Genomic DNA, 144,179 nt, shown 5'->3' on the forward strand with positions numbered 1-144,179 from the left:
ATATGTGCAAAACACCAGCTCCTTCGAGTGAGTAATTTCCTTACAGTAACGGGTCTACTGTAGCAATAAATCTGCAGCCACAGACGGAGCCCATGTACACCGTGCTCGACATTCTGTTTTACATCAGTTATCTCTAATTATCACTATATTTTATCCTGACTTTTATGAAAGGAAAAAGTATCAACCTAAACTTTACAGAAATAAATTAAATTGGTGGAACTCAAGCCAAGTAATGTATTTAATCATGCATTTCAATATTTGGATACAGATCTAGCACACGGGATGGATAAAAGCTATTTATTAATGAAGAAGATCAATTGATCATTCAGGAACATAGACACACACATACACATACCAACAAAGGTCAGATATCACTAAGATCCAGATTGTCCTTACCTGCTTTAACACGCATGAAAATGTCCTCAAAAGTAGGAAAATAACTACTTTGTTTGGTTTTCAGGATCTGGACCATTTTCTGGACAACTGGAGCCTGAAGCTAGAATTAGGTTTAAAGGGAGTAAAAAGAGAAAGGGGGGGAGGGAGGGAGGGGAAGGGAGAGAGAGAGAGAGAGAGAGAGAGAGAGAGAGAGAGAGAGAGAGAGAGAGAGAGAGAGAGAGAGAGAGAGAGAGAGAGAGAGAGAGAGAGAGGAAAAAAGAAAGAGAAAACATTTTATAACTAAAACTGGACAAGTGGAAGTTGAAAATGATTCCTGCGAGGAAAGAATTCATTTAGTTGACTTTTCTTTCATACAATATACACCATGTTTACTATCCAAAGCTTTTGATCCAATGTCCAACAGACAGCAGGATGGAAAAGCAAAGTAGACCTATGTAACCATGTTTTCTATGTTTGCGTATTTCTATATTTGTGTACTACTCGCTTCTTCCATTTCCCCAGAGGAAAAGTTAAATAACACCACCACAATACTAGGATGGTTCGCTGTATCTGTGATCTTAGTCTGGGAGTGCTCTCTCCCTCCTCCAGGGTAGGTTTAGGCTGCATCTTTGCCTTTACAGCCTATTGGATTCTTGGCCACAAATTCTCTAAAATGGATCTTGTACCAGTTCCCATAAGCCAGAGGATATTTATACAACTTTCTGATATTTAATGGAGAGAAAGCTCCCCAGCCCTCGACAGAGTGGAGATGGGCTCAAGATGCAGTGGAAGACACACTCCTGAATGTGGTCAATGTGGAAACTGGTTTTACTTGACGAGGAATATTTGTTAACAAGGGTTTTCTTCTTCCAAGGTGGGGTGTGTGTGTAGGAGGGAAAGAGAACAAATGGATAAAAATACTAATTTTGTTGATAAAATGTAATTAAAATATTAAATGGTTACTAGCATAACATGCAGGCTGTTTGTTATTCTTAACTGTCATTATTGCACCCGACTGGTTTACCCAGGCTTTCTAGGCATATATGTTCTTAATAGTATCTTCTATACATCGTTCATGCCAAGTCCATCACTGATAAAACATTTTTAATCAGCAGTTTCCCTTCAAAGGGACTATGATTTTGATTTTTCTAATACTGTAATGCTTTATGAAACCAAACAAAATCACCAGAAGAATACTGATGTCAAAAAGGGGGTCATTGAAACAGAGTATCATGGAGATGATTGGAAGCACCGTATAAGTTCCTAAACACAATCTAAACCAATAGAGGGAGATACACAGAGATACAGTGAGAGCTGCCCACACAGAGACAGAAGGAGATGTAGAATGACAGGGAAACATCTTTATATGAATTCCTATGCTTGTTCCATAATTGGAAAAATTCTTTTCATCTTAAATTTTCTTTTTCATCTGCTGGCCTTTACTGAGACCTGGCTTCCTCTTGTTGATGACCCTGTATCCCTGGCTACTCTTCAGCTCTGTCCCCTCCAAATCCCACATTATGGTAGGGAGTCAGCTTTGCTTTCTGTGGACACTTCCCAAGTCTTCCCCTATCATTCCTTCTACCACCATCAATTCTTTAAGTCACCACCTCTGCACTTGATACATTTTGCTCTCTTCCCTACCTTCATGCCCTGGTAAACCAGTTCAACGCTTTACTCTCCTCCATACTCAAATTCCTTGCTCTATTACTGATCACACTTTCATGCCATTCACATGCTGATGAAGGAAGCTAAAGAAATCATGAAACCATGCTCACTCAGATTGATTTTATTTCATCTCAACTGGATCCTCTCTCTTTTCCTATTGACTCAAATATCTTACGCCACAATCTCTTCATTCGCCTGTCTCACATGAAGAAATACTTCTTTCTCTTCTTAAGATGAACTCCTTTACATGTACACTTCATCCCACCATTCCCCCTCCTCCAGAAGGTTTATACTGCCTGCCTCCCCCATTTCCAGCTTCACTTTCACTAATTTTCAATCTCTCCTTTTATCCTTGCTGCCTACAAACATGCCCATTTCCCCTCCATTCTTTAAAATCACTTGATCTAGCCTTTTGCTAGCTTTCCTCCTTTATCTCTCCTTCCCTTTTTGGCTAAATTCCCTGAGAAAGTAGCCTAGATTTAGTCTTTATGTCCTCTCCTCTAACTCAGGTCTCATCTCTCTGCAATCTGGCTTCTGCCCTCATTATTTAACTGAAACTACTGATGCTAAAAGTTGCCAATGATCTCTTCATTAGCCTTTTCTCAGAACTCATCTTTATTGACTTCTCCCCTTTTCTCTTCTGCTGGATACTTGATTCAGCACTTCCACATTTGAACTCTCCTTCTCAGTCAGCTTTTCTGGACCTTCATTCAGTTTGGATTTACTTCACCATAGGTGATTCTCAAAGTTCTCTCCAGTTGTGTTCTTGCCTTCCTCTATGCAACTCTCTCAGCTCTATAGGTTTCAACTCTATGAGGACAGCTCAAAAATGTACTTTTCCTGCCTTAACCTCCAATTTTGCATCTTTAACTGTCTTTTGGTCATCCTGAATTAGATATTCCATAAACATCTCAAACTAACCATGTCCAAAACTAAAGTCATCCTCTTTTCCCCAGAACCCTCTTCTCTAACAAACTTTCCTATTACTATTGAGGACACCAATCTACCATTCTCCAACTAAGTAGACTCTCAACCCTGGGGTCATCCTCAACACCACAAATCCAATTTGTTGTCAAATTTTGTCATATCTGCCTTTATAATTTCTCTACACTTACCCAACCTTCACCCTGCTGTAGCCTCTCACCTTGTTATTAAATTGGCTTTCTTTCCCTGCCTCATCTTTCCCCATTCCAGTGTACCCTCCACTGAGTAAACATGATCATATATATGTACAACCAGGAGGGAAATCAAATATAAACTTCTGTTTGGTAACTAAAACCCTTTACAATCCAACTCCATTCTATTTTCCCAACTTTCTTATTCTTTATTCCCTTCTACACACTTTCCAAACTTCCTACAATGGCCCTCTTGCAACTCCTAGAGCCTGCAACTTCCCAACTCTATGCCATTTGACTGGCTATCTCACATGCATGGAATACTCTCCCTCATAATCTTTCTTTTGGTTTTCTTTAATCTTTGGCCTCAAATTCTGTCTTCCCAAGAAGTCTTTTCCATTTTTTCACTGGTAGCATCTTCTTTCTGAGATTACCTTCCTTTTAGGGTGAATATACCTTCACCAGGTATTAAGAAGTGAGTTAATTGTATGTGTCTCCCCTACTTTCCTATAAGCTCCTTGAGGATCAAGTACCATGTTTTTGCCTTTCTCTGTACCCTCAGAACTTAGTAAAGTGCTTGACACTGTAAGTTCTTAATCAATGCTTCGAGATTTAATTGACTGATCCTTAATTCCTATTCACATTTCTTCATATCAAGGACTTGGGCAGTGGACTACAAATGTACTGGTTCCATGATCATTGCTCTAAAAAAGAGATGACTTCTAGAAACCCCTCTAATTTGGTTTCATTTCATACATTTTCATTTCTCTTCCATTTTCATCAAATGTTCAGAGGATGATGTGGCTTGTCTACAACCCAGGTGAATCTAAAGATTTATTTCCCCCACAACTGCTTTTTGTTGTTTAGTGACATAGAAACTTAAATCTCGAGCTAGAAGGGCCCTAAGAAACCAACTATTCCAATCCTCTCATTTCACAGATGAGGAAAACAACATTAATTTTCCACTTTCCTCTTCCATTACATTTTGAAATACAATGGTTTTTATTCTCTGCCTGTGCTGCCCTTGGGTCTCCCATCATTCTTAAGAGCAAATGGATTAAGTGAAAGTTGGCCAAGGTAGCTACTGAGCTATGTGAACCAATCCAAAGTGGGACTGGACTTTGTATCAATTAAACTTCTCTAAAAAGAACCCCTGTACTGGCCTTGAATGTTTTCTGGCTGTGTGACCCTGAGTGAGTCACTTGAGCCCAATTGCCTACCCCTTGCCACTCTTCTGTCTTAGAACTAATAAAAAAACAGAAAGTAATGATATTTTTTTAATTTAAAAAAGATCTCCTGTGTTTAGTACTGTTCATTTCCTATTTTTCAGAGTTGACAACCAGCTACAACCAACCAGGGCTGACACGCTGTGATTATTGTCTGTGTCTTCTAATTGGTATTCTTGATTCTACCTTAAAATTGATTTTCCCTCCTTTCCTTTGGCCTGTCAACAATCTGACTGCGTGGAATCAGCTGGTTCTGAAATGACGACTATAACTGATGAACAGTTATTTGCCTACCTATTATGAGTCAGCCTGATGGGCTGTCCTGCATTTGATATGTCAGAGGCCTTCTGCATCTCTTCCTGAAGTAAAATGTCATGATACACCCACATGGAAGTTCCAAGCAATCTACATACACATTGTTGGCTCATCATTTGATTTTAGCCATTTCTTGATTCCAAGCTTTAATTCCCAACATAGTTTTCATTAGTCTTCCCAGGGCCAATCTCCTTACTGCAGTCACCAAGGATCAAGATGCACATTGACTTAGTTTGGGGATCTTGTCTACTTCATAGAATATTTCCTTCTCATCTTCTGCAATCAATGCTGGGGCTTGGGCTTCATTTATTATTTCCATGGTGGCATTGTGACATGTTGCCATTTTTTAAACCATTACCTTCTGTCTTAGAATCATCATAAGTATTAGTTCCAAGGCATAAAGGCAATGGGGGTTAAGTGACTTGCCCAGGGTCACATAGCTAGGAAATATCCGAGGCTAGATTTGAACCCAGGTCCTCCCAACTCCTGGTGCTCTATCCACTGAGCCACCTAGCTGCCCCTGGCTTATACTCATCTTAAGCCCTGCAAGGTAAAGTTTAGACCAAATTTCCCATGAAACTATGCTCTTTGTTGCCTCTGGGCATATGGTGAAACCAAGATCATTCACTGCATTTTTGTGCCTTTATATTAAACTTGAGAGCTTTCCTTTCAAGCTAGCTGCTATTTGTCTGTGGTTTCCTTTTCAGAGAAAATATCCATGTGGCTATGGCTTAGTTCCTCCAGTAGTATGGCTTACTGGCCATTGGACAAACATCTCACATTAAAAGTACCAACTGTTAGGTTAATATTTATAGACTAACAACTGTGGGATCTTAACACCATCTGTCTCTTCTTCTGCCACTCAGCCATTATCACTCCAGAAGCAGAAAGAGGTCACACAGTTCTGTGAAACAGTTTGGAATTTTTATTTGTTTTATGGGGTTTAGAGTCACTGGAATGGGATTGGTATGATGGGGTGGAAGTATGTTAATCATACTTTGGCAGAGTTGTCCCAAAACAATCAGGCAGCTGTTTATGGCAGGAAAGAAGTGTATATGGAATAGCAGGAAAAGGGCCCAAATAGGAAGCGCTGAGGAGCTATAAGTGGCTGGAGAAGATGCCTAGGCACACAAGATAACCACAAGGTCATTTGGAGGGTAGATTGAAGGGGGGCAGGGCAGTTCCGTGTGGAAAATGGCACTTAAGCCAAGGATCATAGCAACTCACCAGAGTTGATGTTTCACTGGCTGAGTTTTTAAGAATCCAGAGGCACCTCTAGGTCACAAAAGAGATTGAAAGTGGGACTTGTATGGGCAGGAAGAAAGTTTTTAAAGCTCATTATGTCAATAGGCAAGATTTTCATTAAAGGAAATGTACATATTAGCACCCAATGAGAGAAGAGGGATTTTTTACATTTAAAACTCTTGCCTCATTCATTTTCAATAATTCAACAAACACTTAAGTACCTACCATATGTAAAGCACTATAGAGGCACTGTAGTAGGTGCTTAGAACACAAAGAAAAAATAAAATAGCCTCTGCCTTCCAGGAGCTGACCTTCTGCTAAGAGGAAGTCTCTGACTATCTCTGCGAGACAAGAATTGAAGTTTCTACTTAAAGACGAGCAGTGCTCAGTGATTTGATCCAGGTAGAAATACCAAAGCCCAATCTCCTGACAAAACTCTCCCCACCAAACTAGGCCATATTGATAAAGGAAACATTAAAGTGTTACATAAATATAAGCTATGATTATTGCTTCTCAAAGTCATTGAGCTGATCACATTTACTTGCTTTTCATCTTTTTAAGCTTCTTTGGGGAGTTACCTGGAGTAGAACCCCCCACCCCCACCCCAGACCCTGATCTTGTGACTTTCCTAGAGAGGCTAAAACTCTTTTAAGGAAAACCAGATCTCTGTCAACAAAAGTTAATAAGACAAAGTTTCTGTTAATCCACATTTTTAAAGTCCATATTACATTTAATAATCAGGATAAGTAAGATCTTTCAGGAGGAGATATCATCAGAAAAGGGGGTGAGTTGATCATATAGAGAATGAGGGATTAAAAAACAAACATTAAATATCTACTATGTTCCTGACACTGTGCTAGGTATTGACTATTGTCAGTGAGATGTTAAAGGAGGTAGGAAGAAGGTTTCCAGAACCTTGGACAGCTCTTTCTATGGTGGCCATAGATACTGAACCCTGATCCATGGAATGTTAAAAGAACTGGAAAGAAGTAATCCAGAAGCCCAGGCAATTCTTCTATGGAGACTAAAGGGTAGACCCAGAGAGCCAGGATAACCAAGGACAACATAGGGGTTCTTTGGGTGTGTTTGTAATGTCAAGAGAAAGCAAAGCAAAGCCCTGTATGAACTTGTGAAAGGAAGAGGCCAAGAGACATCCAGAATTTTCCTGTATAGATGGAGTTGTAGTCTGTACTTCTACAGGGAAGAGCCACATTGATGAGATCATTGACCCACTTGAAGAGTATAGATAAGAATGACAAGAGTGAGAAATTCAGAACTTTACTGTGGTAGAGAGAGAGAGCAACCATCCAGGAGATGCTTTGCCATGAGAAGACCAAAGTAAGCACCCCAGATAGAGCTCAGAAAGGGGCAATGGAACCAGGAGCACAAAAACCAAATAAGATTCCCAAACACCCACTACCCCTCCAGTGGAAATCACTGGTCTGGGGAGGAGGATTCATGTCATGTTTACCTAGCAGCTTGACAGACATGGGAGAAAAGTTCACTGGACTTTTGCTTACTTGATCATAGATGCACAGAAGGTTATCACGTCTTGTCTTCCAGAAGTCCAGTTCAGTTTCAGGGTCCGGGTGAATGCCCTTCAACAGAAGCTGCCCTGAGTCCTTTTGGAGGACTTTTTGGATTTGATGTGACCAGTTTATAACCACAGATTCAATGGTGTGAAGGACAACCCTTTCGTGAGAGTCTTGTCTAGAAACAGCAACAGAGATACCAAAGATTATACGGAATAGTCTGCTCCAAACAGGAGAGAAGCAGAAATCCACTATCTACATTCTCCTCCCTTTTGCATGACATTCCTGAAATAGGAAAGATCTTTATATAGGCCCTTAGATGCTTTGTACCTGAGGGTGATCCTTTATGAAGTTTGGCTCATGCTACTTCCTTTATTGTAAAAAAAAACCATCTCCACAAACCTGATGCAATGTTTTAGCTAGAAGAAGGCATTGTTCTCCCGAGAGCTGAACTCCTCTTCAGCCCTTGTAGGGAAAATGGAAGCAAAACAATGTGGGGAGTGCTCCACCAATGGAAATTGGCAAAGTGTCTATTGGGAATGTTGGAAGTAGGTGCTTTGCCCAGAGGCTTACAGAGGCAAGATGTGAACCCTGGTCTTTCTACCTCCAAGCCCAATATAGGCTCCACCATACAACTTTGCTCATAGATGCATTATGCTGTATCTATCTATCATGCAGCCTCTAAATAGCCCATATGTGCTATGGAAATATACATCTGTACCACACACCATACTCATCAGCAAGGTTAAAGAATATGCCCAAAGTCACACAGCTAGGAAGTGCCAGAGGCAGGATTAGAGCCCAGGTCTTCCTGGCCTCGAGTCCAGCGCTCCATCCACTCCAGGGCTGGCTTTGAGAACTGTTTCAACAAACACTGTCCCCATTTGAAAGTCTGCTCTGGAAAAAAAAGTCACCTGTGCTATTCTTGCACCCAGGATCTACCAAACACTTTAATTCATGCATGTTTTGAGTTCTTTGACTTGGATCCAGCTTCTCTGGATACCCTGAGGCCACAATCCCAGAGTGGCAGCAGACACATACTTGACCTCTGAGCAGTTTGACTCCACTTGGATGTTCCCTGCCACAGTAGGAATTGGAAGCAGGGTTCTTCCTGACATCACACCACTCAGAATGTGCATTTTGCTTTTCATGCCTTCCACATGGCTTCCCAGGTCTTGGGATACAAAATAGGGCCAAACTGTATGGTTCTTCTTGTTAGAGAGAATGGGAACAGCAACCTAAGGGAAACATGGTTAGAAATGTCATGGAGGTCAATCTAGCGGGTGCTGATAAACACCACCTATATGGCTGCCACTGGGGGTAAAACAACCACAGAATAAGCACTTATTAAAACCTCTCTTAAAGGGGGATCCCCAGACAAGGCAACCATCTCTTCATTTTCCACCTAGCTGGACTCCATCACGGCCCAAGGAATCTCATTATCCTGCCATCCCATCAGTCTTGGTATTCATGTATCTTCCACTCCTGGAAGCCCTTTAAATGACTCCTGGGGCAGAGTATGACCCCCAAACATCTCCTTAAAGACCCAGGCCAGCCACCCAGCAACACTGGCTTGGGTTTTTTCCATCCTTTCTCCATCCCACTCTTCAGCTACTATTTTATGTTGTCTTCCCCCATTAGATTAAAAGCTTCTTGAGGCCAAGGACTGTTTCTTTTTTGTGTCAGTGTTTAGCCTAATTCCAAGCACATAGTAAGTGCTTAATAAATGCTTATTTACTGACTAGCAAGTGTTAGGAGGTAAAAGAACAACAAAATAAGTATCTACTAAGCACCTACTATATACAAGGTATTGTTAGGCACTGAGGGAGAGCACAAAGACAGAATGAGCACATATTAAACATCTCCTTTATACAAAGCACTGTGCTAGGGGCTGTAGTACAAAGATGGCAAACTAGCCCCTACCCTCAAGGAGCTTATGTTCTACTCAGGAAACACTTGATACTTCAAGGAAAGGCTTGAGGTAGCTGCAATAATCTAGGAGAGAAGTGAGAGAGAACAGAGCTAAGGTGGAAACTGTGGGAAGGGAGAGTCAGATGCAAGAGATGCTGGGAAGATAAAAATGGCCAGATTGGCCAATGGACCAGGTGTGTAGAGGGAGGGAGGCTAAGAATAATGCCATTATCACAGACTGATGAAGGGGTCCATAACATTAGGAAGGAGCAGAACTTCTGTTCTATTGGAAAGGATCAAATATATCTATGTAAGGTAACAGAAGACAGAGAAGTCATTGCTAGCATTTCCTGAATTCAAATCAAAAAAGGTCATGGACAAGTGAACTAATTTTAGAGCAGGAATAGACTTTAAAAATCATACAGCCCAATCCTTTAATTTTTCTATATGAGGAAACTGAGGTCCAGAGAGATACAGTGATGTGCTCAACATTGCTAGGATTTGAATCTAGATCTCCCAACTCCTAGATCAACACTTTTCCTGCTATGCAACTATGACTTCTGATCTGAACTTCCTCCAGAAGCTATTGAAAGTCCCTAGGTAATGTAGGGGAGAGGAGAGGGAGCTCAACTCAGGAGTCAGAAAGATCTGAATTGAAATCCTGCCTCAGAAACTCATCAACTAGGCAACCCTGGACAAGCCACTTAACCTCTGTCTGCCACAGTTTCCTTATCTGTAAAATGGGGATAATAAAAGCCTCCCAGGGTGGTTGTGAGGTCTGAATGCGTTTGTACTTATAAATCTTAAAGAGATACATAAATGCTAGCTGTGATAGTAGTAGTAAGTTTTGTTTACTCTGTTCAGAATGTCAACAACAAGCAATCTTTGGGGTGTTCTAGCTGTGAGGGGGGTCACAGGTGAGGAAATGGCAAGAAAGAATTCAAGCACTTGTTAGTTCCCAAGGCAGATAATTTTTCACCCACAGACATGTGAGCTTGTGATGTCCCTCCTCACCCTACAGTCCTGGGGGCAGACACGGACGCCTGAGGTATACAAGCAGGGCATTGGCCCTGACTGAGAGCCCTGAGCTGCTGGCCTCTGCGCTAATGGGGGAGTTTTGTGGTAAATGTCTTTTTCCTAGGCTTAATTATCTGTGCACCCATCACACGTGTTTGAGGCAGTGAGATGGGGCTGAGTCCCAAGAATAGGATAGCAGTGGGAATCCCCACTTCCAGCCATTCCATCCATCATGGGAGAATTTCTGAACCACTTTGAGCCTCAGTTTCCTCATATGGAATACAGGAATGTTAATACAACATGACCTTCTGAAGAATTGTTTATTGTTCTTATTCTATGAATTGTCTATTGTTTCTCCCTATGGTGCCTCAGAGGGTCATCAAAGTGACCCTGCATGCTCCAAGGCTGCGCCAACAAAGAATAACCCCTGGCAGGTCAGGCCAAGCCTCAGGAAGGAAAGGTTTAGTGTGGAGTCAGGAAGGACCTCTAGTTATGCCATCTAAAAACCAGACTACTGACAGACTGGCCTCCTGATCATGAATCCATTCCATTCCATGATTCCAAACTCTGGGAGATTGGTGATTCAGTCCCAGAGGGGCTGTTATCTGCATCAATGGAAAGAGTGTGTCTCTGTGAAATCCTAGATGCTTGGAGGATCAGTCTGTTATCCAGCAATATTCATCTGATAAACATTGCCTGAAAGCCAATTATGTTCAGAGTGTTGGGGATAAGAGGATGCAACACGTGACTGAGCTTACAGTCTACTGGGATGGCCAAGGGGTGATTTGTGTGCACAAATCAACATAATATGAGGTAAAATGTGACAAAAAACCTACACAAAGGCCATAAGTAATCGCTGTAGTGGCAAAATTTGAAGAGGATATCAGCAAAAAATAAATCAGAAAGGAGACCAAGAACCAAAGGGAATCAATCACATTGGTTTTTGTCAAAAATACACGACAGGAATGGGGTTATAGAAAGCTAAATTTTGGTAGGGTTAAGTTTAAGAATATTGGATGCTGTCTCCAGAGTAACTAGCATGAGCTCATTCCAAGGATCCTGGAAGGGATCTTGGAATGTACAGGGAGCTGGAGGAAGCTGATTGAATGAGCAACTGTCACTTCCTGTCCAGAGCTGGGAAAGGAAGGCTGTTGCTCTCTTCTGAGTGTTTCCTACCTCAGCCTTTTATGGGAGAAGGGAAACCTTTAAACTGCATTTGGAGGTTCCTTTTTCACTGGAGGGAACATCTGACTGAAGATCTATCTATACCTCCTCAGAGCCAGACTTTGCTCTGAGTGAACTCATCCATTTTGTGTTCATTCTTAGTAAATTTGGCAACAACTTATGAGACAAATAACTAAGCCAACAACTGAGGCTGTAGTCAGGTGGATTAAAAAAAGGGTTTGTGGGAAACTAGCTAGAGCCAGGGAGAAATAGAGAAGCTGGAAGACCTGAAGACTCCATCATGAGATGGCTGAATATTGTGGGGCTGGAGAATTAGGACTTAGAACTAGGGCATCCTTGGGTTTCAATCCTCATATTCTACCCTTGATTTCTCAATTAACACAGACACTTTTTATACAAATTCGTCTCCAAGGCTTGTGTGCGCTGGTCCAGTGAAGAAGGTTCACTTTGCCTTCCCATCACAATAGGGAACTGAGATACTGACAGACAGCCACTTAAGTATCTAACCCAGTTTTCTATTGTGGATATCATCTACCCACATTATTTCTTCAACATGCATACACACACACATGCATGCACACATACACACACATCTGTAGTCAGGGCATTATTTCATTATTATAAAATATAAGCATTTGATGCATTTTGGAGAAAGTGCTGGCAGGTGCCTCAGGACAAAGCTGGACATGGAGTAACAGGATCTGGATCTCCACCTTGGCTCTGCCACTTCCCCCATTTTCTTGTACAAACCACTTAAGCTCTCTAGATCTCTGTTTCTTCATCTGAAAAATTAAGGGTCCTTCTGCTTCTTCCTTCCTGTGAGATGTTGGCTGATTACTCTCCTTCTCGACTTCAGAGGGCCGTCTGGTCTGAAATCCCTTCTAGTCCTAAACCTCTGTCCCTGCTTTCCTGGCTAATTCAAGCTCTATCAATCTCTTCTTCTGATCATGGACAGGCAAAGTTTCCTTTGCTCCAGTAGTTCAAGACTAAACTCTGTCTTCTTCAGGACCAAAGGGATAACTTGTGGTCCTACTGGATGCCATCTTCTTTTAATATAGGGATTAGAAGATGGGATAAAGATAATGGAAGAAAAGAGGAAATATGGTTGTGAGAGTGAAGGGATTCTTCTCCTCCCTTCCCTTCTCAGGGGAGATAGCCAAATCCTGTCTCCTTGAAAGAGAAGTATGTCTCCCCAGAGAATGGTTTCTGGGATATGGATGACAGAAGACTAGAGATAGAAGCCTTAGTGAGTTGACAAGATGCACCCTCTCTGAGGAGCTTTGAAAGGCAAGGTGATTTTCTTATGCCTCTGCTTCCCCCAGGGACATCAACTGTCAGTCCCTTTCAGGATCTTAGGGTTACCCAACTGTCAAGGAGAGATGTCAATTCCTTGGGTCAGGCAATCTTGAAATCCCTAAGATCTAGAAGTCAATCCCCTTTTGGGTAGAGGTGTGACCCTTCCCAAATCCTCAGTACCCTAAACAATGTTGACTAATGATTGGCCTAGACCTAAATCTTGAACAACAGGTGATTTATTGGGGTTCAAGTAGGGGAAGAAGTGTCATGGGTTTCAAATAGGAAAGTGGGTAAATAGGGAAGCCCTACAGTTACCCCATCTGGCAAATTGGCTCTCCAAAGTCTAGGGATTCAAGGCTTCTCTTAATCCCTCTTCTTGCCAAGTGCTTTCAGTTCCTACTCTTAAACTGACTAATCTTGAATATAGGAGTCCAGGGACAAGTAAGGGAGAGAAAGACAGAGAGAGAAAGGATCTCTGGATGGCTCTCTTCAAAAAGTCCCAATCCACAGCCCCACGGAGGACTTTAAACTGTTGTCATGAAGGGCTTGGTTGGAGGTATTCAGGGGTTCAGGAAGGACAATTAATCTCCAAAGGAATGAGTTTCTCCTGAGCTTCTGGGAATCCACCTCCCTTCTCTCCTTCCCCATGCCTGAAGAAGTGAATGGTCAGTTGGTTCTCCAAGCCTCTGTTCCTTCCTTAGAACTCTCAGTTCTTTCTTTCCCTTCCCCTACTCTTCCTTCAGCAGCAATTCAAGAAATGGTTGTTAGTACAAGTGAAAATCTCTCTTCTCTTATCTTATATTCTGAAATGTCTGAGGAGAAAGGAAGGGCTTGGAGCTCAGAGCCAGGCAGTGAGTAAAACACCAATGCTCTCTCTCATGGAAGTCTACACAATTAAAAACTTCCTAATCAAGCCCTTATTGGTAGTACTTGTCCATTTCCAAGGTGTAAATGCTCAGAGTGAAAAATTTAACAAGCTGGCTCTAACACACTGTATGCCATGCTGGCAAAGTAGCTAGGACTTTGCTCCAGGACATCAAAGTTTCACAGGCTCTGGCAATATGTGCCCTCCATAGCTGAGTTGAGCACTTGGGTTATGTTGGGTTGTGTTTTATTTTGACCAGGTTTGTGATCTCATCTGTATAGGAAGCTCTCTTTATCAATGCAGGACTAGCCAAAGAGTTGCATGGGGGCACAGAGGTAAAATGAACTAGCTAGGGTCACACAATCAGGATGGGTCAGAGGGCAGGACTGGAGTCTCCTTGACTCTAATATTAGCTCTAATACCTAGATAACTTGAATAAATAGTTAATAATAGGAGCTAACAAGAAGTATGCTTCCTTCCCTGGTGTCCATGGCCCTGGTGAACTTTACTACAACCCATCCTACCCTACTATATTCACCAAAACATGTCAATCAGCAAACCTTTATTAAAGGCTTTCCATGTGCCAAGCACTGTGCTAGATTTTTTGGGATACAAAGATAGAAATTGTAATCTCTTCATCCCATAATCTTTTTCCACTGGGGCCAGGTTCCAGGGATCTCTCCTCCCACAGGCAAACCCTTCTGCCCCAGGTATCCTCCACCCCAGCTCATCTTTAAGTCAGATGTCCTGGGTTCAAATATGACCTCAGTTACTTCCTAGTTGTGTGACCCTGGGCAAATCATTTAACCCCATTGCCTAGTCCTTATCACTCTTCTGCCTTGGAATACATTAGGTTTTTTAAAAAACGGTCAGAAGGGCCATTTTTCATGCCCTAGGGCAAGTTCTCTCACTAGTTATAGTTCAGCATCTACTAGGTCTGCTGCTCTCATCAGTCATGATCACTGAATTACAGCCCAGTGAGTGGCCCCCAACCTGCACTCAGGATGGCAGCAGGAGAATCATCAAGTTGGCCGAGGTTCTGATCTTGAGACACTCAAAGCCCCTTCTCCTTGGCACCAGACAAGGCTTAGACAAAGCTGCCCAAAGCACCATTTGAAAACAAAGACAATGCTCAAAGGGTCACCTCTGAGGTAGTGTCTTTCAAAGACACTTTCCCCCACAACCTCAGGATCTCAGAGCAAGGAAGGAACACAGGAGGCACCTTATTAGAACTCTCTGTACTTGGGCAGGAATTCTCCCTGCATCATTGGCTTCATCTGCCCTTTGCTTGAATACAGCCACAGGGTTCTGCAGGGGGCCCCCCAAAGTCTCCCCAGGCAGGTCATACCACATGAAGCCAGCTCTTTAACTGGCCCCTGATACTCCAAGCTCCACTCTGAAGCCAAGCAGAACAAATATAAGCCTTCTCCTACATGTCAACCTTTCCAAATAGTGTAATTCTTGTTTGTATTCACTTGAATCTACCAGACTGATCTAACTAATAGGCTGGGGTGGGGGGAGCTTTTCTGGAGTCTCCACATTTCAGGGATGCCAAGGTAGCTCCAGCTAGAGCAGTTCATGTGTCATCCTGTCCTCTTGTCATATGACTAGCAGGATACAGCTACCTAAATGCCATCTCATCCTCTAGTTCTGAAATGCAGCTAGGGTTATATAGTCCGTGTCAAAGAAAGGGAAACCCTTAAGAGCTTGGAGGGAGTCAGTTCTAAGATATTTAAGGAATAGATTCAAAGTTAGAAGAGTGAGTGCCATGAAGACCCAGAAGGCCAAAGGCTACAAATATACAGTTTTCAAAGGAAAAAATGCCACCTACTAATAAACAGCCAAAAAATGTGCCAAATCACTACTACTTAGAAAGATGCAAATTATAACCTAGAACAGCAAAATTGACAAAAACAGGGGCAACTATGGGAAAAAAAATATATTGATTGTACATATACACTGTTGGTGAAGTTGCAAATTGGTCCAACCATTTTGAAAAGCAATTTGGAGCTATGTCCCCCTCCCAAGTCATTGAATTCTGTATAACCTTTGACTTTATAGAAAGAGGTCAAAGAAAGAGAAAAAATTCATAGACACAAAAATATTTATAGCAGCTCTTTTCACAGTAGCAAAGAACTGCAAACTAATGGAAAGCCCATTCTTTGGAGAATGACTCAATAAATTATGGCACATGAATGCAATGGAATATTATTGAACCAAATGAAAAAATGAAATGGATAATTTCAGAGAATCCTGAAAATCTTAACGAACAGATTCAGAGTGGAGTAAGTAGAACCAGGACAATTTATATATTAGCTAGATTCTAAAGAAACAACTTTTAATGACTTGGGAATACTGATCAATGCAGGGATCAACCCTATTTCCAGAGGACTGATGGTAAAGAATATTATCCAACTCCTGAGAGAGAAATGAGGATCTCAGGGTGCAGGAGACAGACATTTTTGGATACAGTGTGAGAATTAGTCTTACTTGACTATGCTTAATTATCTCTTGTTTTTCCCCCTCAGTGGGTTTGGAAATGGGAAAGAAAGAGAGAGCAGAATGATATATTTTTAAAGAGGACCACTGAGGCATCTTTTTTTAAAAATGCCCAGAAGAAAGGAGTTACCCAGGATCATTGACAAGCAGTAAACCTAAAAAGTTACAGTGCGAACTTATGAAATACTACAAAAAAGCTAGCTTCACATAAGAAGAGACCTGCAGCTTCCTCTACAAGAAATATTCTTTTTTCTCTTCTCTGATTGCATATGGAACTGCTCATTTTAGCTGGTATTTGTTAAGTTCAAAATATAAAGAAAGAAACTAAGGTGACATAAAACCAAAAAAATTTATTTTTCAACCCTTTCCTTCTGTCTTAGAATTAATATTAAGTATCGGTCCCAAGGCAGAAGGATGGTGATTAGGGTTAAGTGACTTGCCCAAGTCATAGCTAGGAAGTGTCTAAGGCTAGATTTGAACCCACAATGTCTTATTTCTTGGCCTGGCTCTCTATTTACTGAGTCACCTAGCTGCCCCCTTTTCTTTTTTAATGAAGTAATTCCTATTCAGGGCCTAAAAGGAGGAAACTCATATTTCTGAGTTTTGACGCTTCTAAGACTCTACCTGGAAGGGTGTCAAAGAGACACTTCCAAAGACCAGCCTTGATCTTTGGTAATTTTGACTATTTTGAATTGTGCTCTTGGGATGTTGGTTCTAAGTAATTCCTGTCCTAGAGGAAGATAAGGAGGGAAAGGAGAGGGAGAGGAGGAAGAGAAGATGAAAGAGAGAAAAGGGTGAGGGAAGGAGAGAAGCGAGGCTTCCTCCCCTTCCTCCAACCTTCTAATAGTCCATGCAGAGACTTGAAAGCTGGAAGGGCTGTTAAGAGTGGAGTCGGAAGATACGTAAGGATCCGAGCTTTGCAGTGAGATGCCATCCATCTAATCTAACCTCCTCATTTTACAGTTGAGGAAACTGAGATCTGGAGAGATGACGGGACTTGTGTCTGGCCTCTGGGCAGATGGAGGCTCCCTATCAAAGCTCCATTCTCTTTCTCCACCATTATAAGTTTGATCCTAGCCGCTTTCTGGCCGGGTCCCTTCAACAGCATTCCTCGGGGTGAAAAAGGAAGATAATATGGTGGGAGCAGGTGTCGGCTCTCCTGGCACTCAGGCCATTAGCTCCAGCTTTGCTCTAGTTAATGATCACCTTGGCCAGATCATTAAGCTGGCCGGGCCCCATTTTTTCATCTGTAAAATGAAGACTTTGGATGGGAAGCACTCCAAGGCTCTAATGGACATGCTGGAGCACTTCCTCCTCGCCCACCCAGCCTCCCCCAGGAAGGACTGCTTGGGGCAGCCTGAGGCACACAGCCTTGTGCCAGGGGAGCCTCACAGTGATGAGCTACTCCCTCTGCGCCTGCCGTCACAGCCCAGGAGGAGAGGAGCATCTTCTCCCCCTGGACCGAAGGGTCTCCCCTGCCTCCCCACCCCAGCTCTTCCTCAGGCCTCCACTCCCAGGTTGGTCCAATGGGAGCCAGCCCAGGGGGCTGCCATGGCCCTGTCGAGCACTAGTCAGCCTTCTCAAGCTGCATCTACCACGCATTCAGGCAGAAGAGTCATTAGACCAGCATCAGTGCCTTTGCTCACTATGGAAAACAGCCCGGACAGTCTAACTCTTTGCAAGCAAATGCTGACTTCATCCTTGCTCCAGTTTGCTTTCCTCTGAGCCCAGCTTGCGGGCTCCATTTTTGTCTCTAAAAGAATGGCAGGCAGAGAGGCAGCCTGGGAAGAGCAGACGCCTCAGGGGCAGTTACAGGGAGTACCTCATCCATGAAAGCCTTCACCAGAAGCAGGGAGGTGGCTGGGAGCTGTCCAAACATCAAGGCTTCCTGGGAACTGTCCGCTCTGATGCTCGCCTCCATCCTCTTCCCAACATAAAGGAGCTTGTGCTGGGCATCTTCTGGAACCTACAACAGGACAGGCAGTCAGTTCCAAGGGCTGGATCTGACCCAGGGGCTGGGGCAGGACCTGGGATTTCAATGGCACAGGGAACCCCTAAAGGAGGATAACTCCCATCACCTCAGGTCCATTCAGTGGTAAGAGGGGAACACCTCCCGCCAGACAGGTCCTCAAAGTCCCAACTTCCCCAAGAAACAGTCATCTGCAAACCAAAAGGGTTTTTTGTAAGAAGTTGATGGTTGATTTTTGCAAAGATAGACTGACTAAGCATTTCGTTATTGGAATTTGTTGGAGTACAACTTCCTCGAGGGCTGGGTCAGTATTTGTCTCTGGAGAAGTGAATAGTGTTAGCCTGGAGTTGGGAAGACCTGGGTTCAAATCCAACCTCAGATATTTTGTTAGCTTTCAGCAAATCACTTCACTTCTGTCTACCTCAGTTTCCTTGCAATTCTGCCTCACTTAAATCCAACTGAAGCCCAAGTCAAGATGCCACTGTGTGGTGTCATTGGTCCTAGGACAAATAATAGCACTTATGTCCCAAGATTGTTGTGAGCCTCAAATGAAATCACATTTGTGAAACACTGGACAGATGCTAGAGCTATGGCCAACACCCAGCCCCTAGCACGGGGCTTTGCTTGAAAGGAGGACCCAGGATCCTCAATAGGGAGGCACAAAAGTGTGGCTAACCAGAGAGTCACCATTGTCATTTTGCTTTACAAATCAGATGAGATCATCCCATTAACCTGCACTTTCCAAATGTTTATTGATTATTAAATTAAACCCACACTTTTTGGATTTCCCTGTGATTTTACAGATATGGGGAACTCACAGCAAAGAAACTCCTTTCATTAGTACTGGACAGCATCTTCTCTTCTACGTATCATAGGCTTAGAGAGTTGACTAGAGATTTGAAAGGACAAGTGACTTGCTGAAAGGACAAGGGTTGAGATTTGAACCCAAGTCTTCCTGTTCCTAAGGTCAACTCTCCAGGAACACCCTGGAGCACTAGCTCTAATAACTGGGAGGATGAAGAAGGATGTCCTTTAGTATTACAGCTAGGGGGAACCTCAGATCCCTTCTAGCCCAACCCCCTAATTTTACATATAAGGGAAGTGACTTGTTCAGTGTCACAGAGGTAGCAAGTATCCAAAGAGATTTGAATCCGGGTCCTTTGACTTTGATCCATGTCAACTCCCTAAGGAAGTAGAATTTAAACTGCTCCTTCAACAGAGCTAGAGGTTGGAAGAAGATGAGGTAAGAAAGGAAAGCATTCTAGGCCAAGAGCACTTCATGAAAAGGCACTGAGGCAGGAGGGGGAGAAAAGCCACACCAAGAACTCCAGTTTGAGTAAAGATCTAATGCCTAAGGGAAAGAAATGTGAAACCCAGCCAGAGAGACATTTGAACAAGCTTGTGAAGGGTTTTGCATGTCACAGAGAAGTTTACAGTCTATCCTAGAGGTACTAGGAAGTCATTGAAGCTTCATGAGCAGTGGAGTGACACTCACACCTGTGTTTTAGAAATATCAACATGGCAACTACACAGAGGATGAAGAGGGGGAGGCTGAAGGCAGGATCACCAACTGAGAAGTTTTGGCAGTAGTTGGGGTAAGAAGGTGGAAGAGAGAAGAGACAGGGGGAGAGGTATGTGACATGTTACAGAGGTTGGCACCTGAGCAGATCTGAATGGTGAAGAAAAGTAAAGAGTTGAAGATGCCTCTGAGGTTGCCAGCCTGTGTAACCAGAAGGTGCTGGTGCCACCTTTCATAGAAATGATAATAATAGGGAAGACTTTGGGGGCTATTTTAAGGGGGAGACATAACACACTCTTTTAGACATGTGACATTGAGAAGCTCATGAGCTGTCCAACTATATCAGGAGAGAAAAGAACCCTTAGACAAGAGAGAAGAGTGTCACAGTGGCCCAAAGAGGAGAGGGCACCCAGGAGGTGCAGCGCCCAATGCTGGAAAGAAGTCAAGATGGATGAGACCCTTAGAAATGGCCATTCCACTTAGCAGCTGAGAGATCTGGAAGAAGCCTGAAGGGAGAGAGCAGTTTCAGGTGAATGACAAAGACTCCACTTCCAGTGTCCCTTACTTGCCCTGAGATGTCAGGGTGGGGCTCCCAGACAATAAGGGCAAACACCCTCAGCTCTGCAGTCCTACCCACCACTCAGGGACCACATCTAGAGGCAAGGAAACCCCAAGGTCCAGGGGCTCCACCAGAGCAAGGTAGAAGCAAATGAAGGCGAAGAGTGCAGACGACCTGGGCTAGGAGCTGAGTTTCCACTACTAGGAGGAGCAAGAGAAGAAGGATGGAGAAGGGAGTGGGAGAATGGAGTGGGGAGAGGGGGAGGGACTGGGTCCTCACCAAGCGTTCTCCTCCCTCCTCTAAAATTTTAGTAACAAGTTATATTTTGGTGGAAGGGCAAACACGTAGAATTCCAGAAAACCAAAGAATCCCAGCTTGAGTGAGTTCTTGTCTCTTCTTTTTGCCCAACTGCAGAACTGGCCGGAGAGCCCAAGGAGTAGCAGAGACAGGTGATGCCTTGGCTGGCTGGCATCCCATCCCCAAGCCTATTGTAACCCCCAGGGCCAGCGCTGGCCCCCACCGAGGAGTATTGTGATCTGTGCGTGTGAGGGGTGTCATTTAGCAAAGCTGAAACCCTGTCTGCACTGCCTTGGGTTAACCATCCTCAGGGGAATTGGTCTAATTGCAAAAAGCAAACCCAAGCCAGGCTGCTACCAGTCACCAACGGCAGGGGCTCCTTTTCACCAAAGTCTCAGGCTGAGGTTAAATGGTGGGGGCAGGGGATGAGACCCTCCGAAGTAAGGAATGGAGGCACCTAGGGAGGGAGGGAGGGAGGGAGGAAGGGGCTTCTGGGGAGAGTTAACACTAGGTGTAGGGCACAGGGAGGAGGAAAGGGGAACGAGGGCCGGTCTAAGTCAGGAAACTCTAAGTCAGCCCTCTTGCTGCTTTTTGTTTCTCAGACATGTCCAAATATCCTATGAAAACGCGGCTTTAAGAAGGGAACCGAAAATCACATACAGTGGAATGAACACGAGCCCTAACTACAGTCAGGGGACCTGGGTTCAAATCCTTCCTGATGCTTTCTACCTGTGTGACCTGGAGCAAATGCTTTATTTACCATGACCCAGTCACAAGTTTGTTCCTCTTTACAGGGAGGAGAGGTGGAGTGAGACGACCTGTGAGATCGCTTCCAGTGTCCCATTACTTGCCCTGGGACGTCGGGGTGGGGCTCCCAGACAATAATGGCAAACACCCTCAGCTCTGCAGTCCTACCCACCACTCAGGAACCATTCGGAGGCAAGGAAACCTACGGCTCGGGGGGCTCTAGCAGAGCAAGGTAGAACTTATTCTAGAGTTTAAGGGTCACCCCCCCCCACCTTCGCCCCTCCCCCCTCCGAACCCCCACGCCCAGGACGGAGCCCTTGCCCCCCAGGCCCCTCCACCCTTCCTCCCCCTAGGATCCCCACTGGAATCCCACCCTTCTCCCCTCGGACCCAGGCGATTGCTGGCCCCCGCAGGGTAGCACCCCCCCCCCCCTCAACACACACCGAGCTCCTACCTGAGACCAAGCAGACCAAGCAGTGAGGCGTCCCGCAGGAGCGCCGCGGAACAGGAGGAGAGCTGGGCCCGGGCGACCCCAAAACTCCTGCAGCGTTTGCCGGTTCTCCTCGCCCTCGAGGTATCGGCTCCACGTTTCCTCTCGGACCCTGAGCATCTGGCCCAGGCGGCGTCCCAGGAAGCGGGCTCGTGGGTCTCGGGAGAAGAGCAGAAGCCGCTTAGCTGCTGCCTCCTCCTCCTCCTCTTCTTCCTCCTCCTCCTCTACTTCCTCCACCGCCGCCACCGTCTCCACCTTCTTCTCCTGGTGCTCCAGAGCCAGCGCCAGTTCCAGCTCCATCATCTCCAGCCGCAGGGATGTGCCTAGCGCGAGGGCAGCCCCCTGACTCCGCTCTGCTGTGCCCGTGAGCACTGACGCCCGGACTCTCAGCGCTGGCCTGGACTTGGCTGGGCTGGGGCGCTAACCCAGAGGCGGCGGCTGCAGCCGCTGAAGGGGTCCCGGCACCGCCGACCCCTCGCTTACGCCCGAGTGGCTGCCCTGGAGCCCGCAGCCACTAGTGGCCAAGGCGCTGACGCGTGCGGGGCCCCTCCCACGCGGGGAGCTCGAACTGAAGGAGGGGGAGAAACCACAGTGGCTGCAGTGCCCAGAGCTCGGGGCCACAGCCCAGAGGCTGCAGAGAGCGCGTCCCGTTTCCCTGGGGACCAGGCGGAGAGTGGGAGGGGCCGTGCCTGCCGTCCCCGGGGAGGAGGCGCAAACAGGGTCTCCCATTGGCTGCTGCTGTCCCGGGAGCAAGCAGGACCTAAGGGGCAGGAAAAGCGACAGGTAGGAACTCAGGGCTGGGGGGAGGGCGCTTCTCTCTCCTCCTCCTGGCGTGCCCCATCCCCCGCCACGTTGTGGTCAATTGCCTCCCCACCACCCCTGGCTCCCTCGCCTCCAGACGGAGGGGACTGGGAATTCCCGAGAGACTGGAGGATCACGGGAGCAGAGAGAGATCCGAGAACTCAGGGACCAAGAAGTCCAACTGCCTCACTCTACTGGTGAGGAAACTGAGGGTCTTCTGGAGAGGGGAGAAGGCCAAGGAGATCAGAGCCTCGAGGATATATTCATCGAAGCTTTCATTCCCAAGAAGCTGACTGACTGGTCTGCTAACTGCTGCTGTCTGAAAAGTGAGCGGAGTCCTCTGAAGAGAATATTGTACTTTGTGGGCAGGATAGCTAAGTGGTGCAGTGGACAGAGCACTGGGCTAGGAATCAGGAAAACTCATCTTCCCGAGCTCCAGGATGGTCTCAGACATTTATTAGCTGTGTGACCCTGGGAAAGTCACTTAATTCTATTTGCCTCAGTTTCCTCATATGTAAAATGAACTGGGCACCTAGAGATGGGCAGGACTGAAACAATGGAATAAGGACAGGTGGTATAGGCTATGGGTAGAGTCAGAAGACCCCATCTCAAGTCCTTCCTCTGTGTTACCAAGGGATTCATGAAATGACTCACCTCAATCAGCATATGTATTAAATGCCTACCAAGTATCAGGCACTGGGGAGAAAGGCCAAAGGGAAGACAATCCCTGCCCTCACAGAGCTTAAAGTTGAGATGTGTGCATTATGGAAATGTGCAAAATAAATATAAGAGGGTTTGGGAGGTATTTGTGCCCAGCAGAATCAGGAAACCACTTTGTAAGAGAAGGTCATGGGAGCTGAGCCTTCCTAGAAGTTAGGGATGCTGAGTGAGATGAGGAGGAAGAGCATCCTAGACAACAAGAAGGATGGACATGGACCAGTCCTCCAGCTGAAGAAGAGCAAAGAGGCCAGTCTGGATGGACCAAGATGCAGATGGAGGAGAAGATGGCCAATGGAGTCACTGTCCTCTGAAGCTGCTGCCCTTCCTGGTCCTCACTCATCTCTGATCTCATCCCCTCTGACTGGAGGGCACCATAGCACTCCTCCCAATGCCTTCCTTTAGAGAGGGCACAACCTAGACTGTGTATTGGTTCTAAGGCAAAAGAGTAGTAAAGGCTAAACAATGAAGGTTAAGTGACTTGCCCAGGGTCAGCCAAATAGGAAGTAACTGAGGTCAGATTTGAGCCCAGGACCTCCCTTTTCTGGGCCTGGCTCTCCATCCACTGAGCAACCCAGCTGTCCCCATAGTAGGAATTTAATAGATGTTGATTGGACTAAAATTAAGCTACAGAGGGAGCTTGGGGTCAGGTTATGAAGGCTTTAAATACCAGAGGAATGTTTTATCCAATGGGGTCTGCCATAGATTAGAGACCAGCTGCACTCTAATATTGCCATAGGCAGTTTTTACAGGGAACTGAGATAGTCAAAGGGACTGTGGTCTTGCCATTGTAGACACCATCTCCCAGCCCTGAGGGTCTCCTGTCCATGCCCTCCCACAAGATCACTCTAGGGCTCCATCCCACATTCTTCTTCCCTTTGGGGGGCATGACTCAGACACCCCTGGAACAGACAGGTTGGTCCCTGACTCTCCCTCCACGACCAGCCCTTCCCCATCCTAGTTTTCAATCCCAGCTCTGGGCAATGATATCTTTTACCCCCCTCAGACCTTGAGGTTCTTGCAGGAGGGACTGTTTTCACTCTGCCTTGTTTCTTCACTCTTTAGCCCAGTGCTGGGCACAGAGTAGACCCTTAAAAATGCCTCCTGGGTGTAAGAGCCAGCTCACTCCCTACATGTCTCTCCCCTGCCCACAGCCATGCTCGCTCTGACTCTTCAGAGACTCTGGTGTTCTGTGACTAGTTTTGAAAACTTCCAAGTACCCTGGGATTGAACTATGATAATTATTAGTTAATATGATGGGAAAGATAAGTGGTGCAGTAGATGCAGTGCTGGAAGTCCTGAGTTCAAATCCAATCTAAGATACCATGTAGCTGTGTGACCCTGGGCAAGTCAGTTGACCCTATTTACCTCAGTTGCTTCCTTTGTAAAATGAGCTGGAGAAGGAAATGACAAACCACTCTAGTATCTTTGCTAAGAGAATCCCAAATGGGGACATGAAGAGTTGGACATGTTTGAAACAAGTGGACAAAAGAGAAAAGATCTGATTCAGCACCCCCTGAAGCAGAAATGAGTCAGGCTGCACTTTTCCCAATGCCTTCCTCATTCTCTAGACTGAAGAGGTGGCTGCTGCTGGAGGGAGACTTTGACATATGCCAGGTAGGGACTTCATAAAGCCTTTCTAGGAGATGCCTCTTTACAGGCATCGAAGGAGAACAAGAGCCCTCTGCGTTTCCTGGAAACTCTTCGGTTCTCTCCTTAAGAGAAAATGAATCCCTCTTTCTTGAAAGGTCCAAGAAGTAGGCTTCTTGTTTTAGGGAAGGAGAGGCATCCCTGGCTCTGAGAATTTGATGAGAGGCTTGTTCTATTGTTGACCTCCAGGTTATTGTCCCAGTGGTTTCTGATAGACATTAGTGCCCTAGAGAGCCTGGGCAAGTCTCTTATCCCAGCTCAATGACCTCTCCCCTCTCTGCACCCTCAGGATAGAGCTTTGTAAGTCCCTGGAGTTCTTGTCCCATTTTGTTGTGTCCAATGCCTTTGTCTTCTCTAGTAGTCACATTCCTTCAGTGTGCAGGTTCATGACTACATTATACCAGCCATGCCTCTTCCTTTGCTGCCTTTAATGCTATTGCATTCAACTACTTTCCCTCGATTTATTTTTTTAAATGCAATTTAACTAGATTAATTAATGCATCATAAAAGCAGATCACCTCCTCATTTCATAGCTATGGAAATGGCTGGCAAGGGAGATTTGCCCATGCTGATTACCCTAGGGAGTCAATATCTAAGAGCCCAAGTCTATGCTTGTCAAAAGTGCTGCCTACTTAGCCTTAGATACATCCTAGCTGGGTGACCCTGGGCAAGTCACTTCACTCCCACTGCCTAGTCTTTACTGCTCTTCTGCCTTGGACCAATACTCAATACTAATTCTAAGATGGAAGGTAGAGGTTTAAAAAAAAAGTATTGGCTATTGTCATGAAGACTGTCCAATGGAAGGTCCACATGGAAGAGGGATTCTCCAAAGATGGCGCATTCCTGCAGGTGTGTTTTGTACAGGTGATGGTGTGTTGTTTGCGTTAAGCCCTGGGACATGGCAATGCCTCAGGGTGATCACTCCAAGGGGTAGATGGATAGAGAGGTAGCCCCTGAGCCAGGAAGACTGGGCTTCCTGGGTTCAAGACCTGCTTCTGTCATGAATTAGCTGTGTCACCCGGAGCAGGCCATCTAAACCTGTCCGTGCTCCTCGGTCACTCTCATAGAAGAGAAAGTGTTCACCTGAATTAGTGAAAGGAGTTTCCTATGCCAGTGGGATCACAGGTTCCATCTTACTTCTTGCTCCCTGATTCCCCAAAAGAATGCAGCCTAATTATCCACATCGGGAAGACCAAGGCTGAGAAACAGCTGTTCTCCAGGCACTGACATGCAGTTTGATGGCCAACCCATTGCTCTTCTCTTCTTGGATGGACATTGCCAATGGACAATGATTTGGACCCTGGCTGGGTAGCCCCAGGAGAACCAGAAAGAACGCTCCGGAGAAATGTCACAATCCTTTTAACGATCCTGTTCTTGTCCAATGCCGGAATAAAGTGCCCTTTTGGAACGCCTTCTTCTGAGGGGGATGTTTGGCTTGTGGGCTGTCTCAGCTTCTGACAGTCAAAGCACAGGGTGGGCCAGAGCAGGCTGTCATATTTGGAATTAAGAATTAGGCCAGAGAAGTAGCAGAAGAAATGTTACCAGGATCCTATGTGCCGGAGGAAAGCTGGGGTGTGAAATATCAGGAGCGAGGGAACATTCATGAACAATATGGTGCTCCATTGGCATCCATCCAGCATTATGAAAAGAGGGAGGCTTCCAGTACTTTGGGTGGGCTGGTAGAAGTAGACCCATGGGGATGGCAGAGGGGAGACAGGAGGCCTGAGGCCATCAGCCTGGTTGGGAGGTGGGCAGCACCTTCACTGTCCATTCGTGGTTAGTCACTCCAATGATCAGAGTTGGGTTTTTTTTTTTTTGTTGCACCCTCACCTTCTGTCTGAGAATCCATTCTGAGCATTGGTTCCAAGGCAAAAGAGCAATAAGGACTAGGCTATGGGGGTGAAGTGACTTGCCCAGGGTCACGCAGCTAGGAAGTGACTATGGTTCTATTTGAACCCAGGACCTCCCATTGTTAGACTTGGCTCTCCATCCACTGAGTCATCCAGCTGCCCCCAATGATCAGCATTCTTAAATCTCTCAAAGTTGTTTGTCCTTACAATTTAATAATCTGTTATTATATAAATTATTCTACTTAATTCACTTTCAATCAGTTCATCCAGGCCTTTCCAAGCTTCTCTCAAGCCGTCCAATCATCCTTTCTTAGAGTACAAGAGTTTCTATCACATCCGCCCACCATCATTTGTTCAACCATTTCCCAAGGCCTCCCTTACTGCCCAGTTGTTTATCACCACAACAGACATTATAAATACTTTTATACATTTCCTCTTTGTTCAATCTCTCGAGTTCAGTATCTTTGGGGCACTCCCTAGGATGCTCAGGCCGATCAGCACCCGCCGTACCATCCAGGAGCATCCAAGAGCCAAGCCTAACCCAAGCCCAGATGTCCAGCCCAGACATTTAGGCTGATATGAGTAATCCTGAGAAAACAGAATACCTTGTACTGAGAGATACTCTAGAGGTAAAGCTCAATGAGAAGCACCACCCAAGTCCAACGAGAGCCCCAGAGAAAAAATGCCTCAACACAAAGATGACCGAAGCTCCTGCAAGGAACGAAATACAAGCTGTAAAAGGCAAGTGCTAGAGGGGCAGCTATGTGGACTGAAAGTCAAGCCTGGGGTTGGGAATTTCTGAGCTCAAATCTGGCCTCAGACACTTCCTGGTTGTGTGAGCCCATCTCCTAGCCTTTATCACTCTTCTCTCTTGGAACCTAAATTTAGTATGGATTCTAAGATGGAAGGTAAGGGGTTTTTAAAAGATGCACTAGCTAGGGAAGAAAGAATGATAAGGAAAAGAGAACCTAAGAACTGAGGGTCCTGAAAAAATAGGATGAGCCAAATAGAAAATGTTGTTAATGAGACAAAAAAAATACTAAAACAAAATTTAAAACGTTGACAAAAACCACAGAGATAATGTAAGAAATGTATTAAAAATCCATGATGTGAAAAACAGGTCAAGGACAAGCAATCTAATAATTAGTTGAAAATTATCACAAAAACCTTACACATCAGATTTTATTTTCATAAGTGAAAACTGTCCAGATTTCTTAGAACCAAGGGGCAAAGTAAAAATAGAAAGACTCCCCTGGTCATCTCCTAAAATTTATCCCCAAATGAAAACTCCAACAAAGATTGTTGTCAAAATCTGTCACTTTCTGGTCAAAGAAAAAATGCTATGGATCACTAAAAAGAAGAGTTCTTGTCCCAAGAAGCCACAGGAGAGAACATAAGAATTGATCACTGACACTATAGAGAAGAGAGCTTAGAGTACATTTTGTCCAAAAGGAAAAGATGGCTTGCAGCAAAAAGTAATCTCTCCAGAAAAGCTAAGTAGAATCCTTTGGGAGCAAGATGGATTTTTAATAAAAGAATTTCCAAGCATTCCTAGTGAAAAGGCCAGAACCAAATAGACATTCTGAAATGGAAATTCAGGAGTCAAGAGAAATATGCATATTTGTTCAATTGGAAGGGACTAGGTAGGGATGAATTGTTTGTGCTGATAAAGGGACAAGAAACAAATGTCTTGTCATAATGCTAATATCTTCAAGTGCCATAGAAATGGGCAAATAAGACAGAAAGAGGGTCTGGATGTGATTCCACTGTGCTTTGATGGTCTTGGAAGGCAGAAATGGGAGGAAGAGGAGCCTCTCTTGGCAGGGAAAGGAGGAGAAAGGGAAGGAAATCATCTTATCCTGGAATGGAAATGCAGGAGTATCTAAACATGGAGGAGGAAATGGGCATCCCGGGAACTTCACCGTCATATGAGCAGGATAAAAAGATAAAATGAGTAGGAATGATTGATAGAATGGCAACAACACAATAAAGAAAAATAGCTTTGAAAGGTCTCTTGTCAGTGCCTTGACTAGCCACAGCTGTAGAGGACCCTGATTCCCCACAGCTGAGAGGCATAAAATGCCAAATGTGGCACGTGTGCTTGGTTGTGGCCAATTAAGGAATCTGCTTTGCTTGGCTAATCCTAGTTGGTGTGAGGATTGTATTTTTAATTTTTAAAATTGTTTGGTTGGGGAGAAGGAATGGACAGGAAGGAAAATAAGTATTTGTTGGGAGAAAAAAAAGACCAAAAGTTATGGCATCCTGTCTGGGCTGGTCTTGGTGGTCTCCAAAGTCTTTTCCAACATCCTATAATTTTCCATCATCCTATAATTCTAAGTGATGCCATAGTGCACAGAGCACAGGAAGCCCTGAGATCAAATGTGATCTCAGAAACTTACTAGCTGTCTGACCCTGGATGAGTCATTTAACTCTGTTGTCCTCACTGTCACTAATGTGCTTAAAACACCTCCACAATGCCTCAGGGATCCAAAACAAAGTCCTCAGAAAACTTTTAAAGCCTTCTTCAATCCATGTGCCACTTACCCTTTCATCCCTATTCTTTGGTTGCCCCTTTGCTGGTCTCCACCTTCATTCTAAACTGGCCAATTTGCTCTTCACTGCATTCAACATTCAATCTCCTACCTCCACATCCTTGCAGAGGTTGTCTCCCATGTCTTCTGTGCTCTCCCTCTCCACCTCATCTTCTTAGAATCCCTGATTTTTCTTTCAACACCAGCTCAGGTACTGTCTCCAACAATCAGACCTATCCTAGTCCCTCTCTCCCCAGTACTGTGCTCTCTCCCTTTCTCTCCTCTTCCCTCTCCCTCTGTCTCTGTATTTCTGTCAGTCTCTCTTGAAATTGCTTTTTATTTATCTACTTTTGTGTACATAGTTGTATTCATCCTCCACCTTCTGGTAGCCTGCAAAATTTTTAAGGACAGGAACTATTTTGTTTTGTTTTTACACTTACTAAATGGTAAATGACTGAGATGCAAAATGTTTTACAAGATTTTACATCTTTAAAAAACCCTGCAATATATCCTCCTTTTACTTCAGTTACTTGTTTTACCTGACTTGATCTGAATTCGTAAGATTTTGGCCCATTCTTTAATATTCATCACCACACTTTTATCACACTGGATTTTAAGCAAGCCTTAGACAAACACTCCATTTCTCATCTTGATTATAGTCCATAGCTTTTCAATCAGCTAAGTTCCCAGGTCACTCGGGCATGTTGCTCTCCATCTCTTGGAGAATTTTCTCAACTTTTCCTGACGTGTTGCATAGTGCTAAGTGACCTTGGAGTATCTCATTTCAATTTAGGGATTTCTGTAATCTTGAGACAAATCAGCATCTTCCTGTTATCAATATAGTTATCAAGAGTTCACCGTTCACTCATTGGAGATGAGATTTCCAGGTCCACTGGAAATAAAAAGCAAACCAAAACAAGCAAGGGTGTGTGTCGCTATTTTTATAGTCTAATAAAGATGTCTAGATTTAGGGTTCCCTGAAATTCTTCTAAAATGATCTAGTCTTTGTTTCTTTCCCATTACAAATAATTTTCTTTTTTTATAAAAATTTTATATGAATAGAATTCTATTTTCTTACCAACCCATGTCCCTACTCCCTTAAAAAAACCCCAAAAAACAAAAATTCAAAGCCTTTGTAATAAATGAACATAGTTAAGCCAAAAAAAAGAAAAGAAAAATCCTGCACTGGTCATTAAAAAAAAAACAGTCTCCTCTTGTACTCTGAGTCCTTCACATCTTTGTCAGGAGGTGGACGGAATGCTTCATCATTGGTCCTCTGGAATGTGGCGGCTCATTGCATTGATTAGAGTTCTTAAGTTTCTCTAAATTTGTATTTACAATATTGTTGTTACTGTATAAATTGTTCTCCTCATTCTGCTTCCTATATTCTGCATCCGGGAGGCTTCCTAGGTTTCTCTGAAGCTGTCCTGTTTCATTTGTAGAGCGGCTCTGATTTCTTTCAATCCCCAGTTGATGAGCTCCCCTTTAGTTTGCAGGTCGTTACCACCACAAAAGGAGTTGCTACCCACATTTTGGTACGTAGAGGATTTTTTATTCTTTGTCTGATCTCTTTGAGATATAAGCCTACTAGGGAGTGTTGATAGCCAAAAAGTATGCATATCTCTAATAGAGCCTGTGAAACACTTGATATTTTTTTTTTCTGAAATGGCTGGACCACTTCACAGCTCTACCAACAGGGTTGCTTGTTTGCCCAGAGTCCCTCTGACGTTTGTCATTTTCCTTTTTCTCAATCTTGTTAATTTGATGGATGTGAGGTGAAACTTGAGAGTACTGAACTTTATAACAGGAATGGTAGGCAGTTGTTTCTTTTTTACTGGTATTCTCTCTGTTCTTCCAGTTTCAGGAATCCTGTGTCCTGGCAGATAGAAAATGATAGTTCTCCAACTGTTGGACCCCTCAGAAGGTCTTTGTTTATTTTCTGAGAATTTTTTGACTGAATTGTTCCAGTGATCTATCTCTTCTTGAGGGTGGGTTTTTGTTTTTTACTTAAGTGTGATTGAGTTTTCATCCTGGGCTTGAACAATCCCTGAAATGCTGAATTTTCCCATCCCAGCAGCTAATGAAGTGTACTCTTTAAAAAGAGGCAACTTTCGCTTTTTCTTCTGTGAAGTTTTATCCTTATAGACACCACAAAAGAGGCAATGACACATGCAGGTATGGTATGGAATTGAGCATACAATGGAAAGAACTAAATACAAGTGGGAACATTTCATTCCATTCCTCCACAAAGGCTTGAGTCAGCCCAGAGTCAGAACAGAGTACATGTCCATGACCTCCTTCATCACAAAATAAAACCGTATGAAAATGGGTTATCCCAAGAACAATTTACACACCATTGCAGTGATGGATGCATGACGTTAGAACTAGAAGCCATCCTAGTGGTCATTTAGTCTAACCCATTCCAGAAAAATCCCTTTTAAAATAAATATGAAATAATAGGCCATGCAATGGGTGAGACAAAGAGACCCCACTAGTGCCTGGTCCAGGAGAAAGCGTACTGGCTGTAGTGTGTGTGTGTGTGGGGGGGACCTGGGTTCAAACCCAGACTTTCCTTGATGGGTCTCTATCCACTACAGCATGGGGTGTCTCTGAGCTATAACTATTTGTTAAGATAACCAATGTAATTTGATGCTTTTCTGCACACATTCTGCCCAAAGTTCTATGAAAGGTCTCTGATAGTTTATATAGGAAGGGAGATCATTCCAGGGCTTCAAAGTCTTCTCATAGAGCCTACCACTTCTTATCTTGTTTGTACATGGTTTTTAATATCATCTCCCCCAATAGATTAAGAGTTCCTGAAGAGCAAGGATTATCATTTGCCTCTTTTTGTATCTCCATGACTTAGAGCCAGGCTTGGCACATAGTAGGTGTTTAATAAATGCACACTGGCTATTGACTGACTACAAGAGGTTCATTTTGTTTCCTCTTTGCCTATTTAGTCTTTTGATTTATCTTTCATATCTTATTGCCGTCACTAACATTTCTAGCATTGTTAAACAGTAGTAGCTAATGGCTATCCCTGTTGCACCAAAACTTTTAATGGTTCTCCATTGCAGATTATACTTGTCTTTGGATTTACTAGGTAGAACTTAGCACATATAAATGGAAAAGTTCATTTATTCCTATGATTTATGAGTTTTTAAGGGTAGGACAGAGCAAATGCTTAATAAACATTTGTTTCTTTCCTTTGTTGAACATAAATGAGTGTTGGATAGTAGCAAAAGTATTTTCAGCATTTAACAGTATGCATGTGGTTATTATTTGTATTTATCACATTATTAATTATAATAATTAAAATTAAAACTTAGTTATTATGTATAGTATTATTATTTATATGACCTATTGTGTTTCTAGTTTTCTTTCTGTTGTATGAATTTTGAATTCTTGATAGAAACCAAACCATATCATTATGTAATTCTCTAAATAAGTTTTTGTAGTCAATTTTAGTCAGGAAAACAGTTAATAAACACTTATTCAGCACCTACTCTGTGTTTGGCCCCATGCAAGTGCTGGAGATACAGAAAAATGGCAACAGATATTCCCTGCCCTAAATGTCTAATGGAAGAGACGACAAGAAAATAGATATGAACAACTTATATATAGGATAAATGGGAAATAATTAATAGAGGGGAGGCCCTAAAATCAAGAGGGTTTGGAAAAGGCTTCTGGTAGTAAATGGTGTGGAAAGGAAACAAGATTGACAGTTTGTGGGGGAAGGGATCTCCCTCCCCTGCTTCACCAAACAATGTTCCCTCTCTCCCCTTAACTCCTCCATACCCCATAGAAACCTCCCATTTATCCCCCTGTTTTCCAATCTTCCTATTTCCTTTCCCAACAAATATTACAATGGAGATGAGGAGGGAAAGAATGTTCCAAGCATGGGAGTCAGCCAGAGAAAATGTTTGGGCCTGAGAGGTGGAATGTAAATATTTAATACTTTTGTATCCATGCTCATTAAGGATATTGGTCTATAGTTTTCTTTTTCTCCTTTGTCTTTCCCTGGTTTAGAATTTTAGAAGGGTCTTTTCTTTTCCTATTTATAAGTTAATTTTTTAAAAGTTCTTTATTTATACTGTAAAAAAAATCCTTCCCTTTCCTCCTCATATTGCAAAAGGCATCAAACAATATCAAAAAAGTGCATATAAATTTGTGTTTCTATTTATCAGTTCTTTCTCTGGAAGTGGGCATTCACAAATTATTCTTCAAATATTAATTCTGTATCTGTATATAATGTTCATTTGGTTCTAATCATTTCACTATTATTTTACCTAAGTCTTTCCAAGTTAAAAACGAAACAAAACTATCTGCTCATCATTCTTTATGGTGCAGTAGTAATGGGAGGCACACCCAAAAGTGGTATTTCTGGGTTTGAGGGTATTGTTAAATTAATATGGTTGGACAGAATATTTAATTTGGTGGTTGCCAGGGATTTAATTTCTAAATCCCAAAATGAATTACTGAAGTAAAATGTAATTTATGGTAGTTTTATTTACAATAGAGGGGAGATATTAAGGGAGAGAGAAAAAGGGAGAGAGAGAGAGACAGAGACAGAGAGACAGAGACAGAGACAGAGAGACAGAGACAGAGACAGAGACAGAGAGAAAGAGAACTCCAGCTTTCTCTGAATCAGGAAGAAATTCTAAGCCCCAGCCAGGGGAAAGGAGTCTCAAGACAATGGACCTATCTTGGAGGTTCACACCTCCAGAAAGGGCAAGGAAACTAAGTCTGCCTTTCACTCACCATGGTGTCCGTCTAAAAGGAAAGCAGTTCGAGGTCTCCTTCATGAGCTCCTCCAGGGGTCCAGTTCCACAGCCAAGGATCTTCACTCCAAGTCTAAGTGTTTGTCTTCCAGTCTCTCAAGTGTCTCTCTTCACTCCAATTCCAAGTGACTGATTCTTCCTCCAGTCCAAATACAAGTGACTGAATGATCTATCAATCCAACTCGAAGTGACTGGTCTATATCTCCTGTGTGTCTCTGTTTCCTCTACTTAAAGACCTTCTTCTCTTGTGTCACCTCCCCTAAATTTTTATGTCTACCAATCACAGCAGATGCTCCTCTCCAGGACTGCCTACTCAATGTATGAAATGGGTGTTCACACTTTTTTTTAAGTTAGTTAACACCTTTTTGTGGTTAGTTAACACCTTTTTGGTTAGTTAACACCTTTTGTAGTTAGTTAACACTTTTGTGTAGTTAAAAAGGGGAGATCTACTTTAAATACTAAGTTAGCACTTTGGGGATTAAGATCTAAAAATAGACAGGGGATTACAGTTTAATCTTCACAGTAAAGGAAGAACTAAGTACCTTCATTGTTATAATCAGGAGATAGCGAAATCCAATCTTCACAGTATACACCATTTTATAACCCTCTGGGCACGATTCCAAATTACTCCTGAAAATGGTTGAATCAGTTCACTGTTCTACCACAAGTGAATTAGTGTCCCCATTTTCCCACATCCCCCCTAACATTTGTTATTTTGCCCCGTCCTCATTTTAGCCAATCTGATAAGTGTGAGCTGCTATCTCAAAATTGTTTTGATTTGTATTTCTCTAATCAGTAGTGATTTAGACTTTTAATTTGGAAAAACACAGAACTACTAAAGTAGTCAGAAAAATCAAGTCTTTAATCAGGGAAGAGATAGGACCAATATAATCACCCTATATCCCAGAGTCAGGCACCAAAAACTATACAAGTCAAAACCCTGGGGCACTGGGGCTCTGGGGACTGTAACTCTGGGAGAATGTAGCATAGGGATTCTCCAAAGAACAATAGACCCAAAGATCTTTTATACTCTTTGGGGAACTCGGCACATCAACCATACATTGACAGGTTATAGCCCTGTCTGGGAATGAAAGGATTTTTTTTTTATTCCCTTTGAATATTTTGAGTTAATCAATCATCAAATAAAAGTATCCATACTAAACACTTAGTAAGACACTAAATAAGAGAGTTTACAAGTCACTTACTAGGAAAAAAAAGTTCACACCTACAAAGGCCACAAGCACTACTCCCCCTTGGGCAGTGCTAGGCAAATTGGGAGGCTGTGATTGATTCCTGTGAAGTGGGAGAGAGACAGGAAGTAACTGTGGGAAAAGGGCTATAAAAGGCAAGATAGAGGAGAAGAATTCTTTCCTTCCTTGGTTCTTTGGGGAAGTTTCTCTCTCTCTCTCTCTCTCTCTCTCTCTCTCTCTCTCTCTCTCTCTCTCTCTCTCTCTCTCTCTCTCTCTCTCTCTCTCTCTCTCTCTCTCTCTCTCCCCCCTTTGGTGGGACACTCTCTTCAGTGTGAGCTCTGTTGAAGGCTGTAAGGGGGGAAAAGGGTTATTTATTATGTAAAAAAATTGGACTGGATTATATTTAAAATATGGTCACCAGGAATTTAATTTATTCCAAAAAGATTTATTTACAATTTATTTACAAAATATAGAAAGAGTGAAGTAAGAAAATCAGAGAGAGGTTAAGATATCTAGCCTAAACACTAAGTAATTTACTCTGATCCCTGGCTCAACCTTGGCAGGGGAGTTTAGTCCTTAACCAGAGAGGCCTCTGCCCTTGTAGCCAAGGACCTGGGGATACAGGGAGCCTCTCTCAAGAAGATCCATCTCTCCAGAGTCTAGTTTCTTCAGAAAATCCAGAAAAGGGGTCAGCCTTTTCATTCACCACATGTCAGACCAAAGGAAGAGATTTAAGAACAGCTTCAACAGGAACAGGGTCTCAGATCCAGTCAGCAGATTCTTCTTCAGTCTCAACTCCAAAGAATGAAGAACTGAGTCTCATAGGAAGTTGTAATTCCTTTTAAAGACACTTTCTTTTGTGTCACTTCCTGTGCCTTCCTCCATTTTTTACGTGGACAAACCATAGCCTTGCTTAGGACTGCCCAGGAGTCAGTCATTTGATTCTGATTCATCACCCACTATTGCACCCATGGGTCACAGACCTTTCGCACTCAGGTGTGAATGGGATGTTTACACCTTTGGTGATTAAATCTAAAAATGGGCATATCTCCCTACCCAACATTAAGTAGGACATTTATACTTTTGGTGATTAATTCTAAAAAATGGGCAGGGGAGTTAATTTAACTTTCACAAACAGGGGAGAGTAAATTAATTTAATTTTCACAATCAGGGGAGAGTTCAATTTAATCTTCATAAGATTCATGGCAATCTTGGCCTTGTGTGCACTGAAGGTTCTTGGCTGTTTTTCAGCATGTCCTGGCTCTTCAAATTTCCACTTTCTGATTAGGACTTTGCATTCTGGTGAGATTTGCTTTCTGATTCTAATTCATGGTCTGGAGGCACTAGGATTAGGACATAAGAAATAGATAGTATCTGTTAAATTCCTAGTAGAGAATATGGTTGTGTTTAATTTTCATCTATTGTTAAATGTATTTTGCATAAGTAAGTTTGATGGTTTGGTTTAATTTTTTTGTAAAACTTATGCAATGTTGTATTTATTGTATTTTTTAATCATTTTTGTCTAAGTTTGCTGTTTATGCATTGAAATAATCATAGAATATTAGTTCATAAAAGTAGTAGTTTATGATTTTAATGTTTTGGATGAATTTGTGTTTGTATTTTGATTTTGATGTTATTTGCTTGTTTTGCTTTTGTTTATGTTTGATCTGTATTTGGAACTTTGTAATTGTTCATTGTGTACTTCCCCTTTTTCCTTTACTTGATTAAATCCCTAGAATAGAATAGTATTAGATAAGACAATATAGTTGAGTGTAGGTTGTTTATTATTTTGGGTAGAAATTTTAGTTTAAGGAACATATAAGTTTATTAGTGCACAAATGCCAAAATTGCGTTTTCAACACAATTTTGGCTTTGTGCAAAGGGGGGAGCTGTTGTAAGGATTAGCTTTTGCAAAAGCAAGAAGCAAGAGACCCTGCAAACCAACATTCCACACAAAATTCTCAGGAGCTGGGGAACTGAACACATAGGCAGTTACTGAGCAGTTGGTGGACTCCTCTGGAATAGAGAGAGATTGCTGTTTTTTCCCCTAGCAGTCAAGAGAGCCAAGAGGGTTTCTGTTTAGTATTTCTGGGGTGGACCCAGAGAGCCAGTGATTCCCTCTTTGTTGGTTTTCTTGATAGTATGCCTGTTCCTGACTGCTGTTGCTGCTGGTGCTACTTCTGTCAAGTGGATTTCAAAAGAGCTGTTACTTGGGACTGCTGCTTGAATCAAAGAGGACTCCTGTGTTGTGAGATTCTTTAGCCCTGGTCCTTGTTCCTACCAAACCCCCTTAACATTAATTACTAATTTAAGAATTTAATTTAGAATAATTATAGAAGGTATAAGGGTTTTAATCTCTGTTTGAGTTAAGAGTTATGTATTCCCTAATTCCCCTTTTCCTTTAACCCTTTAGGCAAATAAACCTGTTATTTTATATATATATATATATATTTAGTTAGTTAGTTAGTGAGTTAGTTAGTTAATTAGTTACTTAGTTAGTTTTGAACCCTTCTTTTAACCCATCTATTACAGAGTATTTGTTGCTAGGCAATTTTTTCCTACCTCTTTCCTATATTTTCCACTTTAATATCTCTGCCTTGCTGTAAATAAAAGCTGCCAACAGTCATTTTGACTTAAGAAGTTAATTAGTTTTTATAAATGGCAACCACAATAATTTTTTAAAATTCTTATATTTGTAAAACCCATTTTTAATTATTACAGGAAAGAGGCTGCAGCCAGAGGCTAGGCTATCAGGAAGTATTATGAAGATTGGATTTGGCTCTCCCCTGATTATAACAGTGAAGGTACTTAGCTCTTTCTTTATTGTGAAGATTCAATTGTAATCCCCTGTCTATTTTTAGATCTTAATCCCCAAAGTGTAAACCCAGTACTTAAAGTAGATCTACCCATTTTAACCACAAAAGGTATGAACTAACTACAAAAGGTGTGAACTAACCACAAAAAAGGTATGAACACCCATTTCATACATTAAGTGGGTGGTCTGTGACCCACTGGTGAAAGAGTGGGCAGTCCTGGAGAAAATTGTCTGCTGTGATTGGTAGACATAAAATTTAGGGGAGGTGACACAAGAGAAAAAGGTCTTTAAACAGTGGAAACAGACACACAGAAATCATCATTCAGTCACTCAGAGTTGGACTAGAAGAGACTCACTTGGGCTTGGAGTGAAGAGAGTCATTCCCAGCTAGAGAGAAGACAGACACTCAGACTTGGAGTGAAGACACTTGGCTGTGGAACTGGACCCCTGGAGGAGCTCATGCAGGAGACCTCAGACTGCTTTCCTTTTACACGGTCACCATGGTGAGTATAAAGATGGACTTAGTTCCTTGCCCTTTCTGGAGGTGTGAACCTCTAAGAAAGGCCCATCATCTTGAGACTCCTTTCCCCTGGCTGGTGCCTTAGAATTTCTAACTGATTCAGAAAAAGCTTTCTCTCTCTCTCTCTCTCTCTCTCTCTCTCTCTCTCTCTCTCTCTCTCTCTCTCTCTCTGTCTCTGTCTGTCTCTCGGTCTCACTGTCTCTCTCTCTCTCTCTCTCTCCTTTAAATATTCCTCTATTCCTAAATCCTTCCTAAACCTTCCTCTAAAAGTTCCTCTATTATAATTGTAAAATAAACTACCATAAATTACATTTTACTTTAGTAATTCATTTTGGGATTTAGAAATTAAATCCCTGGTGACCACCAATTAAATATTAAAGTCCAACCATAAATTTAACAGTGGTCTACTACAATGGATACTAAAAGGATGGTTCCTGCTTCTTGGGAACAGATCTCTGATACAAGGAGGGAAACTTCTAAGACTAAAAGGGTACTTAACATTTGATTAGATCTAATAGCCCCACCTAAGCTGAGATCATCAAGTACTTTAAGGTCTATTATTCAGTCTGAAATGGGTGACTCTGGGACTTCTCTGGGGTAAGTTTCTAGGGAACAGGGGCAGAATTGGGGTCTTCAGATTTCAAGTTCACAAGACCATTTTTTATATGGCTTTTATTTCTTCATCCCCAAACTGTATGTTCCTATATTCGACCATTTACCATTTGATGGATGGGGCTTATAAATCTGACCAAGTTCTCTATGTATTTTATTTTATTAAAATTTTTAATTTAAAAATATTTTTCCACATTTCCATATTTCATTTTCTTTCTCTCCCCTCCTGGATTCAATAAGCACTTTGACTGGGTTATACAAATATTATCACTTAGACATATTTCCATATTATTCATTTTTTGCAATGAAGCAATCTTTTAAAACCCAAACCCCCAATCATATATCCATATAAACAAATGATGTCATTTGTTTTTCTTCTATGTTTCTACTCCCATAGTACTTTCTCTCAATGTGGATAAGATTCTTTCTCATAAGTCCCTTAGGATTGTCTTATACTAGCAAAGTCCACTACATTGGATTGTTCCACAATGTTTTACTTTCTGTGTATAATATTCTCGGTTCTGCTCATTTCACTCTGCTTCAGTTCATTGAGGTTCTCCCAGTTCATATAGAATTCCTCCAGTTCATCATTCCTTTCAGCACAATAATATTCCATCACCAAAAGATAGCACAATTTGTTCAGCCATTCCCCAATTGAGGGACATCCCCTCATTTTCCAACATTTTGCTACCACAAAGAGCGTAGCTATACATATTTTTGTAAAAACATTTTTCATTATTATTTCCTTAGAGTAGACATCTAATAGTGGTATTGCTGGATCAAAGGGTAGGCATTTTTAAAGCCCTTTGGGCATAGTTCCAAATTTCCCTCCAGAATGGTTGGATCAGTTCACAACTCCACCAGCAGTGTATTAGTGTCCCAAATTTGCCACATTCCCTCCAACATTTATTATTTTCCTTTACTGTCATATTGGCCAACCTGCTATATGTGAGGTGGTACCTCAACATTGTTTTGATTTGTATTCTTCTAATTATAAAAGATCTAGAACACCTCTTCATGTGCTTATTGAGTTTTGATATCTTTATCTGAAAACTGCCTATTCAGATCCTTTGAATTTGTCAATTGGGGAATAGCTTGATTTTTTGTACAATTGACTTATTGCCTTATAAATTTGAGAAATTAGACCTTTGTCAAAGGTTTTTGCTATAAACTTTTTTTCCAATTTGTTGCTTCCCTTCTAATTTTGGTTGCATTGTACAAAACCTTTTAAATTTAAGGTAATCAAAATTATTCATTTTACATTTTGTAATGTTCTCTATCTCTTGCTTGGTCTTAAATACTTTCCTTTCCTATGGATCTGATAGGTAGACTAGTCTATGTTCACCTAACTTATAATTTTCCTCTTTATGTTTAAGTCATTTACCCATTCTGAATTTAATCTTGCTATAGGGTGTGAAATGGTGATCTAAGCCTAATTTATCCCATATTGTTTTCCAATTCTCCAAGCAGTTTTTGTCAGATAATGAGTTCTTGTCCCCAAAGCTGGGCTCTTTAGGTTTGTCTAACACTATCTTGCTGAGGACATTTACCCCAAGTCTATTCCTTTGATCCACCCTTCTGTCTCTTAGCCAGTACCATATTGTTTTGATGATCATTGCTTTCTCTATGTATTTTAGAGATCTCTGAGAAACTTAAATTTAAAATAATGCAAATTTCCATTTTATATCTCACAATGCTGTCTCTTGTTTATTCATAAATTTCTGTCTTGTGTATAAATCTGGGAGGTAAAATGTTCCCTGGTATAATTTCCTTATGATTTCTCCCTTTATGTCTAGCTCATGTATCCATTTTGATCTTAAGTGGATGGTATAAGATATTGGTCCATATCTATAGTTTCTGTCAAACTACTTTTCAGGGTCCCAGCAATTTTTACCAAATAGTGAGTTATCTCCAAAACTTGGATCTACACGTTTTTCCAAATACAAGGTTACTCTAATCTATGGCTGCTGTTTATGGTATATCTGCTCTGTTCCTCTCTACTTCTTTTTGTTTCTTAGCCAGTCCTAGATAGTTTTGATAATTACTGCTTTATGTGAAGTTTAAAATTTGGTACTGCTAGACCTTGCTTTACATCTGTTCATGAATACTGTGATGTTCTTCATTGTTTGTTCTTCCAAATCCATTTTTTTGGAAATTAAATTGGGATGGTATTGAAAAAGTAGATTAGCTCAGGTAGGCAGGGCTGTCATTTTAATGACATTGGCTCTGCCCACTCATGAACAATGACTATTAATAATTTAAATCTGACTTTGTTTATTAAGTTTTTGTAATTTTATAATTATGTTCCTACAGTTCTTGGATTTGTTTTGGTAAGTATTCTCCCAGATGATTATTTTAAATGGAATATTTCTTTCCACCTCTTCTTCCAGGTCTTTGTTAGTGATTCATCAAAATGCTGATGACTCATTTTAAATCCTTCGTGCCTTGGCTAAAAACGTGGATAGTTTCCACTAACCATTTATTTATTTGTTTGTTTATTAAACCCTACCTTGCCTCTTGGAATCAATGCTGTGTATTATTTTCAAGGCATAAGAGTGGTAAGGGGGTGAAGTGACTCACCCAGGGTCACACAGCTAGGAAGTGTCTGTGATCAAATTTGAACCCAGGACCTAGGTCAGTCTCTAGGCCTGGCTCTCAATCCACCTAGCTGCCCCTCCCCACCCCACTAATGTTTTAGCTGAATCTTCAGGAGCATCCTATTGTCTGCAGAAAGGTAGTTTGATTACCTCTTTGCCCAGTCTGAATGCCTCCATTTCTTTTTCTTCTCTGACTGCTAGGGTTGGCATTTCGGAGACAATAAGTCAGTAATGTTGGTGATCCCGGACTCCGGGGTTTCCTTCCGGAGCTTCTTTCCCTGTTTCTGCAATCGGTTTTACAGACCAGTGGGACGAATTGAGCTTTGATCGTTTAGTAGACGTGCCTGGCAGTCGGGCTAGACCTAGAGCTTCCCCCTTGGTGTTCTTCCAAGCCTCGTGCAATGACTCGCCATCCCTGTGGTGTGAGTTTTTTCGCCTCATCTCCGGAGGCTCCCCACATTTCACCTGATAGAGGGTTGTTGGCTTATCGTTGGGCAGATGTTTCTGATCGTTTCCTTTCTTCCTCTTTCTCTTTCAAAACGCCCCCCTCCTCCCCAGCTTTCTGCCCCTGCCGCCTCTCGTCCTCGCCTCTCTGCCCCTTCTGCTCACGGATCCCCATCATCCCCGCTCCGACCCCCCTCCAAGCTCTCCCTCCTTCTAACCTCCAAGGTGGCTCTGGGGGCGCTTCTGTCCTCATCTGGGTCGCCCCCCCCCCAGGGGCAGAGACCCCCAAGGCGCAGGCAGGGCAAGTGAGACCTCCAGAATGGGCTGGGGGAAGGGAAAAGGCTTTTATGTAGCACGGCTCTGGGCCAGGCATGCTTCTAAGTGTTTTCAGTTCTAGCAAATCTCTTGTGGACCTCACGACAACCTTGCAAAGGTAGGTGTTCTTATTCCCATTTCACAGATTAGGAAACTGAGGGTAGCCGGGTAAGCGATTTGCCCAGTCACACAACTAGTCAGTGTTTCAGCCAGGATGTGAACTCACAACTTCCTGATACTCAAACCACTGCACCCGCCATCTTCTCCAAGCCTCTTTTGTCATCTCAGTTTACTTGCTTCTTCCTATTCTCTGTATTCTAGTGGACAAGGACAAGGAGTTCCCTAAAATAATTCCATCTCCCACCTCCGTGCGTTTGTCCGCGCTGTTTCTTGGATTATGCCCCTGTTTCTTGGATTATGCCCCTTCCTCGGGAGCTAGCTCAAGTGCAGCCTCTCATGAAGCCTTCCCCTGCTCCCCAGATTATCCCCTATTCTTCCAGGGTCTAAAACCTGCTGCCACCCACCCATTCCTCCCACCCCAACCTTCAGGAGAATCCATAAATTTGGGTGGGAAAAACGGCCTTTTTCTTTTCACCACCGTCTGAATCGGGCTTCCCAACCTCTTCCGTCCCGGACCCCTGGGACCCTCAGAAGCGTGTTTTGAAATTCATAAAATAAAGCTCACGAAGGAAACCCATCGGAGCCAAGTCATTAGAAAAACTTTCTAAAAGCCACGTTTCTGGCTCCAGCTCAGGAGTCCTCCCCTCCCCGGAATCCAGCCCTTCTTCCAAATCCCTCCCAGGCTGGAGGAGGGCTCTGTGTCCGCCAGCCCCGCCCCCCACGTGACCTGAGAAGCACCCTTTCCCAGGAGTCCCCGGGGCGCCGGCACTGAGGAGCACATTTCAAAGAAGTAGCCGGATGTCCACTTATTGTTCAAGTGCGATCAGTTTATTTTCTTTCATTTGGAACATCTCATCTGCCTCGAGGCGGTTCCTAGGGACACCGATGATTACTCTCCGGCGGGCGGGTACTCGGGGTGTTGGCCAGACTTCCAGTTTATGACAGAAATTAGCCGAGACGACTTCTAGGATATAGAATTGGGGGGCAAAGAGGGAGCCCTCAAACCGGCCCCGCTTTCTGGAAGGTGGAAGGCCGGCTTGAAAGAGGCCCAAGACCTATTTTCGGAGGAACTCGCCATCCCTTTAGGGGCGCGAGGCACGAGCCCCGGGAGCCCGGGAAAGGAGAAACGCTTTTGATGGAATTCTCTAGAAGGAGGAGAAAGCGGGCTGGAAACAGCACGTGGTAAGCCAGGAGGGGCTGTGGGGGAGGCGGCGGCTTTCCTCCCAGCCACCTCAGGGTTTTGAACCAGCTTTGGCCACTTTTAGTAGCAGAGGATGGGGCGTCACCAGCAGAAGAGACGCTGGGCCCCGAACCGGCCCGCCTCCCCCTGGCCCCCACGTGCCAGAAGCACGCTATGGGCCCAGCCCCGAAGTCCAGCGCAATCTTTACACGGACTGAGCCGGTGACTGGCGGTACTCCTGATTCCTCCCTAACTTCTGACCAGTTTGCTTTCGGAAGTCGTTTCCTAAGTTTAAGAAACGCACATTTGTCTCATTCTGACATTGTCTCCAGTGACTCGGGCCTGCGGGGTGAGCTCTATCAGCGGTGAGCGAGGCGGTCACTGGGGGCGCAGAGCGCCGGCCCATCTCTCAAGGAGAAGCACTGGCCATGGGCCTTTGCCAAGAAGGAGGACGGAGATCCTTCCAAAAACAGATGACTGCTTCATGTCACACATAATTAAATGAAGAAACATTGTCAACTCAAGGGATTTTTTAATAGGTCACTTGCAAATTATTTTTGCAAGCAACAACTTGTACATGATTTTATTTCCAAATCCACAAAAACCAAATTTTATACAAATGAGCTCCGTAAAAATGTCAACGAAAGCCCCTGGGTTTAGCTAGCAGATTGTTCTAGATCCTAATCTGGGGGAAACAGTCCTTTTTTTCCTGCTTGGTTTCCTTTTTAAAAAATCTTTTTCTTTTGTTTTTCTAGAAAAAAATTTACGAGTGAAATGTTACTACAAAACTTTTTATAAGGAATTTTTGCAAAACATTTACATTTTACCATCAACTATTTCTGTTTCAAAATCATTATGTAGATTTAATACCCTATGCTGCACATTAATTTCTGTGGGATGACAATTTAGTGACATGCATAAAAAAACCCACAAGGCATTAAAATGAAGACTTAAATACAAATAGTTGCAATAAAACAGTTATAAAATTGAAAAATAGGACCTAAACATCATGCTTACCCTAAGTTTGACAAATTAACTTTTTCTCCTAGATTACACACTTTGATTACTGCTCTCATGAGTGTGATAAATAATGACTTAACATCAAGTTCTAATGTAATCGGCAACACATAGACACAAACCTAAGCAAAGAAACATAGCGTAAGAAAAACTATTCTAACACTGGAGTTCTACCATGATAAATACATAGCTCTGCGCGGATAATTACAATAAAAACAAAGTTTCGTAATGGCGGCAAAGGGAATGAACAGTGAAATGCATTAGCAGGTCCTCCGGCTCCGCTGTGCCCTCGTGCTCTCGTCCTCTCTCACGCTCAGTCAAACGAAGGACAACGACATTTACGATCCTTTCAAGACGGCCAAGTGGACTGGGATGGTCTGCGGACAGAGCGGCCACCACGTTCAGTTCCAGGGGTGAATGTGCACCTGCTCGAAAGCCATCCAGACTCTTGGATAAATTTATAATAGGCTTCATCGCTGATAAAAAAAATAACTTCCATTTCGATCCATACCCACACGTGGCCAGGGCTGAGGGGGCGAGGGAATGCCGCCGCCGCCGCTGACCGCCCAGACTGCCATGAACACAAACATGTTACTTACTCCAAGGAAACATGATTCAAGCATTCAGAAGGTTTCTTTGCATAAAGAAATTGATAGCACTGATTGTGTAGCATCAGACGGATGGACGTGATGTTTGGGTTCCTATATGACAAAATCAACAATGAGCACTAGGCTGAGCGTCCCCCCTCTCCTCGCTCCGGAGGCTCCGCACCCAGATACAGCGATTGGTAAAGAGTACATTAAATAAAATATACAAAACAATGTACAAAAATCCAACGAAAATTTAAAGACTTTGTTCCAAGTCTACAAAAGCTTTAAGAAACTTGAAATTTATAACCACAGTGTAAAATTGTTTTTCCTTTAATCTCAAAGCTTTTTATGCAAACTGAAAGTACAAAAGACCTTCAGCTTTATATAGAACGCTACAAAGGGCTGGCCTAAAGTGGACACAGTGTAAACAATGATCGGGACAGTATTTTTCCTTCTTCAAAAAATACATGAAGTATGACCAAGTTTGGAAGAGAACTCACATGAGAAGTACATTTTTTTTGTTGAAAGAGAAAAATGCACAAGACAACAGTTACCTATATTAAACAATCCCCGAATTTCCAATTTTAAATAAACTATTCAGGGAAAAAAGTTGCCCCTATATAAAATGATCAATTCCAATAATTATTTTCTGTGCAAATCTTAAAAAAAAAAAAGTCCAGAACCAATGGCTAAGCTACTGTTGCTAGAATCTAAAATTCTTCATGTGAAACTTTTTGGCCATCCTTCCTGATTAATAGTAGCAGACTTTCACAAAAGATGTGATGAACTTTTTCATTATAGTTGTAGTTGACTTAAAATAAAAAATTATTTTATCATTTCTCAGGTTGCCTTATGAAGGTTTAGTTATGAACATAATATGAAGTATGAGTATTAAATTCCTCGTGAAATTATAAACCCACTATTTGAAATTAAATCTAGCCGGCCAATTTTCAGAAGAGGTAAAAGAAAGTACAATGTAGCTAATACATTTTCTGCTGGCCTTTAAAAAAAGTGATAATTCATCCTTTTCTTTGGCTACCGAGTAAAAGTATAAAGAATTCTGCACAACATCAACATAACTTATATTTACAGAATATGAAACTACAGAATGAATTACACCACTCAGGTAACAACTGTATCCAAACAACTTTCAGTAGAAACATTAAAATCAATTTTGTGATCAAAATCTGGGTTAAAAACCCATGAATTCTCTCTTCAAACCTTTATGTCTAAATTGCCACATTTTATTTTCTCAAAGGCATTATGAGTTCCGTAAAATCTTTTGAGTATTTTTCTAGTTTCATCTGAGATTCAGTTTTAAATTCCTCTCGTGTCTCCAAATGGAGAAAGTAACTGGAGCTCCCTGATTGTCTGCGTCCACACTACGAGAATGTAGTGGTCATAATTATCTGAGGCATTCCTCAGATTACTTTGACAGCACTCACCTAATTCAGTTTTTGAGGAATCGCTTAGCTGAGAAAATGGCCAAAAAGATTTTCGGTTTGTTTCTAAGGAGTCAAACTAAGGGAACACAGCAATATCCCTATCTTTTCAGTGCCAAAAGGGTTAAGGAAAGTTGTGTGAAACATCACTGATTGAATCAATAACAAGGTATGTCCAAAAAACAAAACAAAAAAGCCCAAGCCCAGTTAAGGTCCTGCCTACAAACTATTGAGGTCTGTCTTTATAAACATACAATGTTAAAAGAGGGGAAATTTCTTTTAAAAAATTTACGTGATAACCGCTCCAAATAACTAAAAAGTACAGGATGGTGGAAATGGTTTTTCCAAGATGTTTCCCAGAATATCAATTTGAATTTTGTATTTTTGAAAATTGTCTCGATGCACCTGCGCACACTTCCCATGTAGACCCTAAAACTTGGGATTTTTTTAAAGAAGTCAAGCATGAAAACATGATTTCCTACTCTGTAATCCACTCTACCGGCCCAATTCCATATCTTGAAAGGTGTGTAAACTGAAGTGCAGCCCCTGACGTCTCTGGGTCAGTCCTCCCTCAGAACTCCTCCATGTTGGTGGAAACGTTAGGAGTGGCCGGGTTGGAATCCTGTGAAATGGACGCCACGGTCACAATCCTCGGGGAGCCGAGCACCTCGGTCACGGAGGCGTCCAGTTCCCCGGAGGTCACAATGGCGAGGGCTGTTCCTCCGCCCTTCTTATTCTGATGAGTTTTGACGTGTTTGGAGAGATGGTCGCTCCGCATAAACCTCTTAGAGCATTCTGGGCACTCGAATCTCTTTTCACCTAAACGAAAGCAGAGACAGAAATGATCGTCACTCCCCTTTTCTTAACCTTCCCACTTGGAGTCTGCTCTTTTCTATGGAACTCTCGGGGCCTCAGAAGGCCGGGGCCAGGGCAGAGGGGGCCAGACGTCTTTGGGGATGGCAAGTGTGGCAGGACAGGGAGCACGGGTCCGAGCCGCCTGCTGCTGGCCTCTGAGTCACCTTCATCTCTTTCCTTCTGAAATGAAGGGGCCTACGGTGCCGGCTGTGCCCTCAGCCCCTCTGCAGTGACCAGAAGAGGTGGCACAGCCCGGTTCTGTGATGAAACCTTTCCTGGGTCTCTCTCCCCCTCTCCCTCTCCTTTGAGGAGGACCCATTCCTTCTACTGGCTCAAAGGAGGCACTTAATCATTTATTCCTAGTTCTTGGGATGGGGAGAGCACACAAAGGTTTACAAAGTATTTTCACACTTAATTTCTTTTCATCCTCCACACAGTCCCATGAGATGAGTAACACAAGCAGAATTAGACTGAGAGCCTCTAAGAGGTGGTCATCAGCTTCTGAGCCCATGCATGGTGAGGGACTCTGCCCGTGTCCAGGCCGGTAGATTGCATTTAGGCAGGAAGGGATACAGGTCTGAACTCAAAGGGCTGATGTTCTCTGGTTCTGGGCATACTCTTAACTCTTAATCAGTTTATAATTGCTTAAGGTTTTCACTTTTATTCCTTCATGCAGAGATCGGCTGACTAGTATTTAAAAGAAAACAGCTGCAATGTTGTGTCTCCACAAGCTCCTCCCAGAGAATTGGTTAGACTGATGACTGACTTCTAAGCTTATTTCCGCTTTTTACAGATTTTTCTTAAAGGTAGATTGTCAGTTCTGGTGTTGTATGAGAGAAACTCTTAGTATTCCAATGGAGCTGGCCAACCCTAGAATGAGTACAGAGTTTAAAGTAAAAATTAACTCCAACATTTTGAAAAAGTATTTGATATTATTGTGTGTTTACCATTCATGGAGGGAGGGAACAAGCACTTTACAGACTTGTGTCTGTGGCCACATTTGGACTCAGGTCTTCCTGACTCCCAGGACTTGTAAATGTATCACTACATCACTCAGATGCATAGAATTACTATAGTTTTCTTAAATTAATTTATTTTAAAATAACTAAGATATTCCAACTGATTTTTTATGCACGTGGTCTATCATATAAAAGCAATGTTGAAAGGCTTTCATATTCGTTATTTCTAAGCCTGTAGAATCATTCCAAGTAAGGCAGGAAGCCCCTCCCCACCCAATCCCCTTCCTTAAGGAATGAAGAATCTGCCTAGGAAGGGGTTGTCCTGGAATCAGGGCAACCAACACCCTGAAAGATAATGTCAGACACCGGGATTTGCTCTCTTTTCTCCCTTTTGCCCCAAATGAAACTTGGTCTGCGTCCCCTCCACTCGTTTCTCAGCAGCCTCCAGGAGACCTGACTGCCCCAGGGAGCAGTTTGGGAAGCTTTGACTCTTTCCAGCTGGGGTCAGTTCACCCCTCCTTGGTGCTGGGGCTGGACTGGCCCAAGTCTTATTGCAGCTCCCAAGCTCAAGGGCCCAGCAGCAGGGAGAGAAGCCTGGACCCCTGCCCCCATCCAGGACAGTCACACTCTAATGTGACTCTCCCCTTAATCTTCTTTTTATCCCCTCATCTCCCATCTCAGATGCAATTCTTGGGACTAGGTCCAAGGCAGAAGAGTGGGAAGGGCTGGGCAATGGGGGTGAGGTGACTTGCCCAGGGTCACCCAGCAGGGAAGTGGCTGAAGACAGATTTGAACCCAGGACCTCCCATCTTTGGACCTGGTGCTGCATGCACTGAGGCACCTCACTGCCCCCTCCCTTTAGCCTCTCTAGGCCTCCTCATCAGAAAGGGGCTCCTCACTAAGCTCAGCGGGCCTAGGGGTGCGGAGAAGGGGCTACAGGAGTGTTCCCCAGCCCAGGGGGCTGACATAGCCTCTTAGGGAACATCCCAGATGAGCTCTTGGGTCACTCCTGGCTCTAGGGCACAGGGACGGATTCAGAAAGAATCCGAGCAGCCTGGAAGAAAATAGGAAGGACCACGTGGCCACAGGATCGAGGTTGGCTGGAAGAACTGTCAGACTCCAGAATGCTGAAGATTCTGTGAAAATCCAGAGCTGTCCCAGACTTGGGATGCCCGCAGAGCTCGGGGTCTCTTTTTTTCTCTGGCCCACTCTGATGCCTCCATGATCATTAAAAGCCCTCCACCAGGTAAGAGGGGCATCCAGAAATGTGGCCGAGGGGCCGACCTGGTTCGTCTGCATGACCAAACCGCATCAAAGGTTCCAGGTGGTTTCTTCTCCCCGTGGCCCAGGCTGGGAGGTGCTGGGTATGGAGTTTGGAAGAGTCAGGCCTAAGTCTGCTTCCACCACCGCCTCTCCGAGGCCCCCCACAGACTCCGGAACCCCTTCATAACCTCGTCTGCAGGAAGGGGGGCTCTGAGAGGGCCTGTGACTCCAGGGTGGTTTTCGCGTCTCTGATTTCTGTCCAACAAGATCAAGGGTCTGCTGTGAACGCTGTCCTCTCCTGACCTCCTGGCTCCTTAAGAATATCATTTGGGCTCTAGCCAAGGGGCCCCGAGATGCACAGCCAGATGGACGTTCCTGGCAACTGACCAACAGGCACAGCGATGGTCCGGAAGGGGGGTTTCCCTTCTGCCTCTTCCGCCCTCCTCCAGAGCTGCTCTGGCTGCCCTTCCCCTCTCCTCCTCTGGACCACTCGCTGCTGAGCATCCCTCAGCCTCGGGGAGCTCTGGGGCCCTTCGGACAGAGGGAGGGGCTGGTTTCTCTCAGTTGTTCCCCCGATAACGCCATCATCTGCCGAAGAGCCCGGGCTCAGCCTCAGGTCGTGTCTCGGCGCCCTCCTTGCAGACGCCGGCGTTCCACGAGAAAAGCGCTGTGTGCAGTGAAAGCTGGTTCTTCGGACAGGCTTTCCCAGATATCTTATTCGTGCTGTCCCAGGGAACCACAAAACCGCATCTACTAACCAGGGACCAGACCAACAAAGGCCCGATGAAGAAGCCACGGGCTGAGGCTGCTCCATACTGGCCGGGAGCGCAGACGGCGCTGTTTCAGCGCCTCCACTGCTTTGTAAATGCTTTCCTCACAGAGGACGAGCGAGCCTCCCAGGAGCAGGACTTCACATAGATTCTCAGACTGCAATGCAATGAGGCCGTCCGAGCAGAGGCTCCCCGGGCGGGCCCTCAGAGACCATCCGACGAGGCTCCCGGCGCCCCGAGGGACGTGCCTGCAGACAGCTCCCAAGCTGGAGATGGGGCTTGGAATCCATTCTTCAGACGGACCCAAGCTGCACGGCTGCACGTTACAGACTATATAAAAACGTCACGCTCGGTGCGAGGTTCACATGTCCAGTCACGCGCCACGTCGCCCTGATTCTCCCTGCACAACACCTCTTACTCCCCCCCAGAACATTCAGGGCTCCTCAGAAAGGACGAGAGCCCCCGATTAGCCTCCTGCCCGAAGTCTCTCCACAATGACAACAAGCAGCACTTCTCGCAGCCACCTCTATCTATGCGAGGTCAAAAGCAGCCCATGCTCTTGAGGGAGGCGCAATGACCAGAGGCCTGGAAAAGGTGGCTGGCACAGGGTGAGGCTTGAGCTGAAAATGAAGAGAAATCGGGGAAGCCAGGAGGTAGAGAGGAGGAGGAGGAGGAGGAGGAGGAGGAGGAGGAGGAGGAGGGAGAACATTCCAGACCTGGGGAACAGAGAAAATGTGCAGAGTCTGGGGGAGGAGGCCAGGGTCAGTGCATCAGAGCATGGGAGGGAGGAGAGAGGGAGAGACAGAGACACACAGACAGATGCCAGAGGTGCTAGGGAGCCACTGACACTGAAGAGGAGAGTGACATGGTCAGATGGGGATCTTTGGGAGCTGAGTGGGGCAGGAAGGTCCAGGAGGCAGGCAGGTCTGTTGGGCAGTGATGAGGGCCTGCAGCAGAGAGGAGCCCCATCAGAGGACCAAGGACAGTGATGCTGTCACTGTAGTAACAAGCTGACTCGACACCTGATTGGCTGTAGAGGATGGGGGAGGGACAAGCCACAGTGAGCTCCTGGGCTGTGAGCCTGAAGGCCTGGCAGGATGCAGCTCTCTTCATAGTCAGGGCTTGGGGCGAAAGACGGTGAGTTCCATTTTGGACTGGCTCAGTTTAAGCTGTCTGCTGGGCCTAGAGTTCCAGATGTCTAAAAGGCAACTGAAGACAAAGATCACAGAGATGATGGAGCTGGGCAAACAGAGGAGAATCATCTCTATAGAGACGATAACTGACTCTATGGGAGGGGAAATAGTAGAAAAGGTAAAAAGCACAAGGCCCTGGCCGGGAGAACCAAGAGAGGAGGGTGACGCTACAACTCGACATACAGCAGAAGGGGGAAGCTCAGGAGGAGGACTGAGAAAAGGCCACTGGATTGGGCTGCTTTGCAGACAGCAGTGCTAGGGGAATGACGAATTCAGAAGCCAGAGAGAGGCTTTCTCAAGGAATTTAGCCACAGAAGGCAAGAGAGATCAGGAGAAAAGGGCAGGTCAAATAAGGGTTTTTGAGGACTGAGGAGACAGTCCCCAAGGAAAGAGAAAGAGGCTCTATTCAATCTCTTGCTTCATGTTCAAAGGCAGCAGGGAAGCAACTTCTCTCCAATCTATGCTCTACACAGCTCTCAGAGGGATACCCTGAAAATGCAGTTCTTACCCATGTCTTACTGGTTCTTACCCCTGTGCAATGAACTATAGTGGCTCTCAATTACTCCATGAATCAAACACAAACTTCCCTTTTTGGCATTTAAAGACTTTCACAATTTAGCTCTGACCTACTTTTCCTACCCTATTACATATTACTACCTTTCTCCATCAGTTTTCTCAACTGTAAAATGGGGACAATAAAGAGCACCTACCTCCTGTGGTTGTTGTAAAGATGAAATGAGATAATACTTGTAAAGCCTTTAGCACAGGGCTTGGCACATAGAAAGCACCCTATAGATCATAGCTATGAGTACTACATCTTCATACACTACATCAACCAGCCAAACAAGGCACCATGTTTCTCATCCAGCATTTGATCTCTCCTTTCCATGCCTTTGGACAGATGTGTTCCAAGACTGGATTCCTTGCTTCCTGACCTTTGCTTTTTAGAGTCTAGAGTTTCCTTCATACTCAGGTCCAGCACAGGCTTGGCTTGAGGTCTTTCCTGAGTTCATCAGATGCTTGTCCTCTCCACGCCCAAATAATCTTGTATTTACTTGGTAGATCATTATATGGGAACATCTTGTTTCTCCCACTAGAACATAAAACTCCTTGAGGATGGGATTTCATTTCCTCTGCTTGTCTTTGTATCTCCAAAACTACCCCACAGAGCTTAATAAGTGTTTGTTGCTTGATAGATAAGAATTGAAGGATGGTGATTTTGTTCTGCTACACATCATCAAAAGATATTATAATAGCGTGTTCACTGCCTATCTTTGGAAGTTTTTATCATCTCAACTCTCTTACCTTTATCCTTTTTGGGGTTCCCAAGGTGCATGGTTCAAGGCTGTGCCTAAGCTTGTACAAGCCCAGTGTGGGAAAGAAGCCATCTACCCTAAGGACCATGTGACAATCATTGAACTACAAAGGCAAGCCTGGCTTCTGAGGCCTGTCTGGTGGGGAGACCAAAAAGGCTGCAGCCAGTATGAGGTAGGAGGCTATCTTAGGAGAGTGAGAGAGGACCTGGGCTTAACATGATGGAAAGGAGGGGAGGCAGATCACATGGTTCAGATTTCTATGAGGCGTGATTTGAATTCAGGTCTTCTGGCTCCAGGTCATACAGTCTATTAACTCTATTATCTATAGGCCTGATGCCAACTCCCCTGTTGTCCTAAGCATTGCCACCTTTGGTCCTGTGGATGTCCACCAGAGAGGTGGAGGAAAGGTAAAGACTCTTCTGAGGTCCCACAAATTATCCTCCAAATGACTTTTTGAAATAATACCTCAAAATGAAATCTGGAGGAACCACTCACAAAGATGGGGTGAAACAGTTTTCCATCCCGTGACAACATAGAAGTTTGGCAGGAAAGGTCTGCTGCACTGCGAATGGAGAGAAGAATGCCCCAGGAAGGCTATGGTAGTCACGTCTAGGCAAGTCTACAGAAAGCCTTGGGGGCAACTGAATTGGCAGTAACAGCTTCTAGAGCACTCAGCCCAGAGATGGCAAGGGGTCAGACAACTGGTCAGAAGGACACTACAGGGATCTTTTCACTAGCACTGGGTACAGGACTCTGTGGCACTGTCCACACTCAGTTGTCACTTCTGGATCCCAGTCCTAGGGCAAGGGGAAGCACTAATACAGTAGAGTTTTTGATACAGAGGACCACAGACTCTGATCACAGATTCAGGGCAGAAAAGAATACACATGGTTACTTGTAGGCCAGAGCACAGACCAGGAGACTAATAAACTCATGTTCCCTCAGATCACACAACTTTGGAAGAACCAAAATCTCCCAGAGCTAGCTCTAAAAACAACTGCACAAAAAAACCTGAAGCTTTGGATGGTGCCTCCTCCACCCCAGGAACATAGCCCTTCTTTAACTAATTAAAAGTTAAGAGAGAGACTAGAAAAATGAGCAAAAAGCAAAAAAGTAAATAAATAAATAAAATAAAAAAGAACCTAACCATAGAAAACTATTAAGGTGACAAGAAAGATCAAAACAAACTCAGAAGAAAATAGTAAAATCAAAATAGCTAAATGTAAAGCCTCAAAGAAAAATGTGAATTGGTCTTGGGCCCAAAAAGAATTCCTGGAAGAGCTCAAAAAGGACTTAAAAAGTCAAATAAGCGAGGTGGAAGAAAACCTGAGAAAAGAAATGTGAATGATATTAAAAAATTAGGAAAAAAGAGTCACTTGGCAAAGGAGATACAAAAAATACTGAAGAAAATAATACCTTGAAAAATAGAATAAGCCAAATGGTAAAAGAAACAACAAAAAAATCCATTGAAGAGAATAACTCCGTAAAAAGCAGAATTGGTATATAGGAAAAACATGTACAAAATTTTACTAAAGAAAAGAACTTCTTAAAAAGTAAATTAGCCAACTGGAAAATGAGGTAAAAAAGCTCATTGAAAGAAATTATTATTTAAACATTAGAATCAGCCAAGTGTAAGCTAATGATTACATGAAACATGAAGAAATAAAAACAAAATCAACATAATAAAAAAAAAGAAGAAAATGACAAATTTCATCAGAAAAACAATTGACCTGGAAAACATATCCAAAAGAGGGAATTTAAGAATTATTGGACTACCTGCAAGGCATGATTAAATAAAGAGCCTAGACATCATCTTTCAAGAAATTATTAAGAAAAACTGCCCTGATATTCTAGAACCAGAGGGCAAAATAGAAACTTAAGGTATCTATCAATCACCTCCTGAAAGAGATCCCCAAGTGAAAACTCACAGGAATATTACAATCAAATTCCAGAAAACCCAGGTCAAGGAGAAAATATTGCAAACAGCTAGAAAGAAAAAATGCAAATATCATGGAGTCACTGTAAGAATAATACAAGGTTTAGCACTTTCAGATCAGAGGGCTTGGAATGCGATGTTCTGGAAGGCACAGGATAGAGGATTACAAACAAGAATTACTTAGGAAAACTAGGTATAATCCTTCAGAGGGAAAATTGGATATTCAATGATATAGAGGGACTTTTAAGCATTCATGATGAAAAGAGCTGAATCTATGAGCCCCATAACTTCCCCCTCAAAATTACTTTAAAGAAGAAAGTTAAAAATTGATTTGACATATGATTGGGGGGAAAATATTCAAAAACAAACAAAAAAAGAAGCAGCATGCCAGAGGCCCAATATCAGGAGGGTGTCCAGAGATGTCACTCTTGGAAAGTTCTGGAAGGAGGACATTGGTAGTTTGGGACAGCTCTTTTTCAGTCAGGGTTAAGATATCCACAGTGCTGTGGCCACCAGTTCACACCAGCAACACCATATACCTTGTTCAACTTTGATCATCATCCTTCTTTGGGATCAGAGCCTCAGGCTATGTTCTAAGAGAGGCTGAGCCTGGGCAGACACACTAACAAGGGAATGACAGGAACCTGTGAAATTCTCAGATTCCATTTTTCTCATGAGCTTCTATTGACCCCTCCTTTCTTCTTGTCACCTTTTATATCCTTGGCTGGGCCAGCAGTTACTCCAACATTGCCCCAAACAATTGCCATCACCCCCAGCCAGCCTGCTGTACTTGAAAAAATAAACTTGCTTCTTTATTTGATGCTTACTGACTCCTGAAGGCCTCATTGTACCCCAACATGGAACCTGAGCTGCCTTTAGAGCCACACTGCTGATCCTTCCTCATCCTCTCCCAAAGCTGACTTAGGCAGCACCCCTTCCAGAAAGCTTTTCTTGATCTCTCTAGTTGGCAGAGTCCCTCCTCCTGCCCCATTCTCTACTCTCCTATCTATTTATACATGTTCTAGCCCACCTGTCCTCACCCCAAGCTTCTGGTGGGAGGGGGCAGAAAAGAAAAGTCTCTCTATCATCTTCCTTCACTCACAGGCCTAACTATATGGGTGTTGCTGAATTTCACCGAACCTAAAACATTTTACACTCTGCGTGAGGTCAACTAAAAGCCCAGAATTCAAGATCTGACCTTCCCCCTTAAAGACTGTCACAGTCACATATGTCAATTCAACAGGGAGAGACACTGAGAAACCAAATCCATGAAAATATTGAGCTTGTGCATAGGTAAAAACGGGATCATAAAAATGGATGGAGAAGATCTGAAGTAAAGCATTTAAACAATAAGAGACTGTGTGCATTCTTCAGACGGGAGGGGAAGAGGGAAAGGCACAGCCCAGGAAGGAGCGCACACCGGAGTGGGTCCGGGCAGGGAGCATACCTGTGTGGGTCCGCCGGTGCCGCTGCAGCTCGTCACTCCTCGTGAACCTCTTGCCACAGAAGATCCAGTTGCACACAAAGGGCCTCTCTCCCGTGTGCCAGCGCAGGTGGGCCCGCAGGTGGGAGGTTTTGCCGTACACCTTCCCGCATCCTTCAATGTGACAGATGTGCTGCTTCTTCTTGCCTGGCTCGTTAGTGCCTCTACGAAGAACAAAAGATCACCACTAGTTTACTTCCCAAAGGCAGCTCCCTGCCGCGCAGAAAAATGAATTCAAGACACTAACTTCCACGATTCTGGCTTTTCCATAGTTGGGGAAGTAACAGGAGGCCACCGTTGTGGCAGTAACTCAGTCAGCCAAGTAGAAAATAAGAGTTTGGAAGTAGGTCCAAGTTCTATGTGCCTTCCAGGTGCCAGACGGTCCGGAGATGACCCGGTTAGGCTAAAGAATCCCTGCCCTGAGGGGATGGAAGAAAGGGCAGGAAGGAAGCCAGCATTCGCCTGGCAACAACCCCTGGAGGTGGGTGCTCCCGAGGCCAGGCCCCCCATGCCAGTGGCTCTTCCCTCAAACTGGGTGGACCCCTTTGATTCTGTCTCCCAAGTCCCCTCCCTGCTTCTTCCTCGGTATCCCTCTTGGCCCCAGAAAGGAGCTGGCGATCCCCGAGTGACCCCCCAGCCCAGCTCACCGAGGGCCCTGCACTCACCGTCCTTCCCCCTCTCGACAGTTGGGGCAGGAGCAGGCCACTCTCCGCAGCCTCTTGCCAGGCTGCACCTCTTGCTCGGACGTCTGCTGGGCCTGCTGCAGCTGAGTGATCTGGTCAGGGCTGACGGCCCCTAACGTGGCATTGGCGAGGCCGCCAACGGCCACCGTCACTGGGGCAATGGTAGCCTGCTGCACTTTCACTCCGTCCTGGCCTTGCTGCTGACCTGCTGGGAGAAGATGGCGGTCAGAAGCAGCCGTCCTCTACGAGCCCCCCAATGGGGACCCCGGCCCAGCGGGGCCACGCAGGTTTATTCTAATCTCTGTGTTCCTGATCTCCAGGTCTGCTTTCAGTTCTAATAGCCAGAGTCTCCCCCAGGCTAGAAAAGAAGGGAGCGAAGGAGCAGCACAAAAGTGGCGGCACGATGGTGGGGGGTGGGGGTGCGGGTCCTCCAGACGGTCCCTTCCCACCCAGCTCTGCCTCCCCCAGGATGATGCAGTCCCACATTCCCAGGACAGGGGAGACAGAGAGGCATCGGAAGGGCTGCCTGCCACACATCTTGTGCATGGGAGAGAGCCTGAGCAAACGAGGGCAGTCTGGAGCGTCCAGAGCTCTTTCCAGCGTAAGAGCATTTGAGCCTCACTGCCCACCCCGAGATCATTTTCCCCGGGGCCCCTCAGGTAGGGAAGGGTCTGAGGTTTCCCTGACTCCCAGCCCAGGGCTCGGGGCACTATTGGCACTACCTCGTGCCCCTGGATTCAGATCGGGGAAGCTGAGAGAGATGGAGGCCAGCCAGGAGAAAGGCATGGCGTTCGAAGATGGAGGATCACTGGGGGACCAGCCAACGGTCCAGGTAGCTCAAGTGAGAGAGCTGGTGGAGTGAAGAGTGTAAGAAGGACTTCCAACTGAAGACTGTCTGGAATCACGGAGGATAGACAGAGGGACAAGACCAGACCAGCCTTTGGGCAAGTGAGTGGAGGACCCAATGGAATGGAAGCAGAGTTGAGGCTGGGAGAGCAATGTGGAGCAGGCCTAATGATCTGGGGGATGAGGAGGGCCTGCCCTCGGGAGCAGACATTCTTCCCTTTCTCCTGAGAGCCAAGGATGCCCAAAAGCATGATGGCGAGATCGCCTCCTCCTAATTATCCTTGAGAGGAGCACGTTCTGACCAGCGCACCCCCAAACCCAGGTGTAAAAGGGAGACTGAAGAAGACTCTTCTCTGACTGATTCCTCCTCTGTCACCTCCTCTGCCTCACCCCACTCTGGCCCTGGACACTTCCAGTGACTGCCTCCCACAGAGGGAAGAGCCAGTGGAGCTATAGGGGTCCACTAGGGATGGATTCTCTCCAATCTCAACAGAGTCCTTTCTCTAACAGGGCAACCCCTAATTCACCCTCTGAATGCTCCCCAGAGATGCTTCCTCCCCTTTTGGCCTCCCTTCACCTTCCGGCAGAGGCTCTCCTCCCATAGGCCAAATTCGAATAGAGCTGTGCTCCCCCTGCCTAGAATAGCTTGTCATGCTTTTGAAGATGCTTCCATGTGCCCATGCTGCCTCCTTCAATAGAGAGCAAATGTTTCCAGAGTAATCTGAGGTCAAAGGGCTTCATCAGTATGATCCCCGCAGAGGAGGACATGCAGGGGGAAGAAATGGTGTGGCTGGCCTGGGGCATAGAGCATCCAATTGGCCATGGCACAGTGTGAACTCGAGTCTTCCTATGTTCAGGCCCTGAGCTCCTCCGGGGACACATCGGCTCTCTGAGAACAGGGATGATTCCATTTTCTCTTTGGATGTCTGGCAGGTCTAGTTTAGTGGCTGATCCATAGGAGGAGGCACTGAATAAATACTCATTGATGGCCTGGATGAAATTCTGCAGACGAGACATTCTAGTGCCAAAGAAAGGGATGACATAGGTGGGAGCTGTACCTAATGAGATGAAGGCAGGTCTTAAGAGTCTGAATGTTTAAAATGAACTTTGGCTCAAACACAGGGAGGACCCCTGCCCTGTGGAATATTGTATTACTGTGGACAACAGAGAAAGGCAGAATTGGACAACTCTGACTTTTTTTCTTTTCTTGGCCACCGAAAATATTTTTTAAGGGACTAAAAGGTAGTTAGTAAGAAGGTCAAGTTTTGAAAAGTTCAGATTCCTAGTCCTGGGCAACTCTACTGCAGCGTCCTGAAAGAACCAGAAGATGTGATTGCTGAGGCTGTCAGTGATCGTTCAAAGACTGGAGAATGGAAGAGCCTGGAGAAGAGCAAGAGTGCCAGCGTTCAAGAAAGAGAAGGTCATGTGATGAATAATGGCACAGTATGATGACAATACATATCTTTAATGGGCAAGGACTGCACCAGGTGGAGGCTAATAGAATGGGGAGAAGAAGAGGAAGAAAAATACCTTCACACAAAGTAAAACCTTCTGACCAGAAGTACCAGTCCATGGCTGAGTTTGGAGCACACCCTAAAACACATACTCCTTGTCTATGCAGCATGGGACCCATACAATCATATAAGCCTCCTCTATAGCTCTCTAATTGATCTGGATTCCAATAAATCCCTTCATCCACAGCCGAATCTCCCCCACACCCAACCCTTGGCTGGGGGCAGGTGTAGGGAGAAGGGACATAGGGCAAAAGTCCCTTAAAGGGGATATAAATTGTGTGTGCATGTAGCATGGGAGAGCAATCCTACAAATACGTATCTACTTTTGGACCATCTGTTCCCCAGAGGTAATTTTCATTACTAGTATTAAGCTTCCAACTCTACAGGATTTTCCTGCTCTATAAAAGCAAGTGAACACCTTGTGACAGGGAGTCAATCCAAGGAAGCTGAGTATGAAAGCTGGCCCTTCAGTGTCAAAGTGAAGGGAGATCTGACCAAAACACCAAGAGAAGGTAAGGGAGGCTAAGCTTGGAAGAGATAGGTGCTCTTGGGACCCAAGGGAACTTAACAGACCAGGCTTCTGAAAGCTAAACCATGAAGCAATTATTATTCAAATAATTTATCACTGGTAAAGAAATAGAAATCAATCAGTGGAACAAATTAGGTACCAGCTGTTGTGATAAGGATTCACTATTTGACAAAAACTGCTAGAAAACTGGATAGTGGTAAGAAGAAATTAGATTTAAATCAACGCTTCTAAAAATATAATCTCCAAATGGATATATGATTTAGATAGAAAAGGTCACATTATAAAGAAATTAGAAAAACATGGAAAACATTTTTCTATCAGATCTATGAATTAGGAGAAAAATGCATGACCAAAGCAAAAATAGAGACCATTGCATTTAATCTGGAGCATTTTTCCATGTTTTTATAAATAAGCCTGTATTTCTGCCTTTGAGAACTGTTTTTTCATATTTTTCAAACATTTAACAATTGTGAAAGGTCTCTTTTTCTTATAAATCTAAATCTTTGTTTTAATATCTTGGAAATAAGACCTTTATCAGAGAAAATTACTGCAAAGATATTTTCTAGGTGATTCTTTCCCTCTTAATCTTAGTTTTATTAGATTTGTTTATGCAAAACCTTTTTACTTTTATGTAATTCAGATTGTCCATTTCATCTTTTGTGAAGAAGAGCAAAGGGAAATGAACAAAAAAAGGTGAACTGGGGGAGGTAGTTACTGAAAACAAAGCATTTGTGAACAGGGAAAGGCAAAAAGGAGAAAGAAGAATAAAATAAAAAAAATAAAAATATAAAAGAGGGTAAATTAAGATGGAAGGAAACACAACACATAATTAGTAATCATAATTATGTGAATGGAATGAACTCACTCATAAAATGGAAAAGAATAGGAGAATGGAATAAAAATCCAGAACCCCACAATATGCTGTCTATAAGAAACACATTTAAAACAAAGAGACACACACAGTAAAAATAAGAGGCTGGAGCAGAACACATCTTAGCTAAAGTAAAAAAAAGGAAGGGGTAGCAATCGTGATTTCAGACAAAACAAAAGTAAAAAGTGATCTAATCAAAACAGATGAGGAAGGAAATTGCATCATGATAAAAGGTATCATAGACAATGAAACAACTTCAGTATTAAACATATATGCCAGTTGGTGCATCCTGATTTCCTAAAGGAAAAGTTATTTAAGTTACAGGAAGAAACAGACAACAAAACATTACTAGTGGGGGACTTCAACCTTCTCCACTCAAAAGTAGATAAATTCAACCCCCCAAAAATAAGCAACAAAGAATTTAAAGAGCTAAATAGTGCTTTAGAAAAGCTGGATATGATATGATAGACTTCTGGAAAAAATTAAATGGGAATAGAAATAAATACATTTTGTTCTCAGTAGTACACGGCATTTGCATAAAAACAGACCACATAATTTGTCATAAAACCTTACATCCAAATATAGAAAAGCAGAAATATTAAATGCATACTTTTCAGATCATAATTCAATAAAAATTAAACTACAAATGGCAGCAGAAAGACTAAAAATTAATTGGAAACTAAACAATCTTATCCTAAAGATTGAATGAGTTCAGAATGAGAACAGATCATAGAAACAATCAAGTATTAAATAACATTACAAAATTTAATAGTACATAGAGAGAAATTTGTATCTCTTAATGTTTACAAAAATATATTAGAGAAAGAGCAGATCAAAGAGCTGGGCATGCAACTAAAAAAACTAGAAAAAGAAAAAATTTTAAATCCTCAGTTAAACACAAACTTAGAAATCCTGAAATCAAGGGAGAGATGAATAATGAAATTAAGAAAACCCCTGAACTAATAACTAAGGAGTTGGATTTTGTAGGAGAAAAAAAGAGATAAATCATTGATTACCTTGATAAAAAAAAAACAAAGAAGAAAATCAAATTTCCAGTATCAAAAATTATAAAAGGAAAAATCACAACCAAAGAAGAAATTAAAGCAATTATTGGAAATTATTTTGCCCAACTATATGCCAATAAATTTGTCAACCTAAGTGAAATATTTGAATACTTAACACAAATATCAACTACTTAGATTAACAATAAAGGAAATAGAATACTTAAAAAAAACCATCACATGAAAAGGAATTGAACAAACCATCAGAACTCCCAAAGAAATAGGCACCAAGGCCAAAGGGATTCACAACCAACTCCAATACGATATAAACTATTTAGAAAAACAGGGGAAGAGGGAATCCTTCCAAACTCTTTTTATAATGTAAATATGCCATTGATACCTAAACCTGAAAGATATAACAGAAAAAGATAACTACAGAACAATCTCCTTAATGAATATTGATGCAAAAGTTTTAAATAAAATACTAGCAAGGAGATTACAACATTTTATCACAAGAATAATACTGATGTGGTTAATTATGCTGGTAGTTTTCCTAATATTGAATCATCCCTAAAACTACCAGCATAATTAACCACATCACTAACAAAACCAGAAGAAATTATATGATTATTTCAATAGATGCAGAAAAAAGCATTATTTTGTCAATACAACACCAATTACTTGTAAAAACATTAGAAAACATTGGAATAGGGTAAAAATTGGTAGTCATAAGAGATAAGGAAAGAAATTACATCACAATAAAATGCACTTTCCTTAAAGTGATAAATGGCACCTATCTATTACCTGTAATGTTTGGGACAAACTAAGACTCCTCCCAATAAGATCAGGGGTAAAAAGGATGCCAATTATCACCACTTTTTAATTTTAATTTTAATATTGTACTAGAAATGCTTGCCATACCAAAAAGCAGAAAAAGAAATTTCAGGAATTAAAATAGGCAATGAAGAAACAAAGCTATCACTCTTTGTAGGTAATATGATGGCCCCCAAAACTCAGAGATGCCTCCATTGTAGCCCTATACAAGAACAAAGGCTCACGAGCAGCCTGTGACAACTACAGAGGCATCTCACTACTCTCCACTGCTGGAAAGATCCTCGCCCGTGTTATGCTCAACAGACTCCTGTCATCTGTTTCAGAGCAGAACCTGCCTGAATCACAATGTGGCTTCCGACCAGATCGCAGCACCATCGACATGGTCTTCATGGTGAGGCAAATGCAGGAAAAATGCCTTGAGCAGAACCTGAGTCTCTACATTGTCTTCATAGACCTGACAAAGGCGTTCGACACAGTGAACAGGGATGCATTGTGGGTGATCCTCAACAAGCTCGGTTGCCCAGCAAAATTCGTCAAACTGATCCAGCTCTTTCATGTCGACATGACAGGGGAAGTCCTATCTGGTGGAGAGACTTCCGATCGCTTCAACTTCTCCAATGGCGTGAAACAAGGCTGTGTCCTCGCTCCGGTACTATTCAACCTATTTTTCACCCAAGTATTACGACATGCTGTGAGGGATCTAGACCTGGGCGTCTACACCAAATACCGACTGGATGGCTCACTATTTCACCTTCGCCACCTGACTGCAAAAACAAAGACAACAGAGAGACTCATCCTGGAAGCTCTCTTAGCAGATGACTGCTCTCATGGCCCACCAGGAAAATCATCTCCAAACCATTGTGGAAAGGTTCTCCACCGCAACAAAACTGTTTGGCCTGACGATCAGCCTCAGCAAAACAGAGGTGCTGTTCCAACCTGCACCAGGGAGGCCAATGAACCAGCCGTGCATTACAATCATGCAGCTTTCTAATGTCAACACTTTCCAGTACCTGGGCAGCACCATCGCCAACAACGGGTCCCTAGACCACGAGATTAATGCCAGGATCCAAAAGGCCATCCAGGCACTCGGGCGGCTGCTCTGCAAAGTCCTCCAACACAGAGGTGTAAGTACTGCGACGAAGCTCAAAGTGTACAACGCAGTGGTCCTCAGCTCGCTCCTGTACGGTTGTGAAACATGGACACTGTGCTGGAAGCACATGAAACAGCTGGAGCAATTCCACCAACGCTCCCTCCGGTCAGTCATGAGGATCCGATGGCAGGACGGAATCACCAACCAGGAAGTCCTCGACAGAGCCAACTCCACCAGCATCGAAGTCCTGGTCCTCAAAGCCCAGCTACGATGGTCTGGACACGTCATCCGCATGGACCCACAGCGAATACCAAGACAGGTATTCTATGGTGAACTGTCAGCTGGACTCAGGAAACAAGGCCGACCAAAGAAAAGATTCAAGGATCAGCTAAATTCAAACTTGAAGTGGGCTGGCATGACACCAAAGCAACTAGAACTCGCTGCCTCTGACAGAAGCAGCTGGTGAGCCCACATTCACCATGCCGCCGCCACCTTTGAAGATGATCGACGTCGACATCTTGTGAACGCCGACACCAGGCCACAACCGCCCCTCCCGTAACAACTGGCGTCCCAGGCCCCATGTGCCACAAACTGTGCGCCTCAGTCTTTGGACTCTAAAGCCACAGGAGGGTACACCGTAGATGAAACTGCACAAAGACAATCGTCATTCTCGATCACCGAGAGACTACCACTACATAGAGAACTCTAGAGAATCAACCAAAAAAACCTAACAGAAATAATTAACACCTTAAGCAAAGTTGCAGAATACAAAATAAACCCATATAAATCATCAGCACTTCTATTTACCACCAACAAAATCCAAAAGCAAGAGACGGAAAAGGAAATTCAATTGGAAAAAATCATTCATGAAAAAATAAACACAGACCAAGTCAATATGGTAAAAATGACAATTCTATCTAAATTAATTTATTTATTCAGTGTCATACCATACAAAAATTATTTTGTAAAAACTAAAAATATAACAACAAAGTTCATCTGAAAGAACAAAAGGCCAAGAATATCAGGAGAATTAATGAAAAAATATATAAAGGAAGGAGGCCTGGTTATACCAGATGTCAAACTACACTATAAAGCAGTAATTATTAAAGCAATCAGGCACTGCCTAAAAAATAGAGAAGTGGATCAGTGGAACAGATTAGGCAATCAACACATTGCAGTTAACATCCATAACAACTGAAGTGTTTGATAAACCCAAAGATCCAAGCTTTTGGGGAAAGGCCTTAATATTTTACAAAAACTGCTAGGAAAACTAGAAAGCAGTATACAGAGATTAAATGTAAAAAAGAAACAATCTCATACCATACACCAAAATAAGTTCAAAATGGGTACTTGATGTAGAAATAAAGGGTGACACCATAAACAAATCAGAGGAACATGGAAAAGTTTAACTGTCAGACTTATGGATAAGAGAAGAATTTATGACCAAATAAGGCATAAGAAAAATGAAATGATTAATTTTGATTAAATTAAATTAAAAAGATTTTGTACAAGTAAAACCAATGCAACCATGATTAGAAGGGAAATAATTTGCAAAAAAAAATATAGCAAGCATCTCTGACAAAAGCTTCATTTCTTTTAAATATATAGAGAACTGAGTAAAATTTATAAGAATACAAAACATTCCCCAATTGAGAAATGGTCAGAAGATATGAAAAGGCAGTTCTTGGAAGAGATTAAAACTATTGTTATATGAAAAGTGCTCCAAATCTCTATTATAGAAATGAAAATTAAAACAACTCTGAGATTTTACTTCACACCTATCAGACTGGCTAACATGACCAAAAAGGAAAATGATGATAGTTGGATGGTATGTGTGAAAATTGGGACACTAATACATGGCTAGTGGAACTATGAACTGATACAACCATTCTGGAGAGCAATATGGAACCAGGCTCAAAGGGCCACCCATAATTACATCCACTGCGTCTGTGTCCCAAAGAGATCAGAGATGAGGAAAAAGGACTTAACCGTACCAAAATAGTTTTGGCAGCTCTTTTTGTAGTGGCAAAGAATTGGAAACTGAGGGGTTGTCTGTCACTTAGAGATGGGATGAACAAGCTGTGGTAGATGGTTGTAATGGAACACTATTTTGCCATAAGAAATGATGAACTGAATGAGTTCACTTATATGAACCAATGCAGAGTGGGGCTAAACCACCATGAACAAAGCAAGTCTCCAAGATAACCACGATGGGCTCATGAGGAAAATGCGCTCTGCAGTCAAAGAAGGATGGTTGGAGTCTGAGTGTTATCGCCCACTGTATCTTCTTCATGACTCCTATTGTATGTGTGACACGTGTCTTCTACCATGACACAAGCAATTTGGAAATAACGTATTACATGAAAGTATGAGTATAACCTATTTAGACTTCACTGTCTCAGGAGTGGGGTGGGAGGGGAGAGTGGAGGGAGAAAATCTGAATTATAAAATATAAAAAAACGATTGTTAAAAATTGTTTCTACGTGTAACTAAAAAAATGATAGACACCATATAAATGTAACTAACAAAAGTCAATTGTTAATAATTTTGATTGCTCCTCAGAAAATGAAGAAGCTTTTGAATGGTCATTCTCCAGGGAGAATCTGGATCTGACAGTGTAAATGTATCCATTTTAGTCCAGTATTTGTGGGTGGAAGGGCGAGAGGAGAGAGGAAAAGAGTACATACTGTAGAAACTAATATGGAATATTCAGAAATACAATGAGGACAATTATTGAGGCTGACTTTTCCAAAACTAATTTATCCACTAAAGGTTGGGAGATTTTTTGGGAAAGAAAATTAGATTTATTTTTGTGTTGGAAATTGTCATGTTGAGAAAATATCTGATATAATTTCATATTTAATATGTTTTAGTGAGAAAAACATGATTGTCATGAAAATATTTTTGTTGCTCAGGAGTGCCCAACTGTTCATGATCCTGCGGACTACACTGTTCATGGTCTTTCCTAGGTAAGCATACCAAAGGATTTGCCACTTTCCACTCCAATGGGTTAAAGGCAAACTGAGCTTAAGTGACTTGTCCAGAATCACAAAGCTAGTTTCTGAATCTGGATTTGAACTCAAGTCTTCTTGACTCTAGGTCTGTGATTGTGAACCTATGGCACACATGCCAAAAAGGGCACCAGAGTCTTCTCTATGGGTATGTGTGCCATCACTCAGGCAGAGCTGTTCCCCACTCCCTCTCCATGTGCTTGAGGACATTCCTTACTTCCCAGTCCTATCTGCTCAGCAGCCAGTAGGAGCTTTTCCTCCCTTCCCCATCTGGAGTAAGGTGAGGGTTGGGGGAGCAAGTTTGGGGGTTGGGTATGGCACTCAGACTCTGGAAGGGCATGGAGTGAGTGGCACTGGGTCTCTGGTGGGGGTAGCACTCAATGTGGGGGAAGCAGGAGGGGCACTGGCTCTGGGGGGTGGGGCCCAACCCTTGGTCTCTACAAGGCCCACCATCACTACTCTAGGCCCATCGAGCTACCCCTCTGATGTTCTCAGGAGGACAGTGGGGGCGATGCTCTGGCAATGTTTCCTGGCCAGTCACTTGGGGCCGAGGAGGAAGAGGCCTGGAGCAGTGGCCCTGTCACCAAGGGCCTAACCAAAAGAAAGGAGCACATCTGCAGTGCTGGCAAATACCAAATTCAGGTGGGGATCCAAGCTCTGTTTGTCTTAGCTGAGGCCCAAAATGGTCTGAGAGCACTGAAATGGAAAAATGACACTTCACTACCCTGGACCACTGACCCTCAGGCTCCTCAGACAATTCTAATTTTTTCTCCCTTTTGGAATTATTTCTTTTTAAGCCTTCAGAATTTTATTCTTGAGTTTTGGTTATTTCACAGTGGACTAACAATGGTCAGCTTGGTGGTACAGTAGATAAGAGTTGCTAGACCTGGAGTCTAAAGACCCAAAGTCAAGTCCAGCCTCAAATATTTATTAACTGTGTGACTGTGGGCAAGTCATTTCCCTGTGTGCCTCTTTTCTTCATTTGTAAAATGGAGATAATAATACTACCTATTTCCTTGAGTTGTGAAGATAAAATGAGATAAAATTGTAAAGTACATTGCAAAAGAAAGCATTAGATAAATGTTACTTATTGCTTTTATTAGTAGGATTTTAGGTCATGAGATCCCACCTATCCTTCCTATTGCTTGCTTTCCTAAGTCTAAGGTATATATCAAGTTTTATATAATTTTCCTCTCAATCATCCAACTCAAGGAAAATGTGGTCATTTGTTACAGAAAAATCTTCAGGTCTGAAACACAAACTAAAGTGCTTCCATCACTTTCACCTCTTCTATTCCTAGCAACCAACCAGTTTTTCCCCATGACTAAGAATTAGAGCTAGAGCTGATCTGGGTCTGAATTTCCCCATGCTTGCAGGATGAGATGCCTATTAAGGCAAGTCAAGAAGTTCCTAGTTGATCTGTTTTTGGCTCAAAGAGATAAGTAACCTCTCCTCCCATGACTACTGCTATCATGCTTCCATGCCAGGCTAGAGATCTGTTTCCCCAGCCCTCATCGATCTTCTCTTGTCCAGAAGGTCTCGAGTATATCCCGACACCAAAATTGCTTCTATTTCTCTCTGCACTGATGGCCGTCCAAATTCTCTTTCCTCCATCCTTCCCCCAATTCTGGTTCCTGAATTTTCCCACAATTTAATGAACAAGTTTATTCCCTCATTCCTTTTACCTCTCCTGTATTTCATTTCACTAGAGCAGTAGTACATTCTACCATTAGCAGGCAGGACAGAGTAGCTTTTGCTCGATTTCAAAGTTTATAGGCTAACCAACACTTTCTCCACAGTCTGGATTAATTTTCCTAACCCTACCTGGGACCTCTTCCTATTCATTTTTTGTCAACAGACCTCCTTCCTCCTTGCCTTGGTTACAGATCAAGAAACTGAAATGATCAATCGTTACTTCTAAAAAGGAAAAGAGAGGAGTGGGAGCAGATACACTCTGGGACAAAGGAATTTTTCTAGTTTACATACATTTTTGGTAACAGAATCCTTCAGTGAATGCTGGCTGTAATACAGTAGAGAGATGATATGGTTGCGGCAGCTATGTATATTTGAGAAGAGAAAAAAGTCTGAAAAGTAGCTAAATTTATGGCTGGGGAAAGTGAGGACATCTTGTCAATAATTCCTGTGTATACAACCAGTTCCATAAAAGAGAGCATCAACTGTCCTGGGAAATTTGGAAAGTTTAGATAGATAAAAGTTTAGGTCAAAAGCACGCTAAGGCAGGAAGCTCTGGCTGAGCTGGAATGAATTTTCCCGTTGGGGGAAAATACTCCTTAAGCACCCTGTATTAGACACAAGGTCTCAGATAGAAAGAAAAATCAACTACAAAAGATCCCTGTCCGCAAATAGCTTATATTCCCCTCTGGCCATAGGATGTGTGCCTAGAAAAATACACGCAAGGTAACTGAAGGAACACTACCAACTGGGGCATCCAAGAAGGCTTTCCAAGGAGAAGTGACATCCGAGCCAAGACTCAGGGGAAGATAAGGTTCTGAGAAGCAGAACTGCTGAGCAGTCAAGCCGAGAGCCGAGAAAAGTGAGAAGAGGCTTGAGAGGTTTCACTTTTAAAGTTGCTAGGTCTTGTGTAATTAGGATTTTGCTCCCCAGGAACTCTCTCCCAGCCATCTCCCAGTGTTCCTTCTCCCAATACGTGCTAATGTAGGGAGGATATAAGTTTTGTGTAGCTCTGCCCTCTCTCTCTCCTCCAGGAAACTCTGCTGGTGGAGGTTGGATGAGGTGAGAGGAAGGAGAATTTTACACAGGTTTTTACTTTTGTTCCTTTTATTGCTTCTACTTCAAATGATTATTAACAAACTTTATAAATATAATACTTGGAGTTATTGGATATTAATTTAAATTTTATAGTCTTATTTCTATTTAGCTATTTTAGTCTTCTAATGTCATTTAGTATACAATTCTGTAATTACTATTAAATTGCAAAGACTTTACATATTTTAAAATGAAGTAGTTAGGTGGCAGTGGGCTTGGAGTCAGGAAGTCCTGAATTTAAATCTGGTCTTAGACACATATTAGCTGTGTGACCCTGGGCAAGTCACTTAACCTCTGCCTCAAGTTTCTTCCTCTGTAAAATGGAGATAATAAGAGCACCTACTTCCCCAGGTTGTGGTGAGTATATAATAAGATATTTGCAAAGAGCTTGGCAAACTGCCTCCTTCACAGCATTTGTTTAAGAAATGCTTCCTTCCTCTCTATTTCAATAACTGTTGATAATTAAAAAAAAACCCTCAAAATATTTTCTAAAATTTTATATACGGAAAATAATTCTATGTAATACAATATGGGAAAGAAATGATGGCAAGGTGAGGATGCAAAGATGGAACGTCAAATGTGGGAAGCAGGGAAAGGTACAGTGAGGCTGGAAGGCCAGGCCAGGCCCTGGAAATGAAACAAGGGAGCTTATACAGGAGCAGTGAATTGGGCCTGGCAGGCAATGACAGGGTCACCAAGGCAGAGGGGGTGACGATGCTGGCTTCCACAGGCCTTGCCAGCCGGCCCTGCTGACCGCTGCTGTCTGATAGCATGGGTCCTGCCTTGCCTTTCAGCTGCTGTGGCCCAGCCACATTGGCTTCTGTATCTGACTTTGCATTTCTCAGTTTGTGTTTCTAGATCACTTTTCACTTGCAAAGTTTTCTGTGCTTTACAATGCTTGCAGATGAATGATGAACATCTGCTTATCCTTCATCCTTGGGAAAGGAGGGATGTTGGGCAGAGCACCTCATTTCTGATCATTCCAGTTATGTTAAACATTCCAGTTAGCTTAACATTCCAGTTAAGCCAAAGCAGAAGGAAACTTTTACTTTTTAAAAAATACTGAATGCTTTTAAATGCTATTCCTCAAGAGAATTCTGATCCTTCTTCCAGAAAAGTTCCTATCACTAACTTAAAACAATGTGGTTTATTTTATTTATTTTTTAGTTTTTAAACATTATTTTATTTGGTCATTTTCATATATTATTCATTGGAAATAGAGATCATTTTCTTTTCCTCCCCCACCTCCCGCCACCTCTCCCCCTAGCCAACACTCGATTCTACTGGGTATCACATGTGTTCTTGCTCTGAACCCATTTCCATGTTGTTGGTATTTGCATTAGGGTGCTCATTTAGCGTCTCTCCTCAATCATATCCCCTCCACCCCTGTTAGTCAAGCTGTTGCCTTTCCTCAGTGTTTTTACTCCCACAGTTTGTCCTCTGCTTATGAATAGTGTTTTTTTCACAGATCCCTGCAGATTGTTCAGGGACATTACACCGCCACTAATGGAGAAGTCCATTACATTCGATTATACCACAGTGTATTAGTCTCTGTGTACAATGTTCTCCTGGTTCTGCTCCTCTCGCTCTGCATCACTTCCTGGAGGTTGTTCCAGTCTCCATGGAATTCCTCTACTTTATTATTCCTTGGAGCACAATAGTATTCCATCACCAACATATACCACAATGTGTTCATCCATTCCCCAATTAAAGGGCATCCCCTCATTTTCCAATTTTTGGCCACCACAAAGAGTGCAGCTATGAATATTCTTGTACAAGTCCTTTTCCTTATTATCTCTTTGGGGTACAAACCCAGCAGTGCTATGGCTGGATCAAAGGGCAGTCATTTAGCACCCTTTGGACATAGTTCCAAATTGCCCTCCAGAATGGTTGGATCAATTTACAACTCTACCAGCAATGAATTAGTGTCCTCACTTTGCCACATCCCCTCCAGCATTCACTGTTTTCCTCTGCTGTCATGTTAGCCAATCTGCTAGGTGTGAGGTGATACCTCAGAGGTGCTTTGATTTGCATCTCTCTGATTATAAGAGATTTTTCATGTGCTTATTAATAGTTTTGATTTCTTTGGCTGAAAGCTGCCTATTCATGTCCCTTGCCCATTTTTCAATTGGAGAATAGTTTGATTTTTGTACAACTGGTTTAGCTCTTTATAAATTTGAGTAATTAGACCTTTGTCAGAGGTTTTTGTTATGAAGACTGTTTCCCAATTTGTTGCTTCTCTTCTGATTTTAGTTACATTAGTTTTATTTGTAGAAACCCTTTTTAATTTGATGTAGTCAAAATTATTTATTTTACATTTTGTGACTCTAAGTCTTGCTTGGTTTGAAAATCATTCCCTTCCCAAAGGTCTGACATGTGTACTATTCTGTTTTCACCTAATTTGCTTATAGTTTCATTCTTTATATTCAAGTCATTCACCCATTCTGAGTTTATCTTGGTGTAGGGTGTGAGGTGTTGATACAAACCTAATCTCTCCCACACTGTCTTCCAATTTTCCCAGTAGGTTTTTATCAAATAGTGGATTTTTGTCCCAAAAGCTGGGGTCTTTGGGTTTGTCATAGACTGTCTTGCTGAGGTCATTTACCCCAAGTTTATTCTACTGATCCTTCCTTTCTGTCTCTTAGCCAGTACCAAATGGTTTTGATGACCACTGCTTTGTAATATAGTTTGAGATCTGGGACTGCAAGGCCACCTTCCTTTGTATTTTTTTTTCATTATTTCCCTGGATATCCTTGATCCTTTGTTCTTCCAAATGAACTTTGTTATGGTTTTCTCTAATTCAGTAAAAAAGTTTTTTGGAAGTTCAATGGGTATGGCACTAAATAGATAAGTTTGGGTAGGATGGTCATTTTTATTATGTTAGCTCATCCCACCCATGAGCAATCAATGTTTTTCCAATTGTTTAGATCTAGTTTTAATTGTGTGGAGAGTGTTTTGTAGTTGTGTTCATACAGTTCCTGTGTTTGTCTCAGCAGATAGATTCCTAAGTATTTTATTTTGTCTCGGGTGACTTTAAATAGAATTTCTCTTTCTAATTCTTGCTGCTGAGCTGTGTTGGAGATATATAGAAATACTGATGACTTATGCAGGTTTATTTTGTATCCTGCAACTTTGCTAAAGTTGTTGATTATTTCGACTAGCTTTTTGGTTGATTCTCTAGGATACTTTAAGTAAATCATCATATCATCTGCAAAGAGTGACAGCTTGGTCTCCTCATTGCCAATTTTAATACCTTCAATTTCTTTTTCTTCTCTAATTGCTACTGCTAGTGTTTCTAGTACAATATTAAATAATAAAGGTGATAATGGGCATCCTTGTTTTATTCCTGATCTTATTGGGAAGGCTTCGGGTTTATCCCCATTGCAGATGATGTTTGCTGATGGTTTTAGATATATAGTTTTATTATTTTTAGGAAAGGCCTTTTTATTCCTGTACTTTCTAGTGTTTTCAATAGGAATGGGTGTTGTATTTTATCAAAGGCTTTTTCTTCATCTATTGAGATAATCATGCGATTTTTGTTGGTTTGCTTTGTTAATATGGTCAATTATGTGGATGGTTTTCCTAATATTAAACCATCCTTGCATTCCTGGTATGAATCCTACCTGATCATAGTGGATAACCTTTGTGATGACTTGCTGGAGTCTTTTTGCTAGTATCACATTTAAGAGTTTTGCATCTATATTCATTAGGGAGATTGGTCTACAGATTTCTTTTTCCGTTTTTAACCTGCCTGACTTTGGGATCAGTACCATGTTTGTGTCGTAAAATATATTTGGTAGAACCCCTTCTTGGCTTATTCTGTCAAATAGTTTGTATAATATTGAGATTACTTGTTCTTTGAATGTTTGATAGAATTCATTTGTAAATCCATCTGGATCTGGGGATTTTTTCTTAGGGAGTTCTTTGATGGCTTGTTCCAATTTCTTTTTCTGATGTGGGGTTGTTTAGGTAATTTATTTCTTCTTCTTTTAGTCTAGGCAATTTATATTTTTGTAAGTATTCATCCATATCACCTAGATTGCCATATTTGTTGCCGTATAAGTGGGCATAGTAGTTTTTAATGATTGCCTCAATTTCCTCTTCAGTAGAGATGAGGTCTCCCTTTTCATCTTGGATACTGTCAATTTGGTTTTGTTCTTTCCTTTTTTTTAATTAGACTGACTAGTACTTTGTCTATTTTATTTGTTTTTTCAAAGTACCAGCTTCTAGTCTTATTTATTAAATCAATAGTTCTTTGACTTTCAATTTTATTGATTTCTCCTTTGATTTTTAGGATCTCTAATTTAGTATTCATCTGAGGATTTTTAATTTGTTCACTTTCTAGTTTTTTAATTTGCATACCCAATTCATTGACCTCTGCCCTTCTTAATTTGTTTATATATGAACTCAAGGATATAAATTTCCCCCCGAGTACTGCTTTGGCTGCAAAATCCCATAGGTTTTGAAAGGATGTCTCCCCATTATCATTATTTTCAATAAAGTTATTAATTGTTTCTATGATTTGTTCTTTAACTAGCCGGTTTTGGAGAATCATATTGTTTAATTTCCAATTAATTTTTGATTTCTCTCCATGTACCCTTACTAATTATTATTTTCATTGCATTGTGGTCTGAGAAGGTTGCATTTATTATTTCTGCCCTTTTGCACTTGTTTGCAATGTTTTTGTGCCCTAATACATGGTCAGTTTTAGTGAATGTACCATGTGCTACTGAAAAGGTGTATTCCTTTTTGTCCCTATTTATTTTTCTCCACATATCTACTAACTCTAATTTTTCTAAGATTTCATTCGCTTCTCTCACCTCTTATTTTTTTTTTGTTTGATTTATCTAGTTCGGATAGAGGAAGGTTCAGATCTCCCACTAGTATAGTTTTTCTATCTATTTCATCCTTGAGCTCCTCTACTTTCTCCTTTAGAAATTTGGATGCTATGCCATTTGGTGCATACATATTGAGTACGGATATTTCCTTGTTTTCTATACTGCCTTTTATCAGGATGTAATTACCTTCCCTCTCTCTTTTAACTAGATTTATTTTTACTTTGGCTTTGTCAGATGTCATGATTGTGACTCCTGCCTTCTTTTTATCAGTTGATCCCCAATAGATTTGGCTCCATCCTCTTACTTTCACCCTACGTGTATCTACCTTCCTCATGTGTGTTTCTTGCAGACAACATATGGTAGGGTTTTGGATTCTAATCCACTCTGCTATTTGCTTGCATTTTATGGGTGAGTTCATTCCATTCACATTCAAAGTTATGATTTCTAGCTGTGTATTTCCCAGCATTTTGATTTCTTCTCCTGGTCCTGTCTTTTCTTCTTTCACTATTTCCTTCTACACCAATGTTTGTTTATAATCAGTCCCCCTAGTTCCCACCCTTATTTTACTTCCCTTTCTACCCCCTCCATTCTTATTCCTCCCCTTATTTTCCCCTGTAGTCTTTTTAAAATTGCCCCCCCCACCCTCTCCCTCCTTTGTACTGCTTTCCTCCCCACCAGTTCGTTTTTTACCCTTCTACTCCCCTATAGGGCACAAATCTATTCTCTGCCCCAATGGATTGGATTGTTCTTCCCTCTTTGGGTCAGTTTCAAAGCATGTAAGAGTTGAGTAGTTCCTATCTCCAACCTCTTTACCCTTCCAGTATATCGATGTTCTCCCTCCTCCCACCATGAGCTTCTTTGTGACATATAAATTTACCCCCATTTGTTTCGTTTCCCATTTTTTTTAGTATTAAACTCTTTTTTTTTAGCTCTGGTTGTGTATATATGTATACATATACACATGTATATGTATTTATGCATGCATATATCTATATACCTATTTATGTCTTGTCCTTTCATCCTATTCAGTTTGTCACTGTTCCCTCTAAGTGTAATTCTTCTAGCTGCTCAGGTGATAGCAATAGTTTTTAAGACTTACCAATGACCTTTTTCTTATAGGGATACATATCATATTTTAACTTATTGAGTCTCTTAAAATTTTTTGTTGTTGTTTTGTTTTTCTTTTTCCCCTCTTTTTAATTACCTTTTGATGATTCTCTTGAGTTCTGTGCTTGGACATCAAATTTTCTGTTCAGGTCTGGTCTTTATGAATGCTTGGAATTCTTCTATTGTATTGAATGACCATGCTTTCCCCTGTAAGAATATAATCAATTTTGATGGGTATTTTTGATTCTTGTTTGTAGACCTAGTTCCCTTGCTTTCTGGAATATCATATTCCATGCCTTTCGGTCCTTCAGTGTGGATGCAGCCAGATCCTCTGTTATCCTCATTGTGCTTCTGTGGTATCTGAATGGCTTCTTCTTGGCAGCTTGTAATATCTTTTCTTTGGTCTGATAGTTTTTGAATTTGGCTATAACATTCCTGGGTGTTGTCAGTTGGGGATTAAATACAGGAGGTGATCTGTGGATCCTGGACAGTTTTCCTAAATAATTTCCTGTAGTATTATATCCAGTCTTTTTCTTTTGTCATGGTCTTCTGATAGACCAATGATTCTTAAATTGTCTCTTCTCAAACGGTTTTCTAAATCGTCTGTTTTGTGAATGAGATGCTTCATATTTTCCTCAATTTTTTCATTCTTTTTGTTTTGTTTTATAGTGTCCTGCTGCCTTGTGAGGTCACTTAATTACAGTTGTTGTATTCTGGTTCTTAAAGACTGGATTTTATCCCTGGCTTTTTGGTCATCCTTTTCCTTCTGGTCTGATTTTCTTTGAAGGTTGTCTTTCATCCTCTTTACCTTGACTTTCACCTTCTTTACGTCATCTTTAATCTCCTTTACCTCATTTTCCAGCTGGTTGATTTTAGCTCTCAAGTCACTATTTTCTTGTTTTAGTTCAAGTGCCTCTGTTTTCAGATGACTTATGTTCATTTTTAAGTTCTTTTCCCAATTGTCTTCAGCCTCTCTTAATTGTGTTTTGAGTTCTTCCACAGCCTGTATCCAATTTGCTGGGATTTCTGATTTATCGTTTGCTGATCTCTCCCCCTCTGTTCTGTTTGCTGAGTAGAAGCTATCTATTGTAGTTTCTTTCTTCTTTTTCTGTTGTTTGCTCAAATTCACCCCTTCTTTACTCCCTGTATTTGTCTGTGCTCTTGCTCCTCTCATTTTTTTGGTTTTGGGGGCTTCTGTCAGTCTCCCTTCTTGGAGCTTTAACGGGAGATCTCTTAGTGTAGTGTCTGGTGGGGGGTTATTGGGGTTTGAGCTTCCCTGTCCTCTGGAGGCTTTTGATTGGATTTAAGTCCAGCAGTCAATGAGGATGGGTGTGGAGCCTGGGCTTCCCTGTGTTCTGGAGACTTTTAATGGGATTAAGTTCAGCTTAGTTGGGCTGGGTATGCTCTGAGTCCAAAACTTCCTGGAAGGCTGGAGCAAATATGGAGGATCTCCACAGCTCTGGCCAGGCTGACAGGTCTATGCTCCCTCTCTAGCACCTTCCCTGCCATCTGTATTGGACGTTCTGAACTTGGCACAGCCCTGCTCGCAAGCTATGCCCTTCAGACCAGCACCTTTGTCCTCCCAGGAGTTCCCGCTGCCGCTGGAATCTCAGCGCTCTGGGTGGGAGGGGGGATGGATCCTGGGACTTTCCTTCTGTCTTCCCCTTAAACCCAAGTGTTCTTGGATTCTGGCTTTTGGGAGGGAGGGGGGGTGTACCTTTTGAATTAAGTCCAGGAGAAGGATTCCTTGGCTCTTTCTTGTTGTTAAGTTTGATTTTCAGTCCTCTGGGAGCATTCAGTTTGTGATCGGTTAGGAAGGGTATTCAGAGGTCTGAATTTCTGCTCCTTCTAGGCTGCCATCTTGACTCCGCCCTCTCAGAAGGAGCAGTGTGGTTTATTAAAGGGAAAATGGTGAGTTGTCCCTGTTTCTGTCTCTCAGAGAGGAGAACAAAAAGAGAAGGGAGGGTCATGGGAAGGGAAGGGAGGGATCCCACCCCAAAATCCCCAATCCACTTTGACAGAGCCCCTTCTAAAGCCCAGAATATAGTTTTATCTGGGGTATTGGTGGAGAGGGGCTGTGGGTAAGGTTGCCAAGGGAGTCATGCATCAGTATATGGGAATGTGGAGAAAAACTTTTAATGCTAAAACATAAAAAACGTTGTTCAGTAGCCTCCTTTGCAAGGATGACAGGGCAGTTAAAACAAAATGGGATAGTACTTGAACAAATTTAAGGATTTCACAGTAGTACAGAAGAACACAGGCATTTTCCTACTGTCCAGGAATAGAAAATGAGCATTCCTTTATTAGTTTAACAAATAACACTCCCACCCCAATGTGAACTGTAAAGTTCAGGTATGTCCAATATAGAAGAAATATATTAAAGTCCCTGAAATACAAACATTTCATACAAGTAATGACAAAATGGCTAAAAAAAGACATCCATGTATTTGAGATCACAATATAGATATGAATACTTTGAGAAGTATGTAGTGCTTACTATTAACTACACTCACTGTGCATAATACTAAAGCATGGCAAGAAAACAGTCTCTATTGTCAAGGAGGGATGTGGGAGTAGAGGACACATCTACACATACAGAGGAAATTTCATTTTCCATAGATTTATGGCTCTCTGGTTTATTAAGCTGCAAGCCAGAAACAATCTGGGCAGGGATTTAATTTTCTCTGGTATGGAATCCTTTGGCAGTCTGATGAAGTCTAGGGGCTCCTTCTCAGGATGATGTTTTTAAATGCCTAAAAGAATATACTGCACCTTAAAATTACAAAGGAAGTCAAGTACATACATAGGATGTCCCAAAAGTTTTAGTGATGTTTTTAGCTCTAACATCTTAAATGACTGAAACGCAATTTATATATTATATAGATGTGTACACACACATGCCATAAAAAATCATGAACCCCATGTGAAGAATCTCTGAGTTCAGCCTAGAAAAGGATGGCAGTGAGAAGAGAATGGGAAGTGGCTGGTCTATAGGACCTCAGACAACTGAGATCAGACCTGACGAATCCCATTTCTGCACCTGCTCTTCAATGGTCAACGCAAAGTTTCTAGCCTACAGTGAAGTCCATGTCATCAAAGAAGATGAGCATCGCTCAGCCTCCATGGATCTATAGGAAAGTGGAGTAGGAGGTACCCGCCTCCCCCCAAAAACCCAGAATATGAATAAAGTTAATGTCTTACTTTTAAAGGTTTTCATGAACAAATCCACAGCCATCTTATATCACTCCTTGCTTAACGGCTTGCATTGCAATGGTTTTCCTTTTTGGTAACCAAAATTTCATGTTACCATTTCAACACATTTCACATTCCTGAGCCCTCTGAAGAAAGGCACTTCCTAATCACAGTCCATTCATTATCACAACTGACAAGGCCTTCAGGTATTGATTTTCTAGATCTTAAGACCAAGATTCCAGAAGAATGGAAATGATCATGAATGGCCTTACCAAAAAAAAAAAAAAAACGGCCAAGGACGGCCAACCACCAACCCTGAGCCTAGGAAGTCCTCATGAGAACAGTCAGGCAGGAATGGAGTGAGAGGAGCCAGGCAGGACTTTGGGGATGATTCGGTATGTTGCTCGGGCAGGAAAATGCAGAGAGCAAGAGATCTCGCAGCACTGGCACCAAAGAGGCAGTCGGTTTGCTTTTAATCTGACCTTCTGCCTTAGGATCAATTGCTGTATTCCAAGAGCAGGGAGGGTGAGGCGATGGAGGGAAAGTGATGTCCCAGAGACACGCAGCTATGCACAGATAGTTTGCTTTTGTTTTTAAAACAAAACTCTTACCTTCTCTCTTAAATCAATACTGTTAATTGGTTCCAAGGCCAAAGACCAATCCAGGCTAGGCAATGGGGTTAAGTGATTTGTCAAGGGTCATACAGCTGGGAAACATCTGTGTTTAGATTTGAATCCAGGACTTCCTATCTCTAGGTCTGGCTCTCCAAGCAAAGCTCCCTTGCTGTCCCATCCCCCCACAGCATCATTTAAAGGCCTGTCCTTTGCAGTAAGGCGTTTCCCACAAAGTAAGATCCCATGTTTCTTTTATAAAGACACAGAGAGGATTTCACACTGATCTTTAACCATTACTATCAGAATAGCCCCAAGACATGCTCACCAAGCATGAAGCCTGGAATCAGGAACACTCATCCTCCCAGGTTTGAATCTGGCCTCAGATATTTACTAGCTGAGAAAGTCACTTAACTGTGTTTGTTTCAGTTTCCTCATCTGTAAAATGAACTGGAGAAGGTCCTGGCCAACCTCTCCAGTATCTCTGCCGAGAAAAGCCCAGATGGGATCACAGAGAGTCAGAGAGACTGCAAGGACTGTGTAGGATCAGAGACTAAGGCTGCTGGGATCTCCTCCACTAGAGGACTGGAGGAGCAGAGCCAGTAGGCAGAGATTCGGCATCAAGTACTGCCGCAGGTGAGGATGAGGGATGCAGGAACAATAATCTCATCTGAGTAGTTAATTCTCTCCTTGAAGGGCCCAAGGAAGGTGACTTTCAAGGAAGGACAGGAAACAAACAGGAACAAAAGGAGGCGAGAAGGAGCTCAGCAGAACAAGTCAATCCACCCCATTTCTGAGGAGTGGAGGAGACCCACATGGGGGGGCCACCTCCAAGCTTGGGTAATAGAACAGAGAGTCTGTCTCTACTCACCTCCAAGGTCAGCTACCATATGGAGGATGTAATCCATTTGGATGTTAGAGGAGTCAACCCTCAGGTACAGAATTCAATCTTTATTTTTACCTAAAAAGACAGGTAGGTTTGTATGTAAAGAACTAAAGAGGGCTACATTTGGCTCCTAAGCTTTTAGCTCCCAGGAGAGGGCTAGCTCAGTTCCTGTATTTTACAAATGAGGAAATCAAGAATGAGAGCTAAGTGACTTGTACAAGGTCACACACAATGTCCTTCTTAAAATGGAGAGCCAAGAATGGAGCCTAACATTCAGGCTATGATCTGATGAACACAGAATATAACAGGAGTTAGTGCTTCCCATGAGCTAGACACTGCATTGCATTAGTTTATTTAGTAGCAGCTATATCCTACTGTCATGAAATCTGAAGGCTATTTTATTTATGGGGATATATATATATATATATACATATATATGTATGTATAAACACAGATATGCATGTGTGTATATGTATGTATTATAAACTTAATATGTTACATATATAGTTATATGTAGTTAAAATATATATAAAATTTAACTAGCATCAAAAGGTTGAAAAAAATCCAAAATGTCTTTAGAATACTAAAGCATATTTTCCCTTTAAAAAACAATAACACAAAAAGTCCATTATATACCTCATTTGTTTCTGATCTTTTTCTCTGTGTATTATTTGTATATAGAATCCCATATACAATGGCTTGAGCATCCTGGATCTGAGCAACTTAGAGTCTAAGCCTGGGCCTCAAAGGCTAGGTAAAATGTTCAGAGGGTTCAGGCACATGTCTAGGATCATGTAGAGATGTTTGGGAACTGGAGGACTATTCTGAAAACAGCTGAAAGAGCCAGAGAATGGCTTGAAGATTTTTTCCTCCAAAGAAATGGGAAGTCCAGGGTATGGTTTTAGGCAGGGGGAAAGGAAACCAGTGGAGAGAACAATCTGAATATAGAAGTTCCTAAAAGACTGCTGTGTGAGGATAATACTTTAACAATGTATAAACACGTGTCTATTTTTTCCTCTTTGTCATTCCCTAACTCATGCTTTTCTTCTTTTTTGGAATTTTAGGAGTTATTTAAATGATAAGGCAGGAAGATCTCTTAGTGAAATGAAAGGGATGGGGCTGGAGAGCAGTAAGGTAGGGAAGAAAAGATAATGATGGATATAGGCTAGAATAACCCTAATAGGAAGGTGATAAAAAGAATTCAGTGTGTGCATGGGGGGCAAAGTATAGAAAATGGGAAAGAGAGATGAGACAGTCTAAGGTGACCTGTTAAAAAGATCTGATCCATATAAAACTTTGAAACTATCATTGTGTCCCAATGAGAGAAATGAGTAAAGCTTGATTTTAAACTGGAAGAGAATAGTGCTGAAGGATGAAAAGTTTCATTAGGGTTCCCTTGTCCCACTTTTAGTTCAATTTCTTCTCAATTCCATCTTTCAGGGTAACTGCCATTATTGAACTGGGCACTAGTACAAACTACACAATTTTCTGTAACATTATAGCAGAAAATTAGTAACAGGAGTCTACTCAAAAGACTAATATTCAAAAACAGTATGTCAAAAGGGTCTCCCTTCATAATTCTAAGATTACTGTATTTTAAGATTATAGAACTTGGAGCTACAGCAACCTTAGAGATCATTTAATATAGGACCCTGGAGAGGTTAAAATATTTGTCCAAGGTCACAGATGGAGTATCAAAGTTTCATGTTGTCATAGAAAAGGATATAAGACCTAGGAGTTTGAATATTACCTTTGAAACCTAGTCATAGGCAAGCCATTTAATGAGAAGAATAATGCTACTTTTGAGAGAAACAGGGAGGTTTGGTAAACTGTTGGATGGGGCAAGGGGGGGGGGCGGAGTTGGGGAGAGACAGGAAGTTCTATTTTGAACATGTTGAGTTTGAGACATCTTTGGGACATCTGATTTGAAGTGTCCAAGAGGCAGTTGGTGATGTTGGGCTTTAGAGGTCACTAAGTAAGAAAAGTATCAAAGGAGAAGAGCCCACCTTTGGTTGCCAGCAAAGGAAACCAAGGCGGATAGAAAGAAGAATCAAGAGAAGAGTCTCACAAAAACGTAGAGAGGGCACTATAGTCCCGGCAGTCTAATGCAAATATAAAAAGGATGATGATTGAAAGAAAAACCATCAAAATCCCTGTCTCTGTCTCTCTCCCCCTCTCTCTCTCCCTCTCTCTCCCTGTCTCTGTCTCTGTCACTCTCTCATTCACGGTTGTTCGTTGTAAAGTATTCCTGTCCCTGTATAGTGTTCTCTGAGTTTTGCTTATTTCACTCTGCTTCAATCCCTGCAAGTTTTTCAGAGCTCCTACTTATCATTTCGTACAGCACAATAGTATTCCATTACAATCATACTATTACCTACTCAGCCATTTCCTATCTGATAGGTATACGTTCACTTTCAAAATCTTTGCCTCCTTAGTTGCTTTAAATATATTTCTATATACAGCCCCCCCCCTTTAAAAAAATCTCTTTAGGATACAAACCTAGAAATAGTATTGCTGGGTCAAAGATGTGATGTTTTATTTCTTTGGGCAAAGGTCCAAATTGCTCTCCTGAATGACTGAATCAGTTTATAACTCTCCAAACAATGCATACAGGTACCCCCTTTCTCATATCCCCTCCAATTTTCCTTTTCTATCATAATAGCCAATGTGATAGGTGTAGAGTGATACCTCAGACTTGTTTAAATTTACATTTCTCTAAATTTAGAACATTGTTGGCATCAACTGGGGAATGACACGTATTCTTATATATTCAACTCATTTCTCTAGGTATTTGATCAATGAAGTCTTTATTAGAGACCTATAATTTTTTTGCACCATTAGGATTATTGTTTATTACTATCCATCCTATTTACTCCTGTTTAGTTTCTGACCACCACCCACCCCAAAATTGACCTCTTTCCTATCAACCCCATCCACTTCTCTTATTCCCTTCCTCTCCTACTTTCCTGTAGGGTAAGATAACTGTCTCTACCCATCATTGTGTATGTTCTTACCTGATTGAAACAGTTCTGATGAGAGTAAGGTTCCCATGCTCCCCTCCCTACTGCCCCAATCTTCCTCTCCACTGTGAATGCTTTCATGCCTCTTTTATAAATTGCCCCATTCTATTTTTCCTCCCCTCCTCCTCCTAATGCATTCCTCTTTCTTATGCCTTAATTTAATTTAATTAAATTTTTTGTATCATTCCACCCACACCCTCTGTCTATGTATAACTACTACTAATTGTCCTAATAATGACAAAATTTTTGGAGTTACAAGAATCATCATCCCATGTAGGGATGTACACAGTTTAACCTTATTGAATGGTCATTCAGCTCTGTCTTTTCATTAGGAGTATTTGAAAGTCTTCACTTTCATTGAATACTCATTTCCCCCCTAAAAGATTACGCTCAGTCTTCCTGGGCAAGTGATTCTTGGCTGAAGTTCTAGCTCCTTTGACCCTCTGGAATATTATATTTCAGGCTCTCCAATCCTTTAATGTAGAAGCTGCTAAATCTTGTGCTATTCTGATGGTAGCTCCATGATATCTGAACTTTTTTCTTTTGGCTACTTATAATAATATCTCCTTGACCCAGGGAGTTTAGGAATTTGACTGTAATATTCATGGGAGTTATCTTTTTGAGATCTCTTTTAGGAAGTGATCAGTAGATTCATTCCACTTCTATTTTGTCCTCTGGATCTAGAATATCGGCAGTTTTCCTTGATGATTTATTAATAGATGATGTCTAAGCTCTTTTTTGATTATGGCTTTTAGGTAGTTCAATTATTCTTAAATTATCTTTCCTGGAGTTATTTTTAAGATCAGTTGTTTTTCCCATGATATATTTCACATTTTCTTTTATTTTTTCATTATTTTTACTTTGATTGTTTCTTGATGTCATATGGCCTCATTGGTTTCCACTTGCCCGATTCTAATTTTTAAGACATGATTTTCTTGAGTGAGCTTTTGTATCTCCTTTTCCATTTGGTCAGTTCTACTTTGTAAAGAGTTCTTTTCCTCAGTGAATATTTGTACCTTTTTTTCCAAAGGGCCCATTTTGTCTTTCAGAAAGTTTTTCTCTTTGGTACATTTTTGTATATCTCTTTCCATTTGACCAATTTTTAAAAAAAGTTGTTCTCTTCTTTGGATTTTTGTGCCTCTTTTACCAATTGGTCTATTGTTTTTCACTGTATTGACTTCTTCAGTATTTTTGGGCCTCTTTTACTAAACTGTTGACTTTTTTTCATAATTTTCCTGTATCACTCTCATTTTCTTTTCCCAATTTTTCTTCTACCTCTCTTATTTGATTTTTAAAATTCTTTTTGAGCTCTTCCACTATTTTTCTGTGGGCTTAAGAGCAATTCATATTTTTCTCAAAGGTTTTGGATGTAGCAGTAATAACTTTGTTGTCTTCTTCTGAGTTTGAGTTTACTTTACCCTGTCATCAAAATAACTTTGTTCAGTTTCTTTTCTTTTTGCTTGCTCATTTTCCTGATTTTTTCTTTTCTTTTAGTTAAAAAAACAACAACAAAACTCTTAAAGTTGGGCTCTGTAACTATGGTTAAGGGAGCACTGTTCCAAGCTTCAGGTTACCATCTAAGGCTGAGAGTTCCATAAGCTTTAGCTGATTCTTGAGTTGAACCCAAAACCTTTTGCCTCAGTGGGGCCTGCCCTTTTGAGCTCTACTCTAACTTCACCCCCATGTGCTAGATCCCTTGTGCTGGAGCCCTAAGCTCAGAAAATTTACTTATGTGGGTTATGCTGCTACAGAATTCATTTTGAGGCATTATATTATTAGGTTTTAGAGATTAATTTGGTAGAAATCTGATGCGTCCCTGTACCTTCTCTGCCATCTTGGCTCTACCCAGGATTACCCTAATTCCAAATCTAATCCTAATCCATGTATATCTATGTGTGAATATGTATACATATAAACATGCATATATATATATAACCATGAGAGGGGCAGAGTGAGAAAGTGTATGTATATATAATAGCTAGCATTTATATCATGCTTTAAGGTTTACAAAGTACTTTACCAATTTGATCTCATTTGATCCTAACCCTAGAAGGAAGATGCTATAATTATTTCCATTTATAAAGGAGCAAACTGAGTCAGAGGTTAAGTGACTTGTCTAGGTCACACAGTTGAAAAGTGTCTAAAGATGGATTTGAACTCAGATCTTCCTGAGTCCTGGACCAATTCTCTATTGCAGTATACAGGTGTCTGTATGTATACTTTGTAAAGGATATAAACAAATTGTTCTCCAAAATAGAATCATAAAGTAGTAACAGTCATAAGAAGAAATGTTCTAACTCTCATCTTACACCCCACAAATTTGCAGATGACATAAGATAAGAAGTCATTGGGGAAAAGCTGAAGAAAGAAAAGCATACTAGTGCATTATAAGTGGAACTGTGAATCAGTATGACCACTTTGGAAAGTAATCTGGAGGTATGCAAATAAGTGACCAAAACATCTATACTTTAGCCCAGAGATTCATTACTACTTATATACATAAAGGAGATCATCAATAAAAAGCACATCCCCACCTACAATGAATATTCATGCACCATTTTTTGGTGGTCACAAAAGACCTGGAAATAAAGTAGCCACCCATCAGTGGGGGAAATGCTAAATGCATGATGTTAAATGGAATGGAATGAACTACCCTTGAAGAAATGTCAGGTGTGATACCTACAGAGAAACTTGGGACAGATCTCCACAAACTAATAACAGAGTGAAGTCAGCAGAGCCAAGAAAACAATCTACACAATGACTATAGCAAGCAAGTGGAAGGAAAAACAAAATAAACATAAGTAAATGCTACAAGATGCAGTGCATTATGGTCATGGAATACTGTTGTGCTACAGGAAATGACAAACAGAAGGATTTCAGAAAAACCTAGAAAGACTCATATGAACTGATGTAGTAAAGTGAGCAGAACCAAGAGGACACCATACACAAGAAGAGCAATACTGTAGGATCATCTGTGAATGACACAGCTATTCTCAGCAATACAGTGATCCAGGATGGTACAGTCCCAGAGATCCAAAGTAAAAAATGCCATCTACCTCCACAGAAAGGACTTACAGAATCTGAATGTTGACCAAACCAAACTATATTTCACTTTCTTTCTCTTCTTTTTTTTTGTCTCAGATCTCTTCCACAAAATGATTAATATAGAAAAATGTTTTTAATGATTACAAATGTAAAATCTATATCAAATTGCATACCATCTCTTGGGGGGGATGGTAGGAAGTAAGGGAATAAGAGAATTTTTTCCAAATAATGAATGTTACAGTGGGATTGTGGGAAGATGATGGAATAGGAAGTGAAGCTTCCTTGCCCTATTAACACCCCCCAACAAACAACCAAAAAAAAAAGGAATCGATGCTAAAAACAGACAAGAATCAGAAGTGAAGCTAAAGATCCAGGGTCAACTAGAAAGGAAGGTTTTTGACTTCCCTGGCCTCAGTCCCAACTGCTGCATGCCCTTGCGGCAGGAACAGACTAAACAAAAAGGAATCAACAACCAGAAACCTCATCTTGTTTTCTGAGTCTTGGAGCCTGCAAGCCTGAAGACAGCCCTGGAATCTATAGGTAGAGGACCCCTAGAACAGCTGTGTCTGCTGAGGTCTTGGCTCCAGAGACTCCCACTGGGCTACAGCTAGGATTAAAGGAGAGGACACCACAGAGTCTGTGGATGTCAGATCTTAAGGGCAGTAACTTAAAAGAGGGACTTCAGAGGTGTGAAGAACTTGACACCTTCTCTATCCCAGGCTGAAGTAATAAGGGAGGAAGAGTGAGGAAGGAGCATTCACTGTGAGTATGTTTGCTGAGGGCCTGGGGCCCCATCAGCTGTGGTTACTTCTAGGAGAACTGAGTCCCTGGTTGCTGCCACAGGGGGAGGTGGACTGTCTTCTTGCAGTTATAAAGACAGAACTGTCCATAGGATCTGGTTTGATCACCTGAGGTCAATCATAGATTTGAGTATGGGCAGGTACCTAGAACACATTAGACCATGGCCTATCAAAACTAGAACAACTAAATATGACCCAGGAAAAAATAAATACCTGAGGTAACATATTCTAACACACTAGAAATCCTGGGACTGCAGCAAAAATCCAATAATTAAGTTTATTGGCCTGGCTGCTAAAATTTAAAAATAAATAAATAAAAATGAACAAGCAAAAGAGAAAGAACTTAACTATTGATAGCTATTATATGGACAGAGAAGACTTTGACTCTCATCTCAAATTCAAAGGTCAAAGAAGTAAAAACCCCTACCTTTGTCCTACTCCCCATCATTACACAGTAAAGAAATACAATAAATGGCCAAAAGCTCAAAAAGAGCTTTTTTGGAAGAGTTTTTAAAAAGTCTTCAAAAACAAATGAGAGAGGGTGAGGAAATTTTAGGAAAAAAGTAAGAGCAATGCAAGAAAATCAAGATAATTATGAAAAATCACCCAAATGGAAAAAGATTCAGAAACTCATTGAAGAAAATAATATATTAAGAACTAGAACTGGACAAGGGGAAGCTAACAATTTCCTAAGACCACAGAAAAAATAAAGAAAAATCAAAAGAATGAAACAATAGAATATAAAATATCTCATCACAAAAACAACTAACCTAGAAAACAGAACAAGAAGAGATAATATAAGAATAACTGAACTCCTAGAAATTTACAATGAAAAAAAAGTTTAGATACCATACTCCAAGCAATCAACAAGAAAAACTGTCCCAAAAATTCTAGAATCAAAGGGCAAAACAGAAATAATCTCCTGATCATTACAAAGAGACCCCAAAAGATGAAAATGCATAAGAACATCATTGCTAAAGGTTCCCAAGCTCCCAGGCTAAGGAGAAAATACTATAAGTAACAAGAAAAGAAATACAATCTAAATACCATTGTGATACAGTCAGAAAAACACAAGCCTTAGCAGCAATGACATTAGAAGAACAAAGGATATGGAATGCAGCATTTATATAGCAAAAGAACTGGGCTTACAACCAAGAATAATATTGTAAAAGGTAAAAAATGGATATTTAATGAAACAAAGGAGTTTTAACTTCCTATGGAAAAACAAGAACTCAACAGAAAATCTGATCTATGAGGAACATACAAAAATAATGAAAGTGTTCATAAGCAATCTAAAAGGTCAAATTGTTTGATAGGAGAAAATGTCATCTATGGCCCTTGGGAATGGCATGAGCCTGGGTACTCTGAAGGGTATATATGGATAGAAGACTTGAGATCAAGGTGAATAAAATGTAATGAGACTTGACCAAGAGAAGGTAGGGTGGAATGGCTATTTCATATGGGGCAGGAATGACTGGAGGAACTGCCATGGAGAAGGGGAACAGGGGGTGGGTGAAAGGCTGGTAATACTAGAACTCGAATTCTCATTAGAACTGCAATTAAAGAGAGAACAACATACACAATTAGAAGAGTAAAAATCTTCTTAATGTACAGAGAAACTGGAAGGAAGGGGGAAGGGGAACAGAACAAGGAAGGACTGAGGGAATAAGAGGAGGAAGGATGGGTTAAGAGAAAGGAATGCAAGAGGATAAGTAAAAGGAGGAGTAGCTAGAGGGGGTTACATCTCTAGTGATGGGGTAAGATAAGGGAATAAAGGGGGACTTTTAGAATCGAACTCATCAAGAAGTAGAAGGTTACAATTGGGGAGAGAAGGAAGGAATTTTTGGAAAACAATAAGAATTAAAAGGTCAGAGAGAAGGGACAAGGGAGAGACCTTTGGAAAGGTGGATAAACCTCAAACTAGGAGGACAAAGGGTGAGGACCAGGAAGGATTTTGGGGAAGGAATGTGAATTAGAGAGGCATTGGTCAAAAGAAATTGGAAATCTAAGGAGGAATATGACATAAAGGAAGAGGAGTAATGGAGTAGAAAGAAATGCACAGCTAGTAACTGACATTGTATGTAAATGAGATGAGTTCATCCACGGGAAGAAAATGGATAGAAGGATAAAAACCAGAACCTGACAATGTATTGTTTACAAGAAACCTACTGAGAGACAGACATAGAATGAAGGTGAGAAGCCAGAGCAGAATATACTATGCCTCAGTTGATCCAGAGAAAGCAGGGATAGTAGTCATGATCTCTGAAAGAGTTGGTGTAAAACAGATAAAACTGGAAGTGATGAGCATAACTATCCTATAAAAGCCTTACTTTAACACTCATCATATTATAGAGATAATCCTGCATTCCTGAGGAGTTGTGGCATTAGCACAAAAGTTCCAATGTATATCACCAAGCTGGAAAGATTTTGTTTTGGAAGCAAATGGTTGTGACAATAGATAGTGTCTACTGCTTAAGGACCGATCTAACTAAATATGGCTTTGTATGTTAATTGAGAACCAGATGGGTTAAGCTGATCAAATCAAATGATGATAGGAACATAAAGACACAGGCCTAATATTACACTGCCAGAACTGCTGTGAATTGTTTTTTTAGAAAACAAGACGGAAATATACATTGTTATAACGCTGTTCATGCTTACTGACCTAGGGATCCCATTACTAGGATTAGGCCCTAAGGACATTATTGAGAGGGTAAAAAGCTGTGTAGGTATGAAAATATTCACGGAAACTTTGTTTGAAATGACCAAATAACTGGAAATAACATAGATGTCATGACCATGAGAAATGTTTGAATAGATTGTGATATCTGAATGTAATGAATTGTATTTATATTATTAGAAATAACAAATATTAGAGACATGAAGAAAATAATGGAAATATCTGAAGAGACAAAAAGAGAATAAGAATAATACATACTATGATTACATTTAAGAAAAAATAGCAGCCACAAAAATCAAGAAGTATCAAAATTAAGCAAATCCAAAGATAACTAAAAAGCAGCACATATAGTAGCACACATATAATTTACAGATTTTAAAAAACAAATTATAAACAAGGTGAAGTTTGTTGTTTTGCATATAATTTTTATGTATTTGTTTATTTGAAAGTTTTCTCTTGTTAGTGGTGGTGGTGTTTAAGCATATAATTAAAAATGGAAAAAGGAATGCTAAAATTGTTTTTACATGTAATTGGGGGAAATGAATGATTGTTTTTTAAAAAATAAATATTACAAAATTACAAAAAACAAAATGGCCTAAAACACTGCATATTTCATATTTTTTCTTATGTACTCATCTGTTTTGCTGACATTATTTTTTTCTTTGAAAACATTCCTTGTTATATGGGATGGCTCTCTAGAACTGAGGGGAAATGTGATCATAAAATAGTAATCAAAAAAATGTATTTTTTAGAAATGAAATCATTGCTAACTTTGGAGGTAGCAATTTCAGTTAGGTGATGAGGTTGGAAACCATATGGAGAAGAGTTAAGGAGGGACAGCAGAGGATGTGGGTCAACAAATAGCTTTGTTTAGAAGTTTGATGAGAGAGAAAGGCAAGATAGAAGATGGTAGCCTGAGAGGACGGCTAGGTCTAGTGAAGGTTTTTTTTTTAAGGATGGGAGTCTAGGGCATGTGTGAAGGAAATAGTCAAGGGCCTAGCAAAGAAGAAAAGACTAAAGATTCTTTAGAAGTTCTACAGAGGAAGTAAGTGGCTGGAGAAGAGGGGAGGGAATGGGGATGGAGCGCTGCCCACTTCATTATCATAGAAAATGGTAAAGGAGGGAAGGATGCATATGTGCTGGGGCAATGCTAAGGGGTTCAGCAATGAAGAGAATGGGAAGAGCAGCTCCATTCAGGTTGGGAACAGTGTCTATGGGAAGTGAGGCAGTCAATTAGGAAGGGATAAAATGATCGCCTTGCTACAGTGAGTTTTCTATCAATTACCTTGCATGATGGAGAATCAGGAACACAATATACATATGGACAGCAAGGGAAAAGGGAAAGGGATAAAGTATAGGGAAAATTGACCTTGTAATCCAGAAACCTTGGGGTCAGCTCCTAACAGACACCTCCGGGTGGTGTGGTCCTAGACAACACATTTTACCTTTCAGTTGCCACTAACTTCCCAAGACAATAAGCTGCAGAGAAAGTTCAGATCTGCTGACATGAGAAAAATGTCCTGCCCGGGAATTTGTCATACAAATGAAATCATGGGTTCAGGTTCTCTCACCACAGATGTTTCAAAATGGGAGTCACTGTCTCTAAGTTATCTTTTAGAGCCTTGAAAAATGTGTGTTCAAAGGAGAAAAATACAGTATTGTATCACTAGAGATTCAAATGAGATAAATTATACAAAGTTTTTTGCAACTCTTCAAATGATGCATAACCATAATCATTAAAATTATTCATTTTATTCAGGCATTTATTAAGTGACTACTGCATACAAAGACACTGCCAGGCAAGGAGGATACAAAGATTAAAATAAAAATCAAGCCTTTGAGAGTTGACTTTCTTTTGCTATAGGACTGACCCATGAAAAGATATAGTAGAAAGTAAAGCAAAAACAACTTCAAGAGAAAGAGAGCCAAACAGGAGAGGCTGTGTGTGTGAGAGAGTGACCTGTGCTGTGAAGGAAGCCTGGGACGGATTCCACTATTCTGAAGCCGGGATGTCCTGGTGCTAAGGCAGGAGATGGAGGCTCATCCAGAGGAAACAGCAACTAGGCCACGCTGCATTAGAGAGGCTTCAGAGAGCCAGTTTGGTCGGATTAATAAGATTAAATAGATTTGCCTTCTCCAATGACACTATATACATGTGCCAGAAAAGATTTAAAGCAAAAGATTCCTTTTACAAACACAGAAATTATGCCAGCATTTTAAGGATAGAATTTGTCATCATTCCTTAGTAAAGTTAGAAAGTCAAAATAAGTTCCCCAGCTAGCTTCGTTAAGTATTAGGTATATGCAAACAACTTCCCAACTTAGGGTCCTTGTTGTGGGATCCCCTCATTATACTCTTCAGAAATCTTCGGTACCCTGAACTCTCTCTGTGTGGATCAAGAAGGTTCTACTTTATATACTTTCCTCTATAACAAATGACTGATAGAGTCTTAGAGAATTCCTTTCTGATTATGGGGAAAAAAAGGAATATACTATGAAGAGAAATAGCACTAGAATATGAATGTATAGACATAGGAAGGTTCCCACATTTAAAGAAAATCTCAATTGAGGAAATTTCAACATATAAGGTGAGGGAATTCTGGCCCATTAATAGCTCTGGGTAAAAAAAAATGTCTAAAAGTGTGGCCTTGGCAAAGCAGTAGCTAAATGTACTGGTGTTCAAACTGAGTGTTAATTTGAATGGATCCCTCCCTCAGGTACTTGTTTTCACCTACAAGAAAGAACTAGCTGCCTCTCAGGTTCCTAAGCTCTGATGCTACATGTCCCTGGCTTCATGCTTCAGTTCCCTAGGGAGGAAAAGAGAAGCAGAGAAAAGTTTTGAAGAATCATCACTGCTGAATTCACAAGCTTGAACTTTCCTGGTGTGAAAATCAAATTAATCTTCTTGGGAGTCAAGCTTCCTTGGTTCTCGTAGTGGTTCTGTCACTAAGGAGTTGTATGTCTGAATTGGCAGGTCCAAAGCCCTTTGGGTCTGAGCTCCCTTATCAATGAAGTCATGGGGCTGGATAGGATTCAAAGGACTAAGATCTTTCTAGTCCCAATTTGGTCACTTTCGGGGGTGGGGGGGATGCTGATGGACAAAATTTGAGAAATTAAATCTAGGTCTTCCAAGTATGTCACCAACGACATTAAGCTGCTAGAATATAAGCACAGCTTAAAAACAAGATGACAAGCTGTTTAAGATAAATAGCTGTAGTCAATAAACAAATTTAAGCCATAAAATCCCATGTATCTAAATATGTCCAGTCACAGAAGTTCATTATCTCCTCTGACTTGCTCCATAAAGCCCTCTGGCCATCAGAAGTGGAAACAGGCAGCTAGTTATCTTCCCTTTCAGCCAAGAGTCCCTAACTCTTGGTTACCTCTCTTCCCTTAGAGATTAGCCAAAGGTAAACTGATGCTGTCAAAACTGCTACATTATTTACTCTCTAGGAACTCCGGTACATAAGAATTCTTGTTCATTAGATTTTTGTTTGTTTTGTTCTGTTTTTGCTAAATCTCTTAATCCCTTTGAAAATTTAAAGTGGAATGAGGAAAAGGAAGGGTGCATTCAACTAACAAATATGATGAAAAAGATGATAACAATAACTAGCTAGAACTTGTTGGGTGGCAGACTTTGTGCTAAGGACTTAAATTATTATATAATTCAATCCTTAAAACAACCTATAAGGAAGTGCTATTATTATTCCCATTTATAGAGGAGGAAACTGGAGTAGGTAGAGATGAAGTAACTTGCCCAGAGTCACGGGACTGGGTTTGAATTCGAGTCTTCTGGATTCTAGGCCCAGCTCTCTCTCCAGAGCTGCCCCCAAATGGCTTCTCTGAGATTCAGTCAACTGTACTACTATTGGACCCAGGGAGGAAATGTGGTTAAGTATCCTCACTCAGGTAGAAGCCAGGCTGAATGGTTTGTCAGGCTCTTAAATACAATAGTAAGGAATTAAATCACTTAATCAGACCAACCCCTCATTCCCAAAGAGAGCTATGCAAACATCATCCAGGTTGGATTTGAGTTACAGTCATTCTCCTTCCCTCAATTCAGACTTTCTCTGCTTTCTCAATGGTATCCTTTACTCCCCTTTGGACTCTGACTGCCAGCAGCACTCCAATAGGGTACGCACAGGCCTGAAGACCGGCTTGTATTTCTGTTTCATGGGCTCTGATGGCCAGTGAGGGAAACGTCTTCCAGAGTAATAAGCCTCTGACCTGAGAGGGTCCTAGAAAGGTGTTGTCTATACCCATGAGCATCCTCATTGCCCAGGAAGCTTTGGGTTTGTGATCAATCACCTGACATTGCCTTAGAGGGGCCAGGTAACCTCTCTGCTATGGTTCACAATATTATTAACAATGTGCTCTTAATAGAGGTTAATAAAGGCAGAATTTCAAGATATACCCTCCCTTCTCCAAATCAAATTAAATTCATCTACTTTTAGGCTCACTATGGAGTTATCAGTTTAAACCACATTCACTACAAGGAACCCGGAAGCCTCAGAGCATCTGTGGCAAGGAAGGCCAAAAATAGATCTCAGGATTCTAAGGGACCTGGGGTCTCCAAGTTATCAAGGCTAGACGAGGCAATCAAACCCAAAGAGAAAGTGACTTGCACAGCCTAATAGGGCAGCAGAGGTGGCTATGAGCAGGCCGGAGTCTTTCTGGAGAGCCCCAGGACATTCTTCTAGCAGCTGCCTCCTATCTCTGCCCCCATCCACAAACAAGAGCATCACTAGCTGTACTCAGTGCAGTGGCATGAGTTTCTTTCTAATTAACTTGAGGCCCAGTCAAAGGATATGCACTTAGTTAAGTCTTCCTAAAAATGCTTAATTAATCGGTCATGGGCACCACCAAGCTTCAGATGATTCAGGTTTCCCATTCAGTGACATCCTTGACTCTTCATTTTCCCTCACACCCCACTCCATCCATTCAGTGGCTAAGTCTGGTGTATTCTTCCATCGCAAAATCCCTCACTTCTGATTTTCTCTGCTTTTCCACCACAATTGTCCTCATTCGAGCCCTTATCACCTCTCCATGGATGGTTGCAAAATCCTCCTCATTGGCTCCTTAGGCCTCTGATCTTCTTTCTTTCCCATCCAACTTCCCAAAATCAGCCAAAAGAATGTTTTTAAAGCAGTGATCAGAATTTACACTGTCTCAGTGGTTCCAAAGGACCCTAGGATCAAATGCAAACTCCTCTTGGCATAGAAAGCCTTTCACAACTCAGCTCTAATCTATCACTGCAGGCTTCTTTACAGGACTCCACCTTCACATACTCTATGCTCAACTCAAACTGGCCGCTGCCTCTTTGTAACTCACACTTGATCTCTCACTACCCACCTGCTGTCTCCTTTATTTGGCACAAGTTGCTTGTAGCTCTAGGCCTGGAATAACCTCATCCCACTTGCCTCCATGTCTTAGAATTCACAGCTTTTTGCCAAGTTCTGCAAAGCTACATCCCACATCCCACATGAGACCTTTTCTGCCCCATCCCCCTGGCCCATGCCACCTCTCCCTAATACTACTTATGTGCACTTTTCCCCCCTCCAATGGAAAATGAATTCCTATTTTAGTTTTATACTAAGAAATGGACTAGTCTCTGCATATTCTTTGACCCAGAGAACATCCCACTGCTAGATATATATTCCAAGGAGTTGACAAAGATGAAAAGGTCTTATGTATGCTAAAATATCTATAGCAATGTTTTTTTGCAGTTACAAAGAATATATATAGAATATAAAGAATATAAAGTTGAGCTCCCATGGATTGGTGAACAGCTAAACAGAGTGTGGTATTTTGTAAAGGCAATGGGAACATTGCACCTTAAGAAATGATGACTATTTAGAATACAGAGAAGCATGTGAAGATTTAACGTGAATGGATACAAAATGAATCAATCAACAAGCAATTAAGTGCTTCTTACATTCTAGGTACTGTGCTGAGGAGAGAACAATGGTCATTACAACATAAGTGAAAAGAAAAACTAACCTTCCTCTACTGAATGGCAAACAATGTCATGGTCTACACTGGGCCCTGAACTGATTATGGATGTGAAATATTACAGATGTGGTCAGATGCTGATGATATGTGGCTTACTTAGTTATGTTGAACTATTTTCTTTTTTTCTTAATCTCTGCAGAGAAGGGCTATCTGGGGTGGGCAGCACAAAAGAGGATATATTTGGAAATGAAGCTGAAACAACATGGAGAAACTTTTTGTATTTCAAAAGTACTGATGGACTTTTGGGGGAAAAAAGTGAACTCTTTGAGAGCTAGTACTGCTTCATTTCGGTGCCTGTATGTCCAGGGCCTACCATAGTGTTTACCATATAGTAGGTCCCACATAAATGCATTTGATTAACTGAGCACATCATTTATACATCTGACATAGCTTAGTACATATTTGTATTGTCAGTGACCCTCTCTAGACAAAGGGAAAATGTTTAAAATTTTATTCATTTTTAAATCTTCCCTAATAATTTTGTTTAAAAACTAAAAGGTATGGTGCGTAAGAAAATCTGAAATTCTCATTCACATTTTCAAATGAGTAAATTGGACAATTGTGTAACTGTGAAGTTCAATAAAGTCAGTTATCCCCAATATTTGTATAGAAGGCTGGCTATAAATTCCTGAAGGGCCTTCCTTCCCATACCTGTACCCTATAGTGCTTTTCTGTAACTTTGTATGGAGGCCAATGTGATCAGCATCACCTTGGGACAGCCTGAAGGAAGCTGGCAGGCAGAGCAGAACAAGGCTAATGTGGAATAAGGCAAGAACAGCAAGCTGCCCTTCAACAACAGGAACTCCTCTCCCAGAGGGACTAAATGCTCTTCTGTCCCCACACAGAATGAACTCCAGTGCAACTCGACCTTAGAGCCAATGCAAAAAGGAAGTCCAAGATGGTTTTTACCAAACTGGTCCAACTGTAAACTGCACCTACTTATCTGACAAATAGATCAATAAGTATTTATTAGGGATCTCCTGGGTGCTGGGCACTGGGCTAGATGCTGGGGATACAAGTACAAAAAACGAAACCATCTCTATTCACAAGAAGCTTACATTCTAATGGGAGAGAGAGGCACATATAAATATAATATATATACATATACCTATAAAGTGAGTAGATACAAAGGGATCATAGATACACATACAAAGTAGTTATTAAATACTAAGCTCTCTTAAAGGGAGAAAGGTCCTTGATGAGATGAAAGGAAGGAAACCATTTCAGGCCTGGAGAACCACCAGTGCTGACACTTGGTGACCAGAGGGTTGGCCAGTTTGACTGGAATACAGAGTGAACATCCATGCTGGAAAGCAGTGTCCAAAGACACCAGAAAGATGGGTTTGGGCCTAGTAGTAGAGGGGGGCCTTAAAAGCAAAACAGAAGTAGGTATATTTGTCCTAGAGGCAAAAGGTAATCACTGGAGTTGAATGAGCAGGAAAGTCTCATCTGAGCCAGATCTGAGCTTAAGGCAAATGGTTCTGGCAATAGTAGAATGGACTGGAGTTGGGAGAGACTTGGAGCAGGAAGACCAATGAAGAGGTTGAAACAATATTCTGGGCAAGAGGTGATCAGGGAATGAATAGATGTAGCAGCTGATGATCTGGAGGAAAATGTTGCGAAGGGAAAGATCGGTGAGATCTGACAACCATTTGGCTAAGTGGGGTGAAAGGCAGAGAGTTGAGGATTATGAGAGATTCTGAAGAGATAGTTTGGAAAAAAAATAATGATGTGTTGTACATTGCTAATGCTTTCAAGTTATAAAATAGGGGTTAAGAAGCATGCTAGGAAACTTTAGAAAAATCCCCAAATCTTTGGTTACATATGTCGTACTTAATGCTCAAAACCCATCTATAGTATGAACTCAAAACAAATCCTTCAGATACTTCAATGAAACTATATAAAAGAGTGCACAGAGGAGTTCCTAAAAGTCAACCAATGTCTACTTATGCAACAAGGTAAAGAGAATGGATTAAAATAGTAGTTACTGATTTTAAGTATAACAGCTTTTAGGTTCCTCCAATGGGTATCAATGAGTCAGAAACATTTGCATGCTGGGCTCTGAGCAGAACATGGGGCAAGAGGACTTCTCTAAGCTTCATGAAGGTGTCTATTATTCATTTTTGGTTCTCCAGAGTGCCTTCTTATGTAGCAGGCATTCAAATGCTTCTTCAGTGAATGAACATTCACCTAGTAAGAGTCGATTCAAACCCTATATCACTTCATCTCTTATATACATCCAACAATTTATCACTTACACCAAGATAATCACTAGCCAGTACTAGAAGTAGAGCCGCAAAAGATTAACTTTTGGCAAGAACAGGAAACACTCTTGTCCAACCTCCTGAACAGGCCTCGTGCCATAGGGAACACATTCAATGGTCACAAACAACTCAAATTTATAAACTGCTGAAAGGTTTACAAAGTGTTTTATGTACATTATTTCACTTGAGTCAAGGAAAAAAACAGATTATTAAGTAAAATTTTCAACTCCAGCCAGACTGAGTTGCAAAAGTTGATTTTAAAAGTTCCAAACTCACTCAATACTGCTACCCTTTGTACTATTTTGGACTGTGTCTAGGAAGTGGGTAATGAAACCAAGGTCTTCAAATACAAAAGGTCTCTGTGAATTGTCAACTATAAGAGAATTGCATCCATACAGTTTTGGTTCACTTTTTTCAAGAGAAAGATTATTAAACATGATAATATTTATTTCAAGGACTTATCGAAATGGGCCTCCTTATCTAAAATGGTTGAATATATTATTATAATAAAGACACTAAAAACTCCATTAATTCAGAATTCACCAGTTGGGTTCAAGTTTATGTTCCCTAAGAAAACTGCTTCTTAGATTAAAATATTAATTTGTACTAACAAGGAGGTGGTAGATCAAGTTTAAAATACTAAAAAGAACTTCCCAAGGACATTTGCATGTAAACTAATTACAAATCCAACCTATTAAGGAAAACAGGTTTGCCCAGAAGGCAAACTAGTGCCCCACAGCAAGTGTCTGAATGGATTTAAAGCTAACTTTAGAAAGTTACCAAACTCCATTTTTGTACAAAATATCCCCAACTCCATACTAACCTTCTCTTTTTTGGCTACTACAAATTAGAGCAGTCTTCTGCACTGTCTACCACAAAGAAAAACTGAAGAAGAAACCAGAGTCCTACTCTTGGGACATCAACATAGGCAGGCACACAATGACAGAGTGTGGCTGAAGACAGAATTCTGTAAATCCAGCCTGTCTGGGGAGGGCCCTACCCTATCTACCGTAAAGATAAAATTCTTTCCCGACCTCCATTTTGGCAGAAAAATGATCCTAGAAGTTGATCCACAAATCTGTAGCTAAATCTGGTCGGCTCTCCCACCTGCTGCCATTTGTTGATTTCAGAGGACAACCCAGGGCATGGACAACCAGACCACAAACATGAGCCCTCCTGGCCAACTTTAAATGTGTTCTGGGACCCGATAGCGGAGGAGTCTTCAAAATCCCCAACACACAATGAACCCCAGGCTTATTTTACTCCTCCAGTCTCCACTGGGCACTCTCAAGGATGAGTCTCTGCCAGGAGTGGAGGCTGGACTCTGACTACAACTGCTTAACAGTGAACATCAAGCGTGGAGGAGAAAGCCAGTGCTTAGCCTGGGCATTACTAATGGATCCAGAACTCCAAGCGCTCTTAACAATTTCTTTCCAGTCCCTGTGCTGCAAAGAAAAAGAGAGGAAAATCCTGAACATGGAGAATCCTGCCAAAGTGAAGTAAGTGGGCACAGCGGTCATTAGGGACGACGTTGAAGGAGTTAGCAGTTTTCAGATTTATTTGTACTGACCATCTTTCTGCTCCCCTCTAACAAACAGAAGAGTTAGCACAATTCTCAACAAGGGCTGCGATTCTGACAAATGCCTAAAGCGACGGAAGGCGATGCGGTCTGTCTGGGACTTACCGGCCACACTAGTGATTGTCACTGGAACTCCCTGCACTTGGACACCCGCAGCCCCCAGGTTGGCCACGCTCACCGTCTGAAGGTTAGGCACGGATGCCAGCTGGGCAGTGTTCAATGTTATTGGGGCCCCAGCCACAGCCACTGGGGCAATCTGGGCAAGAGCTGTGCCACCACTTGAAGACACTGGGGTGATGGTGAGTTGTTGGGGTAAGCCAGCATTCTGAACTTGCAAGTTGGGAAGGCTCTGAATGTTCTGAACCTGCACAGTCTGCCAACTGATCTGCCCTGATGGGGTTAAGGTTGGTGCTCGGATAAGCACCTGAGTTGGACTTACAGCCTGAAGCTGGACATTCTGCAGAGGCTGCTGCTGGATGGTCTGTAGGGTCTGTCCTGACTGCAGCTGAAATGACTGAGGTGGGATGGCCTGAATAATCTGCTGCTGAGGCTGCTGGATCTGGATCTGCTGCAAGATGGGCTGCCCTACAATCTGCACCTGTTGGAGGGAGCTGGCCTGTTCCTGCTGTGGTGCAGCAGCCGTGTTCTGAAGGCCATTAGGCTGCAGCTGACCAGAGTTCTGGGCTTCCGATTCAGGAACAGGGGGCTGAGGCTCTTCCAAGGCCCGTTCTGAAGCACTGGCATACTGGCCCGAGTCCACTGAGCTCACTAAGGGGTCACTACTGGTCAGAGTTGTTGAAGCAGTGGACGCCGGGCAGGTGGTGGAGGAGGAGGAGGGCGACTCGGGCATGGTACTACTGGCAGAAGCAGTGGTGGTAGGGGGGGTGGGAGTCGGGGTAGACACTAACTGATTCCCATTGGGTGCCCCGCCATCAGCAGCCGACTGACCCATTTGGCCAGATCCACCCCCAGCAGCCACGTTGTTGATCACAGGCAAGGCTAGAGTCACTCCTCCAATATTGATAGGCAAAGTGGTCACAACCTGAGCCTGAGCACCTGGAATTGTCTGAAGCTGCAACGGGATGGAGACCCCAGGCCGAATTTGGACCGGCACCGTCTGATTTGCCAGGTTTTGAGCAAGAATATTCCCAGAAGCTGTCCTGTTAGCAGCCGTAAGGATCGCTTGATTATTCCCTGCAGGAATGAGCTGGATTTGGCCCTGCAAATCCTGCAGGGATGTGGCATTGCCCGGGTTGATCTGGATCTGCTGGCCTTCCACAGCCTGCAGTTGGGGGATCACTTGGTACTGGACGTTGCCGCTGGGGTTCTGGACCTGTATGACCTGGAACTGGCCTGAAGAGGAGGAGGAGGAGGAGGAAGGCTGGCTGGGCTTGGCCTTGGTCGGGGAGTTCTCATTGGCGCTGCTGGTGGAGCTGGCCGAACTCGAGGCTGCCTGGGACACGTTATTCTCCTTCGAGGAGGGAGGTGTAGCGGTGACCAGTTGCCAAGCATTTCCAGCGAGCTGCGTGGTCACCAGCTCCAGTTGCTGGGGCTGATTCTGAAGCTGCACCAGCCCCTGGCTTGGGTCAATGATAATCTGCTGCTGCCCGGAAGCTTGATTTTCACCAGGAGTCCCTATTTTGCTGCAAGTGGCTGCCAGGAGAGCCAGAGGAGAAGGCTGAGAGTCCTGCCCACAGAGGGGATGGAAGAAAAGGGGCGGGTTTAGTAGAGACCAGGAGGGGGAGAGCTTTTTTTGACAGTTCTAAATATCCAAACCTACCCAGGAAGTGGCAGAAATCAAAGAGTGCTTTGAACAACAAGACTTAGAGACCCGAGAAGCCTGAATGAGGAAGTGGGACCTTCTGTGGCCCGAGCTCTAACCAGGAGGGTCAATCACTGGAAAGTTTCTGGAGGCGGGGGAGACTACTTTAAGAAAACAAAACTGGGGAGGGGGGATCTCCCTCCAGGGCTTTTAGATGTTAATTTTTAAACCAGCCCCAGGATCCAGGAACACACAACCCTCGGCTTACCAGCCGCCCCCAATCCTACGCCCTAACCTCTTCACCAGCTCCCCCTTCCCACTGCAGGGAGGCAGTTGCCCCTTCCCTAGGGGGTTGGTGGGGGAAGGAGGGAGCTTTACCTGGGAACCTGAGGTTTTGGCTTTTTTATTGTTGTTCTCCTGCTCAGAGGTCTTCCCTCCTTCGGGGGCCATGGCAGCCCCAGCGGCTGCCCCGGCCACTGCTGCTGCAGGGGGGACCTCGTCCTCCTCCTCCTTCTTCTGATCTGCAAAAACCCCCACCAGCCAGATTAGTGGGGAGTTCGCCATGGGAGTGGAGCTGCTTCCATGCTCCTGTGCAGTTATTGGGGTTCATCATGGGGGTGGGGTCCCTTCCTCTTCAGTTGTTGGAGTCCCTCCCTTGGCCCCCCCCATCCGTTCTCTTATCCCTCCCTCAGCCCCCCGCCGTTCTCGGGGTCCATTCTCCGGATGGGGTCCCAAGGTCGGCCCCCAGCTGTTCTCGGGGTCCATACTCCAGATGGGGTCCCACGGTCGCCACCCCCCCTCCGCAGTTCTCGGGGTCCATCCTCCAGGTGGGGTTCCTCCCTCCCCAGGGCGGGAGGCACGGCGGCAGCGGGCAGGCAGGCGGGCCCGGCCGGCGGGGAGGAGGGCCGAGCGCTCGGAACGTGGTTGGAAACCCGACCCCTCGGCTCCAGAGCAACACCCAGAAGGCGGCGGCAGCCGGGCTCCACGGCGGAGACAAAACCCGGGCGGCCCGCCCCGCGCGGGCCGCCGCCGCCCCCGGCCCCTCCTCCGCCTCCTCCCCCTGGAGCATCCCGCCCGGCCCGGCCCGCCCGGCCCGCGCGGCCCCTGAACGTACCGCTCATCCCGCATTCACGGCCGGCGCGGCCCGAGGGCGGGCGGCGGGCGGGGGCCGGGGCCGGGCCGGGGCGGGGAGGGGAGGGCCGGGCGGGCCGGGCCGGGCGCCCGCCCGCGGGAGGAGGAGGAGGAGGAGGAGGCGGAGGAGGTGGCGGCGGAGGAGGAGGAGGAGGAGGAGGAGGAGGGCGACGACAAGGAGGAGGAGGCGGCGGCTCCTGAGGCTCCGGCGGCTCCGGCCCGCCCGGCCCGGCTCTGGGCGCAGGCCCGCCGCGGGGCTGTGGCGTAGCAGCTCCTCTCTCCGCCCGGGCCCCGCGGACTCGCGCCTGATTGACAGCGGCGGCGGCGGCGGCGGCGGGGGCGCGGGGAGCCGGCGGGGCCGAGCGGGGGCGGGGCCGGCGCGGGGCGGGGCCGCGCGCACAGCCTCTTGCCCCTCCCCCGGTCCTCCCCGCGCTCGCGAGGCCACCGCCCAGGCCCCGCCCCTGGAGCGCCGATTGGCCGCCGCTGCGCCCCCGCCCCCTCCCCCGTGCCTCGTTCTCGTTCTTGCGCTTGGCCTTCTTTCTCTGCCCTCAGCCTCGCCCCACAACCCGGTCTGCCCGCTGCCCTGCGCGAGCGCCCTGCTCCGTGGCCTCACACCACAACGAGCCCCTCCGCGGGAGAAAAGACTCACACACCTCACCGAGCAGGGTAGAAAGTGGAGCGCCCCGCCCCGCCCGCTCCGGCAGTAGAGGGCCCCGCCCCCGCGAGTGCAGAGCGAGCGTGGCTCCCGCAGGCACCTCCCGCCTCGGCCGCCTCTTTCTCCTAGCGGGCTTTTTATTGGCCGAGACCCAAGTGACGCGTGCTGATTGGCGGGGACGGGAGGGCGGGAGCGTAGGGGGCCGGCGCGAGGCGGTCTGTCCGTTGTCGTGCAGTAACGGCTCGTGACGACAGCGGGGAAGGCCACGCGCGCGCGCTCAGGAGAAATGGCGCGGGGACGCGCGCGCGCTCAGGAGGGGGCGGCGGCCGAGGCGACCCAGCCAGGCGGACACGCACGCACGCAGGCACGCCGCCGCGAGCCGCGAGCCCGAGAGCGCGAGCGGGGGGCGGGGCGGGCAGGAGCGGGCGCGCGGCAGGGGCGGCGCGCAGGCGGGCGGCAGGGCGGGGCCGACCGCGGTGGGAGGTGAATGGACCAAGGGGAGCGGCCGGGCCGGTGGAGGCCTCGGCCTATCCTAGAGAGGCCCGCCCTGCCGCTGGGGACCGCAGCCCGGCCCCCTCGGGCCCCTAGGGAAACTGAGGTTGGGCCGGAAAGTGATTTGCACTGTGGATGCTGGGCGAGGTTGAGGGTTCTAGATCCTGGAGTCCAGTTCCATATCTAGAGATCCAGATCCATCTTACAGTCTAGACTCTTCCCTTAGAACCCTGGTGTGCTTGAGGCGCAAGGAGACCTATCCCTTCCCTTCCCGAAACGGGAAACTGAGGCACCGAGGGCCAGAGGGGGCTGCCGCGGTGTCTGAGCCAGGAGGTGGCCGCAGCCCCGTCCCCAAGCCGGCCGATTTCCTCGCCCTTGAAGGGGATTTTCATAGGCTGACCAAGGAGAAAGAGGAGGTTCAGGTTGTAGGGGCCTGTTTCAGCAGGAGCTATGGGGCAGGTGAAGCCCGCCTTCTTGTGGTCACCCGAGACAGGGCTCAGTTCTGTCCGTCTGTCCTGAGTCATGGCGGTTCCAGGATCCTCGGGCTGGGACCCACATTAAATCCCTCTTTCCCCCCCCCCTTCCCCCCCCCTCCAGTTTCCAGGTGCCAGGAAGCCAGAGGAGCTCCGGGGTAGGTAGACCTCCCTTAGAGGAGCTCCGGGGTAGGTAGACCTCCCTTAGAGGACCCTAAACCAGGTTTGATTGTCCATCAGGCCAACCATGAGAGGAGGGCCCACATTAAAGCCTTCTCTCCTACACTACCCTCAGTTTATGGGTGGGGGGAGCAGAAGGGGCTGGGGAGGGGGCAGAGTTCTCAAGTGATCCATCCATCCCTGGCCATCTCTCTTCTGGTCTGAGCAGTGTGGTACACTGGGGCAGGAGCCTTGGACTCGGAATCCTCTGACTCCCAGGTTCTCCTACTTCGGAGTTAGCCGGAGACTCCTCGAGGTCATCTTGTAGTTTCTCTGGGTCTGCTTCATCCCTACTAACACAACCTGGAGCAAGAGGATCGAATTAGGGACTTGGTGTTCAATTTCCATTTTATTAAAAAAAAAGTTAGCAAATAAAAGGTTCATTTCCATATACGTTGTAGAACAAGAGAGGCTTGTGCTTGAGATTCTGAATAATACTGGATACAGAGCTTGCTTTTTCTGTATAAGAGGTTCTATAGTATACAATAAATTCAGCTCCTAACTCCTGAAGCTGTCCTTTGGCTGTGATTCCTTCTGGCCTCCATTGAAGTAGTTTATATGCAGTGATGGGTTGACTTTAAAGCTTTAAATATTTCTCTCAATACATAAAAAATGACAACAGAAATCAACTATGTTTAAAGTTACCCCAATTTTTTTTTTTAATTCCTGGACAGTGCCTGGCAGATATAGAGAGAGCTTCTTGAATGTTGATTTTATATGAATATTTCTCACTTAAACTTATGCAAGTGCAAAATTTTATGAAAAAAAATTCAAAGCAATGTACCAAGCACAATGAAAACATAGACCCCACCCCAATAGAATTTAAAAGCCTGCAGGTAGTTTGGAAGAGGTCAGAGATGAAAGAATTAATGATTGATTCCAAAAGAAGGCCTGCCCTTACACAGAGGCGATATTTGAGTTTAATGGGCCTTAAAAGACAGGGTTTCAGAAGGTAGAGGTGGAAGGGCAGCTATTGCAGGAAGAGGCAACATTGCAAGGAGGGGACCAGAATCCAGAAAGAATCAGACCTGTACTAGGGACAGGGAATAGGCCTGTTTGGCTGGAGCCTTGCCCAGGTGTGGGGGCAGAGCCAAGGTGATGTCATGGAATACAATTAGCTCTCTCTTTTACATTTTATGGAGCTATAGGCTTTACAAAGCACTTTCTCCTATATTCTCTCTTTTGATCTTTACTACAGCAGGGCAGGTGTTATCCTCCTCCTTTGCAGATGAGCAAACAGGCCCATGAGATGAAGTAACTTGTCTGAAGTTCCCTGGCTAGAAAGTGGTGGAGAAAAGCTAGATTGGATCTTCTAACTGCTAGGCCAGTTCTTGTAGGAGTTAATAAATGAACAAGTGAAAGAGCCTTTATTGAGCGCTGGGGATACAAATAGAAAAATCAGGGCCTGCTCTCAAAGTGCCTCCAATCTGATAGGAGGGACAATGTTTCAGAAAGCGTTCAGTTTCAAGACATATGCCTGGCCCTTAGGGCTAAAGCAAAGCAGATCTTAATTCATCTTCTTCAGTGTCACCTTTACTGAAGAAAACATTGCAATTTCTGCTATTGAACTGTTTGACAGAGGCAAGGACTTTGGTGATGAGAACATTTTTTTCCATGATCTTCATTAGCTGTGCCTGCAACTCCTCTAGGAGCAGTTACCAGATCATCTATCTCTCTTCTGGGCTTGCTTCCCTGGGATGCTAGTGAGAGGGATGGGGCTAGGAGCAGGACTGGAGGTCTGGCTGTCACTCCTAGGGCTCTTGGGCTTACCTGTCCCATACTGCCTCTTGCCTGTCCTTCAAGAAGCCCCTGCCCCACTGCTTCAGCTAGGCTGGCCTACCTGCCCCATTCACTCAAATCCTCCAGGCTTTTGGAACATTGGTACAGTACCTTTGCAAAGGCTCAAAAAATTCCCCTCTTCTGAGAGCCTACCCAGTTCCTTGCTTAAACCTGCCCCCCAACCCAGAATTCACCATATTGACAATTATTTCCTGAGATTTGCTAGAGTAAGAGATGAAGCATTTCCCCCTTTTTGTTCAGATAATGGCAACATTGGCACATTGCAAGTTGTGTCTGCAAAACAAAATTATTCCAATAAGGAATTACATCATGCTATCTCTGCCACTGAGAATGGCTGTACTATGCCAGAGAATTCAGGCTTTAGAATTTTCTGCTGAACTGTATGATGGGTGATTGGTATATCTATGTAGAAACATGACCATGTATATGCACATGGAGGCAGTCAGTATGTATGTATCCATATGTGTGTATAGCTGTAGTTGGAGAATTTCCTCTTGCAAAGTTCAGAGAAAGTCCATGGAGAAGAGGTTGGTTGGCTCTCAGAGATTATTAAGTCACAGAGAGATCTATAAAAGGGATAGAAGCATTCTAAAATGGGCACTTAGGTATCTGCCCACTTTGATCTTAGATAGAAGAGTAAATGGGAGTAAGGATACAGGAATTAGCCACTGGTCTACAATACTCTGCTGCCTCATTTGCCAGAAGACCAGACCATTATTGAAGCTATTTCCTTGACCCATCACCAAAGACTGGACCCAGGGAATGACTTGCCAAATAGTCCATTCAATGATAAATCTAGTATATTATTACCTAACTGTCATCTGTACATGCATTAGGCTAGTTTTTGTTCACTCTGATGCTGAAGATGCTGACCTCACTACTGAAGTACTGAATTTGATTATTATAGCTTGTGATGACCGAAAGTAATCAAGGATTATGCTTTCCTGCATAAAAGTTAAGAATTGGGCTGAAGCCTGAGAAATTATGTGGAACTATCATTTAGCACATACCCTCCACAGGGCAGAGATGATTGGGATGCTCATTACCTGAGTACTGATTTGAATTGAGGGAATGCCAATCAATAAGTCAACAAACTAAGGTCCAGGGATACAAGGAAAAAGAAAAATAGTTCTTGCTCTCAAGGAGATTATATTATCCTATATATAATAGAGGAGACTGTAAATATAGTCACACCATCTATAAAATGAAGGAATTGGATTAGATGATCTCCAAGTACTCTTTCAAGCATATATTCTTATAAAGAGAATGCTGGATTTGAAGTAAAAAAGATCTGAGTTCAAATCCCACCTTGGACACTTTTTAGATATGTGACTATAAGAAAGTCTTATGTCATAGGGTTTAGAACCAGAGGGAAACTTAGAAGTCTTCTGTTCAACCATTGTCTTATTTTCCAGATAAGGAGGCTCAAGTGACCTCCTCAAAGCTGGACTAGTCCTAGGTGGCCAAATTTCAAAAGAAGATTTTCTGACTCTAAATCTAGCCTTGTACTCACCTGCACTATGAGCCCTAGTTTGTCCATTTTACAAGTGGGATAACAATACCTCCAGTATCTACTTCTCAAGATCATTTCAAATTCAAATGAGGTGATGTATATATGGTGACTGTTTCTGTTGGCATATGATGCTGGCCCTCAAACCTCTTATGAACAAATTAGCCAGGAGTATTTATTGGAATTGATATTTTGATTCTTTGGTCCCTAGTGAGACTGCACGTAAGGGGGTACAGGTGTGGTGATGAACTGTACCCCCATAGAGAGCACTTGACCAATTGAGATGGGAGCACTGCAGTGCCAAGGACAAATTTTTCTTCCTTGGGGCAGGCATAGCTGTGAAAAGTCATCTGAATAAACAGATCTTGTCACCTTCAGCTACAAGAGTCCACCAGGCTTGCTTTTGTGGGAAGGTAGTCTTTACTTATGCTTGTTCATTCTGTATATAGTTCTATATCACCTTGTCTCCCCATTCAAATGTAACTTGTTGGCAAGTGTGAACTGTTCACATTTCATACTTGTAGGCCCTGGGCCTAGCCCAATGACTTGGCCCCTGACTTGGTATTCCACGCACATTGAGGAATGATTCCTTCTAGATTGGTCAGGGACTCAGGAAGGGACAATGAGCTTTGACAATAGATTTGCGTGTTAAAATGGCTTCTTTCCGGCTTTATTTAGCAAAGATTTTGGAACCTATCTTATCTAACCCTCTCATTTGGCAAATGAGGAAACTGAGGCCCACAAAGATTTGGTGATTTTCTCAAGGTCACATAGGGTCACCCCTTGGCACTAGGCCATACTCTCTCTCTCCTTTCACATATTTATTCTGTGTTGCAGCCAGGAGTGTGCTAGTGAATATGTAACAGCTGGCACGCTGAGAACAAAATGTGCCTGGGACACACTTAAAAGTTTCATCAGAATTATTCCCATTTCCCCATCATTCTCTCAAGTCTACATCATCAACCAAATGATAATCCAGCCTGATTCTTAGCATTCATCCATTTCTGAGGCAGAAACTCCCAGTGAAAATGGACCCATCCATTGAGCCATCCAAGCTGCTCTGACCCAGACCTGTCTCCAGCCAGTCTGGGCTGCTGGTTATTACTGGCTGCCATTGTTCTTGGCTTGCCAAGGGTGGGGATGAGGGTCTGTGCCAGGCTCTAGATTCTGCTCAATATTAGCCATTGCTGCTAGGAAGACAGAGAAGTCATCAGGACCAGGTTTCACACCTAACGCTGGAGAGATGGAAGTTGACTAAGAGGAGACAAAGAGTCAGGAGAAGGGACAGCATGAGCATGGATCCTGGTGCTGGCACACAGTGACCACAGAACCACAGGCTGTGGGCTTGTGGCCCCTCCTCGCCTCAGTTTCCTCATCAGCAGAACAGAGCTAATAAAAGAATATGCTTTAAGACTGCAGTGAAGAGCAAATGAGAGCCATTGTCCCCAGAGTCCTGGGAGACATCAATTAGTATCAAGCCCACCCTTAGGAACTGGGTGACTAGACCTTCATCCTGAGAGTTGCTGAGGCGGCTGTGGTGAGACACTCTTGGGCTGAGGGTCACTGATTTGGGGGGCCCCCATCTAGTCTAAACTGATTTTACATGGGGGAGAGAAGAGTGACTTGCTTAAAATCACAGGCGGAAGAGTTAGAATTCAAACGCAGGGCCCTGGATTCTGTATCTAATGCTCCTTCTTTAAACACAAATGAACAAACAGATACATTTGCAAGTCCTGCTGGGGACACGTAGTCTCTTAACTCCAGGGCCCTCAGCAGGCTACACATTGCAGATGAGATGCCCATTGGCATCTGTGCAAGGAATTGCCATACCAGGAGTACCCCAACCCCTAAATAAATAATCATCAATCTGGTGAAAGAACAAAACCTCAAAGGCTTTCTTTGGGCCTCTCAGTTCACTGCTAAGTAAGCAGCCTGCCCTAACCTCTCTTTCTCTGTCCCTTCCTTCCCTCTCCCATCTCACAAAGTACCTTCTGATTAAAAAAAAAAACACATTCCAGAAAACCAGCTAATGCCATGATTGTGTCTCCCAGGACATGCAGTTTTCCAGTTTTGCAGTTTAGCATTTGTTAACAGAAAGGAAGGATGAGTGCTCTAATTTCAGTAACTGGAACCAGTCTTATCCATTGTATTTCACCTAGATTTTGTTGCCTTAGAATATTTTCTTCATTTACATTGTTAAAATAATTGTATATATTGTTCTTTGTTGTTGTTTTTTTCATTCTGCAAGAGTTCAGGCAAGTCTTCTCAGATTGCTCAGAATTCTGATTCATTATTCTTTATGCCAGTGATCTCCAAACTTTCAATTACTCAGCCTCCCAAGTAAAAAATGTCGAAGATCAGGCTTCCAATTTGTGTTTATTTATAAATTGTGTCCATGTACTACCATTCCACTATACTATGTACATTATGAAACACATACAAAGTAGAAATTCAAAAAGGATGAAATAAATACTTCAATAATTTGTATTTTACTTATTGATGATGTAAAATCATTTTGCTCTCACTGAAAACCTTTTTTGATCATGCTTCATTTTGAAAATCTTGATTTAGCACTTTGTGATTCAGGGACTCAAAGGTCTGGTTCTAAGAACAGCAGATTTTCAAACTTGACTTTTAATAGCTGCCATAGCTAAGGAAGTGATCTCATAATTGAGGTTAGGTCCCAGTGAAAGAAGGACAACACTGGCAGCATTTTCTAAATGATGATACTCCTATCCATCAATTACATGAAAGCTTTTGTTGAAATGCTGCTGGTAAATTTTCATCTTTCCTGATGCCAGGGAAGAGAGAACATGAACCAGTGGGTAACTGGGGCTGGAGATGGGTCCAAAGGTGAGATGATTTCAGGGGAGGAGAAGGAAGTTGTGGCTGCAGGGATGGCAGGCTGTCTGGGTAGGTTATGGTTTCTTGTTAGTAGGGGGTTTTTCTCTTTAGCTTTCAATCTGCCAAATGGGGAGAAGGGCAGCAAAGCTGAGAAACTTCTCTGCTTAGATTCTTGATCTCCAATCTTGCCTCTTACTACTTCTCTCCTACCTTGTCAGCTGTGGTTTCTTTTTGGCCTGACCTGAGCCTTCCATGTTTTCTCAGAGAAAAAAAAAGAGAGGATCTCAGGCAGATAACAAGGAGACCCATGAAGTGTACTTGTTGCTACTGATATGGAGGGCAGGAAAGATTAGGGTAAATCAGCCTGCCTGGCTGCCTCTGAAGCTTTGTAGATTCGAGACCACTGACCAGCATTGTTCAATTCTTTTTAAAAAATTAAATTAATTCATTTGTTAGTTACATTAAAGTCCCTATGCATGTGTATATCTAGATCTATATCTCTACACATATGTATATATCAAACTATGCCTTACTTGTTTATTTATTTATCAGTTCTTTCTCTGGCAGTGGACATATATGTCATTCTTCAAATAAATTTCTGTTGCTGTATATAATGTTTTCTTGGCTTTCCTTGTTTTACTCTTCATAAATCCATGTAGGTCGCTTCGTTTTTTTTTTAAATAATCTCATTTCTTGTGGCACAGTAAAATTCCATCACAATCATATGTAACTTGTTATCTCCTTGATTTCCAGTTCTTTGTCACCACAAAGTGAATTTCTCTAAATATTTAAGGACATATAGGTTCTTTTTCTTTTCCTCTATTCTCCTTCAGTATTTTTCTTCTCTTATTCATAAATCTGATAGGCAATATGTTGCCTATTTTTCTTACTTGCTTCTGATATCTCCCTTTATGTCTAGAGCATGTAAACATTTTGATCTTATTTTGATAAATGGTGTAAGATATTAGTCAATATCTAGTTTTTGCCAAACTGATTTCCAGTTTTCCATCAAATTTTAAAATAACATTTTCCCTATTATATGTAAAAACAATTTTTATTGCTAATTTTTTAATGTTTTGAGTTCAAAATTCTCTCCCTTTTTCTGACCTCTTCTTCCTTCCTTCTTTTCCTCCTTCCTTGTTCCTCCACCCCCACCCTAAGTAATCTGGCATATATTTTACATGCAGCATCACTCAGTTCTAATGTTCTCTTTGCATATCCTCAAGGATGGTCTTGTGGATTCCTTGGGTGCACACACCCCAATCCTGTGCAGGATTTCATTCAGATTTATTTACAACATGTTCTATAGCATCCCTTACCCATTAGGTACATAATTTGCTATTTTCTTTGCTCTTTCAAAGAATGAGGCAGCATATACTTTATAACATGTCGGCTTTTCCTTTCTTTTGGGTCATTTCCCTCCTTGGGGTAGTAAACTTAGTAGGGAGATTGCTGGATCAGACAGTAGGACTCACTAGTGACTTTTCTCACATGTTCCCTAATTCTTTCCCAGTTCCCTAAAGGGTGATCCGTGGGTCTCCCTCTCCTCATATGGCCCCTCCTCCAAAGTAAACTACTTCCATCCTAGAACATCTTGGCCCTTTGGGGCTAAAGCTCAGTTTTTGATATTTCTTTCACGGTCAGTGATTTTGAACTTCTTCCCATTGGTGGTTGATATTTCTTCTTTTGAAAGAGCACAACCATGACTTCTTGTCTGCTCAGGAATTAGGTCCAGCATCCTTTCCACTGTACATTGTCTTCTTAACTAGATGTGGGGCAAATCACTACCCTCCTGTGGGCCTCCATTTGCACTGTCAGCATCAGGAGTCACCTTCAGCTTGAGTCATCATCTTGACCTGCCTCTTGGAGGGAACTTGGGGGAGTGGATAGCTGGCCTTCTCTTCCTGTCTTCTGGAGAGAGTTTAATTCTGGCTGAATGTCAGTAAGTTCTGGTTGAGTAGGTCTTCTCTACCCTTTTATATTTCTCTACTTTCACTCTTTCTACCTCTTTTGTAAATAAAAGCTATTAAAGGTCACTTCAAATTTGAGTAATAATACTTTAAATCATATATTTTAGTCAAACACTTAATTTTAACCTTTACAACCTCCAACAGACAGAGAAAGAGGAGGTTAATGCTGCATTTGGAAACTCATAGAATGCTTACTTGAGGTGCAAGGACTTAATCTAGATATTGAAAATAGGTAAGATTTGGAAAAGTGTGAAGTATTTTTGACAGGACCACTTTCTACCTCTGATCCCTGTGAAAGATAATATCCTATGCTGTTCTTCATGTTCTTTAACTAAGCAGAGAGGCAGATTTCTTTATTTTTTAAATAATATTTTATTTTTCCCCAATTGCATGCAAAACAATTTTTAACATTCATTTAAAAGAATTTTTTGAGTTCCAAAATCTCTCCCTCCCTGAGATGTTAAACAATTTGATAAAGATTATACATATGCAATAATGGCAAACATATTTCCATGTTAGTCATGTTGTGGAAGAAAACATAGACCAAAGGGGGAAAACCCCTGAAAAAAATAAAATAAATAAAATTTAAAAAATGCTTCAATCTTCATTCAGACTCCATCAGTTCTTTCTCTGGAGGTGGATAACGTTTTTATCATGAGTCCTTGGGAATTGTCTTCCATCACTGCATTGTTGAGAATAGTCATTCACAGTTTATCATCAAATAATATTGCTTTTAATATGTGCAATGTTCTTCCAGGTTGACTCACTTCACTTTGCATCTATTCATGTAAATCTTTCCAGGATTTTCTGAAATCATCCCATTTCTCATTTCTCACAGCACAATAGTATCCCATTATAACCATATACTACAACTTGTTCAGTCACTCCCTAATTGATGGGCAACCCCTTAACCTTCAGTTCTTTTCAACCATAAAAAGAGTTGCTATAAATATTTTTGTACAACTAGGTCCTTTTCCCTTTTAAAAAATCTCTTTGGGATACCAAACTAAAAGTGATATTGCTGGATCAAAGACTATGTACAGTTTTATTGTCCTTTGAGTATAATTCCAAATTGCTTCCCAGAATGGTTGGATTAGTTCATAACTCCACCAAAAAAGTGTCCCAATTTTTCCACCTCCCCTCCACTATTTATTATCTTCCTTTTCTGTCATACTAGCCAATCTTCTAGTTATGAGATAATACCTCAGAGTTGTTTTAATTTGCTTTTCTCTAATCAATACTGATCTAGAGCATTTTTTTCATATCCCTTTAATTTCTTCTGAAAACTGCCTGTTTATATCCTTTGAACACGTGTCAATTGAGAAATGAGTTGTATTCATAGAAATCTGACTCAGTTTGGGGCTGCTAGAAGAGTCAGTGGATAGAGAACCAGGCCTAGAGATAGGGCAGGTCTCAGGTTCAACTCTGACCTCAGACACTTCCTAGCTGTGTGACCCTGAGCAAATCACTTAAGTCCCACTGCCTGGCCACTACAACTTTTCTGCCTTGGTACTGATCCTTAGTGTCTGTTCTAAGGCAAAAAGTGGGTTTAAAATTTTTTTGATTCAGTACTCTATATTTTTGAGAAATGAGACCTTTTTTCAAAAATATTTGCTCTAACAATCATTGCCAGCTTTCTGCTCCCTTCTAATATTAGCTGCATTAGCCTTATTTGTGCAAAAACTCTGCATTTTAATATAATCAGAATTATCTATTTTACAGCTTGTAATGCTCTCTCTCTTTTGTTTTCATCATGAATCTTTCCCTTATGCATAGATTTGATAGTTAAGCTATTCCACGATCCCCCTAACTTGCTCATGGTATTATCCTTTATTTCTAAATCATGTACCCATTTTAATCTACCACTGATAAAATGTGTGAGATGTTGATCTGTGCTTAGTTGCTGCCAAACTGTATGAATGAATGAAAAAGGTTCCAAGTTATGAGAACTGGGCTGAGGCACAGGGACATCCCAACCACTTGACTTATTGGGTGTTAAACCAAAAGGATTTTGTTGTCTTATCAGACAGTGAGGACCAGGATTACCCTGAGAAGGACATACAGTTCCTCGTGAGGAGCTGATTGCTTGAAAGAAGACAGGATGATCCTCTGGAGTTTGCCTCCTAACCAGGCAGAATCTTGTCTTCTTGAGTCACATTTCTATCAGCTTTGTTGTTGTTGAGTTATTTCAGACATGTCTGATTCTGATTCTCCATGAACCCATTTGGGGTTTTCTTGGCAAAGACACTGGAGAGGTTGGCCATTTCCTTCTCCAGCTCATTTTACAGATGAGGAAACTAAGGCTATCAGGGTTAAGTGACTTGCCCAGGGTCACCCAGCTAGTAAATGTCTAAACTCAGGTATTCCAGAATTCAGAGCCAACATTCTATTTGTTGTCCCTCTATTAGCTTAGTTAGTCCATCAAGGTAAATCAGAACTCAAAAGAGGCAGCACACTGTCACTTGACACAAGTGGTGGTTCTGCAGTGGATAAAGTCTTGGAGTGTGGAAGGCCAAGAGTCCCCTCTGGACATTTGGAGATGTCTGACCGCTGGCAGCTGCTGATCCAGGGGAGGCACTGGAGGAAGAGAACTAGGTCTGGAGCCCCAGGGACCTTGTGCCACTCACTCTCCTTCCACTTTGGCCTTCCTCTCTCTGAGCCTCAGATTCTAAGCGGTCTCCTGGGAGGGAATCCCCTCGTCCCTCAGGCTGAAATCCCAGGTCCTGCAGTGAGTGAGTAGATAAGAGTAATAGTTCACATTCATTAAGATTTGCAAAATACTTGACGTGAATCATCTTAGGTGATCCTCCCAATCCCCTTCGGAGGTGTTGCTATGATTATCTCTATTTTAGAGATGGGAAAACTGAAGCAGCGAGTGTGGCTGTGTCTTTATCCAGGTCACACCACTAGGAAATGAAAGAGGTAAGAGTCAGACTCAGGTGTTCCGGGCTCCAAGACTGACAGTATCAACTTGGGCAATGTTCTAGGGTTTTGTTACGATTTTTACCATTATTAGAGTTCCAAAAATTATTCGAGCTATTTTTATAAATTGTGTTTTTATGTAAATTGCTTCTCTGGTTAATCTTCACTTAATCTAACTTCTGACCCTAATTTCTAAAAATGTTCTTTCTCAGCTTGTTCAGATGGATCTTCTTTTACTTTAAGGCCCCTCATTTACTTTTTTTGACCAAGAATGATTTGCAGATAAATAATTCTCTCAATGATCCCATATCATATGTGAAATGTTCAATATGAGGCTTTCGATTCAATTAAATAATTAGAGGGTGTTAGAGCAATCCAGATATCGGGTAGGTGGTGCCATAGTGCACAGAGCTTGGGACCTGGAGTCAGGAAGGCTCATCTTTCTGAGTTCAAATCTGGTCCCAGACCCTTACTAGTTGTGTGACTCTGGGTAAGTCATTTCATTCTGTTTGCTTCAGTTTTCTTATTGGGCCAATGAGTGGAGAAGGAAACAGCCAATCACACCAGTTTCTTTGCCAGAAAAGCCCACATGAGGTCACACAAAGTTGGACATAACTGTAAAATGACTGAATGGCAGAAATGATTGTTAGACTTTAACAACCAACTTGGGGTGAGCAGGGAATGCATGTAGCACACAATTTTAAGTTTGATCTCACTCTTAACATTTTAACTATCACTTTTTTGAATCTATACCTTGTGCCCTGATTTGGAGTGTTGGCAGATCCCTGAACCTGAAACCTGAACAATCAGGCTCTTTGGAGCCCCAGTCAGCTGGCTCCAGGACACCCCTGATTAGGAGGGAACATTGCCTAAGATTCTGACCTCCAAACTTCTAGGGCCAGCATCGTGTCCTGCATTTCTCCACTGAAGTACTGTCATCAAATTACCAGACAGTATTCTATGACAATTTTTGTGGTCATTGTTTTGGTCCCCAAACTGTGGTCAGGTTCATTTGGTTTTGATTATTCTCTAAAAATTCACGCTGATCACTGCATAGTAACTTTCTTTTATATTTGCCTGCTTAATGTGCCCAAACTTAATTAAAGGAAGGAGCTATAGAGTTAAAGATACCCGCCGCCTCCTCATTTGCTGAATGTCAGGTATGTGGACAGCTGGCACTGTATCAGACCTTAGTATCTTTCTTTCAGTGTTCGTAAGCCAGGTATTCACTTGTAATGGCTGTTCCATCATGACCAATCAACGTGTATTTCTATGATGCTGTTGTTTTTGTCTCTTCTTCTCATTCTACCAAGTCTCAGGCCTGTCCCTATCCCTAACTGAAGACCCAATAGATGGTTCTGGTGCTGCCATCTCCTTGCCATTCCACACACAGCTGGGCTGGCTTTTCATGTTGTCCTCCCCTAAGCTTGGTTTTGGCACCTGCTCCACTCTGTCCATTGCCAAAGAGCAGCAGCTGTCAGCCCATGGAATGACCTTCACCCCTGGCTCTTGGCCAGTGTGGAGCAATTGCTACTATTTAAATTGGAACTAGGCTGGGCTGGGTGGGGGCTCCACAGGCCACCACCATCACCTGTTGTTGCCCAGCCATGAGCTCCGGTGATTGACTGCTCTGACCTGTAGAATAAGCCAGCCCCAAATAGTAGGCTCTTATGTAAAGCTTACTCATCTACTCTTTGCCACAATTCCCATGATAGAATGATGAATTGTTCTTTCCTGCTTAAAGACCATAGCAGGAGAAAACAAAGAGAAGGCAGATGAATCTGGGGGCCAGGATTTCAGTTGAGTCACTGAATTATAAGAAAGTCACCTGTAAAATTAATATCTTTGATTTATCAGTGAAAGAGTATTGGATAGTCAGCGGCTTTTACTCTCGTTTTATGGGTCTCCCTTTCTTTACCTCTATGAATAATTGGGCTCAAAGTCTCTTTGGGTGGGAGAAGGTGGGAATGTGAGAATGTTCCTCGGTACCTCATGCAAAAGGGGAGGGTGGGACAAGATCTTCTCTAAATTCTCTTTTAGACTTAAGACGCTAAGATGTATTACTTTGCAGATAACAAATTTTAGCCTGTAAGTCAAAGATAGTCTACTTGGTTGTGAAGGAATGGGACAATTCATTATATTCAAAAATGTTAGGAAATGGATCAGTTTTTTAGAATAAGTATACCTGTGCAAGGCAGTGTCTTTTTGACCTTAGAGGAAGTGCCAGTCTTGATATTTAGAGTGAGAATATTAAATAATGTATCCTCCCCCCCACTGCCTGTCAAGTCCTTTACTTACATGCACTAGGGGTCCTGGGAGGAAGCCCAGAAATCATTATAGCTTACTTACCCAAGAAGTTACACATGGCATCTAAGATGGCAAGGCCTAAGAGTAAATGAGTGAGCTTAACATAAGAGCCTACTATTATCTTATCATTATCATTAGTTATATGGTATACCATGCCCTGTTGAATAATGAGGCTAGTTCTAGTAAGTCTTTTAATTGAACCTTTTAGTACCACTGAAAACTCTTGAAGACATAAATTACAAATGAATTGCTTGTCCACATCAGCAGATAGAATCTCAGCAAAATGCAATCAGTCACTGTTTTGTGCTGTTTTGTTGGAATGGAGTTTTAGACCAAAAAAATCTATGTCTCTATATCTTTATCTTTATCTTTGTCTTTGTCTTTCTCTCTCTATATCTATGTTTATGTCTATGTCTTTGTCTATGTTATTATGTTTATATTTATGTCTTTGTCCATGTCTAGATCTGTATCTATGTTTATGTCTATGTCTATATCTATGTGGGCCATTTATATCTATGGCTATATCATCCTTGTAGGTATATAAGCCTATATATGTATATATATTTATACAAATATATGCATGTATATATGTAGATAGATGATAGTGTGTGTGTGTGTGTGTGTGTGTGTGTGTGTGTGTGTGTGTGATCTGGTCTTGGCTTAAATCAGATCAAATAAGATATCTGTGGCCCATAGTATTATATATTTATTCCCTCCATCTTCCCTCACTTCCCTCAGCCAACTGGAGCTGATATAGTATTTGGCAGTTGTCTCTGTTGAATCATTATGGATGAGGTAGGAGATTAGGTTGTGAGAGGCCCTAAAGATCTTATTTAAATCATCAAAAGGATCCTGATTTGACTAGGTAAACATGCCCTACTCTCCTACTATTGTAGAAATAGTTGTGAGTTTATTATTACTAAAGGAAAACAACCACAACTAAAGGTAAAAATGTGTACCTTTACACAAAGGAGAAAAAGTCATCTCTCTAAATTAATTTTGGAAATTTGACACTGGCATTTTGTTTAAATCAATATTTTGGAAGTGAAGTCTTTTTCAAGCACAAAAAGTGAGAGGCAGTATCATTTATAGGAACAAAGAAGAGTCATTATAAACATGTGTGTGATTAATTAGATAATGCTAGCAGAGTCCTAAATAATCTGTCTAAACTTGTGGAATATCTTGATTTTTAAATCAATCTAAAAAAAAGGTAGAGTATCATGTTTATGCATTAAAAATAAAATCAGATGACCCAGCTTCACTGATTTCAAAGATAGAAGTTGGTATAAAAATGCTAGGAAGAGGCAGTACTGTTTGATCAGTCTCTCAAATGATTTGCTTATGAACTGGAACTGGAACTCAGAACTGGTGGGATACAAAGTACCTACCCACATGACCACCCTCCATCTTTACACTTCCTCTGCTAAAGTTTTTGGCTACATCTAAGGTAGGGAGTTATTTCATTTGTCGAACACCTATTTTATAAATGGGGACAACACACTAGCCGAGTTGTGACAACCAGAAACAAGGTGTTCTTTTGTTTAATGCCCAGATGCCACAGAACTCAGTGGAAACCCATCCTTTCACAGCAAGCACAAAGCTGCTTCCTGTGTGGTTGACTTCTTGATCTGTTCCCTGAGACTAGGTCATCAACCATAGCCTTAGACTCTTCGTGTGTAATCTAAAAATGTGCCAGAAAGCTAGTTTCCTTTTTTACAGAATTTGTAATCTTGTTCTGTAGCTTTGTCCTGTGTCCATCTAATTAAAAAATCTTAGACGTGTGATAGTGATCACTAATGCCATGAGAAAAATGCCATTATAACCTGCAACATTGTGGTAACCCCTTGTATCCAAAGATCAAATAATTTGTAGAACCCCCTAGAAGATTGAATCCCCAGAGCAGCAAATACTACTGCTCTCCTCTGAAGGGCTTTGGCTACTAGGACGGTTGCTTAGAGCTCCTGCCTTGTGTGGTCTCCAATGTCAATCCCTCCCCTCTAAGCCTTTTCTTCTCCAAACCACTTCAACCACTCACTGCATGACATGATCATAAGACCCTTCAGCATTCTGGTTGCCCTTCTCTGTATACTCTCTAATTTATCAGTATCCTTCCTCAAATGTGGCACCTGGAACTGAGTTAACCCAGTATCTTAGACGTGCACTGACTGGGACAGAACATAACAGGATGATTACTTCTCTGGACTTGGACTGTATTGTTCCCTTAATGTAGCCAATGATCTTTCAGCTCTCTTGGCTATCATATCTCACTGTCAACACACATAATTCTTTTTTTTCAAATGTTTTTTTTTTTCATTTACATGTAGAGAGAATTTTTGACAATTGTTTCTTGACATTTTAAAATTCAGATTTTCTCCTTTCCTTCCCCTCAGGTGATGAATAGTCTGATATAGATTATACCCATACATTCATATGATATATATTTCCATATTGCTCATGTCATGATAGAAGACACATATCACACATACAATAGAAATCAGGAAATGTATAAAGTGGAAGATGGGATGCTTTCATCAGCACTCAAATTCTAATGTTCCTTCTCTGGGTATGGATAGCATGTTCTTCATGAGTCCCTTGTGCTTGGAGACTCGCTTTGTTGATAATGGTTAGGTCTTTCACAGTTGACCATTCTATAATATTTCTGTTACTGTATAGATTATTTTCCTGGTTCTGCTCACTTCATTTTATTTCTATTCATATACGTCTTTCCAGATTTTTCTGAACTAATCCTGTTGGTTCCTTATGGTGCAATAGTATTCCATTAGAACCACATATCTCATCTTGTTCAGCCATTGTCTGAGTGATGGATAACCCTCAGTTTTGAATTTTTTGGTACCACAAAAAAGCTGCTTTTGATACAGATGGTTCTTTTTCCCTTTCCTTTGATGTTTTTGGGATACAGACCAAGTAGTGGTATTTCTGGGTCAAAGGGCTCTTTGAACCAATTTCCATATTGCTCTCCAGAATGGTTGTATCAGTTCAGTTCCACCAACAATGTATTAGTGTCATAACTTTCACATATCCACTCCAAAATTTCTTATTTTCCTTTTTGATCATGTTAGCCAATCTGGTAGGTGTGAGGTGGTATCTCAGAGTTGTTTTAATTTGTATTTAATTAATAGTGACTTGGAACATTATTTTTTCATGTAACTAGGGATAGATAGTTTTCATCTTTTTCTCTGAGAACTGCCTATTTATATATTTTGACCATTTCTCAATTGGAAAATGTTTGGTGTTCATATAAATTTGATTTAGTTCTCTACATATTTGAGAAATGAGACTTTTGTCAGAGATACTTGCTATAAACGCCCCCCCCCAATTTGTTGTTTCCCTTCTAATATTGGTTGCATTGGGTTTATTTGTGCAAATCCTTATAAATTTAATTCAATCAAAATTAATTATTTCATTTTTCATGATGTTCTCTATGTTGTTTGGTCATAAATTATTCTCTGATCCATATTCCTGACAGGTAAATTTCTCCATTTTCCTCTAATTTGTTTATGGAAACACCCTTTATTTCTACATCAAGTACTCATTTTGAATTTATCTTGGTGTACAGTGTGAGATGTTGGTCCATGCCTAATGTCTGCCATATTGCTTTCTAGGTTTCCCAGCAATTCATGTCAGATAGTGAGTTCTTTCTCCAAAAATTTGGATCTTTAGGTTTATCAGATGCCAAGTTGCTATGGACATTAATTGCCATGTGTTGATCACCTAATGTATTCCACTGATCCACTACCCTATTTCTTAGACAATACCTGATTGGTTTGATGATGACTGCTTTAATAGTATGAGATCTGGTACAGCCAGGCCTCTTTCCTTCAACTCATATAGTTCTTGAACATATGTCTACTAAATCCCCAAGTCATCATTCAGATCAACTACTACTATCTAGCCATGATGCTCCCTTAAGAAGTTGATTGTGTGGACTCAAAGATGACCCTATAGCTATCCCCAGTAAGCTTTATCTCATTGGTTTCTCTACCAGGATTCTGGTGTCTGGATTTTCTCACATAATGCTTTAATTTCTCCTGTTCCTTTGAATAAGGAACACCCTCTGGAGTACTATGCAGCCCTGGATTTCATTCTATTATGTCTCAGTGATGCCTCAGGAATTAGTTTCAATTTTATTTTTGTTTTAGTGTTTCCAGGTCATCTTGTATAGCTACATTTTGCACACTTCTGTAAAGGCATTTTGAGTATTGTTGTTTTTGCTGGTTCTTTTCTTAGACTTTGAATCCATTTAACTTTTGGTTTTCTAGTGCTATTCTTCATACTTGGAGATCTGCTCTTTGCTGGCTCACTTGGTGAGTGTACATGAACAACCTCCTCCCTCTTCACTCTTTTCTGTTTTAAAATTCTCTTTTAGTGGCAATTGGGTAGCTCACTGGATTGAAAGCCAGGCCTAGAAATGGGAGGTCCTGGGTTCAAATCTGACATCAGACACTTCCTAGTTGTTTGACCCTGGGCAAGTCATTTAACCCCTGTTGCCTAGCACTTACTGATCTTCTGCTATGGAACCAATACGTAGTATTGATTCTAAGATAGAAGGTAAGAGTTGTTTTTTTAAAATTCTCTTTTATTAGATTTTTTAGACTCCAGAAAAACATATTCTTCTCAGTACATATTCAGTGTATAACATCCTTGGCCAAAAGCCTAACGTTCCTTTATTTGAAGCCATTGTACCGAAATCCAAATTCTATTTTCAAATAACATCTTTTTAATCATTTATGCACATCCCAAATTTCCCTCTCTCTTCTGACATCTTTGCCTTAAGATTGTCTGTGGTGATGAAAAAATGCATATGTCTTTAAGGCCTTTAGCATCTTCCCCCAGATGTCTTTATTTTATATATATATGTATAATTTTTTGAGTTGACCTGTGTTTTCATTGCTCTAGTGAGGTTCCAATGAGGAATTTCTACCAATGCAATCAGCTCCCCTGCAATTTAGTCTCAGAGTTGTTTAGATAATAATGGCTGACATTTATATAGTATATACTATGTGCCAGACACTGTACTAAATAATTTACAATGATTATCTCACATATAATTATAACTATTGCATATCATTTATAGTAATTACCACTAAAGGTTAAGAGACTTGTCCAAGGTCATATAATCTGTATGTGTCAGAGGTGGGACTTGGACCCACATGTTTCTGATGCTGAGGTCAGCTCTCTACCTTACTATACCATTCTTTTCTCTTGATCTTTAGCAATGATTTTAATTTAAAATTTTTTTGAAAATTCTTTTTGCCAGCATGATTTGTACCTATTTGAAACACTAGAAGAGAGTGGCTGTTATCTGGTTTGAGAATCTTTGGGAGGTTCTCCCCATCTTTCAGGCACATGCCCTGGAAAGATAGCCAAACCCTTCTCTGTCGTTATTGGCTCAGTGAGGGCTCTACCAATTATTACTACTCTAGAGTCACATTCTTTCCTCTTCCCTTTCCTTCATTCCCGATGGCGCCTGTGGATTCAGATTTTCATTTCTAGAAGGACAAGCACCTGCTTCCTCTTCTTAACGTGTGGCTTCCTCCCCTTTGGGAAACAGCTTTATTTCTCTTGACTCCAAGTATTCATTTAGTGATTCTTCCACCTTCTGGCCCTTTGCACTGGGCCCTTCGGATCCTTTTTCTTTTTTGGTTCAACACGGACACCCTTTCCCCAGTTGTTGTTTTTTAAGAATTGCTTCATTCTCTCTGACAACTGTATGATTTGTTCCTTGAGGATATCTTCCCTTCTAGCAGCAAAATCAGCCTGGACTTTGAGTAAGGATAACAGTTGCTTGGCCATGACAAGTAGGAACCCCATCTTCTCCTTGTGGGTCATTGCGCCATTTTCTCTTTGGTATCATCTGTCCTTAGCCAAGGTCTCTTCTCATTGGAGCCTGGGTAGGATGTCCTTCACAAGGCTCTCACACCTTACGTGTGAAGATGGTTCTCAGCTTCATGCCTCACTTCATGTTAAATTGTGTCCCCTGGCCTCTAAACCAACCAGTGGAAAAGTGAAGCTTTCCATCTTTTTAGCATCACATAGATGCTCTGTTCAATGTAAGCACTAAAAAACTCCCCTCTGAATTCAATTAAATGATTTGCTTGTATAGACACAACCTGTATTTAACACATGGGTCGGTAAAGAATTAAAGGGAAAAAAAGCTGTTGACATGTTGGAAGCTTTTTTCTTCCATTTCTTCCCATAATTTGGTTTTTTAAGAAAACCTCCACAAGTGAATAAATAGAGGGATTGATGAAAGGCTTTATAGTTTTCTAAAAACCTAGCAGTTTCATAGGCAGAGCCTTTGTCAACACATTCAAACACATTTCTGTTTGTTAGGCTACAAAGGCGCTAAACTGAGAGTGGGAACCCCACACAATTCTTTGCTGGGATCCATTATTTATTGCAAAATGTTTTCAGACATTTCAAGTGCAGTTGTCAAGTTGGGGGACCAAGTCTGCTTTGGGAGGAAATATCATCATCATTCTTTGGATGGTCCGGTGGCTTCATTTCCAGGCCCCGTCTTCAGATGGGCTGTTGCTTTTTGCAGCTGAGATTGGTACAGGGCTCTGCAGACTCGTTATTTACCAGTTCACAGCTGAATTATAAAAACGACATTTTAGGGCAGAGTGCATCATACCTACCCTGTCAGCTCATGGGGCCAGCTCGTGAGCCCGTTAGACAAAAAAGTATTTAAAAATGCCTTCATGTAACCAATTAAACAGACTGTTAACTACAAGAGACTGACTTGGAGGAAGCTTTCTGGGAGTCAGGGGTATAATCCAGTGGGGGTTTATCCAGGGATAAACAAGAGGTGAGTAGACAGGAAGGTACCCATGTGGCTACAAGGAGGTTAAACCATATCATTGGAGAAAGAGCATAGAATCACACAAAGGCAATGATAGCCATGCAATTTGCTATAATTTTGCTCAAACTTTGTCCTCCCAAAGGCACATTACATATTTGCAGTGTAATCAATAAATTGACAAACACTTATTACATTCCTACTATATCCTGGCCATTGCTATATGTGTGAGGGACACAAAACTAAAAATGAACGTCTTTACCCATAAGGAGTCTGTGTTTTCCTAATGAACTATTTGATTGGGACAGAATTTGCTTGTTTCTAATCTAGGAAGGAAGGAGCAATCAGGCCTCATTAGGCCAGTTCAGGATTTATATTGCTAACATATTTGCCCTAATTTTCTTATAAAGTGTATTGTATGCAGATGAAGGTTAAGCAAACTGTTTGGGAGACGATTCCATCTGCTTATGAAAACATTTTTATATTTCCCATTTTGGAAAAAATAAATCAGCTGTCAGTGTCACAAAGAGATGGGAGGCACGATGATACCCAGGATGTGTTATGTGGTGAAAGGCTCTTAATACAAGAGTTGGAGCCTTCTGGTAGTTTAGGGTCCCATGATCCTTGGGTTTCTACCTTTCATGTCAGTAAGTTATGGTTAATTCATGAATTTTGGGGCACCAAATGGGGAAAATAAGTCATGAGGACAGCTATGGTCAGATACAACCTGGTACTGTTGATCTAAAAGTCCCCAGCTGAGCTGACTCCCAGGTTCTCACCCCTAGAGAAAGGTGGTTCAGAAAAGTGGCTAGATATAACAGTGGATAGTGTTGGACTTGGAGATAGGAAGATCTGAGTTCAAATCTTGACTCGGGTACTTACTAGGGGTAGTGTGACCCTGGGCAGGTTGCTTGACCTAAGCCTCCATGTCTTCATCTGTAAAATGGGAGTAATAATAGCATCCACCTGTCAGCCTTGTGATGAGGTATAGCTGAAATAATATATGAAGTTCTTTGCAAACTTTAAACCCCTAGATAAACAGTAGCGACTAGTAACAGTCGTACTAGAAGAAGTAGCACTTGGTACATGCAATGTTAAACAATGTTCAAAGATGAGCCTGCTAGCCCAGATGCCCAAAGGCAGTGTTTGCTGGGAAGAGCTGATGGACTGATTTTCCAATCAAGCTACTTTAGACCAAGAAGTTTTACATTCCATCCTGCTTTGATAGCACCTAATTTTTGTCCTTCAATACTTCAGTGAACCTGTAATGTCCTCAAGGGACTCCATCCTCCTACCGTGCAGATGGTCATCCCCTGCACCTTCTCAGGCTCTGGGAGCCTCATCGGCACCTCAGCCCAGCCTCTCTGTGGATGCTTGCCCAGCTCTGGGGGCTCAGTGTCTTCTGGGTCTTTTAAGGTCATGTGAACCCTAACGCCAGGCATAGGCTCTCTTGCGCTTTTTGCATGGGGCCAGGCCATTTCCCCTTCCTCTCTGATAACATCTTTCTATGATACACCACTTCCTGCTGGCAGGCTCTAGGTCGTATATCTCCACCCAGAGACTCAACATTGGGCCTCTGTGACACTTTTTTGATGTCTCAGAAACTGAAATTCCGCACTATGCAGCCCTATTGCATCACTGCAAGAATGTTGATGGCAAAAAAAGGGGACGGTTGGGGCCATTCCATCATCGTACAATTTCCCAGAAACGGAGCCCTCATGCTTTCTCCTCTTTAATTTTAGGTCTAGCTCATTTTTCATCGGCAGTGTCTGTCCAAGACACGGCATGTGTGGAACAAACTGGCTCTCCTAGCAGCCTATCCAACTGCATGTGTAACTCTTCTGCCTCTTGTCTTTTCCTAAGTGTATTGCTCTTTTGAGGGACTGTGGCCCTTGTTTAAGACGTTCTGCAATGTTTGGGGGAGCCTGAGACTAGCATAAAACCATTGGTAAAATGGAGCATCTGGGGAATCTATTGAGAAACCATTTACATTGGGAGGAAAGTGTCAAACATTTCTAATCCTGTTTTGTGCCTTAGCTGATGATCAGAGGGTCCTCGCATCCTCTTAATAACTTCCTTAGTTTTGTTGGGGCTACAATCATTCTTCCCATCACCTAAAATTAAAATATCTTAGGAGTCAGCCTCAACTCAACCCTGTCACACATCCATTCAGTTGACACATTCTGTCCAATTTTGCTTGCACACTATTTCTTGCATGTATCTCTTCATCTCCATTTGTGCCAGACCAACTGATATCAGATCCTCCTCATCTCTCCCTAAGAGTCTCCTAAATTTATTTTCTATATCTAGCCTCTCTCCTCTCGCATCCTCTGTATAGTTGTCAATAGATCCTTAAAGTCCAGATAGGAACATGGCGCTCCTTCACTCAAGATGCTTCCACAGCTTCTTACTGCTTTTAGGATAAAATGCAAATTCTTCTGCTTAGCATTTTGAACCTTTCTCCATTTGAAAGTGGGGATAGCAATGCCTTTAATATGTAGCCAATAAGAATGCTGATGAGGAGAAGGCTCTTTGTAAATTTGATATTGCTAAGGATACGATTACCTTGTCTCCTCATCAGCTGTGTGTATATCCTCTTCCTCATTAGAAGGTAAGTTCTCTGAAAGCAGGGAATCTGCCAGTTTTTTCACTTTTGTATCATCAGCACTTTGGATGATATCATCTACACAGTACAACCAAGTCTTGACCAGTGTGAACAATTAATAAGAATAACAGTTAGCAAATTTAGAGCTCTTTGAGGTTTTTCAAGTGCTTTTCAATAATAAAAATAATAATAAAAAATAACATTATGTAGTGCTTGCCTTGTGCCAAACACCGTAGTAGGTGCTTTTACAAAAATTGCTTCTTTTGATCCTCACAAGATCCAACAAATTCATTCCCATTTTATAGATGAGGAAATCGAGGCAAACTTAAGTGATGTGCCCAGAATCACAAGACCAGTATCTGAGACTATCTTTGAACTCAGATCTTCTTGATTTCAGGCCCAGTGCTCTGACCCCTTTACCACCTAGCTGTCTTGGCATTAGGATTAGAAGAGAAGAAGAAACAGGGTTTCAAATTTATATGCTTTGAAGTTATAATTATGTGAAATCTGGTAATTGGTTTCAGCCCAATAGAACTATGCAGTGTGAATTTGAATGAAGTGACCACTCCATTCGATCCTTTGTTTGAGCTTATCTAGCTGTAAAGCTTACTAAATATTCAATTATATTGTATGAATGAATTCTCAAAATATAATTTCTTTTACTATAGCTTTCATTGGTAAATAAGTATACATCGAAAATAAACGTAAAACCCCTTTTATGTGGATTTTGATGTACCTTCAAATATTTTTGTTGCTGGGTTTCTAATTTGACACATGATTTCATTAAAATTCTCGGAACGTGATTACTGTATGACCTACGTATGAATATTTTTTGTTATCTTCCAAATTAAAGAAGGAAGAAGCTAAAACAGAGAACATATTTATATATTCAGACTTAAGGAATTCCAACCATTTAAAACTATTTATGAAAATGGTGAAATTATAGATGTGTGTAACAGTGAGTCTATAAATCTCATCTTGATTCTTTGAGATGCTTCTATCATCGAAAGAAGAAACAGCTGGATGCTGACAGACCTGGTGGCCTACTTTGCCCATTATTTAGGTGCCCCTACAAAGTCTCATAGCCCTGTGAGCTGGCAATATGTTCTTTCTTTTTAGAGGTGAGGTTTAAAAGGGAGAGGATGAAAGCAAGAGAGTTCCTGTGCACTTGTGACTAGATCCTGTAGATGACAGCTCATTGGCATGTTCGATGTGATTTGGTTCCGTCAAACATTCTACTATGAGATTTTTGACTCGCCAAGTTGCTATGGCCCAGTGCCAATGGCCCCGTGCTCTTTCACCTCCCTTCCTCCTCGTCAATGAAGGGTATGACAAATAGAGTGTGATTTTATGGGAGGAGCGTTACTGGTTCTATGCCCCATGCTGAACATTCTACACCAGAGGAACGAACTAAGAAAGCACAGCCCCCATTTCCTGTGTTTCCCTGTGAAATGTAACTGTAAAGAAATGAATTTTTAAAGCTCTTTTCGGGGGAGGGAAGTGAGGAACTTGGCTTGTGATTGCTTTAGTAGAGGGAGTTCCAGGTGAGGAAGATCCCTAATCCAATGCAGAGTAGCAACCATTTGGGAATTTGCCATTTAAAAGTGCTTCCTGAAGCCCTGAGAAGCTTTCAGTCTCACACAGACAGACGTGAGGGAGGCTGGATGTGGATCTGGGTCCGGGTCTTCCTGGTTCCGAGACCCTTTCTGTGCCACACAAATGCCTCTCTGAAACAAACTCAGCACGAACTGAACGTGTTCTAAGGGAGCTTATTCAGTTCCTGTGAGGCCTTTCACTGGTTCCAATGATGCTGGCCAGTTCTCAAAACATTTTTTGGAACTCTTAAGAACTGCCATCAGAGTCAGCTTAGAAATCGTAGAGGAAAAGAATTCTCCTCTATGGAGCCTTCTAGTCTATGAATTTGGGGAAAGCATTTGGAGCAAACCAAGACCCTGTTGTAAAGTCCATGCTGGAGGGAGCCAGATTCTGAAAATGCTGAGGAAAAGGAGAACAGCAAAAGAATTCATAATATTCATAGATGGTGCCATTGAGAAGACAACATAGCCACTGACCCAACTGCCTGGGGCACAATATATAAAGCTACGGGGGGACGGGTGGAGAGATAACATCTAGAGAGGATCAAATCACATTTAATGTAACAACTGGGAAGGTTATTTTTATTTTTTTGGCTATTCTGAATTTGGCAAATGGAAACAAACACAAGCACTATATCTGTGTATTACTATGCAACTAATTTAGTCAACAGTCGAACGATATTTATTAAGTGTCTACTATATGCCAGGCACCATGATAGATGATGAGGCTAAAGAGGAAAAACACCAAATGGTTCCTGTTGCCAGTCTAATGAGTCTAATAAAAAAGACAACTTGTAAACAATCATATACAAACAAGATAAAAACAGGATAAATTGGAGAAAATCAATAAAAGGAAGGTATTTGATGTAGAAAGGTTTCCTATAGAGGTGGAATTTTGGCAGAGACTTGAAGCCAGGGAAGCCAGGAGGTAGAAATGAGGAGGGAGAGAATTTCAAGCATGGGGGAAAGCCGGTGCGAATGCCTGGAGACAGAGCATCTTGTTCCAGGAGAAACAAGGAAGCCAGTGTTTCTCACTGGATTCCTAGGAGAGTGGTGGGAGGGAGGAAGTGAGGTGGAGGAAAATTGGAAAGATATGAAGAGGTTGAGATATGATGAGTTTTGAACATACCAAATAAAGGATTTTGTATTGATTTTGAAAGTGATAGGGAGCCATTAGAGTTTATTGAGTGTGAGTGGGGAGAGGATTTAGGGAGATCACTTCAATAGCTGAGTGGAGTGGGGTGAGACGAGACAGGGAGATCAGCCAGCAGTCTTCTTCAGAAGTCCTGGTGGCATTGTCAAATATTTATCCAGAATTAGTCCCTGGTAAGTTGTAATTACTTTTTATTAATTATTTGTTAGACCATGCCATAAGATGGGTAGGTTAATAAATAGAGGAATGAATTAATGAACAAACAAACAAATGAATCAGTCAGTAAAGAAGCCAAGGCATTGGTTTAGACTGATGTAAAGATTCAATTCTGGAAAAGCCCAAGAGGGCTAAGAGCCAGGCCAATAGACCTGAATCGTGAGGATGGTCATCTCTCCAATATTGGGCATGTCTATTTGCAGGGAGGTAGAGAAAACTTTCCCACAGTCAAAGCTGTTATGGCTGTCTCTCTGTGACTTTACTGTGACCATGATACAGAAGAATTTTAAAAATCTTTGAAAAGCATTCAAACTTTAAGTAAAAAACCTGTTTTGGTGTTTGGTCTTTGCCCATAAATTATTGGAGGCAGGATATGAGACTGGCAAACTTTGGGAGCAGTATTCCCGCTTTGGAAAATTGGCGTTGAATTTAGATGTCCTTTTGGTCTTTGGGAGGAGAATTGGTGGTTGTGCCAGCTGAGGAAAAGAAGAGGACCATTCTGGGAAAGATATTTCCGTCTATGTTAGAACTTCTGGGACTTTTAAATTTCAAACCATCTTTTTTGTTGTTTAATTGTTTCAATCATTTCTGATTCTTTGTGACCCCATTTAGCAAAAATACTGGGGTGATCTGCCATTTCCTACTCCAACTTGTTTTACAGATGAAGATACTGAGCAAACAGGGTTAAATGACTTGCCCAAGGTCGTATAGCTAATGTCGGAGTTCTGATTTGAACTCAGGAAAATGAGTCTTTTTGACTCTAGACCTGCCACTCTATCCATTGCATCTTCCCTAACCTCTTATATTTTTAAACATTGAGTGCCCAAAGAGCTTTTGTTATGGTGGATTATGTGCATTGATATTTACTATATTAAAAATTAAATGTATTTAAATATTTATTCATTTATTTAAAATAAAACAATAAACTCATTAGATATCAATATAAACAACTAATTTTTATGAAAAATAACTCTTTTGAAAGTCTGTTGAGAAGAGTGCCATTGTTTTAAATGTTCTCCCAAGCTCTTTAATGTCTGATTTATTTAAAGATAGCCAGATTATCATATCTGCATCTGGATTCAGTTCTTGTGATAAATTGTTTTGTTTGAAGTATGTGAAGAGGTACACACAGATAAATAGGTGGAAGAGGGAGGAGTGTTTTAATAGGCAAAAGAATATCTTAATATTATTGTAAAAAGAGTTTTGATGCCACAGAGCACCTAAAAAGGTATTGGGGACTCCCAGGGGACCACTTTGAAAACCACTTTCCTATGTAATGATTAACCTACTATCAGGTCTACTTGTTGGGGGGATGGTAGGGAAATCTCTAGGCTTTAAAAAGAGAACTTGAAATTTGGATTCTGTTCAGACCCAATCCTGAAAATCCTCTCAGAGCATCTTGTACTTGGCCATCTTCCTCACCATCCATATTTACATAGTATTTACGATAGAATATTTCAAATAGACATGGTCCTCCCTTTCCCTTCATTCTAATTAAACATAGTTATGTATACTTAGATCTCTTTAAAAGATAGGGGGATGATGTCTTTAACAACATTGCTGAATTAAAATATACTGGAAATAGACTTCTTAAAATAGCTTTTATAGCTATAAAATAGAGGAAGGGGGCCATCTAGTCCAACCTTACATTTTACAAATGGGTAAATTCTCAGAAGAATTGGCTTATCCAAGGTCACACAGACAGCAACTGGTAGAAGTAGGATTTGAACCCAGGTCCTTGGCCTCCAAAATCAGTATTCTTTCCTGTGTTTCAAGGCAAGCCATCTATTCCAAATAAATAACAATGAGATACAAGGCTTACCAGGCTTTATACTATGTCTTAATCCAAGTGCTTGGATACCAGTGGAAAGCTTTTGAGTCTTGAGTGGTAGAAAGGTTTAAATGTGACCTATATGATGAGGCAACATGTGATGAGAAGAAAATTGATGATGTCGGGAACTCGTAATCACCAAGGCCACAGCAGAGAGGGAGGAATAGAGGACACCTATGCAAGCTAGTTTATTGCTATTGCCCAGAGCCAGAGAAAGAAGGAAGGAGGAAGAGAGGAAAGAAGAGAAAAAGAAAAGAGAGAGGGGGGAGGGAGAGAAGGAAAGGAGATGGAGAGAGAGAGAGAGAAAGAGAGAGAGAGAAAGTAGGCAAGTGGCCCAGAGTTAGCTACCCATCTCTTGTCTGTCGCTTCTGTTCAGAAACTTAAATCTATTCTAATTTTTGTATTTCCAAGTGCCTACTCATAGTAGGTGCCTAATAATAAATGTTGGTTGAATGACTATCCAAAAGCCACCTTCTAAATGTTAAACATGACATTTAAGTCACCATCACCAACTTACCTGAGATGACCTTGGTGCCCCATTCTGGAGGAAGCTCTTCCTTGTTAGCAGTGACAGCAAGTGGGTTACAGGAAGAGCCTTCTGGGTAATTAGATACTAGTTCTGCCTCCACAGAGCCAGGAGAGCAGGAGCTTTACATTGCCTTCATGGCAGGCATAAAGGAACTTATAGGAAAGCAATTGAGCAGGTGGTCCTGAGCTATGATTATAAATTCTTCGGATACAATCTGTCAATCAACCAGCATTTATTAAGCACCTACTATTTGGCAGACACTGTTCTAAGTGCTGGAGAATTCAAGCTGAGGGTCACATACCTGAGCTTCCAGAACTGAGCTTAGTCTCCTTCCTCCCTGGGGAAGACTGACCCTTGGGATGTTGAGCTCAAATGGCATTTCTTACATGAAGCCTTTCTCAAACCCTTGGCTGTGAGTGCCACTCCCCTCCCTCATTAACTTAAAATTTTTAGTATATTTGTGTATACACACATTCTCTCTCTCTATCTTCCTTTGAAGTGTAAGCTTCTGAGAGCAGGCACTGGTTCTTTTTTTGTCTACTTAGCCCTACTACCTGGAATACCTACTACCTGGAATAGTGCCTGGTACTGAGTAGGTGTTCAGGAGAAGATAACTGATGGATGTATTGGGCTCTTTGTGACAACACACAGAATGCTCTCAGTGGTGGTACATACTCTAGCTCTAATCCTGGCTTGTTCCTTTACTTCCTTTTAAGGTCAAGGTGAGGAACCACACCCCCCATCTTCCAAGCTAAGTCATATGTGATCATAGCCTCATGATCTTGAGGGTGCGAATGAGATTCATCAAAAGGCAATCACAGGAGGCCATCCTTCCAATCAGATCACCCTTCCTGGAAAATGCTTCATCTCCCTCAAACTATTTATGTTTGTCAGAAGAAGAGGATGGGATGGCAGCAGAAGGCAATATGGGGTGATTGCACAGTCCGCTATTGGCATATTGAAATGGACAAGTAGGGAGGCTTCTAACATTACACATGGGCACATGTCCACAAATAGCCTGTAATGTAGATATTGGTGGGAGGCCAGGAGGGAGACGGCAGAAACCTGAATCCAGGGACAGAAAGGGAGTCAGTCATACTCCAATTTAATCTGGGGTGTGTCATTTTCAAAACAGGAGCAGGGTACTGTAAGAGGTTAAGAGTTTTGAGAGGCTTTGCATACCCCAAAGTCCTAGGTTGTTAAAACTTCAAAACCAGCACTTCCACTCCAGCCTGAGTTCACTCTTCCTTTGTCAATATTCCTGTGAATACCCACAATTCTTTTTGTTCTGAAAGAGATGCCTTCCATAGTTCATGGCCACAAAGTATCACTAGGAAAATGGGGGTATTAAAAATGGAACTTCTTTTGTCAAAAAGTATCTGGGGGTCCTTGAAATCCCTACACAGTTTCTCAGTCTTATCTGCTCCTGTCCTATTTGGTTCTGGTCCTAGTTTATCTGTTGTATAGTCTGTTGGACTAATTCAATGGGCTGCCTACCCAATATTTATTATTGTCTTGATGATGGGCATGCACCATCCACTTGGGTTGTCTTCTGTATGTTTTTAGGTAGGCTACTCCCTTTTGTAGGATCTTGGATCTCAGTGAGAAAATTCTATTGATGTTCTGGAACTAGAGCAATTCTGCAATTGCTGTATTGTGCAAGGACCTTCCATTGACAAATCCTCAGAGAGCTTCCTGATGTTTGGCCTTAGGTTCATCATTCTACTTCCCTGGGTGAATGATTGCAGGGAGATTTACTGTTACAGGGTCAACACATTTTAACTGCTGCAACTCCACCCCTAAGGTTGGGTCACTGTAGGTCCACACTCCTGTCAATAATGTATACAAGGGCCCATTTTTATAGATACAATTGTCAACATTCTTCCCATTAATTTTGAAGAGTTGATTTTGCTTGCTAGAGGATATACATATGTATATATGTATATATGTAATGGCAATTATCCATTCATATGTATTTTTCAAAATCCAAAGCTGTAAATATCAAGAGTCAAATGGTTTTATATATAATAAACATATTTTTTCTATTCTTCTTTGAATAAATAAATAAAAACATCAAATGTTTCCCTTCCCCTATAAAATGAATCTTAGGGAGAAATCTCCCAAATATAATAGAGGTTCAAGATCTAGGTGGAATAGTTGAATAGGAGCAGGATATAGATTGTGGAAAGATAGAGAATACTGAGAAAGATCAGAGGATGAGAGAATTTTCACCTTTATATCTTAGTAAATATTGACTCAAGATCTCAAGGAGAAAGGGAGCAGGAACTAGCAATCTGTCTCCCTCAGCATGGGGAATAACAACTAGATTAGGGCCCCAGCTTTTCCAGGATCCTCCAGGATTACTACATATAATCAGAATGGGTTCTTGATTTCTCTTGACTCTTACTAGACCTGGATAACTTATCACAATTATTATTATTGGGCCTTTAGGGGATGTTCTGACTTTACTCATCATAAATAATGCAGTTGAATCCAAGATGGTAGAGATGAGACACGCCCAGAAGATGATGTCTTGGAACTACCTCTTCCTGCCTCCAATAGAAGTCAGCCTGCCACTCTATCTGGCCTTTTGAGTCTGAGACCTGAAATTTTGCTGATGATCTGGTCCCTTGCACAATCCCTGATGGCATTTTGTACAGGGAATATTCCCTTGACTTTGGGTCTCTGCTAGTTTTAAGTGTCACTAGAACTGGCCCTCACATACTTCTTTCTCTCAAAGGCTGTATTCCAGGTGGCCAAGTCTCGGTTAGAATTCCAGTGCTTCCCTCCTGTCAAGTTCCTCTGATAAGCTTTGTATTTTTACTCATCATACTTATATGTCAGGACACTGTGGGCAGTGCTGTAAACACTGTGTGATAACATCTACTTCCCAAGATCGAAGTTATCTCTCCTATTTCATCCCCACACTTTCCTGAGATGGGGCAAAAAAACCCCAAGATATAAGACATCAGTGGAAAATTGCTATTGTGTATGTCGGAGAACCTGGGGCTCTATATTAAACTTCAAAATGAAAAAATGATACCGATGGCAAAATTCACTTACTTCCCTCACAGAGGTCAACAGGTAACAGTCAGGAAATCGAGAAGCTATTTTTTCAAGTGATCTGTAAATATTTCATGTGTTTAGAAATGGATGTTGTAACCTAATCATTTTGGTGACTATAAATTCTCAGACACCATTGATCTCTGTCCTTTTTCTTATACTCAAAAAACCAAGTATAAGGAGGAGAATTGGAGCCTAGAGGTTACAAAAGTGATACACATCTCCCTTGTGTAGGTTTAAGAAGTTAGAAAAAAAAGGATGTTTCTTATTATATGGAAATTTACTGCCACCTAAATAAAAATGTGCTCAAGATTAGTATTTTTCTGTTCATTTTATTTATTTTTAGGTGTCTTTTTTCAGGCATTGGAAAAACCTGCAAGTCCAAAATGCTGGAATAGACTTCAACGACCTCATAGAAAGGTGTCGGTTTTCTAATCTGTAAAATGGGGGATACTAACAGAATATTCTTAATAGGGTTGTTCTGAGGATCAAGTGAGATATGCCTTGACAAACTTAAAGCACAGTATAATATCAGTAATGATGAAAGCGATAGTGATGACATTGATCACCATGATGATGAGGATGTGAGGAGGAGGAGGAATCTCTTTGTTTAGCCTAAGACTAAATTTCAGGGCTACCTGCCTTCTGTGGTAGAAGAGTTTTGACAGCTCCCTACATCACTGTGCCAATCATGATTCGGTATGAAATTATTATTAGAGCAAGGACAATGCTCTTTGTAGGTTCAATGTAGCACCCAACAGTATGAGAGTGATAAATAATTGTGAATGATTAACAATATGATATCACTTCTACTATTAATAATGATAATAAATGGGATAAAAGCCTATCCAAGTTACTACTGAAGCCTTCTCCAAGGAGAGAGGAAATCCTTGTTGCTTTATTCATTAACAAAACAGAATTACTTCTACTGTCCTTATTATGAACATGTCCCAAGTTAAGCCAATGATCATTTTACTGAAAACAGAATTTCTTAAGTCTTGTAATGAGATTCCATATTTGAAAGTCCATGAGCCTAAGTCAACTAAATATAAAACTTTCCCTTGGTCAGCTTGAAGTTTAATGCATTTCCGTAAAATGGGAATTCTGAACTTAAATGGAGATTCCAAGTACAGGTACCAGGAGCTCAATGGTCCATTTAAAAGTCATCCCAAGACATTCCTTTAAAAATGTCAAGTTGGGACTTCCAGTCAAGATGGCGGCTTAGAGAGAGCTAAAGTTCAGATCTCCGGAAACCCTTCCTAACCGATCTCAAACTATATGCTCCTAGGACATCGAAATTCAAAACAAAAATCAGGATAGATCCCGGGAACCCTCCTCCTGGACCTGGATCAAAAGGTACGGCCCCCCAAAAGCCAGAACCCGAGATCACTCGGATCTAAGGGGTAGGCAGAAGGAAGGCCCCAGGACCCATCCCCTCCAACCCAGAGCGCTGAGTCCGAGGCAGCAGTGGGAACCTAAGAGCCAGCAAAAGGACCTCAGGGCCGGCTATTCTGAAGGCCACATCCTGAAAACAACCTGAGCCAGTCGCGGGGGCACCCAGACAGCAGGGAAACAGAGAGAGACAGAGGGGAGCCTGTAGCCCCCTGGCTGGATCCTTCCATCCGAGTCTCAGGGAAGGTCCCTGCTTAAGACACACTCAGTCCAACCCAGGTGAAGTTAATCCTATCAGGAGCCCTCGGAGCTCCGGGAAGCCACGGCCCCTCCCTCCTCAGAGTGCAGGGTCTTATGAAACAACAGTAACCCTCAGGGCCGGCAAAAGGACCTCAGGGCCAGCTATTCAGAAGGCCACATCCTGAAAACAACCTGAGCCAGTCGCGGGGGCACCCAGACAGCAGGGAAACAGAGAGAGACAGAGGGGAGCCTGTAGCCCCCTGGCTGGATCCTTCCATCCGAGTCTCAGGGAAGGTCCCTGCTTAAGACACACTCAGTCCAACCCAGGTGAAGTTAATCCTATCAGGAGCCTTCAGAGCTCCGGGAAGCCTCGGCCCCTCCCCCCTCAGAGTGCAGGCCCCTCTGGCCCACAAAGGCTCTGAGATACCTCGTGGACAGTGCCAAGCCAGGCTCAGAGCATGGAAGTAAGGTAATGAAGAAGCATCGGGAGGGAACTGAGAGCAGTAACACCCGCGAATGGACAATTTACCTGGGGCTAAAGCCTCTGAACACCAGACAGAAATAAGAAAAGCTAGACCTCCCCACTCAGATAGAGATGGCAAACAGCACAGAAAATCCCCAAAACTCCAAGAAAAACAAGAAGAAAGGGGCGACTTTGTACACATTTTATAGAGCAAAAATACAAAATACAGAGGAGATAGAAGAGGAAACACAAGCAAATGCTCAGAAACCTTCCAAAGGAAACGGAAACTCTCCACAAACCCATGAAGAATTTGAATCAGAAATGATAAAAAAGATGGAAGCCTTCTGGGAGGAAAAGTGGGAAATAATGCAAAAGAAATTCACGCATCTACAAAACCAGTTTGACCAAACTGAAAAGGAAAACCAGGCTTTAAAGGTCAGAATCAGCCAACTGGAAGACAACGTGCATGTAAAAGAGCAAGAATTAATAAAGCAAAGCCAAAAGACCAAGAAATTAGAAGAGAACATAAAATATCTCACCGACAACGTCATAGACTTGGAAAATAGAGGGAGAAGAGACAATTTAAGAATAATTGGGCTACCAGAAAAGCCAGAAATAAACAGCAAACTCGACATCGTAATACAAGATATAATCAAAGAAAATTGCCCAGAGATTCTAGAACAAGGGGGCAATACAGGCACTGAAAGAGTTCACAGAACACCCTCTACACTAAACCCCCAAAAGACAACTCCCAGGAATGTAATTGCCAAATTCCAAAGCTTTCAAGCAAAAGAAAAAATCTTACAAGAAGCCAGAAAAAGGCAATTTAGATATAAAGGAATGCCAATCAGGGTCACCCAAGACCTTGCAAGTTCCATTCTGAATGACCGTAAGGCATGGAACATGATTTTCAGAAAGGCAAGGGAGCTGGGCCTTCAACCAAGAATCAGCTACCCATCAAAACTGACTATATACTTCCAAGGGAAAGTATGGGCATTCAACAAAAAAGAAGATTTCCAAGTTTTTGCAAAGAAAAGACCAGAGCTCTGTGGAAAGTTTGATATCAAAAAACAAAGAGCATGGAATACCTGAAAAGGTAAATATGAAGGAAAGGGAAAAGGAGAAAAATGTTATCTTTTTCTTTTATTCAAACTCTCTTCTAAAAGGACTATATTTATATCCATCTATGTATATTAATATGTGGAGAAAATGTAATGTGTAAATAGGGGGAAAAGAAAGACCAAATAGAATAATCTTTCTCACACAAAGATTCACATGGGAAGGGGAGGGGAAGAGAACTCCTATAAGAAGGAGAGGAAGAGAGTTTTTACTTAAACCTTACTCTCAGGGAAATAAACTCTGAGAGGGAAGAACATCCAGATTCATTGGGATCTTGAATTCTATCTTACCCAACAAGGGTAGGGAGAAGGGAAAACCAAAGGGAGGAGGGGGGGAGGGAACATAAAAAAGGGAGGGAAGAAGAGGGGGGTGGGGGAGGGAACAAAAAGGAAGGGGATAGAAATGGAAATATATCAAGGGATGGGACAAGGGGGACTAATTTAAAATAAATCACTGGATTAAAAAGTTAGATCTGAAGAAGAAAGATTAGAATTAGGGAAGGATATCAAAATGCCAGGGAGTCCACAAGTGACAATCATAACTTTGACCGTGAATGGGATGAACTCACCCATAAAACGTAGACGAATAGCAGAATGGATTAGAATCCAAAACCCTACCATATGTTTGTCTTCAAGAAACACACATGAGGCGGGTAGACACCCAAAAGGTCAGAATTAAAGGATGGAGTAAGACCTTCTGGGCCTCAACTGACAGAAAGAAAGCAGGAGTTGCAATAATGATATCTGATAAAGCCAAAGTAAAAATATCAAGTTATCAGGGGCAGCTGGGTGGCTTAGTGGATTGTGAGCCAGGACTAGAGTTGGGAGGTCCTAGGTTAAAATTTGGTCTCAGACACTTCCTAGCTGTGTGACCCTGGATAAGTCACTTAACCCCCATTGCCTAGCCTTTACCACTCTTCTGCCTTGAAACCAATATACAGTATAGATTCTAAGATGGAAGGTAAGGACTTTATTAAAAAATAATAATTAAGAAGGTCAAGTTATAAAATGGGCTACTCCTCTTATAGCCTTGTTCACCATCCTTGTTTGCCTTCAGACTTTTCATCTCTTGGGAAGTAGGCTATACCTGGGAGGTTGCAACTCACAGGTGCTTGTTTACCGAAGTTGGTTTAGCATTTGGAGCTAGTTAATCCATTGGATTCTCAAGAGTATTCTCTCTTCAGTTGAGAAAAGATAAGGACTTGGACTATACTGGTGATTGAGTAGAGAGAAAGAGATAGATGTTATACAGGGAAGCTACACTAGAAATTGAATATGTGAGCTAAGGAAGAAAGAAGAGGCGTAAGATCACAAGGTCATAGCATTAGATATGGAGAGATCTTAAAGATTATGTATTCTGGCCTCATTTTATAGATGGGATATGTCCAGGGAGGTTCAATGACTTGCCCAGGGTCATATGGGTAGAAAGTGGCCAAGTTAGGGTTTAAGTGGAATTTGTCTGACTCCAAATCCAGGGTTCTTTCTACCACACCATGCTGGCTACAGGGTCCCAAACCTAGGAGACTAGAATACTGGTGGTGCTAATACTAGCAATACAGATGTTTTCAATAGGAATGGATTGTGGGGAAATGTAATGAGCTCCATATTGAACTTGTTCCATTTGAAGAACTCTCTAAGAAATAGAGGTAAAGGTATTTAGTAGGCAATTCATAGAGAGATATTAGAAATGGGTATGTGTATTTATCATCAGCATGGAGATGATGATTGATCTTGGGAGAACTGATGAGATGGATTGCCAAGGAAAAACCTATATATATAGAAAACAAAAGGGCCCAGTGCAGGTACTCCCTTGGGGGAAGTGAATATCTGTACTTCATTGAGAACAGGAGATGAATGCTCCAAACAAAGGGTCTTGAGACAAGATCAGATGTGTAGGAAGAAAACAAAAAGATAGTTTCACTGAAGCAGAGAGGAAGAGAGTGTTTTGGAGTGACAATCTGCCATTATGTCAAGTGGAGTGAGACCTGGTATAATGGGAACTGTCCTAGATGGATGTTAGATGTTACAACCCACCTAGGAACTCCCCAGGGCCAGTTAAGCACCAAACCCTTGGCTTGTGAAAACAAAGTTTATTTTAATAAAGGGAATAAGGAAAACTGGTAGGTAGGACCCTAGAACTCTTCAAACTACCTCCACCCAACTTCTAAATTCCCTGCTTAAGGGAAGCCTTCTGCCCTGCCTACAGCTACCTGGGCTACCTAAAACCCTTTCCCAAGTTTTCTGACTTATCCTAATCTTCCCACCAGTAATTCACAAAGGGGAAAAAACCTGTGTTTGGCTGCTTCACCAAGTAACCCAAAGTTATGGATGGAAAGCTTTGCATTACCTTAGGCCAAGAGGAATTCTGGCAGATGATCTTTGGACTCAGAGAAATTGGTTTCCTCCAAATAAATTCTCTACCTAGAAGTCAAAGATTTCCCCACAAAATATTGACTATCCAAGAAGAATCTCTCATAGCAAAAAAACCCTCCTTCAGCTTGATGGAAATTAAGGCAAAGAGTCAAAACCTACTTACCTACTTCCAGCTCATATGAAATCCACGAAGGAAGTAAATTCAGTTATTTTCAGTTCAGACTCTCATAATTCCTTTCTTACCCAGAATCCTCTCCCAGAGCTTATCTCAAAATTCTCTTCTTTTAACTAACCCTAGAAACCAGACTATTCCTAACTCTATTCCTACATTGGGAAATGACCATTGGATTTATCAATTAGGCAATGGGGGGAAAGATCGAGGGAGATCACTGAGAAGAGTGAAGCATTTTTGACCTTGCCCTTGACTGAGTGACCCTGGCCCAGAAGTTGGGTCCATACCTGGATCTTCATGGTAGCCTCTGGGTTATATCATATTCTCCAGCAAGGGCACATCATATTTCCAGTAAGTCTCTTAGATGGGGGAAAAGCTTTGCTCGCTTTCTTATAATGTATGGTCTTGATGTTTTCCATGTAGACTTATGGAGCCTGATTATAAAATTAAACCATGTTTACCAAATTATCGCTGTGAATTATTTTAGACACAACATGCCATATATGCCAGATGCAATTTGTGGGTGCATTTGTGGGCATGTCTCTTGCCTAAATGCCCCAGTATTCCAACAAAGAACTATTGTTTGTAGGTTCTGACACCCATCCTGAGTAGGGGGTAGCTATTGCCAAAGCAGCTCCTTCAGAATCCAGGTGTGCTCATGTGTGTGGGAACAATGGAAAGGGGAGAATAGAAATCTCCCAATTAGATTAAGAAGGCTATTGCAAGTGCATTGAGGCAAGGACTCTTCCTACATAAAGCAATTCTGCGTGGCTCTGGAGGACATTAAGCCAGGCTGAGTCCTGGAAGTATGTCCGGTCATTTCCCACCCTCGGATGACTTTCTCTGGCTGATTAAAGGAAGAAGGAAGGTCTGTCAGAGAGTGGAGGGGAACGGAAGTTTTCTCTCATTGGAACTTCCAAGTGAGTAATATTGACAGCATCCGCTGTAATGGGATGAATAAGGGTCACCTGTTACATGGTACAAAATGGGAATATAGCCTTAGGCTTTTGATTGGTATTTAGGAGTGAGAGAGCAATGTAGGGGAGTTGCTTTGGCCAGTCAGTCAGTCTACAAGCCTTTATCAAGTGCTATGTGCTAGGCACCGAGAATGCAAGAACTAAAATAAGTCAGTCCTTGCCCTCAAGAAATTGACATCCTGCATTAGGGTTTTGATGTTAGAAGATGGCTCTACTGCAAATATGAATGACAGAAATAGATTTTGAACAATGATACATGGATAGATAACCCAGTGGAACTGCTTGTTGGCTTTGGGAGTGGGGAGGAAAGAGCAGAGATGGGGGATTATGAATCATGTAACCATGGAAAAATATTCTGAATAAAAATTAAAAAAAGAAATTTATATCCTAGAGGCTAGAGATAACCAGTACAGGCACCTATAGAACTTATACAAAGTAGTTTTTAAGGGACGGCACAAACTCCTGGGGGAATCAGAAAAGATATTATATAGAAGGAGGTAGTTAGGTGGTGCAATGAAGGCTGGACCTGGGGTGAGGAAGATCTGAGTTCAAAATCTGCCTTAGACATTATGTGATCCTGGACCAGTCCTTACTCTTTGTGCTTCAGCTTCTTCATATGCAAGATGGGATAATAATAGCAACTTCTCCACCGAGTTGTTGTGAAGATAACATTTTTTGAAATGTGTACATGCATATGTACAAAACTATATCACTCTACAAACCTTAAGGTGCTACATAAATGCTAGGTATTTCTATTTGGTTTTTTCTTTTCTATTTTGGCTATTGCTATTAAGGAAGCACTTGAACTGAGTCTTGAAGGAAACTGGGGATGCTCTGTGCTTTCATGGGTCTGGGATATCATCAGTGTGGGTAGATTACAGCCCTCGCACACCTTGCCATCCTCTGTGATTTGTGTCCATGTATTCCCATGAATTTTTCACAGGGGAACCTTGCTCCAGAGCCCTTGACTTTAACGGAAGCATTGTTGTGCATAGCAGTGGAGAGGCACATGGAAATGTGGGCAGACTACAGCCCTTTAAGAATGAAAAACTGTGTGGGAAAAATCACTTAAGGGATGTCTTTGAAGAGATATGTGGTCAGATTTCACCTTGGGAAAGAGAGATGATGCTTGTGCTTAATATCCTCTGGTTGCAGTAGTATAAGATACTGGACAGAATCCTGGATTTAGACTCAGAAGGACTGAGTTCAAGTCCTATTTCTTTCATTTATTAGCTATGTGACTTTGGTAAAATAACTCCATCTTGCACCTACTTCCCTTATCTATAAAATGAGTTGCTAGACTAGATACCCTTTAGAGTCTCTTGCAATTCTAGATCTAGGGTCTTATGACAGATAGCCTGCTGATGAGCTGAGATTTTTTCATCCATATCTGCGACTTCATTGGAATCATAAGAGTTTTCCAATGAGGAAACACCCTCTACCAACTATTCATATTCTTAATATATGTAACATACTTAAAATATTTCTATTTAATGTAATGTGTTATTCTTATTAATGACAATAATTAATAACAGCCTACATACTATTTTGCTATTAATGTATAACACCAT

At 42.2% G+C, this 144,179-nt stretch overlaps 2 protein-coding genes and 1 long non-coding RNA gene across 8 annotated transcripts; 1 reads left to right on the forward strand and 2 right to left on the reverse strand.

The window, feature by feature from the left end:
• Positions 1-227: 227 nt before the first annotated feature.
• On the reverse strand, positions 228-22,249 carry LOC130454685 (dynein axonemal heavy chain 11-like). The gene is made up of 5 exons (XM_056800519.1): positions 21,795-22,249; positions 18,072-18,215; positions 8,518-8,714; positions 7,465-7,654; positions 228-496 (listed from the first exon to the last, which is right to left on the reverse strand). The coding sequence occupies exons 1-5, from the start codon at positions 22,131-22,133 to the stop codon at positions 365-367; spliced, it is 1,002 nt and encodes a 333-aa protein (XP_056656497.1). The 5' UTR covers positions 22,134-22,249; the 3' UTR covers positions 228-364.
• A 15,621-nt stretch (positions 22,250-37,870) lies between these two features.
• Positions 37,871-38,882, forward strand: LOC103105539 (uncharacterized). Its single transcript, XR_473719.3, has 2 exons — positions 37,871-38,154; positions 38,492-38,882. It is a non-coding gene; the product is annotated as an uncharacterized LOC103105539 (long non-coding RNA).
• A 4,697-nt stretch (positions 38,883-43,579) lies between these two features.
• Positions 43,580-103,633, reverse strand: SP4 (Sp4 transcription factor). Of its 6 annotated transcripts, none has more exons than XM_056800524.1 (6): positions 103,523-103,633; positions 102,117-102,259; positions 100,082-101,663; positions 57,443-57,668; positions 56,742-56,941; positions 43,580-47,821 (listed from the first exon to the last, which is right to left on the reverse strand). In XM_056800524.1, the coding sequence occupies exons 2-6, from the start codon at positions 102,186-102,188 to the stop codon at positions 47,574-47,576; spliced, it is 2,328 nt and encodes a 775-aa protein (XP_056656502.1). In that variant the 5' UTR covers positions 102,189-102,259; positions 103,523-103,633; the 3' UTR covers positions 43,580-47,573. The 6 variants fall into 6 exon arrangements, with proteins under 6 accessions (XP_056656502.1, XP_056656499.1, XP_056656500.1 ...); XM_056800521.1 differs by lacking the exon at positions 103,523-103,633 and adding an exon at positions 102,853-103,204; XM_056800522.1 differs by lacking the exon at positions 103,523-103,633 and adding an exon at positions 102,853-103,202 and having other exon boundaries at positions 57,443-57,665.
• Between the last annotated feature and the right edge of the window lie 40,546 nt (positions 103,634-144,179).

This window comes from Monodelphis domestica, chromosome 5, assembly GCF_027887165.1.
Source record: "Monodelphis domestica isolate mMonDom1 chromosome 5, mMonDom1.pri, whole genome shotgun sequence".
Classification (NCBI taxonomy): Eukaryota; Metazoa; Chordata; class Mammalia; order Didelphimorphia; family Didelphidae; genus Monodelphis; species Monodelphis domestica.

Excerpts from the sequence above, each read along its gene's own strand:
- SP4 (XM_007505390.3), bottom strand. The coding sequence starts at position 102,302 with ATGGCGAACTCCCCACTAATCTGGCTGGTGGGGGTTTTTGCAGATCAG. Across the intron at positions 57,669-100,081 it reads GACAATCACTAGTGTGGCCG|CAGGTCAGCAGCAAGGCCAG; the intron begins GTAAGTCCCAGA and ends ATCTTCTCCCAG. Across the intron at positions 56,942-57,442 it reads TGTCGAGAGGGGGAAGGACG|AGGCACTAACGAGCCAGGCA; the intron begins GTGAGTGCAGGG and ends TGTTCTTCGTAG.
- LOC130454685 (XM_056800519.1), bottom strand. The coding sequence starts at position 22,133 with ATGATGGAGCTGGAACTGGCGCTGGCTCTGGAGCACCAGGAGAAGAAG. Across the intron at positions 18,216-21,794 it reads CTTGGTCTGCTTGGTCTCAG|GTTCCAGAAGATGCCCAGCA; the intron begins GTAGGAGCTCGG and ends GTCCTGTTGTAG. Across the intron at positions 8,715-18,071 it reads TGAAGGCTTTCATGGATGAG|GTTGCTGTTCCCATTCTCTC; the intron begins GTACTCCCTGTA and ends TGTTTCCCTTAG.